General features: G+C 39.2%; 2 protein-coding genes, 1 long non-coding RNA gene and 1 pseudogene across 9 annotated transcripts in view; 2 read left to right on the top strand and 2 right to left on the bottom strand.

Moving 5' to 3' along the window:
• The window catches only part of LPAR4 (lysophosphatidic acid receptor 4), an 11,917-nt gene extending 8,228 nt beyond the window's left edge, over window positions 1–3,689 (bottom strand). For 2 of the 7 annotated variants that reach the window (XM_036016463.1, XM_036016462.1), the window contains exons 1-4: window positions 3,341–3,689; window positions 2,246–2,393; window positions 1,001–1,050; window positions 1–40 (exon numbers count right to left, since the gene is read on the bottom strand). The exon at window positions 1–40 is cut by the window's left edge and continues 62 nt beyond it. The gene's annotated coding sequence lies outside the window, so the exon portion shown is untranslated. Of the gene's footprint in view, window positions 41–839; window positions 944–1,000; window positions 1,051–2,245; window positions 2,394–3,340 lie in introns of those variants that run through there. The other 5 variants (XM_028523021.2, XM_028523023.2, XM_028523022.2 and 2 more) reach the window with 5 other exon arrangements.
• A 30,757-nt stretch (window positions 3,690–34,446) lies between these two features.
• LOC114504912 lies at window positions 34,447–41,461 on the top strand (annotated as a pseudogene).
• A 41,643-nt stretch (window positions 41,462–83,104) lies between these two features.
• RTL3 (retrotransposon Gag like 3) lies at window positions 83,105–86,347 on the top strand. The gene is made up of 2 exons (XM_028522164.2): window positions 83,105–83,315; window positions 83,920–86,347. The coding sequence occupies exon 2, from the start codon at window positions 84,116–84,118 to the stop codon at window positions 85,496–85,498; it is 1,383 nt and encodes a 460-aa protein (XP_028377965.1). The 5' UTR covers window positions 83,105–83,315; window positions 83,920–84,115; the 3' UTR covers window positions 85,499–86,347.
• A 29,635-nt stretch (window positions 86,348–115,982) lies between these two features.
• On the bottom strand, window positions 115,983–132,461 carry LOC118498485. The gene is made up of 4 exons (XR_004900970.1): window positions 131,944–132,461; window positions 128,024–128,077; window positions 126,964–127,005; window positions 115,983–117,076 (listed from the first exon to the last, which is right to left on the bottom strand). It is a non-coding gene; the product is annotated as an uncharacterized LOC118498485 (long non-coding RNA).
• Window positions 132,462–144,179: the final 11,718 nt, after the last annotated feature.

The raw sequence follows: 144,179 nt of genomic DNA, 5'->3' as shown, positions 1-144,179 counted from the left end.
TTCTGGAGGTACTGTAGTTAGGGATTTCTTCCAATGGATTCTGTGAAACAGAATTTGTCACAATAGTGTGACATGGAAAGAACTTTTCAATAAAATGTATGTCAAGATCATAGGGTAAAAAAGTATTATATGATATAAATCAAAGTAAATGACAGTCAACACATTTTTAAATGGTATCTAAATGTTTTGGATTTCATTATTACAGAGCTTCAGATAACATTTTCTTTTCCAAACCTGCCACTACTGTGCTAGATTTTTTTAGTTATATTAATAAGCATAAAGTCTATGAGTCTGTATAACTTATAATCATCTAAAGATAACAAATGACAAAAGCCATCAAAATGCTTTCTCCACTGCCATCAGGCGATACATTACATTAAAAATAACTGAACAAAGGAGATTTCTTTGTTTGTCCTGAGGTTATGTTGGTTCTTTGTTCTCTCTTTCTTTTCTTTTCCCCTGGCAACAACTGTTACAGTTGGGCCAGAGCCTTGATAAGGGGACAGGAAAGAAAACTGGAACAGGTGGAGACCCCACACTGCCCTATCTCCAACTTTAACTCCCACTCCAGTTCAATTTATTTCTCCCCTGACCTACAGTGACATGAGTGAGGCTTCAATGACTGGGCGTTGTTATCACACTGACAATCACTGCTGCCTCTCCCAGGGTGGACTAGGCCTACCCAACAAAGCAGGCCTACAGCATCCTCAAATCATAACTCTGCACCAAAACTTGTATCCAACCAGAGACAGTTGGCAATTCTCACAAGTAACACCTGCATTTGAACTCTACTCGTTTACTGCCTATAAAGTACAGTCATCTGCCAGTGCCAAACTTACATAATGTTCACATCTCAACCTCTCCTGAACAAAGGGGGACCTAAGCAAAGTGGAATGCTAAATAATCCCACAACTCTCCTGAAGTATTTTTTTTCGAATTTAAGAGAGCCAAAATAAAAATAATAAAATCATGAGACAATTGAAAATATATTTGATACCACCTTAATATTGAGGAGAATTGGTTTTCACACCCCTCCAGAGAGCAATATTCCTGGAATAAAATGAATATTATTTTACTGGTTTATCTTAAAGGAAGACAGAAACATGAACATTTCTTTCTTTGATGGCTTTCCCAATTGATACAGATTATAAAGAAAACTTCTTTTTTATTTGGAATCCAAGCAGATTTGGAATTTCAAATAACTGGAAGCTTTCAAATTTGTTATTCATTCAATACAGCCACATCCAGCCCCATCACTAGCTGTGTGAGAGCAACTCACAATTCCTTTGTGGACCTCAGTTTATTTTCTCCTTCCACCTTTTGCCTTAATTGACAGCAGCCTTCAACTGGTGCCATGGCCTTGCTGACCCCTTCACTCAGTTATTTTCACCTGCTCCCACTTGTCATTGCAAAAAAGAAAATTAATCCCTCAAAGTGTGAGGTAAGGGGAATTATTTTTTATTAGAGTCAATGAAATTGTGGATAGATTTATTTCACTTATGTTAATTGAGGTATAATTGACATACAACGTTATATTAGCTTTAGGTGTACCACATAATGAGTAGATATTTGTATTTATTGCAAAGTGATCACCACAATAAGTCTGTCATCAGGTATAGTTTAGGTCTTTTTTACTATCAGAAGTCAACATTAATTAGTGCCAGAAGCTAACTCACAGATCAGGAAGCCATTTATATTCTAAAGTTTCCCTAATGCCCTCATTTTTCTCATGCTCTGTCTGTAGGCTCATATCAGTAGACTTATCAGCTCTGTCAAGGTTTAATCCTCAACCTTTGCTACCTGTTCTGCAGTCACCTAGTCACCCCTCTCCCTCAACATATAAGGCTATATAAGGCTATCAAATTACTTCAAAACAGAACTCTATAAAATCAGTAGACTTGTCCTATGCCTTGTTCTGATAAAAATTACTTATCTACTAAAAATGAGGCTGGATTTGCAGGGGTAGGTGACCTCCTATTATGCTCCCCATTTTCAGTCATAACACTCACAAATACATTATAGGTTTTCTTTTCCTTCCCCGTTAAGAAGACCAAGGAGCAGACCAACACATGATAACCACATACACAGGAAAATGGCAGCTACACAATTAGGCCCTGACCACACCACAGCAAGGGCCACAGTTCTCATGCATTTTCTCTCAAAGGGAATGGAATAAATGAGGCTCTAACTAAGCTTGGCCTGAGTGTTGTTGTTAGGCAACTTCCCAGTCCTCTCTTTAACTTACAGAGAGTACACATTCTGAAAGGCTGGTCTGATTGTTCCAATAGGGCTTTCATTCGCATCTCTGATTGGCAGGAGATGCTTTAGAGTGAAGACGCCATCAAGTTTATCAGCTGAACTCATCCTTTTTAGCAGGGGTGTAAACTTTTCATCTGCGACAAGGAAAAAGGATTTAAAAATCTATGTTGATGGGATACGCTGTTTGGAAGTTTGTTCTAAAAAATAAACACGTTTCAAAGGCACTGAATAATCTGGACCTTAGGTTATTATTGTTATCTTCATGTTAGGCCAGGAAACAGAAAGATGGTAATTTGGTAGGGTAGCCAAGTGAATAACCCCAAACAAACTCTGAAATGTTCGAAGATTTGGAATTGTCTGGTTTTGTCCATGCTGGAATAATGATGAATTACATTTCTACATTTCCTGAAACAAAGTAACTGAAATACAATATTTATCAATTCAACAAGATCTTGTTGCTAAAAATCTTAAAAATATTCAGGATATACAAGGAGAGAATTTTAAATATGTCACATTATTGCATTTGTATAAAAACAGCAATTCATTTCACATATAATAGCAAATTCAATTTATGCCAGAATTAGTCTTTCATTAAATTATGTTTCTTTTTTTATAGTCAAGTTCATGAATTATTCAATATAGCGAATGTCACATTCTTCATAAATCAATTAAGCATCAAAGGCAAGCCCCATATACTTTGACTAGAAGAAACCTCATCATAATAGGAGCCACATTAGCTCACAATCAGTTGCAAACCAAAGAAATATAAAGCAAGCCAAAAGAATTTCTAAGCTCCACTCTGTGATTTTAAGTCGGCTCTCTAGGACAACTATGTTTACATAAATCAAGAGCCTGAAAATCCTGTATCTTCTCCACTGAAACAATATTATTGCCAAAACAATAGAAATTTTTGGGTTTTTGGTTTGTTTGTTTTTTACCATTCAACACGACGATCTGTTCAGCACTTCAGAGTTGAAATCTAACTTCTTTCCCGGAACACTCAAAGCGTTTCCACTGAAGTTTGTTACGCCGTCCCCCCACCCACAAACGCCCAAATCAAATCTTTCTCAAAGAGACTTACCCCAAGAAAGAGTGTGCTAGATGAGTGTGTTCATGCCTGTAGAAAATTAGCTAATAAACATGTGAAAGGGCAACTCGCACTTTAAAAGTGCGTATTTTAATCCATTATTTTTTTTTTTTTAACAGGGAAAGGTTAGCCCAGCCCAAAGTAGCAGACTCTGGGCTGCCGCAGCTTCTTACAGCAAACCGCTCATTCTGAAAATGTGAGCTTATTTACATCTATCTCTTTCCCTTTGTTAAGGAATGGCCCTCTTGAATGCTGCAGCCGGCATGCCTTTAACAAACCGGACACAAGAAAAGGCCCAAACTCCCGGCTGAAGCTGAGGGCCGGGGGAACTTCTGGGGGTCTCAAAAGGAAATGCTTTTCATTGGATAAGGAGGCATTATTAGGAGCCGAGACCCCGCCCAATCCCCTGTGCTCCATCGTTCCCTTAGTCACCAATCACTGGACTGAAGTTTTTCCTTAAAGAGCATTGCCCAGGAAAAGTAGTTTTCACAGTCAAGAATTAGCAGCTTAAGTGCCACTTGACAATATAAAAAGTGTCTTTCCTAACCAATTAATCCACAGAGAAAGCCTGTGTGCCTGTCTTTGCTACAGGACTGCTACCCCCCCTACATTTCTAATGAGGAGGAGGAAACAAACCGCCAAGCAGGGAGGAGTGAATTATGAGCAGACCCTGTTTACTTTAACGTTTAAAATGCTTACCAGAAATAAGAGAATTACAACAAAACTGATCATAATAATTAGGATGCAAGGAAAGGCAACAGTGAATGCTACTTTGAACACATCCTGTCATACTATGTAGAATTTAACCTCACACCACCACAAAAAAACCCAAGTCAATGCTACATTCACTGAAGCCAGTGAAGTGCCCTCAGATGGAGATGGGGGAGGGGGGATCCTGGACCTCTAATACCCACCTTCCATGAACTAGGGAGTACTCTGTGGCAAAAGGAGGATCTGCACGTCTCTTGAATAACTGCCTGGCAGGAAGTCTAATTACCATGAAATTTTCAAAGGTTTGCACAAAACCAAAAGAAATAGTACAGATGCAATCTGGTTATAATGGGGAGTTATCTTCAACTGTATACCTCCTCCCCCCTGGGCACGTTGTTTTTCCGTTGGTTGACTGCCTTTTTTTTTCTCCCTATTTTTTTCCTCTGGCCCTCCCTTTCTGTGACATGAATTTGTTGCAGGAATTCACTCATCCATTTGTAACTTTATTGCTTGCCTTTCCCCTCTGCCAGTGCCCCCCACCCCCATCCTCTCTCCTCTGCCTCCATTCACTGCCAAAACTACCACCAACACCAACCCCTCCCCCCCTTCTCTAGAACGAAATTCTTAGGCCAGGGAGGTGGTTTCTTTCTCTGAATAGAGCGATGCCCCTGGAGAACTGGGGGGTCCTGTGCCTGCTTCAGAACTTACGTTTGCGTTAATGAAGCTGCCTCCCAAATAAAACATGCTTCAAGTTTCCCTGTCCTCTCACTTTATTCAGCTCAGTTGTGGCTGTTCTCACTACCAGTCAAGGCCAGTAAACAAGGAGTATGAATAAGCTAATACTAGCCTTAGGACTTGTGACTGATTGTGGAAAGCGTTTTCTCTGTGGCTCCCGCACTCCCCCAGCCCCAACCTCTATTCTTTCTGTCACCGCTCCAGTTATCTCAGATGGGCCCATATCTGTCAGATGCTGGTATAGGCTGTATCTCCACAAAGTGGTCATTTACCCACTCTGGGCCAGGCCTAGCCCTTGGTGAATTTATCAATCTAGATAAATTACTTGTAGAATGTATCAATCTACAAGTAAAAGATAGAGGCACTGCCCTGCGATGCCCCACAGTCTAGCTGGAGCCTTAAGACATGTGAAAGAGTGAGATACCAATGGCAAGTTTTACAGAGAGAATAAAGTAGTAATATGGAGAGTTAGGTTCTGTAACAGATCAGAGGATAGAGATAAAGTCCCATGGACAGGGGAAGGCTTCCCAGAGGAGGTGGGATTTGAACTGGACCTTAATTGGACAATTCATATTTAAATAAAGCAGGAAAAGAAGAGGAAATTTTTCCAGGTGGCCAGACCCAAGTTGTCAAATGCTGGAGGTGTGAAGTGAGACAAGGTGAAAAGGAAGCTGGTTTGTGAGAAAAACAAAGTGTAAGGAAAAGAGTTTTAGAGGGGAGCGCTCAATTATGGCAACCCAATGCACTGTAGTGATTGAAGTCAACCTAATAGTCATGATCACTGTCTGTCTGTGTGACCAACTCACTTTCTCCTCTTTGGCTTAATAGCTCTAAGTCTTCCCATTCATGTGTCTTAATTTCTCTCTAAAGTACTCAAGTGCCTTTCTGATGAATCTCACAAATGACTCCCAGATCTTTTAACCATATCACTCAGTCACAGGTCCTTTTAGCATCATTTTTCCTGTTGCTGAGCTCCAGTCTCCCTGATCCACTTGCATCTTCCTATAAGATACTACCCCTCACACCAGGGACGTTTCCATGTGCTACTCCCCTTGCCTGGGGCACTCTTCCGCTCCATAGCCTCCCCTTCACCAAGGTAATTCTTAATCTTCCTTCAGAAATTATCCCAGTAATCATGCCTTAACCCCAATTGTAGGTCATAGCTGTTTATTATATATTCTTATAGCATCGCCCTTCAATACATTTACCAGAGGTATAATGTTATATGCTGGTGTGAATTCTTTTATTTGTGTGATCGTTTGATTGTCAGTCTCCCCCCACTGTAAACTCCCTATCTGCCTAATACGAAATTACCATTACTAGTGATCACAAAACCTCCTGTCCCTGACCTCTTGTCTAAGCAACGCAAGAGCCCCTTTTCTTAAATTCTCAGCTGAAAAAATGTATCATTTCATCCATTTACAAACAAGTCCACATCATGTGTTATTTTAGAACAAAGAGTGCATACAAATAAAGAAAAAAGTGCCATGAACAAGACAGTACTGAATCGTACCCACTACCATCCCCCTTTGCCCTCACCTCACTCCTTGCTGCAAACATTCTAGCTTTGCCTGTTCCAATATTTGTAAGGTGGAAGGGAGAAAATGAAAGTTTTTCCAGGGTGTTCTCCAAACTGCCAGTTAATAGCTACAAAACTTAACCCAAAAAGTCCTATAAAAATAGCTTTCATTGAGTTTCTGATGTCTTTCCCACTGAGGGGAAAATGAATCTGCAGCTGAAAAAGTGCCTTCAGGACTACCTGAGGGAGTATGTGTTTCGTTTTTATCTGTTTGAAAAGAAAGCAACTGAAACATGACTAACTTCCAACACGGAATTTACACACTTACAGAAGAATAGCCAGATGCTCCAGACCTGCACACTCCAAACCCAAATCAATTTTTCTTTCTGCCAGCAATAACAAAGGACTGGGTGAATTCACCCAAGTGCCAGAGCCTCAGCGCTATGCTAGTTTCCTTAGAAACAGTACAAATGGAAACAAATGATTTTAACTATGCCTAAGACTTAGGGTCAGCCTGAAGGTTTTGGTAACACTCATATTGCCTAAATGAACATAGTTCCCACATAAACCTGAGTAGTGTTCACGAAAGGAAGTCATTTAATTACTAACTTTGCATTAATTTTCAGATGAATTGAGGCCTGTCAGAAAACAAAGAAAGGTGAGATCCTGAATTCTACAGTCTCTTTTTAAATGCAGGCTTCTTTTGTTCAATGGGAGGAAGAGACCAGTAGGTCAGGTTCCAAGCCAGTTCTAAATACTAGGCACTACATCTCTGAAATGGAAAGAAATCTTTTTTAAGCACAGGCCCTGGACGATTTTTCGCTCACACTTTACACTTGAAGCACCATCACCCGTTAGTAGTTTCTCTAGCAACTGAAATTTCCTTCTCATTAACTGAACAGGTTTAGATAGTAACAAGTTCCCATTGCTATAGGCAAGGTGGGTAGTTAGAGAAAATAAGCATTTTTGTCAAAGAGCTTAGTAAAACGCCCAAAAGCCTTGAATGTTTGGTATAGGTAGGAAAATGTCAAGGTAGTAATAATAATAATGGCAATAGAAAACCTTTCTTGAGCATTATTATATGCCAGGTAATCTTCTGAGAGCCTTACTTATATTTATTTACCTAGTATACACAAGTCCTATTTTATACTTAAGAAAAATCAGGTGAAGGATTTGCCCAAAACCACACAGCCAGTAATTCCTCCATTAATTCTGATCATTTCTGAACTAATAATTGTATTCATATTTTATTTTGATAGAGCACTTTCAACTCTGTCCAAATTATCATTTTTTAAATATATAATATTTATTATATTTTTCCATTACCATTTAGTCCCCTTATATACCACTCTCCCCAGCAATCACCACCCTGTTGTCCGTGTCCAAAAGTCCTTTTTCCTTTATGCTCAATCCCTTTACCCCCTAACCTCCCCCTCTACTAGCTGTCATCCTGCTCACCACCTATGGATCTATCTCTGTTTTCCTTGTTAGTTCAGTTTGTTCATTAGATTCCAAATATGAGTGAAATCATATGGTGTTTGCCTTTCTCTGACTAGCTTATTTCACTGGGCATAATGCTCTCCAGATCCACCCACGCTGTTGCAAAGGGTAAAATTTTCTCTATACAGCCAAGTAGTATTCTGTGGTGTAAATGTCCCATAGTTGTTTTATCCACTCATCTACACTTGGGCTGCTTCCATATCTTAGCGATTGTAGATAATGCCACAGTGAACATAGGGGTGCTTATATTCTTTCGAATTAGTGTTTTGGGTTCCTTAAGATATTTTCGCAGCAGTGGAATCACTGGGTCAAAAGGCAGATCCTTTTTTAATTTTTTTGAGGTATCTCCATACTGCTTTCCAGAAGATCTGCCTTTTGAAATGCAAACTGCTCAGAAGAAGCTGACAAATCCCACTAACAGAATGTAAGGATTTGAAACTCTCTGGATCTGGATATGTCAGTATGAGGCCTAAAGTCACAGGCTAACTCTCCAAAGCATAAGGAAAAAGTGACTTACCCACAACGACAACAAAGCTGATAGCGAAACCATATGAAAATGCAAGTGTGAGCCCTGACTGGCATAGCTCAGTGGATTGAGCGCGGGCTGCGAACCAAAGTGTCGCAGGTTCGATTCCAGTCAGTGTACATGCCTGGGTTACAGGCCACAGCCCCCAGCAAGTGCACATTGATGTTTCTCTCTCTCTCTCTCTCTCTCTCTCTATCTCCCTCCCTTCCCTCTCTAAAAATAAATAAAATCTTTAAAAAAATGAAAGTGTATTATTGGCCTTACATTGGGATAAATCTGAAGTAGATTTTGATAAGTTAACCTAAATATTAGAAACCCAAGAGTAGCCACTAAGAAAGTACCTCAAAAATATAGTAAAGGACATTAAAGAATGACAAAAAAAAAGACACTAGAAAATAGCCATTCAAGACAAAGAGAGATAGTAAAAGAGGAACATATTACAAAAATATTCATGAGACTTATAGAAAACAAAAAGCAAAATGGCATATGAAATTACAACCATGTCAGTAGTGGCATTAAATAGGATAGACTAAACAATTCAACCAAAAGCCCCAGATCATGAGACTTACAAAAACAAGATCCAGCAACAGACTCCCTATGAAGGATACACTTTGGATTCAAAACCAAAAATGTTTTGAAAGTAAAATGATAGAAAAAGATATACCTCACAAAAATATAATGGGAAAAATATAATGAAGAGAGAGAGTGCCTATACTAACATTAGACAAAGGAGACTTAAGATAAATACCTGTTACTAGGGATAAAGAGAGATATTTAAAAATGATAAAATGGGCAATCTATCAGGAATACTGTTAGGATTATAAACATACATGCACCCACATACAGAGGCACAAAATACATAAAGCATCAACTTACATAACTGAAAGAATAAATATGCAATTTAAGAGTAATTGTTGGAGACATCAGTACCTTGCTTTCAATAATGGATAGGAAGACTGGACTTCTGTCAGAAGATCAAGAAGGATGTACAATAATCAAAAAACACTATATGCCAACTAGACTTAATAGAATAGTTCTACTACACACTTTACAACACCAGCAGAGTATATACTCTTCTCAGGTGCACGTGGAATATTCTGCAGCATAGGCCATATACAGAGCAGAAAACATGTCTCAATAGGTTGAACAAGATTAAAATCATATGAAGTATGTTGGCAGCCCTCAATGGAATTAGAGATCATCAACAGAAAGAAATGGTGACTTTGAAGGTGAAATAATATGTATTTTTAATACTAGTGGGTAAAAGAAGAATCATAAGTCTAAGGCCATACCATCCTGAATCCATCTGATCTCATCTTATCTCAGAGGAGGAATCATAAGGGAAAAGACAAAATAGTTTAGGATGAACAATCATGAAAACACAACATAACCCAACCATCTGCGATGCAACAAAAGCAGTTCACAAAGGGCAATTTATAGTTGGAAATAACTATATTTTAAAAAGAATAAAAATCTCAAAACAATGCCATAGCTTTTCACCCTAAGACATTGAAAAAGAACAATCTAAATCCAAAGTAACTATAATGAAGAAAATAATAATTATTAGAGTAGACACTAATAAAGTACACTGAAAATAAAAAAAGCATTATTGAAAACATTTACAAATATATGAATAATGGAATGGCTAGCCTATGTTTATGGATTGAATTACATAATATTTTTAGAAAAGAAGTACTCCTCAAATTGATCTATAGATTCATACATTACCTGTCAATATCCCAGCTGAGTTCTTTGCAGAAAATGACAAGTAACAATTCATATGGGAAAGAAAGAGACCCAGAACAATCAAAATAATCTTTTAAAAAACAAAAATTAAAAAAAGGAAGTGGGTGGATTCACACTTAACCAACATCAAAACTTACTATAAAGTTACAGTAATCAAGATTGTGTGTAACTGGCATAAGGATAGACAGGTATATAGATGAATAGAACAGAGGTGCAAGCCCAGAGACAAACCCACACTTTTATGTCAATTGATAGTTGACAAGGGCACCAAAACCATTAAATGGGAAACAAGAGACCTGGCTGTGTGGCTCAGTGGACTGAGTGCCAGCCTGTGAACCAAAAGGTTGCTGGTTCAATTCCCAGTTGGGGCACATGCCTAGGTTGTGGCCCAGGTTGCCAGTTGGGGGTGTGCAACAGGCAACCGATTGATGTGTCTCTGCACATTGATGTTTCTCTCCCTCTCTTTCTCCCTCTCTTCTCCTCTCTCTAAAGATAAATAAAATCTTTTAAATAAGAATAGTCTTTTCACAAATGGCACTGGACCAAATGGATATAAACAATCAAAAGAATTGTTTTGGACCTCTACTTCACATCATACACAACACACAAAAACCCTAAAGCAGACCACATGAAAATGCAAGTCTGTTGGCATTATGTTAGTATAAATCTGAAGCAGATTTTGATAAGTTAACCTAAATATTGGAAAACCAAGAGTAACCATGAAGAAAGTACTTAAAATTGCCCAGCTGGTATGGCTCAGTGGATTGAACACCAGCCTGCAAACCAAAAGGTCGCTGGTTCGATTCCCAGTCAGGGATCATGCCTGGGTTGCAGGCCACGTCCCCAGTAGGGGGCATGTGAGGGGCAACCACACAATGATGTTTCTCTCCCTCTCTTTCTCCTTCCCTTTCCCTCTCTCTAAAAACAAGTAAATAAAATTTTAAAAATACAGATTTTTTTAAATGGACAAATATTTGGAATACACATCTATCCAAAGAAAATAAATGGCCAATAAGCTCAATAAAAGGTGCTCAACATCACTAATTATCTGGGAAATACAAGTCAAAATCACGGTGAGATACCTCCTCATACCTAGTAGGATGGCTCTTATTTAAAAAGAAAGTATTGAAGAATATGTTGAGAAATTGGAACAACTGCACATTGTTTGTGGGAACTGTATGGAATTTCCTCAAAATAATTAAAAATATAGCTCTATATGATCCAGCAATCCCACTTCTGGGTATATATCCAAAAGAATTGAAATCAGGATCTCAAATTGATATCTGCATTCTATGTTTATTTCATCACTATTTACAATAGCCAAGGTATGGAAATAATCAAAATGTCATTAACAAAGGAATGGGTAAAAAAGGAAACGTGATATAGATAGATAGATATACAGATATATTAAAATATATATAGCCTTTTTACAAAAAAGGAAAACCTACCACTTGCACCAACTGGATGAACCTGGAAGACATTATGTTAACTGAAATAAGCTAATCACATAACAACAAATACTGCGTGAATCTACTTATGTGAAGTATCCAAAGCAGTCTAACTCACAGAAGCAGAGAATGGAATAGTGGTTGCCAGGGACTGTGGGTCGTGGGGAAATAGGAGTTGTGTTTCTGTGGGCATAAAATTTCAGTTAAAGATGAATATGTTCTAGAGATCTGATGTACGAAGCTTTGCTTCTAGTTAACAATAAAGATACAGTACTGTGCACTTAAAAACTTGTTAAGAGGGTAGATCTTAGGTAAGTATTGTTACCAGAAAAAAAGAGGCACAAATAGACTTTTGGAGGTAGTGGATATGTTTATTGTCTTGATTGTGGTGATAGTTTTATGAGTATATGCATAAGTCCAAATTCATCAAATTACACTCATTAAACTTTTGCAGTTTTGTATAGCAATTATACTTCAAGAGCGCTGTAAAAACCTATCGATTATAAAAATACTTATTGAAAGATAATAACAATGTTTTAAATTTAGATTATTGTGAGTTACAGTACTCTTTGAATATACTAAAAACCACTGAATTACACACTTTAAACAAGTGAACATTAATGTTATGCAAATTATATCTCAATAAACGCCTTTAAAAAGATGAAAGTGTTGAACGCAATTGCCTCTAAGATCTATATTTAGAGGGTCACATTCAGGGAATCCTTTACAACACACTTGGATTCCTTTCACCTCTGAACTAGAAATAACTATTGAAAAACTCCATTATTGTCTATATCAATAAGTATTAATAAATATACTTATCAGGTATTTTTAAGATATTTTTAGTGTACAAAGCATAGCACGAAGTGATATGACTATAACAGAGATGATTAGGTGCTGGTCCCTGCCTCCAAGAATCTGACAGATATGAACTCAAATAGCTGTAAATCAATACAGAAGGCAGTCCTGCTGAATGTATCAGAAAGGGAAGGCTTGACAGAGTGGAAAGAATTTAAGCCTTAAAGAATGAATAAGCTCTTGGTAGGTGGATACAAGGACATTCCAGGCTGAGAAAAAATATGCAAACAAAAGGAAACAGACAGGAAAGTCTATTCTCAATGTGGTTCCCCCAAGGACCTCGACTATACAATAGCCAGTCTAGTTTCAGTTACCATAAATATTTGAATGTCATAAATTAATTTAGTTTTAAAATATTCTATCATTAATACTTCCTACCTCTCTCCTCCAGTTAGTTTACATAGGTGAGGCTTTATCACATTCCTATTCATACTGCTTCACTTCATGACTACTGTGGAATTCAATTTCTTTATGGATTAATAAATAAGTGTTTTTCTTTGTGGTCAGAATTGGTATAGTGCCTCAAAAGGCACTCCAAAACTAAAATAAGGCAACTATCTAATCCTTTACATGACCTTGAAAAAATATATAATAAAGGATTCCCCTCAAGATTTTACATTTCAAGATTTTTTAAGATATTATGCTTCATTATTCATAGCAGTTTCAGTTTTACAGAAAAATTGAGGAAATAGTACAGAATTTCAAAATACCACCCCCAACACACAGTTTCTGTTGTTATGAATATCTTGCATTAGTGTGGTATATATTTTAAAGCTGATGAACAAATATCAATGCATTAGCAAGAGTTCATAGTTTACATCAGGCTTTACTCTGTAGTATACAACACTACAGTCCGGGCATGTGCATTGTATCATGTGTTTGCTGAACAGTATCATAGAGAACAGTTTTCCTGCCTTACAAATCTCTTGTGCTCCACTCATTTAGCTGTCTCTCACTCACCCTGAACCCACTTTTACCATCTCAACAGTACAGTATCTAGCCTCTTAGAATAACTGCTTTCCCTTAGGAATACGCGTTTAAGTTTCCCTAACGTATTTTTGTGGCTGATAACATTTCTTTTTTATCACTGAATAATGTTCTGTTATCAGGATATATCACAGTTTGTTTATCCATTTACCTACTGAAGGGTATTTTGATTGCTTTCAAATATTGGCAATTTTGAATAAGGTTGCTATAAATACTTGTGTGTAGGTTTTTGTGAGTTTTCAACTCATATGGGTAAATACCACAGAGTGAGATTACTGGATTTTATGATAAAACTATGTTTACATTTGCAATAAACTGCCAAACTGTCTTCCAAAGGGGCTCTATTATTTCCCATTCTCATCAGCAAGATGCTACTCTCATTTCTAGATTATTTTAATAAAAGCTAGTTTTAGTATTCAGTTATGTGCCCTTCTCAGTCATTGTGGCTAATTTCTGTGTCCAGAAAATAAATAATAAAAGGGAAAACTAGAGCATGGCTTCCAATTGTCCATGTGGCTGTTTGATGTGACTCCTTTCAAAAATCCATTGAGGAGAGAGGCAAGATGGCAGTGGAGTACGTGGAGTTACATGCTCCTCTTCCCAGGACCACACTGGAGTGACAACTAAAATATAAAATAATCAACCTTAATAGTCAGCTGAGGACTAGCTAAACAGAAGTATTAGAACCATCAGTTTAAGGAAGAAGCCACATTGAGACTCGTAGGAAGGGTGAAACCGTGAAAACAGCTGGCCCCGCATCCAGGTATGGCAGCTGATATACGGATATCTGAGATGCAAATCTCCCCGCTGAGGAGCATGGGGTCTGAACCTCATGCTGGGCACTCCAGCCCAGAGCACCAGAGCCAGGAAGAGAAGCAGACATAACATCTGGCTGTTAAAATCAGCAAGGATTTTGTCTGCCAGGGACAGACAGGAGTCTGCTAGAAACCCAGGTGCCCTCTTAAAGGGCCAGTGCTGGAAATATTGTTCTCAACTACTTTAAATTCCAGCTGAGGGAGGGCAGCTCAGAGCAAACTACACTTGTGTGAGGACAGGCTGGATTATGCAGATCTGAGGACAGGGCTGAAGGAACAAACACCAGGGTCACCCTGTGCCGAGTCCTCTTCCCACACTGCTCACAGACACCCGCTCTTAGGTGAAGCATTACCCTCCATGTGGCATCAGCCTGAGGAATGCAATAGCCCCACCCGCTGGACTGCCTGTCATCCTACCCTTCAGAGTTCACACACTGCAGAGAAATCAGCTGCCTGGGCCCGTGGTGCAGAGGTGTGGTTGGACCTAGGGAGGCTCAGGGACTGAGTGGTGTGTCTCTGCGGCAAGGGCCAGTTTTCATTCACATTAACCAACTGGTGCAGAGCCCTCCCTTGACACAGCCAAGTCTTGGTCGCTTTGGGCCTGACAAACTCTGTTGGCCTCCCCCTGAAGACTCCCTGAGACCCCACCCCACCACAAAAGTCTGCAGCCATGTGGCAGGAGGCCCACATATTCCATGCAAATGGAATAAAAAAATATCTGGGGTAGCAACACTCATATTCAACAAAATAGACTTCAAAAAAAAGGCTATAACAAGAAACAAAGGAGGACACTACACAATCCTAGTAAGATGGATTCAACATGATATAACCCTTGTAACATTTATGCACTCAGCATAGGAGCATCTAAATATATAAAACAAATCTTGATGAACATAAAGGGAGAGGTGGACAGTAATACAGTCATAGGACGGGATTTTACCACCCCATTGACTTCAATGGATAGATCTTCCAGTCAGAAAATCAAGGAAAGAGCAGCCTTAAACGGCACCCCAGATCAAATGAATTTAAATTATATATTCAGAGCATTTCACCCCAAAGCAGTAGAATATACATTTTTTCAAGTACAAATGGAAACTTTTCCAGGATAAACTACATATTATGACACAAAACAAGCCTGAATAAATTTAAGATTGAAATCATATGAAGCATCGTCTCTGACAACAATGTCATAAAATAAGAAATCAATCATAAGAAAAAAACTAAAAAAACACACAAACACATGGAGGCTTAAATAACATGGTACTAAGCAATAAATGAATTAACATTGATGGAAGAAATAAAAATATATCTAGAAACAAATGAAAATGGGAACCCAACAACCCAATATTTGTGCAATACAACAAAAGCAGTCCTAGGAGGGAAATCCATAGCATTACAGTCCTAAATCATAAAACAAGAAAAATCTCAAATAAACAATCTAACCGTACACCTAAAGGAACAAGAAAAAGAACAACAAAGCCCAAAGTGAGTAAAACAAAGTAAATAATAAAGTTCAGAGCAGAAATAAGTGAAATAGAGTCTAAAACACAATACAAGGAGATTAATGAAACCAAGCGCTGGTTCTTTGATAAAACAAACAAGATTGACAAGACTTTAACCAGACTCATAAAGAAAAAAAAAAAATAGAGGGCACAAACAATAAAGTCAAAAATGAAAGAGGAGAAGTAAGAACATCACAGAAATACAAGATAATTTAAAATATTACAAACAACTATGTGCCAATTAAATGGACAGTCTGGAAGAAATGGATAAATTCCTAAAAACATACAGTCTTTCAAGGTGAATCAAGAAGAAACAGCAGGCCTGGCTGCTGTGGCTCAGTGGACTGAGTGTCAGCCTGTGAACCAAAGGGTCTCCTGTTTGATTCTCAGTCAGGGCACATGCCTGGGTTGCGGGCCAGGTCTCCAGTAGGGTGCATGTGAATGGTTTCTCTCCCTCTTTTTCTCCCTCCTTCCCTCTCTCTCTAAAAATAAATAAATAAAAACTTCTTTTAAAGAAGAAACAGGAAATCTGAACAGACAGATTACAACTAATAAAATCAACGCCATAGTCAAAAAACTCCCAACAAACTGAAGTCCTAGACCGGATGGCTTCACAAATGAATTTTACCAAACATTCAAAGAGATATTAAAACCTATCCTTCTCAATCCATTCCAAAGAATTCAAGAGGAAGAAAGCCTCCCTATTTCATTTTTTGAGGCCAGTATTTTCTTAATATCAAAAGACTACAAAGAAAATAATAGGCCAATAACACTGATGAACATACATGCAAAAATCGTCAACAAAATATTACAAAACCACTTCCAGCAATCCATTAAAAAGATCATCCATCATGATCAAGGGGAATTCACTCCTGGGATACAATGTTGATACAATATTGTCAAATCAATTAATATGATACACCACATAACGCAAATGAAGTATAAATATCATATGATCATATCAATAGATTAATTTAAAAACTTTTGAGAAAATCCAGTACCCATTTATGATAAAAAAAAAACTCTCATCAAAGTGGGAATAGAGGGAACATATCTCATTATAATATAGGCCATTTATGATAAAAAGCCTATAGCTAACAACACATTCAATGGGGAAGAACTAAAAGCATTTCCCCTCAGATCAGGAACAAGACATGAATGTCTACTTTCCCCTCTCTTACTCAACAGAGTACTGGAAGTCCAAGCCGCAGCAATCAGACAAAAAGAAGAAATAAAAAGGCATCCAAATTTGAAAGGAAGAAGTAGACCTGTCATTATTTACAAATGACATGATACCGGATGTAGAGAACCCTAAACACTCCACCAAAAAACTACTAGAACTGATAAATAAATTCAGTAAAGTAGCAGGATATAAAATTAAATACCCAGAAACTGGTTACATATCTATATACCAATAATAAACTATCAAAAAGAGAAACTAAGAAAACAGTCCCACTTACAATTGCATCAAAAAATAAAATACATATGAATAAATTCTTTTTTTTAATTTTCGGGTGGGGGGGCATCGGAATCCGAGCACCATCCCTAGACCCCAGCAGAAGGAATGAGTGCCCCGGCTCCTCCAAAGGAACCTGGGGCCTCAGCAACTTCTTCTTTTTCTAATATTTTATTTATTTATTTTTTAGAGAGGGAAGGGAGGGAGAAAGAGAGAGAGAGAGAGAGAGAGACATCAATGTGCGGTTGCTGGGGGCCGTGGCCTGTAACCCAGGCATGTACCCTGACTGGGAATCGAACCTGCAACACTTTGGTTTGCAGCCCGCGCTCAATCCACTGAGCTATGCCAGCCAGGAAATTCATTTTTTTAATGTTTCCTTTTTTCTGTTCAGGTACAGTTGTCTCCATTTTCCCACCACCCACCCCACTTTCCACCCTTGATCCTACCCCTTTTGGCTTTGTCCATGGGTCCTTTATACATGTTCCTTAATGACCCTTCCCTTTTTTCCCCCATTTTCTCCATCCCCCATCCCCACTCTCCTCTGGTTACTGTCAGTTTGTTCTTCATTTCCATGTCTCTGATTCTATTTTGCTTGCTGGTTTGTTTTGTTGATTAGGTTCCACTTATAGGTGAGATCATATGGTATTTGTCTTTCACTGCCTGGCTTATTTCCCTTAGCATAATGCTCTCCAGTCCCATCCGTGCTGTCACAAAGGGTAAGAGCTCCTTCCTTCTCTCAGCTGTGTAGTATTCCCTTGTGTAAATGTACCACAGTTTTTTGATCCACTCATTGACTGATGGGCGCTTAGGTTGCTTCCAGCACTTGGACAAGGAGGTAAAACACCTCTACTCAGAAAATTAAAAACCCTGAAGAAAGAAATTGAAGAAGATACAAATAAATTTAAACACATATTGATCTCATGGGCAAGAAGAATTAACATTGTTAAAATGTCCATAATACCCAAAGCAATCTACAGATTCAATGCAATTGCTATGAAAATACCAATGGCATAATCTCGCAGAACTAGCACAAATAGTCCAACAATTTATATGGAACCACAAAAGAGCTCAAATAGTCACAGCAATGTCGAGAAAGAAGAACAAAGTTGGAGGAATCACACTATCTGATATCAAACTATACTACAAGGCCATAGTAACCAAAACAACATAAAAAAAAACAGCCATATAAGTTAGTGGAACAGAACAGAGAGCCCAGAAACAAACCCACGCCTATATGTTCAATTAATATTTGACAAAGGAGACAAGAGCATATAATGGGGTAAAGACAGTCTATTCAATAGTGTTGGAAAAATTGGGCTGATACTTGGAAAAATATAACCAGACCACCTTATTACACCATGTATAAAAAAATGAACTAAAAATGAATTAAACATGTAAATGTAAAACTTGAAACTATAAAACTTCCAGAAGAAAACTTAGGCAGTAAAATCTCTACTATTTCTTTTAGTATTTTTTTCTGATATATCTCTTCTGGCAAGGGAAACAAAGGAAAAAATAAACAAATGGCATGGCATGACATCAAGCTAAAATCAGTTTGCACAGCAAAGGGAATTATCTAGAAAATAAAACACAAGGGTCGCCAGTTCGAGTCCCAGTCAGGGCACATACCTGGGTTGTGGGCCAGGTTCCCAGATCAGTGGGAGCGTGCCAGAGGTAACCACACATTGATCTTTTTCTCCCTTTCTCTAAAAATAAATAAATTTTTAAAAATCTTTTTTAAAAAGAGAAAAAAACACAACTTGGCCAGTTTTGCTTAGTTGGTTGGGCATCATTCCCAAAAGCAAAAGGTCACTGGTTCAATTTCTGATAGGGGCATATGCCTGGGATGTGGGCCTGGTCCCCAGTGGTGACACATACAAGAGGAAACTCTTTGTTATTTCTCTCTCACATAAATGGTTTCTCTCCCTCTGTTTCTCCCTCTCTTCCCCTCTCTCTAAAAATAAATAAATAAATAAACAAACAAACAAACAAACAAAATGTTAAAGAAATACAATCTACTTAAGGGGAGTAGATATTTGCCAACGATATATCTGATAAAGGGTTAATATTCAAAATTTATAAAGAACTTATAAAACTCAACACCAAAAAAATAAACAATCCAATTAAAAAATGGTCAAACGACCTGAGTAGACCCTTCTCCAAAGAGGACATACAGATGGCCAACAGACATATGAAAAGATGCTCAATGTCACTAATCATCAGAGAAATGCAAATTAAAAGCACAATGAGATATCATCTCATACCTGTCAGAATGGCTGCTATTAATAAATCAACAAGGATGTGGAGAAAAGGGAACCTTTGTGCACTGTTTAGTGGGATTGCAAATTGGTGCAGCCACTGTGGAAATCAGTATGAACTTTTCTCAAAAAAATAAAAAACAGAACTACTTTATGACCCAGCAATTCCACATGTTGGTATATATTAAAAAATAACTTAAAACTAATTTGAGCCCTTGCTGGCGTAGCTCAGTGGATTGAGTGTGGGCTGCGAACCAAAGCATCATAGGTTCGATTCCCAGTCAGGGTACATGCCTGGGTTGCAGGCCAGTTCCCCAGTTGGGGACGCACAAGAGGCAAACTTTCCAATCCCTCAAACACCTTTGTACATTTTAGCCTCCATAACTTTACCTATCCTAACACACAAACCAGATGCCTTTCCATCTACTCTCCACTTCTTCAAATCTGGATTGCCCTAGCTGGTTGACTCAGTTGGTTGGAGCACCATCCAGTGCACGAAAAGGTCACAGGCTCGGGTTTGATTCCCAGTCAGGGCACATACCTAGGATGTAAATTGAATCCTCATCAGGAGGCAACTGATCAACATTTCTCTCTCACATCAGTGTCTCTCTCTCTCTCTCATCCTCCCTCCTTCCTCCTCTCTCTAAAATCAATAAACATATTCTTGGGTGAGGATTTTAAAAATCTGGATTTTTTTCTCAGCTGTACATATTTTATTTCATTCTGACAATGTAGATACATTTTAAAACTTCTTTTTTTAAAGGTTTTATTTATTTACTTTTAGAGAGGGAATGGAGGGAGAAAGAGAGAGAGAGAGAAACATCAATGTGTGGTTGCTGGGTGTCATGGCCTGCAACCCAGGCATGTGCCCTGACTGGGAATCGAACCTGCGACACTTTGGTTCGCAGCCTGTGCTCAATCCACTGAGCCACACCAGCCAGGCAGATTCCATTCTTTTATAAACTAATATTTTTCTTAAAAATATATTTTATTGTTGTTCAAGTATAGTTGTCTGCATTTACCTGCTTCCACTCCCCCCCCCACCCCAGCCATCCTCACCTCCCTCCCCTGATTCCATCCCCCCCTTGGTTTTGTCCATGTGTCCTTTATAGTTGTTGTTGAAAACCCTACCTTTTTCCTCCCCATTATCCCCTCCTACCTCCCCTCTGATTACTGTCAGATCATTCTTAATTTCAATGACTCTGGTTATATTTTACTTGCTTGTTTGTTTTGTCCATAAGAACCTATGCACCCCAATGTTCATAGCAGCACAATTTACAATAGCTAAGTGCTGGAAGCAACCCAAGTGCCCATCAGTAAATGAATGGATCAAAAAACTGTGGTTTACACAATGGAATACTATGCAGCAGAAAGAAAGAAGGAGCTCCTACCCTTTGCAACAGCATGGATGGAACTGGAGAGCGTTATGCTGAGTGAAATAAGCCAGGCTGTGAGAGACAAATACCATATGATCTTCCTTTAAGTGGGACCTAATCAACAAAATAAAAACCTGGATTAATAAACCTTCTCATTATTCGACAAGGGGAAGGAAACTGATCCACTGACAAATAATTCCCAAATAACTGTTTTTTTAATAAAATATACATGATGTTAAATTACTAAGTGTAGACACGTCTATCTTATGAATTCACAGAAACAGGAGACTCCTTGGCTTGATATTAAAGGCTCCCACAAAATGGCTCCATCTCATTCTAAATTTATCATTCAGACTGCCTTACGTCAATCTATTACTCAAGTTATAAATGCTTATTTGTTTGCCTTTTAAAATATCTTGAACATTTCAGCCTCCCTAGTAATGCCCCACTTGCAATTACCTCTCTGTTCCTTATTATAGATTTCACACAGTAAAATCCTATTGGATGCTGTAGAAGTTTGCAAAGGAAGAAAATCTTATGCATTGGTTGTTCCACAGAAATCTTCATAGAGGAGGAGAAAAAATATGAAATTACACTTGAAGACAAAGAGAGTAATGAAGCAGTAGTGAGCAGGGTAAAATGATCTGGTTTGGTTACTAGGATAGAAAGTGCCAGAAGTAGAAATGCACAAGGATGTTTGAGGGTTGAGTACACCAGTTTTGCTGGTGAAAAATGAGGTCTAAATTACATAAATGTAGTAATTAAACTTTGCTTTTTTAAAATAGTAAATATAACAGCATTTTCTTTCCTTTTTATTAAAGTGTGATTGGTATTAGATTAGTTTCAGGTGTACCGCATAGCGATTGACATTTATATGCCTTTTTTTGTTTTTTTTTAAGATATTATTTATTGATTTTTAGAGAGGGGAAGGGATGAAGAAAAACATCAATGTCTGGTTGCCTCTCATGCACCCCTACTGGGGATCTGGCCCACAACCCAGGCATGTGCCCTGACTGGGAATTGAACCAGTGACCCTTTGGTTTGCAGGCCAGTGCTCAACCCACCGAGCCACACCAGCTAGGGCTGACATTTACAAACCTTACAGTGTGCTCACCACATTGTCTTCTGGTAACCATCTGTCACCATACAAAGTTATTACACTGTTGTTGACTGTATTCCTCTTCACCATTTTAACACATCCTGCCACCCCTTTCTCTCTGGCAACAATGTTTGATTTTTATTTCTATGAGTATGTTTTTGTTTTGTTTTATTTGTTAATTTGTATTGATTTTTTTAAAAATTCCACATGTAAGTGAAATCATGTGGTATCTGTATTCCCCTGTCTGACTTATTTCACTTAGCATAATACCTTCTAGGTCCAATCATGTTATTGCAAATTGTAGGATTTTATTCTTTTTATCACTGCATAACATCCCATTGTATATAGAAGAACCACATCTTTTTTTTATCCATTTATCTGTCAGTGAACCCCAAGGTTGAGTCTAGATATGGGCTATTATAAATAATGCTGCAATAAACATGGGGTCAATATACTACTAGAATTAGCATTCTCATTTTTTTCAGATAAATACCTAGAAATGGGATTACAGGTTCATATGGTAGATCCACTTTTATTTTTTGAGGAATCACCATACTGTTTTCCACAGTGGCTGCATCAATTTGCAGTCTCATTAAGAGTGCACCAGGGTCCCAGTTTCTCTATATCCTTGCCAACACTTGTTATTTGTTGACTTTTTTTAATAACAGCCTTTATGATTGGTGCTAGGTGGTATCTTATTGTGGTTTTGATTTGCATTTCCCTGATGACTGATGACCCTGAGCATCTTTTTATATGACTTTTGGTCATCTGTATGTTTTTGGAGAAATGTCTTTTCATGTCCTCTCCTGGTTTTTTGATTGGATTATTTATTTTTTGTTGTTATTGAATTATGTGAGTTCCTTATATATTTTGGATATCAACTTCTAATCAGATACACTATTTGTGCATAGATTATGCCACTCAGTAGGTTGTCTTTTTTTGTTGATGATGGTTTTCTTCGCTGTGCAGAAGTTTTTCATTTTATGAGCTTTGCCTCTTTCCACCAGATGTCTGAAGCAAGGCTAATGTAGGGCACTGGGGATGAAGAATATTATTTGGAGAAAAATCAACACAATTATTTTTTAAGAGTTTTAATTCTGCAAGCATGCACCAGTCATAGTTTTGTATTAGAAAGATTGCTCTGGAAATAGTGTGGAAAATCAAATGGTGAAGAAACAAGATAACTCAGCAAACTACAAGCATAATATGTTTTAGTGATTCCCTGATATCGTTGTTTTAAAAATTGAAGATTTATAGCAACCTTTGCATTGAGCAAGTCTATGTGAGCCATTTTTCAACAGCATTGACTCACTTCATCTCTATGTGGTCCATTTGGTTAATTCTTGCAATATTTCAATCTTTCTCATCATATTATATTTGCTATGGTGATCTGTGATCAGTGACCATTGATGTTACTATTGTAATTGTTGGGGCACACCACAAACTGTGTCCATATAAGACAGGAACAAATTTAAAGGACACATGGACAAAAACTAGGGGGAGGGTGGTGATGGGAGGGAAGTGGGGAGGGTTGGGTGGGTGGTCTGGAATGGGAGTAAAAGGGAGAAAACTGTACTTGAACAATGATTAAAATAAAAAAATAATAATTAAAAAAAGACAGTGAACTTAACTGATAAATGCTTTTGTGGTGAAATAACACTGGTTGTTTCTCCATCTCTCCCTCTCCTCAGGCTTTCTTATTCTCTGACACCCAAAAATATTTAAATTAGGCCAATTAATACCCCTACAATAGCCTGTAAATGTTCAACTTAAAAGGAAGAGTCATGTATCCCTCACTTCAAATCAAAAGCTAAAAAATGATTACACTTAGTGAGGAAAGAATGCTGAAAGCTGAGATAGACTGAAAGCTAGGCCTCTTGAGCCAAAGAGTTAGCCAAACTGTGGATGCAAAGAAAAAAGTTCTTGAAGGGACTTAAATAAAGTGTTACCCCAGTGAACACACAAATGATGAGAAAGCAAAACAGCCTTTTTGCTGATACAGAGAAAGCTTTAATCGTCTGGATAGATGATCCAACCAGCCACAAAATTTCCTTAAGCCAAAGCCTAACCCAGAGCAATACCCTAACCCTCTGCAATCCTATGAAGGCTGAGAGAAGTCACATAGCTGTGGAAGGAAAGTGTGAAGCTAGGAGAGGTTGATTCAATAGGTTTAAGGAAAGCTAACTCCATGACAAAGGACAAGGTGAGACAGCAAGTGCTGATGTAGAAGTTGCAGCAAGTTATCCAGAAGATCTAGCTAGGACAATTAATGAAGTTAGCTACACTAAACAATGGCTTTTACAATGTATATTAAACAGCCTTACATTGGAAGAAGATGCCATCTAGGGCTTCCAGAGCTAGAGAGAAGAAGACAGTGCTTGGCTTCAAAGCATCAATGGACAGGCTGACACTCTTGTTAGGGGCTAATGCACCTGTTGACTCTTAGTTGAAGCCAGTGCTCATTTACCATTTGGGAAATCCTAGAGCCATTCAGAATTAGGCTAAATCTACTCTGCCTTTGCTGTATAAGTAGAACAACAAAGCCTGAATGACAGTACATCTGTTTACAGCATGGTTCACTGAATATTTGAAGCCCACTGTCGAGAACTACTTCTCAGAAAAAAAATCCTTTCAAAACATAACTGCTTATTGACAATACATACACCTGGTCGACCAAGAGCTCTAACAGGGATGTACAGTGAGGTTAGTGTTGTTGTCATACCTGCCCACACAACATCCACTCTGCAGCCCATGGATCAAGGAGTAATTTCAACTTCCAAGTCTTATTATTTAAGAAGTACATTCTCTAAGGAAGGCTACAGCTGACATAGATAGTGATTTCTCTGATGGATCTGGACAAAGCCAACTGAAAATCTTCTTTCTGGAAAGGATTAACCATTCTAGATGCCACCAAGAACATTCAGGATTCATGGGAAGAGGCCAAAATATCAACATTAACAGGAGTTTGAAAGAAGCAATTCCAACCCTCATGGATGACTCTGAGGGGTTTCAGCTTTGGGTGAAGGAAGTAACTACAGATACTGTGGATATTGCAAGAGAATGAGAATTAGAAGTGGAGGCTTAAGATGAGACTGAACTGCTGCAATGTCACAGCAAAAATGTAATGAATGAGGAGTTCCTTCCTATGGATGAGCAAAGAAAGGGGTTTCTTGAGATAGAACCTACTTCTGCTGAACATGCTGTGTAGGCTGCTGAGATGACAACAAGGACCTTCAGTTTTACAAAATCTTCATTTTTAAAGAAACATCTGATTTTGACAGGATTGGTTACACTTTTAAAAGACATCCTACTGTGTGTACAATGCTATCAAACAGCATTGTATGCTACAGAGAAGTCGTTAATGAGAGGAAGAGTCCATCTATGTGGCAACATTTTTGTCACATATTTTAAGAAACTGTCACAACCAGCCAACCTTCAGCAACCACCAGCCTGATCAGTGAGCAGTCATCAATGCTGGAGCAAGTCCTTCCACCAGCAAAGATTATGACTCACTGAAGACTGAGATAATGATTAGCTTTTTTTTTAGCAATAAAGTATTTTTAAATTAAGGTATGTACATTTTTAGACATGATGCTATTATAAACTTTAGAGACTAAAGTATAACGTAACATAAGTTTTATATGGACCGGAAAACCAAAAAAAAATTGTGTGAGTTGCTTTATTGTGATACGCATTTTTTTTTTTGCGGTGGTCTGGAACCAAACCTACTGTATCTCCAAGGAATGACTATACTGTAAAGGTCCAAGCATGTGTTGATACAGGCCTAGCCTTGCCTTGAATAGTGAAAAGAATGGAGAAGAGGAAATATGGAAGAAAGAATACCAGGAAACTGAAAAAATGAGGTGTCATTGATGATGATAAAAAAGGAGTAAGAACCAATCAGGAGATGATAAGCATCTTAGTTTCGGCCAGTGCATGAAGGGTATAGTGTGTGTGTGTGTGTGTGTGTGTGTGTGGTGTAAATGTTTCATAAGATACTCTAGACACATATAAAATTGTATAAATTCTAACTTCAAAAGAAACTGGAAGAAGAGTATTTATAAAAAGTTCAGGGAGAGGGCAAGGAAGGGCATAGGCAATTTACCATGTATCAAGATACACAAATGGAACATATAATTTTTTACCTAAAAGAAAGTACTGGCTTTACTCATGTTAAAATTTAGGAGGCAATAGGACCTTCAAATGGAAACTTTCTGGAGGTACTTTGAAAAATTGTATGAGTTTTTATCATTTTCTGTCCTATCCTCCCTCCCCTCCATTAATTTGTAAGGCTCTAAGACAGCAGCTTCTATTTTATTAATTGTATCCTTCAAATATTGACCATAAGTCTTACACATAGTACAAACAATAATTATGTGATTTATTTTTTAAAATCCCGATAATTTGTACAAGTTTGATGTATTTTCATATTATTGGCAGATGCAATGCAATAATTTTAAACAGTAAACTAATAGCAAACAGAAGTCACTTGTAGCCTTCATGTTCTTTTAAATTTTAACTTAATTTCAAATTTTAACTTTCTGTGTATTTGAAAGACAGTAGTAGACTTTGGGAGCCTTGCATCATTATTGATCTTTTGGACAGTCATTTTTTTGTGTTTTCTGGCATTTTTGGCCTTCATCTGTTACAGTGATTTCACTCTTAGTTTCTACATTTGCATCATTGATTCATTCAACATCTCTAGTTCTTTTCCACTGGGGACTAAATAATTTGCAATCTGTTCCACTCAATTATGAGTAATTTTTCCCATTTAGTTAGAGAGAAATGCAAACCAAATGGAGTGCCTGATGCCACAGAATTCACAAGCCAGGGGAGTTTGCACTCGGAAAAACAGCTACAAATCCAAATTCCTACTTTGTGCCTTTTTTTCCCCTGTTTGTGTTTACCTAAGCATAGCTGTAGCTCAACTACAAGGACCTAGGTGAAGAATTCTTAAAGGTTGGTGGCGAAGAGAGGGAAAAGACAAGGGAGGAAGTTAGCAACAAGTAAAGCAGAATTCAGGTGGCAAGAAAAAAAATTCATTAAGAGCGGGCTGCTGCAAACCAAAGTGTCGCAGGTTCGATTCCCAGTCAGGGTACATGCCTGGGTTGCAGGCCATGACCCCCAGCAACTGCACATTGATGTTTCTCTCTCTCTCTCTTTCTCCCTCCCTTCCCTCTCTAAAAATAAATAAATAAATAAAATCTTTTAAAAAAAGAAAAAATGCAAGATTATAAAGGAAAACAGGATTTTCCTTTTTGTGTTGACTACTTCTCAGGCATCTGTTCCATTTTTATTTGATTTCCCATTTTTAAGACAGGAATCAAATTGGAAGAAAAATTTATTCTTTCCTTTAGCTAAGGAGCAGAAGTTTTGTGACATAGTTTGTTTTTTTTTTTTTTCAGTAAAATATGAAGTCCCTTACCTTCAAAAGTGATCAACCTATCTCTCCTGTAATTTTCTCCAACTTTATTGAGGTATGATTGATGAATCAAAATTGTGTATAATTATGTTGTACATACAATGTGATGCTTTTTCACAGTGCACAATGTGAAGATTTCATATATATACACACGGTGAAATAATTACCACAATCAAGTTAACACATTGTTGGGGAAGGTAATCAAAAGGTGTGACCCATGAGCTGGATGGGGCAGCTGGAGGTTCCCTATCCCCTCTGCTGCACTTGGAATGTAAGTTCTGCATGTCTTGCTGCTCCCAGAATCTGGCATAAGGATACAGTCTTGAGACAGCAATGTGGTATTGAGACTATCTGGATGGTATATATGGCTGAACCCGGTTCAAATTAATAGGCTGGTGGAAGGTTTGACTTGTGAAGAAGATACATAAGCATATATTCTCATAACATTATGAAAGAGTGTAAGGAAGAACTTTAGCCATTGTAAAATCCAAATAAATGTCACGAAGACATTCATGTGTGGATTTATTTGTTTCTATTTAGAGACCAAGAGAAAAAATGGCAAAAAAGAGAACATTTTGTTCTTCTTGTGTATTAAGCCTACTCATATATGTGTCCCAGAGATAATTGTTGTTATTTTACATTAATCAAAATAGAACAATGGGGCACCTCCTCAAAGAGGTAATGCAAAGCTGTATTAAAAGCATTTGTGTTAGCTAACACTTAAGATTTGTAAAGTAATAATTTCTGATGCTTTTTAAAGAAACTTTAGAGGTCCTTATTAAGACCCAAGGTGTTTTTAATCTCCAAACTAGGATTTTACTTACACATATATAGGGTGAGGCAAAAGTTACACAACTGCTTTTATATCCATATAAGAATTTGACTGTTTCGCAATGAGGGAGATACTTTTAATCATAAATAAATCATGCATAACTTGGTCTCATGTCAAGCATTTCATAAAATATGCAATTTAACTCCACATAAGCTAACCACATTGTTATGTGTTTCTTCGCCTATGCAGTGTCTTTAGCCTTATGCTATATTTACACTGTGAAAGAAAGCTCTCATCGATGTCATAAACTTTTATATGAGTGCCTACTCTTATTATCTGAGGAACTGGTCTAATGGTTAGGGGACACAGAAATTAATGAGACAACATCTCTACCTTTCAAGAAACACACAGATTCCTTGTTAAGGAGATGGATGAAAAGGATTCTATATATTCGAGCTTAGATGACTGAGTGGCACCATCAGCTAGAAGAAAGGTGGGAGGGAGAGTAACAGTTTAAAAGAAAGGGATGAGTCTGGGTTTTTTAAAGATTTTATTTATTTTATTTTTAAAGAGAGGGGAAGGGAGGGAGAAAGAGAAGGAGGGAAACATCAAATGGTTAAGCCTCTCACATTCCCCCTACTGGGGACCTGGCCTGCAACCCAGGCATGTGCCCTGACGGGGAATCGAACCAGTGACCCTTTGGTTCACAGGCCAGCACTCAATCCACTGAGTCACACCAGCCAAGGCTTGAGTCTGTTTTTGAACAGGTTGTGTTAGACATAACTGTAAGACACGTAGATGGAGAAGTCTAGTATATAAATGGATGGTCTGGGGCTCAGGGAACATTCCAGAGCTGGAGATATAAATTATTGGGTTATATTCATAAAGTTCAGAGCTGAAGCCAAGAGCATAAATATGATCACCCAGGGAAAATAGGTATAAGAAGGTGAGAAAGGAATCTCAGAACAGTGCAACAAGAAATACCACAGAAAGAGAGTAACAGTTCCAAACAAGTTTTACCAGTTGAACTTAAACACCTAATTTCATTCCATGTTGAAACCCCATTAATAGAATAGTATGGATTTTTTAGAGCAATAAACATACAAATACAAAGAGAATATGAGAGGAAACAACAACACAATTTGGGGAGCTAGAAAGCAGGTGGTTGAGTGGCCACTAATTTAACATCTACAAGAATGAAAAGTGAGTGTGTCTGGAAAATGGGAAATGGAGGAGAAAGATGCAGGAGAACTCCTGACTTCTGTGACTTTTGTAACTTTTTTGACAAGTTTAGTACCACTCTAGGGTCCACTATCTGAACACATGTGGGTTGAGGAATAAATTGAAGGTGAAGAATTGGAGACATCAAATATTAACTATGCCTTCAAGAAGTGTGGTTATACAGGTCCATACTGAATGCTCTAAACATTTACTGATTGCTTGAGTTATTAAAATTCAATCTAGAAGCCCCTCAAAAATTTAAAACATAGAATTACCATATGATGCAACAATCACATTTCTGGATATATATCCACAAGAATTGGAATTAGGAATTCTAAGAGCTATCCACACTCCCACATTCACAGCAGCATTATTTACAATGACCAAGACATGGAAGCAACCTAAATCCCCATTGGCAGATGAATAGATTTTTTTAAATGTTGTATATACATACCCTGTAATACTGTTCAGACTTTAAAAGAAGGAAATTCTGCCACTTACAGCAACATGGATGAACCTGGAGGACTTCATGTTAAGTGAAGTAAACCAATCATAGAAGGACAAATACTGCATAATTCCACTTGTATAAAAAATCAAAAATAACTCAGAAGCAGAGAGTAGATGGTGATTGTCAGGGACTAGAGCAGGGAGGAACAGGGAGTATTAGTCAAATGGTACAAAGTTTCCTTTATACAACATAAGTCCTAGAGGTCTATTGTATAGCATAGAGAGCTCTAGTTAACAATACTGTATTGTATATTTAAAATTTTGCTAAGAGCCCTGGCTGCTGTGGCTCAGTGGATTGAGCACTGGCCTGTGAACCAAAGGATTGCTGGTTCAATTCCCAGTCAGGGCACATGCCTGTGTTGCAGGCCAGGTCCCCAGTAGGGAGTATGTATAAGGCAATCACACATTGATATTTCTTTCCCTCTCTTTCTCCCTCCTTTATCCCCTCGCTAAAAATAAATAAATGAACTCTTTAAAAAATTTGCTAAGAGGGTAAATCTTATGTTAAATGTTCTTACACAAAATAATAATAATCATGACAATAAAAAGGTCAGGAGAAAACTTTTAGAGGTGATGATTTAACAGGTATCTACTTATCTCTAAACTCATCAAGCCGTATACATTAAATATGGACAGCTTTTGGCATCCCAGTCATAACTCAATAAAATGGTTTTAAAAAGCTAAAAACTACAGCCCTGGCTGGCGTAGCTCAGTGGATTGAGCGTGGGCTGTGAACCAAAGTGTTGCAGGTTCAATTCCCAGTCAGGGTACATGCCTGGGTTGCAGGCCATGACCTCCAGCAACCGCACATTGATGTTTCTCTCTCTCTCTCTCTTTCTCCCTCCCTTCCCTCTCTAAAAATGAGTGAATAAAATCTTTAAAAAAATTAAACATATTAAAAAAACTAAAAACTACAAAAAAAGAAGTGTGGTTATAAAAGGAATAAGGCAGATGTAGCTTAAGGAGTAAAGAGGAGAAATGGAAGATTTGGTGTCTATAAAACAGTTGGGACTGGAACACATTTGCAAGCCGGATGAAAAGGCAAGAAGAGTGGAAATGAGGTTCAATGGTACAAGAGAAGAGAAGAAAAAGAATGAACGACTACAGGGGCAGTGGATGAGGAAGAAGGAGAGAATTGTTACCGCGTGGCATTTTTTAGGAAAAAAGAAAATGTAGCTCCTCTGCTCAAAGTGAGAAGGCCAGAAGTGGGGGCTTGAGAAGAAAAATGAAGTTTTGGAACAGCTGCAGTGGGAAATGGAAGAAGAAGCCAACTACAGATGAGAAAAAGATTAAGGATGAGAGTTGAGGATCCAGCTGAAGTTGGAAAGCACACATTTGCAGTGGAGCTAATGAACAGAGATATGCAATTTTCCCCAGATGGGTCTTCAACAATCTGGGAACTATAACAAGCGAAGAGGACCACTGAATGGAGCCAGTACGCAGCAGGGATTGCCCAGCTTCTCACATGGGAGGTGAAGGAGTCAAAGAACTCCTTTGGAAAATGCTTGTACAAGTCTCATGGAAATGGTATCTGGAATAGGAAGGAAGGGAAGGAGGTGACAGGATGTGGTGGCTAGTGGAAGAGACCAAGAGAGAAACAGACTCACAGACGGAGAGCAGGATGACAGCTAAGGTCGGGGAGAGAGAATTTAGGTGGTGGAGGGATTGAGCAAAAAGAAAAAAAGGACTCACGGACACGGAACACAGTGTGGTGATTGTGGAGGGGGAGGCATAGGGGACTAAATGGTAATTGAGAGAAGTACAATATTTAAAAAAAAAAAAAGAAAGAGAAAAGAACAATTTGATGGATCCAACAAAACCATTCCTCAGTGTTTCACATACAAGTTCAGGTAACTAACTTCTCGTGACCAAACCTCTGAATCCTTTTAGTTAGATAGCTGTTCATATTCCAGCAAGTATGGTGACAAGGAGGCTCAAATGGCTGTTTTTTCACCCTGAGTTACTTCACCGTGGTGGTCTTTATTCCAGTTTCTCCATTGTTTTAAAGGTATTTCTTTCAACTAATCTTAGCCAATTCAGTGTGGGTGAGGGAGGGGCCGAGGCACAATGAAGGGAAGTATATATTTAATAATGTTCTTTTGTGTGTAGCTCTAAGTTTGGCTCTGCCTCAGAGACCCTTTATTGTAGGGAACACAAAGAACATTTGGAAGCTATCAATTTTCTAAAGGACTCAAAGTGCAGCCTACTGTGAACAGAAATCCTGGCTAATCCCCTTTTCAGTCCTCCTCTAGAGGGCAGCTGCCTCCCTCATCAGTTTGGGAGCACATCTCCGAGTCCAGATAGGTGTTCACCACTTGCAGGCTCTGCTTTTACAGCACTAGGGAAGAGGAATGGTGTGTGTGTGTGTGTGTGTGTGTGTGTGTGTGTGTGTGTGCTCGCTCACCATAAAATGCAGAGGACTTAAGGCCTACCAATTCCCAACCCATAAAGGCCTCCTCCAGCCTTCTGATCGTGTCACCAGGATTTCCAGAAAAAAAAAAACAAAACCTTTTATTTCTACCCACAAAGCTGTGGTAGAATCAGACACATTTGCACTAGTAATAATTACCCTTGGCTAGTGAAAAGAGTAAACACTTCATACTCTTGACTCTGTTTCTTCATTATTAAATCATTTACTTAATATAAATATTTTTGAGGGAAAGGTGTTTTTAATTATTTTAAGATGGCCACATAGTGTACGGTGACACAATCTTTAATCAGTGTGCCTTATATTTATAGGGACAAAAGTTTGTGATCACAGAATCTGTAACATAATATATAAATATAATAAAATATAACATAAATATAACATAACAAGAAATATAACATTATTACAGTCCACCACATTGGTCTCCTGCTCCTTATATTACAAAACAGAAACTTACTGGGACTATTCAAATGAGTAGTAAATTATCTATGCTACAAATCTGACAATTTGTCAAATGAAAAATCTCCACAGAAACTGCTACCCTACCATTCCCCTCAACACAGTCCTGCTCCGTTTTTATGCTCAAACACATAAAAACTCTCAATGTTTCTTGGCCTATTTGATTCCCACTAAAGTCCTCTTAGTAGTCCTAAATATTGCAGTGCGACCATTATTTATCCAATTATAAAATAAAATCCATTGAGAGAGACTTGAAAAGCCAACTTCAATTGTTCACAGAACAAATGTTCAAGAGCTATATAAAAGAGTTGTTAAAGACACAGGCAGGCTAGCATAGTTTTGACAATAACTCTTCTCCATCTTTGGAATATAAAAGCCCATTTTGGTATCAATACATCAGTTTTATTGAGAGAAAAAGCTATCAGGGAAAAATCTGTAAGAGTAATATAGCTGTCATACATAAGCCTTCTGGGCATTTTGAAGAGCCTGTAATTAAAGGAGCAGAAATATGACTGTGAATGTGGATGAAAGTTGCAATATTTGCAGTTTTACAAGTTTAAACAAAACCAAAATACTCTAGTTTTGTGTGAAGTGAAAAAGGTCTTTTGTTTACCTTGGAGCTAAATTATTCTGGCTGAAAAAGCCCTTCAAAGATCTAACTAAATGTCCCTTCAGGAGAGAAATCAAGACTATATATATATATATATATATATATATATATATACTTCTTTTATTCAAAATGTATGAAGAACTCATACAACTCAATAGCAAAAAAAAATCTGATTTAAAGATTAGCAGAGGATCTGAATAGACATTTTCAAGTGGCCAACAGACATATGAAAAAGTGCTCAACATCACTAATCATCAGAAAAATGCAAATCAAAACCACAATGGGAGATCACCTCATAGCTTTTAGAAAGGCTACTGTCATAAGGGAAAAAAAAAAGAGTTGGAGAAAAGGAGACCCTTGTACATGGATGGTGGGAATGTAAATGGGTACAGCCACTATGCAAAACAGTATGGTGTTTCCTCAAAAAATTCAAAACAGAGCTACCATGCAATCCAACTACTCCACTTCTGGGCATTTATTCAAAGAAACTGAGGACGTTAATTCAAAAACTTATATGAACCCCCATGTTTACTGCTGTATCATTTAAGATAGCCAAGATACTGAAACAACCTAAGTGTCCATCAGTGGATAAATGGATAAAGAAGCTGTGGTATATATACACAATGGAATACTATTCAGCCATAAAAAATCAAATATTGTTATTTGCAACTATTAATGGACCTTGAGGTCATTATGTTAACTAAAATAAGTCAGAGAAAGGTAAATACCATATGAGCCCACTTATATAGAATCTAAAACTCAAACTCATAGATACAGAGAAGAAATAGGTGGGTGCCAGGGGGGAGAGGGGGTGAAAGATTGGCAAAATTGGTGAAGTGGGTCAAAAAGTACAAACTTACTGTTATTTTCCCAGTCAGGGCCATGCCTGGGTTGCAGGCCATGGCTCCCAGCAACCGCACATTGATGTTTCTCTCTCTCTCTTTCTCCCTCCCTTCCCTCTCTAAAAATAAATAAATAAAATCTTTTTTAAAAAGTACAAACGTAATGCTATAACATTAATATGTCATGAGAGGTAACATATAGCATGGTGACTATTGTTAATAGTATGTACCATATTGCGTATTTGAAAGGTGCTAAGAGAGAACACTGTAAAAGTCCTCATTACAAGAAAAAAAAATTGGGTAATGACGCATGGTAATGAATGGTAACTAGACATTCTCATGATCATTTCTGCAATCTATACAAATATTGAATCATGTAGTATATCTGAAACTAATATATCAAACATATCTCAATTTAAAAACATTTTACATGCGAATGACTTCAGCCTGCTAGCTCGTTATTTGCTAACTTTAAACTTCTATTCATTTTGTAACCTCATTCTCACCGTGTTAAAAAAAAAAAAGATTGCGCAAACTATGTTCAATGAAGCTTCACTGCAAGACACTTGTTTTCCTTTAGGTTTGAGATGGAGGAAAAACATGTCCTTTTGCAATCCCTTTGGAATATTCTGGCTCTGCTCTGAAATGAACTCAGCCCACTAAAATGATCCACAGCAACTTTCATTCCACTTTTGACTCTTACATCCTGTTACTTCTTTCAGGTAAATGTTTGTGACTTTGGCATCTCTTTTCATACCAGAACCTTTGGTTTATTGACTTTCATTCTTCAAAGGACAGCACACCCAGAAGAAAAAGTTCTTTCAAAATCTGATATACACTGTTTGACCATAGAGAGGCCCTTTCTAGGACACAGCCCTTTCAAGAAATCCTTGCCATTAACCAGAATATCCTCTCAGTCAGGGGTGGGTGGGAGGATCTCCTCAGCTGCAAATTTTATAAAACCGAAGGAAGAAAGCTAGCAGTCACTTTCAGATACATATGTGCATGTCACAGTTTCTGTCAGGCTGACTTGGCAGCTCCAAAAATTAAACAATTCTAATATGTTAGGGGGAATTACAAGACTACTATATTTTAAAATGTTTATAAGTTAGTTTTGAAGAAAGAAAGAACAGCTTCATCTAATGGATCAAGGACATTTATTGCAAAAGAAGCCAAGAAGTCTGTTTCTCAAAAATATTTGCAATAGGAAAAAGTACCCAAAAGACAGCCTTTTTTGTATAAAGGCTGGAAACATTTTCTGGGTGATTTAAACTGCTCTCGAGTGAAACATGGCCAATTTATGATTAAAAGCAGAAATAAAAACTAAAATAAAACTGCAAAGTGTCCTTTTTGTAGGGTTTTCTTTTTCAGAAATCTATAATAGGCCCGATTAATGTCTTATCCAGATCCAATGTGCTGGTAAGTCACTAAAATTTCCTTTAAAGAGGCAATTTATTAATAAAGATTCAGGCCCTAACTAGGAGACCACAGTAAACCTGAATACAAAATAACAGCCGGTTGAGATGGGAAGCAGGCCACTTTAATACTTTGAAAGTAAAGAAACCAGTATATCTTAACGAAGGGCAAGTCATTGCTTCGGCCAACTAGGCACTCATATACATGATAAGATTTGGAGAACCCTAGAAAGACCATACTGCCCCCAGAAGCCTGATTTGTTGATTGAAATTTCTACCATGAGAGTCTCCTTGTCGGTTAAAGATGCTGTTACAGTAGTTCTACCCTTGAGAGGTCACACACGAATTCCTGGGAACAGAATAATGTGGCTTCATTATCTATTCCCTAGAATACTGAAGAACTCTGGAAACGATAGAGAAAAACAAAGGCCATGCATGTGAAATCAAATAATGGATAAGAGAAAAGTCCGAGTTTGTTGTTAGGTTCTACTTGGAAGAGAAGCTAGAGTGCTAAGCAAATGAGGAGTGGACAGAGTCTAAAAGAAAGTGTGGAACACCATAAATGCCATGATGCCCTGAGAAGAGCACTGGCCTAGGAGTTGAAACATGTAGTCTTGGTGCCTTTTCTAGAAATTATATCCTATGACCTTGGAGAAATCTTTTTCCCTTCCTGGATTCAAATTACTCCCTCTATCAAAAGAGGATACAGATGATAAAGTGGGTGATTTCTGAAGTCTTATTCAGCACTCTTCTAATGAGAAAAGGTACAGGCAGGGTGCTGCTGAAGACAAACTGGTTACTTCACTATGGTGCCCAGGCCCAGCCCCCAACTAACCTTCTGTGGAGACAGAAAGTTACTTTTTACTATAAAAACAGTAAGAAGCAGCCCTGGCTGGCGTATTGAGCGCGGGCTGCGAACCAAAGTGTCACAGGTTCGATTCCTAGTCAGGGCACATGCCTGGGTTGCAGGCAACAGCCCCCAGCAACCACACATTGATGTTTCTCTCTCTTTCTCTTTCTCCCTCCCTTCCCTCTCTAAAAATAAATAAATAAAATCTTTAAAAAAAAACAGTAAGAAGCAAACTGTTTTGCTCTTTAAAGGAACCCATTCCAAAATGAGTAGCAACATTCCCTATCAAATAAATCATTCTTTTTCTCCCCTTGCTCTTTCTACTCTGCCATTGTTTTGGTTACTAAAACTAACTGCCTCCCTGTTAACAAAGCTCATGCCCGTTTTTTTCCCACCTGACACAACAAATTCATTCCACATTCTTTCTATCTTCATTTTACTGCATTTGATTTACTGAAGACCCAAGGCTTAGCAAACCAACATCTCCTTTATTTTCCTAACTGGCCATTCAAATATGTGTAAAAACAAAACCATAAAAATATGGAAGTAATCATAGAGTTAAACACCAAATGGAAAGATAGGAAGCATTCAGAGGCTTCTTGCCAGTACAAGAGTGCTTTCTATAATTAGCTTTCAAAAATATTGCACAATACATGTTGAAATGCCCTAAGCACGCCTGTCACATCCCCTTGGATGCCATGCCTTACTCTAAAAAGATTTTACTGTCAAGAAATTTTTAGCTGCTCCTGACCCCAAATCCTCCTCTAGCTTTTTTTCCCAAGCTTTCTCATTGAACATCAGGCAAGAAGGAAAAGGAAGCTCCCCACCACCGCCACCTTATTTTCAACAATTTCCACAGTTCTTAATCAAAACATCCCAGTTGAACCTACCTTCTTTAGCCTGTACTCTTCCAGTTCTTAGCATAATTTTATTTTGACCAACTCGCTCGGCTTAAATTTGCTTGTGCCTCTTCTCATAGGAATAATGATTAGGGGACTCTACATTCATTCAAAGTCATTGCTCATTCCTATTGTCAATAGAACCTATAACTTGGTTTCAGCAAAGGTGTTCCTCATGGCAAACTGCTAACTACTGTATTCTAATTGACCAATGACATAGGAAAGGCACCTACAGTGCCCTCTTTGTCAGAATGGAGACTTGATATTTTGGGTAAGACATAACTTTTAAAATTGTTCCATTCTTGAAATCTTACTGCCCATTTAACACAGCAGTACCTTTGAGAAGGACAACATGATATAACAAAACTTCTGGGATGCAGTGAAAGCAGAAATATGAAGGAAGTTTTTATCATTATAGGCCTATCCCCAGAAACAAAAGAAATCCCAAATAACCAAACTAACACTACTCTTAAAGATCTAGAAAAAGAAGAACAAAAGCACCCCCAAGTCAGTGGAAGGAAGGAAATAATAAAAAATGAGAACAGAATTAAATGAAATTTGGGACAAAAAATCTATACAAAAGATTAACACGACAAAGAGCCAATTCTTTGAAAAGATTAATAAAATTTACAACCTTCTGGATAGACTCACTAAGGAGAAAAAAGACCCATATAAACAAAATCAGGAATGAAAGAGAAGTTATCACAGACATCACAGACACACAAAGGACCAAACTAGAATACTATGAAACACTATATGCCACTAAATTCAGTAACCTAGAAGTGGAAATGTTCCTAGAAATACATCATCTTCTTAGACTTAATCACAAAGAACTGGAAAATGTAAATAGACCCATCAGCAGTGAGGAGATTAAAACAAACCTTAAAGACTTCCCAAAAAAGAAAAGTCCAGGACCACATAGATTCACTAGTGAATTTTACCAAACATTCAAAGAAGATTTCAAGACTGAAAAATTGAGGAAGAGGCAATACTTCCTAATATTTTAGGAGGCCAACATAACCTTGATACCAAAACCTGGCAATGATAACACACCAAAAAAGAAAACTACAGACCAATATCTCTAATGAATACAGATGTTTAAATCCTAAACAAAATACTAGCAAATTGAATATAATACATTAAAAAGATAATACATCATGATCAAATGGGGTCCATTCCAGGGGCACAAGGGTGCTTCAACCTATACAAAGCAATCAAAGAACTACATCACATTAACAAACGAAAGGATAGAAATCATATGATACTATCAATAGATGCAGCAAAATGCATTTGATACGACACAAAACCAATTTATGATTAAAACACTCAATAAAATAGGGATAGAAGGAAAGTACCTTGACATAGTAAAGCCCATATGTGGCAAACCCTCAGCCATTCTCATACTCAACGGTGAAAAACGGAAAGTTTTCCTTCTAAAATCAGGAACAAGACAAGGGTTTCCATTTCACCACTCTAATTCAACATAGTTCTGGAAATCCTTGCCAGAGAAATAAGGCAAGAAAAAGAAAAAGAAAAAGAAATAAAAGGCACCCAAAGTGGGAAGGAAGATGTAAAAGCATCACTTTTTGCAGATTACATGATTCTATACATAGAGAACCCTAAAGACTCCATCAAAAAAACACAAAAACTATTAGAAGCAATAAACAAATACGGTAAAGTTACAGGATACAAAATCAATGTACAAAAATCTACTACTTCCCTGTATACTAACAATGAAATCTTGACTCTAATTGCTCATTTTGATGTGGTAATATCTGCTCAACAAACTAGAAATTCTTTTTGGAAGTGCTATTTGTGTGAAGTACAAAACTTTTACAAATGATTCCTTCTAATAACTGTGAACTCATGAGAAAAGCATTCACCAGGGATTCTGGCTTGTGTTTGATACAGTGACTCTCTTCGTCTATTCAGGAAGTTCAGGAGTTTCTCAAGGGCATCAGGGAACATCCAAAAATTACACCAGTTATATTTGGGTCATTGTGAAGTTCACAAAGACAAATAAGCATGGTTTGTGCTTTTCTCGTGCTTAAGAAAAATAACATATTTGTCATAAAAATCATAGTCCAAATATAGTAAGTGACATTAAAAGATACAAATTTCTAAAATGATTTAGAGACTATAGATTGCTTTCAGCTGTATAAATCTGTAATAGATAATTTAATCACAAAAAATAAATATTATTTGACTAGATGAATAGGCAAATGAATGGTTGCATGTGGGGACATGACAAGTACTTGAGCTGAACCTTGAAAAATTTATAAGATTCAGATGGAAAGAGGTTGGATGGTACTTTCCAAAGAAAGAAAAAGCCACAAAGCTTTCTGAAGGGATTGGGACTTTATTAGGGAAATAGAAAAATGCAAAGGTAAATTCATGAGTGCAGATGTGTGTTTTCACACCAGCTTCCTATCTGACACATACTTCCAGTCATGTTTAGTATCAGGGATTCTTACCTACTGGATTTCTCTTAGAAACACACAGTCCTCAGTTCTGACCTTAAAGCAGGGCAGTCACTAAGGGAAGTGCATGTCTTTACCCTCAGCTCCTGATACCTGATATATATCTCCATTACAAGGGTTGGGTATGGTACACCTTGGCCTTCAGTATGGCCCAATTATAATGACAATATGAAAATGGCCAGTCCCTACTATTGCAGGCTTAACTCACACAATATCCCTAAAATTGGCTGCTCTGGCATTTCTTTTTTCCAAACTTGATATCTTTCTCCACTTACTTCTTTTTACAAAGTCAAATAATGAGTGTTTATCTTCATAGAAAATTAAAATAGCCTGAGGTTAACAACCCATGCATTTAGATGTGCCACATAAAATCACCCCTGGGCTCATGGAGCTGCAGCAAGAGACTGTTGATTATTATGACCAGTGATGGGATTTTGGTGCCAACATTGAAAACATACAAGGCAATTGGTCTTGCAAATCATGTCTTTACTGAAGACAATTTAAAGAAATTATATAGTTCAAATATTGAAATTGGGCATGTATGATATACTACTGCAGGAAACTGAACTGGAGAATTACCAGACACTTCATGGGAAAATAGTTGTGGCATAGACTAGTGAATTGATACATGTAGCCTCATTAAGAAAAAAAGCTTTGTGTCATGGCATTGATCCTCCTCACTCAGTTACTGGTGGATACAGCTCCTCGAGAATGAGATAAAACCAGAGTGAGAAGCAAGGACTACAAACTTAGTGAAGAAGTCATCCATGGCATGGTGCCTACTTATCAGTCACAGAGATGCAAGTTGTGCATTTGTCATTTTATTCCTGTAACTAATGTAAGTACAAAAGGGAGATGAAAAACCTACAAAAACAACACCTATACAAACAGAAAAGCGGGTGATGATTTCAGAATCTTGTAGTTTTTTTATCTTCTGGTACATTGTGCTCTCATAAAGTCTTGCCTAGAGAAATTATGAAAATGTTCAGACAGTATGACCAAACTCTTGATATTTATTAAAGTCTCAAGAAAACCCAATGGCTCTTTGTATCCTTGAGCATGCTTATTTTGCAAGATAAAATGGCATGTTTGAAGACCAAATGTCAAGATATCATTGTGGTCAGCACTTGGCAATTTAAGCACCTGTAAGCAGGATTTGGGGAGCAACATTCCTGAGTTTGCTATGCCTTCTCTTCTTGGTTACTCAGGAAACTGGGGACTTCCACATGCGGAAGTGCTGTATAAGATCTGATATCATGGAAGAACTTTTATCCAGCCAATATGAAATCAAGGGAAGTCAGTGTTTAAAAATAAAATTTTGTAGTATTGTCAGACAACTTTAAAGATGAATTAATTGTGCCTATAGAAGATTCATTTGTAAAAAATAATACCATTCCAACCACAATAAAATTTGTTAATGAATCTCACACAAAAGAAGTGCACATTAGAGCAGCTTTATCACCAGTAAGATTTCCATGCTTCATGAGGATAAACATTTACACAAAAGAAGAGCTTATGGTCAATAAATTTGAGCATCTTACTGAATATCCAGGAGCAAACAGTGCCACGTATCTGTCAGTAGAAGTACTGATTTCATCTATGTGAAAAGGAATAAAAGTATTTAAAATCAGAAAATGCAAGAGATCATTATTTAGAAAAACAGAAATAATCTGAAAAGTTTTGAAAAAATGGTGTTTGTACAGCTTATCACACTGCAGAATACCCTGTAGAATTGGAATAGTAGCCTTATGATGTTTTATTCAATACATAGAGTTGGTTAAAAAGTTACAGCCTTATGAAAGTGTGACTGTTATGCAGTTGGTATAATGTCAAAACCATCCCACATGCTTACATTTTACTTTTGTGTAGAGTTTTTTCTGAAAATTGTACCTAAGTGATTTGTTTAATTTAATAATTCTAGACAAACATTTTGGCTATCTAGGAATCTAGGTAGTGAAAGTTTGAGGCTACCAATTTTGAAATCTCATACTTTCATTTTCAGATCATCAGCAGTAATACAAAGAATAGGTAACATATTTGCCAGAGTAAAATGCACACTTTTTTGCTCATATTTTTGAGGGAAAAACAAGGATGCACATTATACATGAGTAGCACTAATTCTGTATCTGTATAAATGTTTTAAATTATTTTATTTATGCTTATGTACTAAAAGTGTAACTCTAGAAAGCAATAACAACACCCATATGCAAAATAATACCCTGGAATATGATAACTAGTTTTGTTTCTAAATATAAATAAATAAATAATTGAATTAAAGAACTAAAATGGAAGATTTTTTTCCTGAAAGTTTGGGCCAAAAATATGGATGTGCATTGCACACGGGAGGACAGTATACATAGCAAAATATGGTACTTTTCTGTTTTTGAAGAGAACACCAGGTACTATACCTTCCCAAGAATTCTTATAGAATTTTGTGAAATAATTCTTGAGAGCTGTTGAAATTTAATTATGAAATAATTTCACAATTTCATAATTGAACTTTGCTAATTTCATATAGTACAGCACTATGTAGTATTCTTTTTTATACAAATATTGGCTAACCTTGTATGCCTGGTCAGAGAAGACAGGTAGTAAATGGTTTTTGCCAGGTCCATTAAAATATTTAAAATATTTGCAAGAGCCCTGGCTGGTGTGGCTCAGTGGATGGAACAGCAGCCTGTGAATCAAAGGGCCACCAGTTTGATTCCCAGTCAGGGCACATGCCTGGGTTGCGGGCCAGGTCCTTGATTGGGGGTATGCCAGAGGCAACTGATTTGAAGTTTCTCTCACACATTGATGTTTCTCTCTCTCTTTCTCCTTTCCCCTCCAGGCATGTGCCCTGACTGGGAATCGAACCTGCAACACTTTGGTTCGCAGCCCGAGCTCAATCCACTGAGCTATGCTAGCCAGGGCTATAAATAAACATCTTTAAAAAATAAAATAAAATATTTGCAAGAGATTAGGCCAGGTTAGGAGGTATGTGGCAAACAAGATAGGAAGGTTAAATGCAACATTTCCCATAAAGCTTAAATGAATTGTATCCCACACGTGTCTAGCCTGTACAGAGTTCTGATTATAATTATGACCCTAACCTTAGAAAATATTAAAATAAAACAACAGTTTGTCCCTCGTGTTCCCAACTGTGCAGTGGGTTGCTTATTAGTTAATTTAAATAATTAATAGGTATGTGAATATCATAGTCTTGACAGTTAAAGCCATCATTTCACACCTCCTCCAAACTTTAAGGTATTTCATAATTATTAGTTTTTGAAATGTTGTTGTTACTCTTTCATTTTATCTTTTTAACAGTCTTTCATAGAACATTTTTCAGTTTACTGAATCCTAATTCATAATTTTTTCCCTTTTTTGTATTGTGCTTATGGTGTCAATTCAAAGTACTCTTGGCCTAACCTTTGACCATGAAAATTTTCCCATTTTTTTTTCTAAAATGTTTTATAGTTTTTTTAAGATTTATTTATTTATTTTTAGAGAGAGGGGGAGGGAGGGAGAAAGAGAGGGAGAGAAACATCAATGTGTGGTTGCCTCTCGTGTGTCCCTTACTGGGGACCTGGCCCACAACTCAGGCATGTGCCCCAACTAGGAATCAAACCAGCCACCCTTTGGTTCCCAGGCCCACAGTCAATCCAGTGAGCCACACCAGCCAGGGCTAAAATGTTCTATAGTTTTATATTCTATATTTAAGCTTGCAATCCATTTTGACTTAATTTTTATATAAGGTGTGAGACTTAGATTGAAATTTTCTTTTTTCTTCTTTATCTATAATATCCAGTTGCTCCAGAAATATTTGCCAGAAAAGTCCATATTTCTTCCATTGAATTATTTTTGCCCCCCATAAAAGTGAATGACATACTGAGTTGTGACACAATATGAATGAACCTCGAACATATCATGCTAAATAAAAGATGTCAGACACAAAAGGCCACATAGTGTATGATTCAATTTATATAAAGTGCCCAAAATATGCACACCCATGGAGACAAAGTAGATCGGTGGTCATCTATGGCTGAGAGTTTTAGGGGAATGGGATGGGGATTTGTTTTGGGGTTATTAAAATATTTTGCAATTCAATGGTAGTAATAGTTGAACCACTTTGTGAATATACTAAAAACACCGAATTGTATATATTAAAAGGATGAATTATATGGTATGTGAAATATATCTCAAAAAATTATACCTCAAAAAATCAGTTGGTCTATTTCTGTTCCCTATTCTGTTACATAGATCTATGTGTACTTGTACAAGTCAGTACCAAAAATATATATATTATTTAAAAATGGGCAGAGGACCTGAGTAGACATTTCTCCAAAGAAGAGATATAGATGGACAACAGGTACATAAAAAGATGCTCAACATCACTAATCATCAGGGAAATGCAAATCAAAACCACAATAAGATATTACCTCACACTTCTTTAAAACAGCTATTATCAAAATGACAAAACACTTCCGGCCAAGATGGAGACGTAGGTGGACACACTGTGCCTCCTCGCACAACCAAAATTAAGGACAACAAAAATTTAGAAACAAAAAAACAACCAGAACAGACAGAAAATTGAACTGTATGGAAGTCCTGACAACCATTCATCCAGACTAATAAGAGGGGCGGAGTCCGAGGCTGGTGGAGAGGGGTCACTGCAGGAAAAAGTGGTGACTGGCAGACCCCAACAGTGGGCATGGGGAGGCAACGAGCCGTCCCAGTGAGGCACAGGAGGCAGCTGGTTGTCTGTAGTCACACATTCGCACAAAGATAAAGCAGGTAAAAACAGGCAGTGAGACAGGCCTCGCAACCCAGGGCCCCAGTACCAGGAAATAAAGCCTAAAAGCACTGATTGAAAACACTCGTGGAGGTTGAGGTGCCAGGAGATACTCCCAGCCTCGCAGGAGAGTTCGCTGGAGAGACCCACAGGGTCCTAGAACATACACAAGCCCACCCACCTGGGAACCAGCACCAGAAGGGCCAATTTTCTCAGGGGAAGCAGCGTAGGGGACTGAAATCCAGCAGAGAGCTAGATCCCTCTCGGACCCCACCCCCACATACAAAGTCACAACCCAGCGACTGGGAAGCCCCGCCCTGGTAAACACATAAGGCTCCACCCCTCATATGTAACAGGGGGGACCAGACCAAAAAAAAAAAAAAAAAAACTGGCCCAAACGGAAGGTCAGATCAAAGCTCCACAGCAAATACAACTAAGTGACCAAGAGATAGCCAACGTATCAGATGCACAGTTCAAAGCACTGGTGATCAGGATGCTCACAGAATTGGTTGAATTACATGAAAAAATGAAGGCTATGATAAGTGAAATAAAGGGAAATGCACGGGGAACCAATAGTGATGGGAAGGAAACTGAGACTCAAATCAATGGAGTGGACCAGAAGGAAGAAAGGAACAACCAAACAGGAAAGAATGGAGAAAGTAAGAATTCAAAAAAATTAGGAGAGGCTTAGGAGCCTCCAGGACATCTTTAAATGTTCCAACATCCAAATTATAGGGGTACCAGAAGGAGAAGAGGAAGAGCAACAAGTGGAAAACTTATTTGAACAAATAATAAAGGAAAACTCCCCCAAGCTGGCAAAGGAAATAGACTTCCAGGAAATCCAGGAAGCTCAGAGAATCCCAAAGAAGTTGGACCCAAGGAAGAATGCACCAAGGCACAGCATAATCACATTAGCCAAGGTAAAAATGAAGGAGAGAATCCTAGAAGCAGCAAGAGATAAGAAGAGAGTAACCTACAAAGGAGTTCTCATCAGACTGTCAGCTGATTCCTCAAAAGAGACTTTACGGGCAAGAAGGGGCTTGAAAGAAGTATTCCAAGTCATGAAAGGCAAGGACCTACATCCAAGATTGCTCGATCCAGCAAAGCTTCCATTTAGAATGGAAGGGCAGATGTACAACCAAAGTACTTCCCAGATAAGGTCAAGTTAAAGGAGTTCACCATCACTAAGCCCTTATTATATGAAATGTTAAAGGGACTTATTTAAGAAAAAGAAGATAAAAAACATGTATAGTAAAATGATGGCAAAATCACAATTAGGAACAACCACACCTAAAAAAAAAAAATGAAAACAAACTAAGCAATCAACTAGAACAGGAAAAGAACCACAGAAATGGAGATCACGTGGATGGTTAGCAACAGGGGAGTGGGAGGAGGAGAGAGGGGGAAAAGGTATGGAGAATAAGTAGCATAGATGGTAGGTAGAAAATAGACAGGGGGAGGGCAGGAATAGTATGGGAAATGTAGAAACTAAAGAACTTATGACACATGGACATGAAGTAAAGGGTGGAATGTGGGTGGGAGGGGGTGTGCAGCGGGGAGGGGAGTGAATGGGAGAATGGTACAACTGTAATAGCATAATCAATAAAATATATTAAAAAACAAAAAATGACAAAACATCACATATGTTGGCAAGGATGTGGAGAAAAGGGATCTCTTGTGCACTGTTGGTAGGAATGTAAATTAGTGCAGCCACTGTGGGAAACAGTATAGAAGTTCCTCAAAAAATAAAAAATACCATATGATCTAGCAATTCCACTCTGGCTATTTATTTAAAAAAATTAAAACACTAACTCAAAAAGATCTGCACCTGCATGTTTATTGCAGTATTATTTGTAATGGCCAAGATGTGGAAACAACCTAAAATGTTCATTAGGCAATAAATGCATAAAGAAAATATGATATATATTATTCAGCCAATAAAAACAAAGTCTTTCCATTTGTTGCCCTGGCTAGTGTGGCTCAGTGGACTGAGCGCTGGCCTGCAAACCAAAAGGTCACCAGTTTGATTCCCAGTCAGGGCACATGCCTGGGCTGTGGGCTGGGTCCCCAGTAGGGGGAGTGTGAGAGGCAACCACACACTGATGTTTCTGTCCCTCTCTTTCTTCTTCCCTTCCCCTCTATCTAAAAATAAATAAAGAAAATATTTTAAAAAATAAAATAAAATAAAGTCTTACCATTTGTAACTACATGGATAAACCTTCAGGGCATTATGCTAAATGAAATAAGACAGGGAAAGACAAGACAAATGGCATATACTATCATTTATATGTACATTTTAATAAGAAAAACACAGCCCTGGCTGGCATAGCTCAGTGAATTGAGCGCGGGCTGGGAACCAAAGTGTCCCAGGTTCGATTCCCAGTCAGGGCACATGCCTGGGTTGCAGGCCATGGCCCCCAGCAACCACACATAGATATTTCTCTCTCTCTCTCTCTCTCTATCTCCCTCCCTTCCCTCTCTAAAAATAAGTAAATAAATAAATTAATTTAAAAAAAAAGAAATCACTTTTTTAAAAAAAGAAAAATACAAAGACATTGATATAGAAAACAGATTGGTAGTTGTCAGGGGCAGAGGGTCAGAAGTGGGCCAAATGTGTGAAAAAGTCAAATGAAACAAACTTTCAGTTATAAAATCAATAAACCATGGAGATGTACAGCATAGCAACTATAGTTACTAATACTGTATTGCATATTTGGAAGTTGCCAAGATAGTTGACCTTAAATTCCTATCAGAAGAAAAAAACTTTTGTAACTATGTATGGTGACAATTGTTAACTAAATCTATGATGGCAATAATTTGCAGTATATACAAATATTAAATCATTGTGTTGTATACCTGAAATGAACTTGTTATATATGAATTATACATCAATAAAAATAAAAAATAATTTTATCTCAAATGTTTAATTTCTTCAAAAATTATGTAGAGTATTATAAACTGCCGAGTATATAAAATGTGTTTTCATAGGATATAATTTGCAGTGAACTAAACTAAGCCTAATTTTTCATGACTTTTTTTTTTTTGGAAGCCTTGGTGAAAAATGTACATGGTGCATTCAAAATGAAAACTGTGTTTCTTTACATTTCCCGGTTAATCTTTTCTATATATGCCATGTATCTTTTCATTCAACTGTTGTTCATATTTAGGAAATATTCGATATCCATTTTTTTTATTATGAGCAAGGGTCCTAACTTTCAGAATGTTGTTTAACTTTCCTCATCTTTCATAATGAACATATGGCTTTTCTTAGGACAAGCTGGGATTTTACATGAAGTATGTCTTGAATGTGTATGGGGCATGTCTAATATCTGCCAATGTAACTATTTTCTGCTGCCCACAGTCATTTGGTTTTCCATGTATAGACGTTCCAGGGGCTGGTTTCCGTTTCCAGCTCTTCATGATGCCAACAAAGGAATTATCGGTTGTTTAAGTAGACAATTTCTGTCCATTGACATAGAAGTAGTGTAAGAAGTTAGCTCTGTCAGCTCATAGGTTATCTATTGCCTCACAGCTAAGGAGTTTGTCTAGCATTTCCCAATACCTGTGTTACAAATGACATACTGGCACCTCTGGGAGCATGAATCCCCAACCCATAGATGTATAACCAAATTTATAGGAGGTTACTCATGCCATGTAACCCTTTTGGATATTTGCTGGGAATCCTAATATGAAAAAAAATGCAGACAGAAACACACACATGTACTGTACTAAAGAGATTCATGGTTAGCAGCACTCCAGTTCCCATCTGCTTCTCTAATTCCTTTACCCCAATGAGTTCATGTCTTCAATGGAATGAAAAGTAGTTGCTCCATATGGAAACATCCAGCACATGTGACCATAGTAAGAGTCATATAACATTCATTAAAACCCCTCACAAGGAAAGGAGCTCAAATAGAGCAGTGAGCCATGTAATTAGGCTCAAGACTGCTTCACTGGGTCAAACATCACCCCAACCATGTACACTACTGCCTTTCTTAAACCCCCCTCCCCAGAATTCATTAGAAAACTGGTATGGTTCCTGATAAAATAATAACATAGTACATAAATCCAATTCAATTGTCTCAGCCAAGCAAGCAAAATATAACTAAAAATACTGAATTAAAGAACAAACTGACAGTAACCAGAGGGGAGGTAGGAGGGGGTAACGGGAGAAAATAGGGGAAGATTCATCAAGGAACATGTATAAAGGGCCCATGGACAAAGCCAAAGTGAGGGAGGATCAGGGGTAGGTGGGGCAGGAGCCAAGGTGGGGTGAAAATGGAGACAACTATACTTGAGTGACAATAAAAATAAATAAAGTATTTTTAACCATGAAAAACACATGTAAAAAATAGGACAACTGCTGTCATGTTTTAAGCACAAACACTGTAAGAGGCTCACTCAAGGACCTCACAGGGAAATAACTGCTAAGGCAGAAAGGTCCAGATGGTGTCCTGCTATCCTATACATGAGTGGATTATAATGATGCTAGATAAGTCAAGGAGCAGGGGCCCATAAAAAGAGAGAAGATTTGGTTGCTAAAGTTGTTGGAATTCGGGACCAAGCAAGTCATGAGATTAGCTGGGGAGCTTGAAAATTCTGAAAAGAAAGAGGCTAGAAGACATACAAAAGTGACATCTTGGCCCTGGCTGCCATAGCTCAGTGAATTGAGCATGGGCTGCAAACCAGGCATCACAGGTTTGATTCCCAGTCAGGACACATGCCTGGGTTGCAGGCCATGGCCCCCAGCAACCGCACACAGATGTTTCTCTCTCACTCTCACTCTCACTCTCACTCTCACTCTCACTCTCACTCTCCTTCACTCTCATTCTCCCTCTCCCCCTCTCCCCCTTTCCTCTCTAAAAATAAATAAATAAAATCTTTTTTAAAAAGTGACTTCTTGAATAGTAGAAGAGAGAAAGACATAGGAATATTTACAGTCTCTTCTAAGGGACTTCTGAGCCACAATCTTCCCTCCATTCTTTACTTTTCTTTAGTACCCACATAAACAATGAAAATGGAAGGGTGGGACATAATAAAAGTAATTGCTGTCACTAATACAACACATGCCATTTGCCAAACACTGATCTAAGTATCTTTTACATATTTTCTCGCTTAATCCTCAGAACAATGCTATGAGGTAGGAATTATGATTAGCTCTAGTTTACAGATGGGGAAACTCAGATATAAAGAAGTTAAGTAATTTGTCCAAAGTCACACAGCGAGTTAAAGACAAAAAAAAAAAAAAAAAAAAGATTTCAATGCAAGCAGCGCCCTGCAGAGTTTGTCCTTTCTGCTCATCTCACCCGCACTTTCTGAAAGGGGTGCCTTGAGAAAGGCCAAACAAAGCTTAACAAATGGGGATGAAAACTCAAAAAGAAGGCCGAACACAAATGCAAAGAGTCTTTTGTGTACACAGATTAAGCAAACTGCCAATGTCCACAGGCGGAAAAAAACTTCTCAAATAAAGATTGCATCATTATCAAGTCATTATTTGGCTCCAAGCTTGACCCTTTGAGAAAATGCAAATGCATTCTAGAAGAGATAACCCAGCGAGATTTTCCCTGTGGTTACATCTCAGTACACGTCTGCTTATTACTTGACAAAAAGTCCATCTTGATAGTGGAATAAGAGAATGTGCAGAGTATGAGATCCACTGTGGACGTGAAAGCGAGGGCTGAACTCAGCTCCAACTGTGCTGCTTTTACAAGTTGGCCAAGGGCCCACCTTAGAAGAAGTGAAGAGATGGAATCTGGTCCATTACAGTTCAGCCAGGAACATCAATCTTTGTTCAACAGAAAGCTTTGGCAAAGAACAAAATAGTACAAAGCTAATGAGGGATGTTGACAGAGACCCAGACATATGCTGGGTCAATTGTCTTTCTAGCAGGAGGTACAAAGTCTCACCTACAGCTGCCCTGAAACCTAACAGGAAGGGAAATAAATCCAGAGCTATAAAAAGAATGGAATGTGATGGCGAGATGTGTAACCAGATTGCAACTGCTGTAGGGAAATGAGTTTTTACACTATTCTATCCAGTATCCTTTTCCTAGTTAACAGAAATATAGATCTACACGTGGACAAATCCAGGTTAACCACCCAGTCATTTGCTAACTACCCAAATCCAGGCGTACAGTTTTGCATGAAGGATACCTTAGCCTCCTGCGCATCAACATTCTCAGTTTAGCACATGAATAGTTCCTGCAGCTGGAAGACATTAGTGCTGTCCAAGTCAACAATTTTCCATGAGCCAGAGAGAAAAGAATTTTCAGTGGTTGTTGTGACACATGAAAATTGGAGACTTAAATCCTTCTTAGAATTAAAGTGACTTTTAAGATGAGAGGAAATTAGAAGGAAAAAGATGTTGAAGTGTTATAATAAGGGCAATCAGTGCTGGACCATATTGGAAACAGAACCAAGCAGAAAACCGCTTCAGATTCATAGGTAAACTTGCGATAAAGGGACTCTAGAAAGGCGAATGGGTTTCAAATCAGACCTAAAAGTTTGATTTGTTTGAAGAGTGTATATGCCATTAGATCTTTCACTTCATTGCTGCCTGTTCTTCTGTTTAGATGCTCTCAAACATCACCAGTGCAAGCACCGTATTTTGCCGTGTATAATACGTACTTTTTGCCCAAATTTTTGAGGGACAAATAAGGATGCACATTGTACATGGGTATAATGATTACACACCAGGGGTATAAGGATGGGCATAATAATGCCGTGGATAGTGGGCACCAAAACATGGGTGCATGTTTTACACAGGAGCGCATTATACACAGCAAAATACGGTACTCTGTCCAGGACAAGCCTTGTACTGCATTGTGCAAGTCAGCCAAGTTTTATGTCAGCACTCTCAGGTTTTCCTTTCTGCGTGCCTTTTCTTTCTTCCCACTGTCCCAGTTTTTACTTCCTTTAACCACCAACCAGAATTGAGACTTGTTCCTGTGAAGCACCTTATGTTAAATGAGTTTTTTTTTTTCTTTCAAGAGCTGATCATTTCAAGAAGAAAGAACCAGGTCAAGGTGCTGAGAACAGTGAAATCATACAGACCTGAATTCTAACCTTAAGAAGCTTATAGTCAGTAATAATTGCATGTCCTTACATCTGTCTCTAAAATATGGTATGCTTTCAGGGTTTCATTTGAATCCCTGTAGAAAAGGAAACCTAACAAGTCATATTCAGGTATCCTGCTCTTTACCCATCTCATCACAGATGGAAAGACAAAGAGTAAAATTGCGCGGGCTGGGAACCAAAGTGTCCCAGGTTCGATTCCCAGCCAGGGTACATTCCTGGGTTGCAGGCTGTGACCCCCAGCAACCGCACATTGATCTCTCTCTCTCTCTCTCTCTCTCTCTCTCTCTCTCTCTCCCTCTCTCTCTATCTCCCTCCCTTCCCTCCCTAAAAATAAATAAACAAAATCTTTAAAAAAAAAGAGTAAAACTAAACATTTTCATTTTATGTCTTTTCAGGCTGTGTTCAAATGTTTCTTGAGTTATGATTACTGAAACAAGGTGGAATAACGATTAATTATATTCCGCAGACTGAAAGAATCACTTCAGAGGAGCACAGTTCTCATCAGAACAGGTTGGGGAATTTCTTTTTAAAGATTTTATTTATTCATCTCTAGACAGAGGGGAAGGGATGGAGATGGAAAGGGAGAGAAACAGCAATGTGCAGTTATCTCTCACACGCCCCCTACTGGGGACCTGACCTGCAACCCAGGCATGTGCCCTGACTGGGAATCGAACTGGCGACCCTCTGGGTTGCAGGCCAGTGCTCAATCCACTAAGTCACACCAACCAGGGCAGGTTTGGAAATTTTAAACACCTTCCAACTTCAAGAAGAAAAAGTAAAATAAAACAAATTTTATTTGTTTATAAAATCATTCAGCAAGACTTTATTAAGCACACACTGTGTGCTGGGTGTGGAGTTAACTTGAGTTGCAAACAAGAACACATGGCAAGCTCCACATATTGGTCTTTTGCCAGTGCCTCACGAGGCCTTTATTGAGTGAACAGCAAAACACTTCTTCCTCAGCACTCATCTTTGTAACCGTCTTGTTACATTTTCCCTATTGTTCCTTCAAGCGTAATGATTCTAGGATATTTCACTTACAGTGAAATTAAACATGTCAGCCGCGTCAGTATCAAAAGCCTAGTAATAATAACAAATAGCTCACATTGAGCATTTAATATGTGCCAGGAACTGTAATAAGAGCTTTACATACATTTATCTCACTTAATCCTACAAAAACTCAATGAGGAAGGCTCTGTTGTTATTGCATTTGTCAGATGACGGCATCGAGGCACAGAACAAAGAAGTAGGCGGCTGCGCCAGGATTGGAACCTTGACTATCTGGCTCCAGAGCCTGCACTTGTGACCATTACACTCTACTGTCCTTCAAAATAGAAAAACAAATTATACCAGGATTAAAAAGATTAGGTTAAAAATCATCCACTCTCTTCCCTCTCTTATCTCCAAGTTAGGAGGATTCAACTGAAAGGCTACCTCCTGCACTCAGTCCCAGCAAGGAGCCATCATTTCCTGTCCTGATTTCTCATTGCCCCATGTATTGACTCTCTTAGGCACTTTTTACTTTCACCCTAGAATGTAGGGTTCCATGTAAACAGGAGCTAAGATTTTATGTATAGGATTCATTTATTTTCTTTTTTAATATTTTATTTATTTATTTTTAGAGAGAGAAGGAAGGGAGGGAGAGAGAGAGAGAGAGAGAGAGAGAGAGAGAGAGAAACATCAATGTGCAGTTGCTGGGGCCCGTGGCCTGTAACCCAGGCATGTACCCTGACTGGGAATCGAACCTGCGACACTCTGGTTCACAGCCCGAGCTCAATCCACTGAGCTATGCCAGCCAGGGGCCAGATTCATTTATTTTCTACCCCAGCCACAACCTATATTGGTGCCTTGAACACTATTATTGTTCATTAAGTGTCTGTTGAGCAAATTAACAAGATGAAATGTGATAATATATAAATTTTTCAATGACTGTCATCCCTCCCTAGATCATATGTCTCTTTTTTAAAAGATTTTATGTTATTTATTTTTAGAGAGAAAGACAGGGAGAGAGACATCAATGTGTGTCTCTCTCCCACACACATGTTGATAAGTTATTGGCACTTGATATAACGATGACAAATAGGCAGGGCTATTTGGGGAAGAACAATGATAAGTATTCTGCTCAGGATTTATTATGTCTGAAACCTTGTAGATGCATTGTCCCCATTTTCTTCACAATAACCTTATGAGGCGCTACTTTTGGTCCCCTTTAACAGGTGAACAAGTTGAGACTCAGAGAAGATAAGTAACTTGTCCAAGAATATATATATATATATAGCATATAGCATATTAGTGTTGGAACTGCAATGCAAACTCAGGTTTGTCTGATTCCAGCATTTAAGTTCTTAAGTACAACAAGGATATTCAAATTGGGGAAATTGATAAGAAATGTGGTGCTCTGTCTACATAAATTGCATTTGAGTAGTGGGTCGAAGTACAGAAATAAGATCCTTATGAGTCTGTTGAGAGACTTATTTAATGTAGTAGAGAGATTATAGTCTTTACAATGTAACAGACCTTGGTTGGAATCCTAGTACTGCCAGTTAGTAGCTGTGTGGACTTAAGTTAGTAATTTAACCTCTCAGAGTCTGATTTTTCTTATCTGTAAATTGGAGATAAAAATTCTTACCTAATAGTATTGTAATAACTATTAAACAAGATGATGAATGTTATGTGCTTGGAAAATAGAAGAGCCCAAACTTGTGGTAACTGCAGAAATTAAATTTATTGATAGTGTTGTTGTTACCTTTAAACCTTTATGAAATTGGGAGATAAAGAGAGTATCAGGATAAGGAATCTATTTCTAGATTTCATTGTTTTGGGCTCTGTGTGGAGGTGGCCTTCATAAAAGTTTTGCAGAATATCTGATGCACCTTTCTACTCTAAGCAAGTGCTCATTTGCAGAAAATTAGGAATTTGGGGGTATTTTCAACATTTTAAAGAAATATTAAGTCTCTGCTATGTATATGACATTGTCAGTAATAGAAAGAGACATGTGGCCCTAGCTGGTGTGGCTCAGTGGATTGAGTGCAGGACTGTGAAGGAAAGGGTCATCAGATTGATCCCTAGTCAGGGTACATGCTTGGGTTTTGGGCCAGGTCCCCTGTAGGGGGTGCGCGCCTACGCATAGGGGTGCGCGCCTCATAAGGTTATTGTGAAGAAAATGGGTACAATGCATCTACAAGGTTTCAGACATAATAAATCCTGAGCAGAATACTTATCATTGTTCTTCCCCAAATAGCCCTGCCTATTTGTCATCGTTATATCAAGTGTCAATAACTTATCAACATGTGTGTGATAGGAATGAGATGAAAGAATTCTGGTAGCTGTTAATTTTTACAAGCCAGTGACAAAGGCAAATGTCATAAACTCTGCTAAATGGAAAAGTGGGGACATTGTTGAGGAAAGGCTCCTCTGGAAGGCAGGAAGAACAGAGGCTGCTATTAAACCAGCCCCCATGCTATGGCTGATAAAACACGTCTTCAGCTTTGAGATTACTGGTTCTTAAGTAGAGACTGCAGACTTAACCAGCTACAATACAAAAAAAGAAGGTTTGCCTACAGAGTGCTTGAGAATTTCTCTAGCCCAAACTGAATTTTAACTGAGACAAAGTCTCTGACTTCTCCAAAAACAAATTCAGTTTTTCTCTCCACTGAAGAGAAAAAAAAATATCTTCTAGATATGAGGCCTATTTTTTTCTTGGAATTCAATAATACATCATGAATTTCCAACTGGTTACTAAACCAGAGTAGATGGGAAAAGCTCAAATTGAAGCACAGTGCCAAAAGAGTATCTGTTCAGCGACCTTGACCTATCTGTAACAGAGGTGCACACAAGGACTTTTAGATCGTTCTGTACACTCACACCCTTGTACATCTGGTCCCAAGCCAAGAGACATTTTCAATACTGACATTCTTCAATACAAGATGGTCTGAGCAGAGTCATTTCTATGCACGAATGATAAAATCTAGACATGAGATCTAAATCTGCATCTGACCAAATGGGACAACTTTGGGTTCAGAGAACCACCTGACCTGTTTGAGAAACTGCAAATTCACCCAAGTTATTTCCCCATTTGCAGCACTGGACTAGACTGTAAACATTGAGGGGTTAGATTAGATATTCTCCAGACCCTTGGAATCCAAAAGTTTCCATCCTATAGTAACAGAGAGTTACATTCTGTTAAGTCCCCGCACAAGCTGTAAAGCGTGTGATAGAGTTTAAGAGAGTAGCAACTCATTTCCACCCTTTGCAGTGTCACTTCATGTTGTGAGCTGGTAAAATGTTTTCATGGATAACTCCATTGACATGCTGAGAGCCCACAAAACCCCAAGTGTCAGCAATTTTAAAGTACCCCTTCATTTTGCCTATAGTATCACTTCATAAAGCCACGAATGCATGAGTACAATTCAAGTAACCAATTGTTTATGGTTTGTACTTTGTCAAAAACACTAATCGAAAGTGAAGCAGGTGGGACCCAGGATGTCAGTGAAGTAGTAGAAGTTACACTCACATTCTCCCAGGACCAAACTAGAATGACAACTAAAATATAGAACAATCAACTTGAATAACCAACTGAAATCTAGCTGAACACAGTGTTATAACCAATGATTTACAAAAGAAGCTGCAATGAGACTGGCAGGAAGGGCAGATAAAAAAGTGTTAGCCCTGCTCCTATAGGGAGTGGCTGACATTCCAAAGTCATGTCTCAGCGTCTGATGTTCCATATGAGATTCGTGGGAACCCCAAGCTGGGCTCCCCGGTCCAGAGCCCAGAGCACCAGACCCAGGAAGAAGTGCCCACATAACATCTGGCTGTGAAAATCAGCAGGCATTCTGTCCACCAGGGAGAGACTGGAGTCTGCTAGACCCATTGCATCCTCTTAAAGGGCCAGTGCACAAATTAACATTTGCAGCCACTCATCCGGGACTCCAGCTGAGGGAGGGTGGAACGAACTAGAGTCATGCAAGGAAAGTCTGGGGTTTGTGGCTCTGGGGAGAGAGCTGAAAGGACAGGCATCAGGACCCCTGTGTGAGTCCCTCTCCCATACCATAGATACCATCTTTCTTGGGTGGAGCGCTCCCCTCCATGTGGCATCAGCCTGGAGGAATGAAATAGCCCCACCCTCCAGACTCTCCCTCGTTCCACACTGCAGGGCTCATGCCCTGCTGAGGAGTCAGCTGTCTTCGCCAGGGTGTACAGGTCTGGGCAGACTCAGGGGTGGGTCAGTGAATGACTTGGATGGCTTTGGGGGCCATTCCCCCACAGTCCTATGACCCTGACTGGCCCCAACCCCTCATGGGAGATCTGAAAGTCCCACTCTCTGGGCTTTCAGTGCCCCCCACCTCCTGATTCACTGTGGCTCCTCCCTGTCCTTGTCTGGACAGAATCTGGGACAGTCTCAGTTGTGTGGCTCTGGGGTGAGCAACACTCCCCCCACCACTCCCCAAGCATGATTGGACCTGCAGAGCATTATGCTAAGTGAAGTAAGCCAATCAGAGAAAGACAAATATCACATGATCTCACTTATATGTGGAATCTAATGAACAAAATTAATTATCAAGCAAAATAGAAACAGACTTCAGACTGATGACTGTCAGAGGGGACGGAAGTTGGGGGGCTGGGTGAAAAAGATGACAAGATTAAGAAAAAAGAAAAAAAACTCATAGACACAGACAACAGTCTGGTGATTACCACAGAGAAAAGGAGGTGGGGGAGGTAAAAGAGAGTAAAGGGGGATAAATGGCGATGGAAGAAGCCTTGACCTGGGGTGGTGAACACACACTACAATATATAGATAATATGTTATAAAATTGTATATTATATAATTATACGCACATGCACACACACACACACATATATATAATACAATTGTACACGTGAAACCAGGGAGTAACCAATGTCACCCCAATAGATTCAATAAAAAGGAAAAAGAAAAATAAAAGTGCTTGTAAGCCGAAAGGAAGGAAGGAAGGAAGGAAGGAAGGAAGGAAGGAAGGAAGACAATGATAGTCAATAAGATTTAGTTTTAACAAAGCACATAAACTATCATTAGAATGGAAATCAGACATCATATTCCAATAAAGAGCCATCATTCCTATCTCTAATTATAACGCAAGTTTCCAGAAATCACTGCTTGATCACCTCTGTATGTCAAAAACTTTCATTACTTCAAAGAAAAGTAAATTCTTTTCTCCCAAGGGTTGATCATTTTTTACAAAATCATTGTTGCCCATACATATGGGGAGAAATAGCAAAATTCCTGACAAAATATCAACTTATATATTTAAAAATGTATGGTAGTATTTGCAAAAATTAAGAAAATTTTGGCAGCAATAAAATGTAAGTCATTATGGTATCACGGAAACAATGACAACATGAAGCAGGGAAAAATTAAAAATACATTCTATAAGAGAATAAGGATTAGCCCTGGCTGGCATAGCTCAGTGGATTGAGCGCGGGCTGTGAACCAAAGTGTCGCAGGTTCGATTCCCAGCCAGGGTACATGCCTGGGTTGCAGGCCATGACCCCCAGCAACCACACACTGATGTTTCTCTCTCTCTCTCTATCTCCCTCCCTTCCCTCTCTAAAAATAAACAAATAAAATCTTTAAAAAGAGAGAGAATAAGGATTAAAAAAAAAAGATCTTCCACCCTGGCTGGTGTGGCTCAATGGACTGAGCACCAGCCTGTGAACCAAAGGGTCATTGTTTGATTCCCAGTCAGGGCACAGGCCTGGGTTGCAAGCCAGGTCCCCAGTGGGGGCATGCAAAAGGCAACTACACACTGATGTTTCTCTCCCTCTCTTTCTCCTTCCCTCCCAATCTCTCTAAAAATAGATAAATAAAATCTTGGGGGAAAAAAACCTTCCCAGATAATGAACACTGAGTAAGATCTAAAATGACAGAATATAATGAGGAAAACTGTAAAATCCTGCACACAAACTAGTACAAAGAGCCAACTTTTCAAGAACAGGATCAAGGAAGGTGGCAATATATATAAAAACAGATGATGTCTCACTGTGGGATCTTAGTCTGAATTGAAAAATTTCCGTAGACAGAACTCCATATTCAATGCTGGTCTCCACAGATAGATACAAACATGCACAAAGGTGAGGAAACTCGAAAGCCCGCTGCGATCTGATCCTGCCTATTGTCCTGCGTATCTTCCAACATCCTTCACTCCAGCCATGCAGACCACCTAACAATTGAGCAAACGCTCCTTCTTTCCCCACACTTTCAGCCGTGATTCTAGTTCTCAGCTGAAGCACGTCATCACCTTTTGTAAACATTTTCTAACATTCTCCACCCCACCTCAGCTTGTGGTTTGTTCTTGTCAGCATCCTGTGCTTACTTCCATCACAGTACTTACTGCACAGCTATTGACATTGTTTTTTCTTGACTCCCTACCTAGAGCACTTTGAAGGCAAGGATCGAGTCTTATTCATCTTAAAATCCTCAGTATCCAGCACAGAGTCAGATACATAGCAAGTGCTGAACAAACAACCTTAAAATTAAAATCATATATTGTCTGAGGAATCAAAGATGCCAGGGCAGGATAGTTACCTTCAAATATTTTAAGGTCTGTCATGGGAAAAGAAACTGCACTTATTTCCTTCAGCTTCAGAGAGCAAAACGAGATCTAGTCTGTAGACAATACAAAGCTTTTACTTCCATATAAGTATTTTCCATCAAAAACAGAAGTTTCCTTATATTATGGTAAGTTTTCACCTACAGAAGAAGAAGGGGAAGGGTCTAGTTAAAGAACATGTATAAATGACCCGTGGACATGGACAACAGTGTGGGGATTGACTGTGGGAGCAGGGGGAAGGTGGGGCAGGGGAGAGCAATGGGGGAAAATTGGGACAGCTATAATAGAACAAAAGTTTTTAAAAAAGAAATTAACAAAAAGAAGAAGTGATTAAGCAGAAACTGAACTTTTCAAGTGTATGGACAGGTGTGTTCAAGCATTATATAGAAAACTAAGTGTTTAAGTTCCTCCAGTCTCCATAACTCTAAGTCTGAGAGCTCTACAGTAAAGATAAAATCACTTGGGTTCTAGTCCTGGCTCTGCAACTTACTAGCTGTGTGATGTTGTTAAGATATTAAACCTGTGTCACAAGTTCCTTGTCTGTGATACCACAGAACTGAGCTACAATGTTGCTTCCAAACAAAAAGGTTATAAAATAAATAATATTTCCCTGATTTCTGTTTCTCATATTTCATTGTTGCTGTACAAAAATGTCTTCAATTTCTGAATATTGATTTTCTATCCTGCTGTTCTGCCAAATTCACTTATTAGGTCTAGTTTTTTGGTAGAGTCTATAGGGTTTTCAATGTACATGTCATTTCTATCATGTCATCTGCAAACAATGACAGTTTTACTTCCTCCTTTCCAATCTGGGTGCCTTTTATTTCTTTTTCTTATCTGATTGCTGTGACTAGGACTTCCAATACTATGTTGAATAGGAATGGTGAAAGCAGACATCCTTGTCTTGTTCCTGATCTTAGTGGGAAAGCTTTTAGTTTTTGTCCATTGAGTATGATGTTGGCTGTAGGTTTGTCATATATGGCCTTTATTATGTTGAGGTTGCTCCCTCTATTCCCACTTTGCTGAGGGTTTTTATCATAAATGAGTGCTGTACTTTATCAAATGCTTTTTCCCCATCTATTGATATGATCATGTGATTTTTGTCTTTCCCTTTGTTTGTGTGATGTATTACATTTACTGATTTGCAAATATTGTACCATCCTTCCATCCTTGGGATGAATCCCACTTGATCATGGTATATGATCTTTTTAATACATTGCTGGATGCAGTTTACCAATACTTTGTTGAGGACTTTAGTGTCTATGTTTATCAGTGATATTGGCCTGTAGTTTTCTTTCTTTGTTGTGTCTTTATCTGGTTTTGGGATTAAAATGATGCTGGCCTCATGAAAAGAGTTTGGGAGTTTTCCTTCTTCTTGGGTTTTTTGGAATAGTCTGAGAAGGATAGTGGTTAGCTCTTCCTTAAAAGGAAACCCTAGTACATTATTGGTGGGAATGCAGACTGATGCAGCCAGTATGGAAAATAGTATGGAATTTCCTCAGAAAACTAAAAATGCAATTGCCTTTTGACCCAGCAATTCCACTGCTGGGATTATACCCTAAGAATACTGAAACATTAATTCAAAAGAACTTATGCACTTACATTCATAGCAGCGTTTATAATAACCCAGTGCTGAAAACAGCTTAAGTACCCATCAGTAAATGAATGGATCAAAACACTACGGTACATTTACACAAGGGAATACTACACAGCAGAAAGAAAGAAGGAGCTCCTACTCTTCACGACAGCATGGATGGAACTGGAGAGCCTTATGCTAAGTAAAATAAGCCAGGCAGTGAAACACAAAGTCCACATGCTCTCACTTATAAGTGGAACATAATCAACAAAACAAACAAGCAAGCAAAATAGAACTAGAAACATGGAAATAAAGAACAAACTGACAGTACTGAGAGGGCAGAGGGAGGGGGATAACAGGGGAAAGAAGGGGAAGGGTCATCAAGGAACATGTATAAAGGGCCCATGGACACAGCCAAGGTGGGGGGAGGATTGAGGGTAGGAGATAGGGGTGGGTGGGGTAGGGGGAGTGGATGGAGGAAAATGAAGACAACTGTGCTTGAAAAGCAATAAAAAATAATAAAGAAAAAAAGAAAAGAAATAAATAATATTTTATAGTTATAAAGGATTTATACTTAATAAACGCATTCCCATTTCCTGAGAAGACTTTGGGGGCATTTTAATCATACAATTTTTGAAATCCAGATATCCATGCTAACATCCATGGAAGGAAATAAAATCCACCATGGCATATTTTAATTTACCATCAGAAAAAGATAATTGTGAAATTCCTGAACAAATTTGGGCATGTCTTTATGAGTAAAAACTTCTGAAACTAGTTGAAACATCCCACCCAAACCACATAGTCCCAGCCTGTTATCTCATTGAATATATAAAAAAACTTCAATAAAAGGAGGTTAAAACCCTAAATGAAAGTAAAAAAAAAATGAGGTTAACTCCTTCCTCAACACTTAGCCAGGAATCAATGTTAGGACTAGCATTTAGGAGTTAAGAGTCTAAATTCCACATATTTTGGGGAAAAAATATTTAATTCCCACCCTATGTTAAAGCACCTGGCTAGAGGGAGGTCATTAAGTTTATATTGTAATACCTTTTAACCAGGATGACAAATTAAAATCTAATGAGGTTCATTATTCTACCTATAGAAAATCTAGTTGTTTGCACTATAGTGAGAAACCAGGGAAGAACAGAGAGATAAGTGTGAGTACAGGGGAAGAAAAAGCACTATCTCGAGTCATCTGTTGATCATTGAACAGCTGAATCAATCCATTTTCTTCCAAAATCAGCAGAGCATTTTTTTGTCTCCTATAACTATTTAAAATCATAGTTGCTATCAAAACTAACCAATGAAAGGACATGGTGTTTCTCCAACTGTTTTATTTTACAAGGAGTGTTTAGTGTGCTGCCAACTTTTCCCTTTGAGGGAAATTTGTTCTCCTTTTGCTTACTCTGAATATTAAAAAGTGAGCTCCAACGCTATAGCATTTTCCCTAAATCTGTGTTGTTTTGACAGGAGACTGGGCATTTTCTTTGGGGGAGGGAATACATTCTCTAAGGAAAATGAAAACAAATTTCCTCTTCAAGAGGAAATAGGCAGTACTTGGAGCATGTCGTCAATTTATGAGAATGCATCTCTGAAAACACCTTGTTAACATTCTGTTAGAGTCATAGGCAAATCCCAAGAGTCTAAGCAGTGTCTGAATCTTCAGACAGGGTTCGTCTCCTGTGACAACACTTTCCTCAGAGTGAAAAGACTGAAAATCTATTTTTCAAGCAAGTGTTGTTTTCTCCTTAATGAGTGGACTTTTCTGTAACATCTCAAGTTTAGTGGTTCCTTCTTTGAAAATGTCAACCATGGAAAAGGGTTATTAGAAAAGAGGACCAATATAATTCACAAACTTATTCAAATCATTCTGGTACTGGAAATGCTTCAATGCCTCAGATATTGAATCTTTCATATATATATATATATATATATATATATATATGAAACATTTAATTTATATATAAAACATTTAATTTAAAAATGGCTTCAAGATGAAGTTTCTTTGGCTATAGACATTGCAGTTTTCAGAAATATTTTTACCTTCATCAGTTATGTAAGAATGACAAAGATCTAAATTTTGAACTAATTTAGAGCTATAGACATAGATGTGGTGAAAATTCTTCATTTTATTGCCAAACTTAATCCAAAATGCAAGGCCTGTGTAAGAAATCTCATGCTTTAACTCAACCCCAGACAAACCTGGCATTCACTTGCACAACCTATCATTGACATCTTACAATGCTCCCTCGTACAGTTCCGTTTATGATTGTTTTTGTTTTTGTTGTTGTTTTTATATTGTGTTTGTTTGTTAGTTTTACACATGATCCTCTTAAGAGTTTTCTTAAGGACATAAAGCAATGAGAAAGAAAGATTTGAGCAAAGGTCAAATGAAAATGTCTGATAAAGTAATAAGTGAATAGTATTCAATGTATTTTGAGAGCTTAAAATTTAAACTCTTCTAAGTACTAGGTAGTTACAAATTCTGCACTTGGTTTTAACTACTTATTAAGTATAAAACACTTTATGCTTGAATCCTCGTGAACTTGTTAGAATCTAGTAAATTAAGCTTTTTGCAAAATTGTTATTCACATTTTCACTAAATATTTAAAAATAACTTTGCTACAAATACCACAGTTTTCAACTATGTCCCAATTGTCTTAATGACATATTTTGTGGTACTAATAAGATGTGTTTTTCATCTACAATGAATGCTCCATAGCCACAGAGGGACATTCCTATGAATTTACTTTTTTTAAGATTTTATTTATTTATTTATTTATTTATTTATTTATTTATTTATTTATTTATTTTAGAGAGGGAAGGGAGTGGGAAAGAGAGAGAGAGAGAGAAACATCAATGTGTGGTTGCTGGGGGTCATGGCCTGCAACCCAGGCATGTACCCTGGCTGGGAATCGAACCTGCGACACTTTGGTTCGCAGCCTGCACTCAATCCACTGAGCTACGCCAGCCAGGGCTTGAATTTACTTTTATGAGGGATAACATCTTATTTGCCTATGAAGATCTGCAATTTTTTATTGCTGAAGAAATAGAAACTTCAGGTATCATAAGGCTTTCAAGAATGCAAGAAGCACCAGGGCTGGTGTAGCTCAGTGGACTGAGCTCAGGCTGCGAACCAAAGTGTCGCAGGTTTGATTCCCAGCCAGGGTACATGCCTGGGTTGCAGGCCATGACCCCCAGCAACCACACATTGATGTTTCTCTCTCTCTCTCTCTCTCTCTCTCTCTCTCTCTCTCTCTCTCTCTCTCTCCCTTCTCTCTCTGAAAATAAATAAATAAATAATCTTTTTTTAAAAAGAATGCAAGAAGCCTTTGAATTCATCGAGTCCAAATTTCTCACTGCACATACGAGAAAAGTGAGGCTTACACAAGGGAAAGTATTTACACACCATGAGGTGCTAAAGCACTTTGAATGCTCAAACATTTAACGAATGCGTAAGTGGATACATGAATTGATTGATGGATGATGGATAGATGGATGGATAAAATGAGAGAATGGGTGTACATAAATGGATACATCAGGGAGAAAACATTAGTGGCAGAGTCAGGGCTGGAGCCTGACTGCCCTGGCACTCATTTTACTGCAGTTCCCCAAGGTCACCTTGCCGCTGTAAGCAAAACAGTCATCTTTATGTATATTTCAAAAAGCAATTGATTTGGCAGTGTGATCTAGTAGAGAAACTGTAAGCTTTGAAGCCAGACAGACCTGGGCTTTACCCAGTACTAGCTGTGTGAGCTTGGCAAAGTTAACCTTGCCAAGATTCTTTTTCATCTGAAAAGTGGGGAGAAGGAATTGAAAATAAAATTCAATAAAATATCTGTGTAAATTGGAACTGTAACAGAATAACAACAAAATGATTTAATAAAAAAGAAAGATAAAAACACAAAATATATATATCATTGTAAACTTGCAGGGGGGTCCAAGTTTTTGGCATCTCTGGGCCACACTGGAAGAAGAAGGGTTGTCTTGGGCCACACATTGTGACATGTAATCACACACAAAAAAAATCTCATGATGTTTTAAGTAAATTTAGGATGTTGTATCAGGCCACATTCACAGCCATCTTGGCGTGCATGTGGACTGTGGGCCATGGGTTGGACACCCCTGAACTGCAAAGCATCTAGCAAGCGCATCACACACAGTAAATGCTCAGTAAATGTTCTTCTACTGGTCTTTTTATTTTTTAAGATTTTATTTCTTTATTTGTAGAGAGAGGGGACGGGACAGAGAAAGAAAGGGAGAGAAATATCCACTGAGCTACACAAGCCAGGGCTATGTGCCTTTTAAACTTTTATTTATAGCCTATGAGAATGCTGATGTTATCTATTCTGAAGATCATGGAACTTCTTTACTATATGTGGCTCCAATCCAATGTTTCTCAAAGTGTGGTACATCAGAGCAGCAGTATAAGCATCAACTGGGAACCTTTTTGAGAAATGCAAATTCTCCAGCCTCACTGCAGACCTACAGAGTCAGAAATGTTGGGGGTAGGATCCAGAAATTTCTGTTTGGTTGGAGAAACTCTTCAGGTGATTCTGATACACTATAAAAGTTGATAACCATTAATCTGTTCTATTGTACCTCTAGGTCCCTTGTTCAGTACTCTAGAGCCAATGCATTACAGGGAGACTGTTATTGTGTTTTTTCCTAAGGTCTCTTCTGAAATTGAACATCATATCTAAATGTCAGGTTATGTCGATCTGTGATCCAGGAGGTGACATTAAGTGACACTGAAACTCCAGTGGCAGTTTGTTAATAAAAGCATTATAAATGTCACATGGTTAGTATATCGTGAGGATATTCTTTGTTTGTAATGACCCCTCTAAACCATCTCAAAAGTTTGTGAGGAATCCACTCTCTATCTTTGTTAAAAGCCAAAACCTCTGTATATCTTCAAATCTCACTTTAAATTATGAATTACTCTTTACAATAATAATTCAAGGCAAGTCAATATTCATACTGGCAATTCAGTGGAAAGGACTGTATTATTTTGTTTTTGTTTGATTTGCTTTGTCTTAGAAGTAGCAGAATTGAGCATGGACATAAGTACTCTAGGTCATTTGATTTAGGTGAACGTGGTTGAAGAAAGCTGAATAAGGTGACCCATCCAGCCTTGCCTGGCGACTCTCTGAATTATAGACATAATGCCTCAGAGGCGAGAAACACTTCCTGAACATGGACCTGCCTTTACAAACTTAAATCCCTACGGTAATGGCAATGCCATTCTCTTATTTGCCAATTTTTGACCCAGGAGCTGGAGGACCATGGGTACAGTGCTCCGTGTAGGAGAGAGAAAGAAGAGCGGCAACTGTACTGAAGGGCTTAGAAGGATCAGCATAAGATCCTTAGGCCGGTTCACCTGCACGACAGGCATGACAGACTCTCCACTACACTGATGTTTAGGACCATTCTAACTGCACGCTGGATATTTTTAATTCAGCTGGGGCAGTAAGTCAAACATAACTTCCACAAAGCAAGTCATCTGGGCCCTAAGGCTAAAACAACTGAAGTTTTATACCAGCTGTGATAAGAAGACTCATTTTGCTTTTTATAAGATTTTATTTATTTATTTTTAGAGAGGGAAGGGAGGGAGAAAGAGAGAGAGAGAGAAACATCAATGTGCGGTTGCTGGGGGCCATGGCCTGCAACCCAGGCATGTGCCCTGACTGGGAATCGAGCCTGCGATGCTTTGGTTCACAGCCTGTGCTCAATCCACTGAGCTACGCCAGCCAGGGCTCATTTTGCTTTTTCATATTATTTGCAGTATGCTTCTACCACACTCAAAATACAAGCTCTTCAAGGGCAAACAGTCAAATCCAACAAACTTCTTGAGATTTTCTGAACCATGGAGGTGGCTGAAAACTGAAGAAAATTCTAAAACTGGCCCAGCAAGGGAGGTAGACAATAAGGAGACACGGACCTTTTCACTTGGTCCATCACCAGTTGTCTCAGTCCCTTGCCCCACAAATAGGTGTTATACTGGGTAGTGTTGATTTAACTCATGACACTTGTAATACACTTTTTAATTTCTGTGTCAATATAAATAAGAGCTGTAGTCTCTTAAGTCAAGACTATAGAAATCAGGTCAGAAGGTGTCAGGCTATTTAGTTAGATATGTATATTTCTGGTGTTTAATATATAGCTTTAATTTTTTATTGACTTGAGAGAGAGGGGGAGGGCAGAGAGAGAGAGAGAGAGAGAAACACTGACTTGTTGTCCCACTTATTTATGCATTCATTAGTTGTTTCTTGTATGCGCCCCGACTGGAGATCAAATTTGCAACCTTGGCATATTGGGATGACGTTCTAACCAACTGGGGCTGTAGATAATTTTAAATAGTACATAGACAATCTTTTTGTTTTTAACATTATCTAGCATATCAAGCCCATGATGCCAAAAAAAAAACCCCTAATGTTTATGATAATGATACAATGGATATTTAAATTTCAGTCAATTTAAAGAAAAACTGCAAGTAATAATAAAAGTGATTAAAATATCACAGATATTAGAAAAGAGGCATGAAAATGACCAAATTTAGGCTAAAGGAAAACTGACATTTATTAAAATTCAAGCCTTAAGAGAACAGGATGTATATTTATAACCTGAACTCACTGAATCTTTATAGTCAAGTAATGAAATATTCCTTATGTTTAGTCTGTAGTTAATGAATCAGAGTTTTTGAGCTGGCAGGAAACCTACTAATCAAATTGGCAAATGACTTAGAAGGGAAAGATTTTAAACTGGAGCAAAAACTGGGGCTTGATTTAAAAGAGGAACGGAAGAGACGAGACGGGGAGGGGGTGGGAGAGAGAGAATGCATTTGAAATTTTAGTTTCTAAAAGTCCTTGTTTTGGGCAAGTTCAAATGCTTTATTTATTTCGGTGAGGGTCTCTTTTACATTAGGAGTATATGACTAATTAATATGTGCCTCAAACACAAAAACATTTTATGTTTGCCTGTCTCAGAAAGACAGAAATATCCAAAGCAAACTTACACACTATAGTTTTATTCAGTCACACAAACCAGAGAGTACAGTGTTACCTGGAACAATAGAAGTTTGGGGAGGAGGGCAAGGACCTTGAGCATGGAAGGTCTTCCTCCAGATTTCCTGCAGACTACATTCTCTTGAATATGTGTTTTACAGGAGAGAGAAAAAATAAGAAAGAAAAAAAGTGTCTCCTATCATCGTTTAAAAAAAGAGTTCCAAAGACAGCCAGATGTATGGTTATACCTTTGAGGCTGTGTCTTGACATAATGAAACAATAGACTAAGGGGAGTCTGTATTTCTTCTCCTTGTCTTGCTTAAGCATTGATGGAGAAGTCTAATTATAAGGATTTACTGTCAGAACTGACAGTGTTAACTATTTCCCCAGTGATGCTCTGGCGAGAAATATAAAGAACACACACACACCACATTCTATCTACCTACCTACCTATCTATCTAGAGGTGCATATATAAATATAGAGATATAAATACATCTTAAGCCCTGGCTGGTGTGGCTTAGTGGATTGAGTGCCAGCCAGCAAACCAAAGGATCACCAGTTCAATTCCCAGTCAGGGCACATGCCTGGGTTGCAGGCCAGGTCCCCAGTAGGGGGCATGTGAGAGGCAACCACACATGGATGTTTCTCTCCCTCTCTACCTCCCTTCCGCTCTATCTAAAAATAAAAAATAAATAAAAATCTTAAAAAGTATAAATAAATAAATACATACATACATCTTTAAAAAGTTTATAACAATTATAATGATATTTTGAAGTTCTTAAGTGTTTTTAAATTTTCCAAACATGTTGGCATCTGTCATTTCAAATACATAGTTTATGATCATGCGAAGGGCATGGATATGGTTGCCATACTAGCAGATTAATGAAATAGTATAGACCTGACACATCTGGATTTTAGCAAGTCATTTTACAATGTGTCTCATGGTGTCTTTGTGAACAAAATCATGAAATACAGAATGAATCATAGGACAGTGCAATGTGACACATGTTGAACAGACAGACCCACACACTGCTGATAAATGGACTTCTGCTGAGCAAAGAAAGGCTAGCTGTACCACCCCGAGCACTTATCAGACCGTAATGCCGGTGCAGAAATAAGTGGCCACAGAAGAGTGCCAGGATGATGAAGAGTAGTCAAAGCCACAGCCTGTGAGAAACAGTTAAGGCAACTGAGGCTGTTTCACATGGAGGAGATTTATGCAGAATATCAGCAAAGTCTTCATAAAATTGATCGAAGGACCATTAGATTGAAAATTAGGTGGAAGTTGGGGATGGCTGGGGTGAGGGGAATGTTGCGGAGGATATGGAGACAACTGTACTTGAACATCATTTAAAAAAAGACAAAAAAGAAAATTAGAGCTTATTCAGTGTATCTGCAAAATGTAGGATAAAGACTAGGGGCTGAACATTTTAGTGAGATGGATTTGAACTCAACCTAAGAAAGACTTCTCTGACATTAGTAAAATGAGCCGCCTGAGGAGATGGCGAGTTCTCTGACTTGGAGCTGGACTGGATGAGAGTTTGTCAAAGATGTTAGAGAAGATATCAAGGAAGAGACTAGGTTGCATGGCCTTTATAGCTTCCCTAACTCTAAGAGTGTTTCAATCATTCATTATTCATTCATTCATTCCACAAATATTTATTGAGCTCCTGCTAAATGCCATGCACCATTCTAGGCACCAGAGAAACAGTGGAGAATAAGACAGATTTCCCGTCCTAATGAGGTTAGTTCTACTGGAAAAAAACAGGCAGTGCATGAGAAAACAAATATTTAAGGTAATGTCAGATAGTGAAAATGATGGAAAGAAAACACATTTGAATCATTTATTGCTGGCACTGAGACCTTTTGATTTAGAGACCAATACTGTGCCCATTAAACTTATTTCTCCAAAGAGTTCAGGCTTGGGATTCATCAGACCAGACTGGCAAAGAGCAACTAACACGGCTGAGGGACATTATAGGATTCTCGTAAAAGGCGGAATTAACAGTGTGAGATTCCCAAGCAGTGAAAAAACATGCTTTTTGACTACTAACCCACAAGAATATGGGTTTAAGAATCATAATGTAAATAGCCCTGGCTGGTGTGGCTCAGTGGATTGAGTGCCAGCCTGAGACCTAGAGGGTCGCCAGTTTGATTCCCAGTCTAGGGCACGTGCCTGGGTTGTGGGCCAGGTCCCCAGTAGGGAGCACACGAGAGGCAACCACACATGGATGTTTCTCTCCCCCTTCCCCTGTCTAAAAATAAATAATCAAAATCTTTAAAAAAGAGTCATTATATAAATAAACAGAGCAACATATGATACTTTATGCTTTCTAATCACTACTATAAATGATCATTTTACAGATGTGGTGTGGAACAAAGAACTAAATGAGTGAGGCCTACCTATGTGTGCAGATGACTGCTCCTATCAGGTCAATCACAAGCAAAATCACAAAAGCATTTTCTGTTTCTTTGTTGCAAAAATGGGAAAGGCCATCTTTGCCAGACCCCTCAAGTCACACCAACAACTTTACTATGTGGCAAATATGTACATTTTTCTGTATCTGCCTCAGATACTGTGCTCCAGGTCAACAAAGGTCCACACTGAATACAGGGCTAGCAAAATAGCAACCTACACAATCGGATGCAATACAGTCAGATATATGTCTCTCCTTGTTACAGTCACTCACTCGCCCGATGTTCAGACAAGATGGAGGCATTTGAGATGTGAAAAGACAAGCAAAATGGAGGTTTTTTCCTCAGGGAGACAAATGAGACCAAACGTAAACTCTAAAATGAATTGGCAACAGCCACCCTCCTCTGGCCCAGCAGAGAAATGCAAAGCAGATCCTAAGTCCCCCTGGTCACCCCCGTTCCCCTGAGTGGTGAGTCAAAGTGAAACATCACCGGATGCGGAAAACAAAGCCAAGTTTAGGCAAGCCTACAGAGGCATTGCGGAAAAAGAGAAGAGTTAAAAACAAATAGCCCCATGAATTTTAAACAGGCAAACAACAACAAAGATCGTTTAAAAGCATAAGAGCAAATTTCCTAATTCTGAATGAACCAGAGGAACGGGCCACACGGTGCCTTGTCCTGTTTGCCAAACCCCACGGTACTCATGCAAATCACCCTGAGGCCAGGCCACTTAGAATTAGTGATTTCTGGGGAAGGAAAAGATCAGGTGGGGCTCATGTCTCCAGAGTGTGGAAGTTGATTTCAACTCCTCCCTCCTGAGCACTAACTAGGGCAACAAATGCTCACTGCTGATTCTGTATCCTACAGCACAGAAAGCTTGCCTCAGTAGGGACAACTAAATGAGGCTTTGCAGATTATTCTTTACATGGCTGGTCTTTGATTGTGTAGTTTGCAAAACGTTGCTATCTTTTCACCCCTCGGGCTTCCTAGGCCTTTTACCTCTTCTAGTGGCTCCTCCCCCCAACACGGTGCTTTCTCACTGAAGTGTCAGGGACTTCCTAGAATTCCCCACATCGGAGCCTCTCTTCCAGAACTTAGTATAAGGGACTGTGTATCAGTTTCCTGGGACTGCCTTCACATAATGAATGACTCTGACAATATTCTAAAGGCCTCTAGTCGAAAATCAAGGTGTCAGTAAGGCTGTGCTCCCCCTGAAGACTGGGGAGGAATCCTTACTTGCCTCTTCTAGCTTCTGGTGGTTCCTGGCATTCCTTGGTTTATCCTTGCTTCACTCGAATCTCTGCCTTTGTCTTCACACGGCCTGCTTCCTGGCATGTGCACATGGTCTTCTCATCAGGACACGGCTTATTAGACTTAGGGTGTCCTTTAATGCAATATGAACTCATCTTGCCTGTATCTGCAAAGACCTTATTTACAAATAAGGTCACATGCTGAGACTGTGGTACATGAAAAAAATTAACAGACAAATCTTGGGAGGACACTACACAACCCCATGCAGAGACAATACTTAATGCAGAACAATTTTTTTTTTTTTTTGGTGGAAGAGGGATAAGTGTTGAATGGCGAATTTTCAGAGAGTAGAATTAAGGTCAAAGGGAGTTTGGGAAACAGGATAGATATTCAAAGGCCCACAGAACCCTTCTCAAGCAGACAAATATACCATGTGAGTTGATTTCTGTTGGGGGCAGAGTAAAGTTCTTGTTACTAGTTAAGTGTTAAGCTCTTGGAAATATAGCAATTACGTTGTGCATCTTTATTTGTACCTTAGTGGTTACTTAAAGGTTCTGGGAATTTAAATGGCAGGCCCCACTCTGAAGCAAGTTGGTAATTATATATATATATAAAATATTAAAAGAAAAATTCATGATTTTGCAAAGGTTCTCAAGAAGGTCAGGACAAATGTTATCAAGTTAATTACATTATTTGAAGGCTAGAGGGTGAACCGATGGTCACAATACTTATCTCTCTCTTGGTTCTGAAACATTGTTGGCAAGATCTGCCCTCGGCACAGTGTGTGTCTTCTGCTCCACCTCCCTGCTTTGGGGTAACTTTCCCCTAATATATATTCTGTTGGCTACACACACACACACACACACAGAGTCATATCTAGCCTTGGGTATTAAGATTCTCACTTTGGCACTTTCTAGTAATGTGTCCTTGTACAACCTCTCAGGACACAACAACTTACTTTACAGAGGAAGAAACTGAAGTCTATTCTGAGCACAGATGAGCTCCAAGTGTAAAGCCAGGACTGCCTCCACAAGCAGCAGAAGTTATATGCTAAAATCTCTCTCCCACTGTCCTGCTGCCCGCAACCTAAAGCACCAGCATCCGGGCATCCTCTTGGGGTTAAACACTGACTGCTGCTTTCTAAGCACCCCTTTCAAATGTAAATTCTCTCTGGAAGAGAAGCAGAGAAAGTTACCAACTCCCACTAGTGAGGATGAGTTTTGCTGGGCAGAATCGCAGGGGTTAAAGCTATTGCCGAGGGGAAAGTAACCCCAAAGCAGGGAGGCGGAGCAGAAGACACACACTGTGCCGAGGGCAGACCTTGCCAACAATGTTTCAGAACCAAGAGAGAGTTAAGTATTGTGACCATCGGTTCACCCTCTAGCCTTCAAATAATGTAATTAACTTGATAACATTTGTCCTGACCTTCTTGAGAACCTTTGCAAAGTCATGAATTTTTCTTTAAAGCCAGCATTCTCTCACTAGCCAATCCCCTACCACTACACACACTTCTCCCCACCGACCGCAAGCATAGGTCTAAGCAAGCCCGAAAATAAATCTTTGCTTGGAATAGTTTTGATGGGTTTGAGTTCCTTCTCCTCTCCTCATCCCACCGACATACCAACAAATTAACTCATTCGGAACCGGCTTGAAAAGTGCCAGACACAGAACTCCTTCCTAGAGTTTTCAGTACTTTAAAATAGAGATCACAAGGCTTCACCTCTATATATTCTGCAGTCGTAAGCATTTGCTGAGTCTTAGGAATGTCCTTTTAAGGAAAAAATCTCAGATTATTCTGATGCTACCTTGTGAAGACTAACATTTGAGAACAAGTGAACACCATAGTTTTTAATAGTATGTTGCCTAAAATGCAATATACGATTAACACACCATACAGTGCACAAACCTTCAGTGACTTTTCACATACGCATTTACTCGTGTGACAACCAGTCAGACCAGCACATAGTATATTTCTCCCACCCATACTCAGAAAGTCTCCATATGATCCTTCCCATTCAATATCCCCAGTCTCCAAAAGTAATTACTATTCAGAATTGTAGCACTGTTGACTGAATTTGCCTACTCTTGAACTACTCTTGAAGAGTAAGAAGATGGTACCACTTACTCTTTTTTTAATATTTCATTTATTTATTTTTAGAGAGGGGAAGGGAGAGAAAAAGAGAGGGAGAGAAACATCCAAGTGTGTTTGCCTCTCACACACCCTCAACTAAGGACCTGGCCTGCAACCCCGGCATGTGCCCTGACTGGGAATTGCACTGGCGACCCTTTGGTTTGCAGGCTGGCACTCAATTCATTGAGCCACATCAGCCGGGGTGGTACCACCTACTCTTTTGTTTCTAGCTGTTTTTCACTCAACGCACCTTTGAAATCTATCCATGCTCTTGTGTGTATCAATAGCAACTATATTTTTCTTACTTCACACAGAATCATTGAATGTTGAAGCTTGAAGGAACTTTAAAGATAATATATAAGGGATTAGAGCTCTGGCTCAAATGTCTACAAGGAACAATGTGGAGAAAGCTTAAAAGTAAAGCAGGTAGGTGTGAGGCAATAGGGAGTGGTAGGAACTGCAGAAAACTGAAGAGTATTCTCTGTTTAAAGGAAGCAGTCAATATTTACTCAGTTTCTATTGATTGTTGCTATGTGGGAATGCAAGCCTAGCATAGATTTCTCAATTTTCTAAGAGAGGTTGGAAATCTGTATTGTTTTGTACAATCTACTGATTTTTAATCAGCTTTAAAATAAGTACAGACCAATCAAAACACAATTGCCAGCCACCTGTAGCCAGAGATGGTCAGGTTTCAATCTCTGACTAGTCCAGCCTCCCTATTTTCAGACAGAGAAATAAGGCTCAGAAAGGAAGGGACTTCTCCAGGGACACATAGAAAATTGGAGGCAGAGCTGAAGCAGCCTAGTTTAATAGTTTAAATAGTTTAGTACACAGAATATGAAGACAGACAACTTACAATGAAGTCCCATGTCTGCCATTTACCAGCTATGGGGCCCCTTGGCACCTTATTTAGCTGTCTGGGCCTCAGTTTTCAAATCTATAAAATAGAGGGGGAAATGCCTTTCTTAGAAGGCTGTTGTGGAACTGAATGAATTAATATAAAGGTAATCTAAGTAAAGAGCTAGTATCATGCGCAGTATATATAGTAAGTGCTATAGAATTGTTAGGTTGTTGGTGGTGGTGGTGGGAATATTACTGCCAAGAATAATGAATGGGAAAACTAATATTACCTGTCATTTCTGAGAAGTTAGTTTCTCCAGGACAAATTATTAAGACATGATACAGGACATTAATAAGTCATCAAGCCCGATGGAACGGAGCATTTAAATGGGTTATTAATGCCAAATTCACATTAAATCAAAATATGTTCAAGTGATTTGTAGCTCAAGAATGGAAGGCATAGCTACCAATGGAAGAAAAAGTTTCAAATGAGTGTCCTTAATATGTGAAAAATAGGCTTTCCAGGGTTTTTTTAGAAAGTTGGACTTTAACTCTTATACCTTTGTTAACCAAAGAAGTTGAATTCTTAACAAATTTTAAGAGGACTCATACAAGCAGTTTGTCAGAAACCCAGCTATTTTACCTGGTGATGTAAAAACTGTGGGGAAGAAAAAGAAGTATAAGCTTAATACTGGTTTCTATTGCATAAGTGCTTTAGAGTTTTTGAAAGTTTCCTTCACAAATATTAAAATCCTAGGTTATTAGAACTAGAAGGCTCTTAGGAAATCATCCAACACCCCTCATTTTCTAGATGAAGAAACACACCCAGAGAGATTGCTACCTACCCACGACGATGCAGTTTGCTGGGGCAGGACAAAAATCTGACTCATCTAATCAGAAAACAACTAAGACGGGATTGAATTAGATTCCAACTGACAACAGTAATCTGTGTTGGCTGTGTTGGCAACACCAGCCTGTATTGGAGAGACAAGGAAGCGTGGGCTAGGGAAATCAGGCAAGGCTCTTTGGAGGAGGCGGCTTCTTAGCTGGGTCTAGAAAGATGGTCAGATTTCCAAATGTGCAAAGCCACTCAGAGGGCACAGACATGTAAACAAAGGCAGGATCAACATGTCCTAACAGGGCTAGCAGAGCACAGGTAAAGGAAAAAGAATGTGCTGCTGGAAAAGTCGTACAAAACTGCATCCCAGGGCGTTTTGAGTGCCAAATCCAGAAACTTGGTCATGAGGCTATGGCTAAGCAGAAAGACCCCTTTTTTAAAAATTATTTATTTATAGAAAGAGGGGAAGGGAAGCAGAAAGAGAGGAAGAGAAACATCGTGTGCGGTTGCCTCTCACGTGGCCCCCACTAGGGACCTGGCCTGCAACCCAGGCATGTGCCCTGACCGGGAATCGAACCTGCGACCCTTTGGTTCGCAGCCTGCGCTCAATCCACTGAGCTAGACCAGCCAGGGCTCCTTTTATTTTTAATAAAAGAAATGTATGCTCTCATGTGAAGTGTTCTTAACACACATGCACAAAGCATACAAGGAAACTCTGAGAGGTGTTGAATGTACCTATTGCCTCCATTGTTATAGTGGTATCACAGGTGTTGGCATATGTCTACACTCATAAAATGTTACCCCAAAGACAAGTGTAGTTTGTGTGCATGCATGAGACCTCAATCAAGCTGTTTTTAAAAAGAAATAAATGTATGCTTATATTTTAAAAGGAACACAAGAACACCACAGAAAACATAAAATGAAAAATAAAATTCTCCTCCAACTACACTATCCAGATTCACTTATGATTAACAGTTTCTTGTGCAACTTGCCAGAAATGCCCCCCAGGGAGTTCTCTGTAAAGTCCTGATTTGCTATGTACTGGAGTCGCCCTGATGTAACACAGTGACTGGATTGCACCATATCTGGGTTACACAACTGCCCAAAGCAAAGCAGTGCACCCCAAGTACCACCTGAGCTGCTTGAAAGGCAGCTGAAAAAGAAATCACCCAGGTCTCTTTAAAAATTAAGAAAACCAAAATTCCACTTCTGCTCTTGACAAATAATTCATCAGCGTAACAGTTCCCACTTGCACATACTGGTTGGCCCTGTTCTGTTGGCACAGATGGAGAAAATACAAATATCTTAGGAATCTGATGTGATTCCTGACTAATGATATTTTCTGCTTCAGTCTTTCAGCCAAGAAATAATCAGAGAATAAGAGGGGCCCTATTTTTCTGTCAGGGATATTCACGAAGAACTCAATTTCAGATAATCCAGCTGTGTTAGAAAAATCAAATTTGGTAGCAACAAGAAAAACAATCATGGCAGAAATGGAATGGAAGGAAATAAGGACATGCAATTTGATCATGTAAATATGCCCCAAATGAAAATAATTGAGATGAAATAGCTAAAGCAAGAGGTCCATACTGAGATAATGTGAGACAGTTCAGCCCGTTTCATACCTGGCTTGGAGGAGGGGGATTTACCCATTCGGAGCATGGGGTAAATCACAGACAGAGTTACAGAATGTTAAGAAAACACATATTACAAAGTTCTTCAAAATGTCCGCAGATAAAATCAGCTGATAGAGCATATGGACGGTCTATCAAGTATTCTTGGGAGGGGACTGTAATAGATGCCAGTACTTGAGTAAATCAGATATCATATAGGGCAGTTAGAGATCACCAGGATCACATATTTCTTGACTATATATCTAGAAATACAGAGATACATAGATAGATGATAGACAGATAGATATACAAACATTTGTTTTTTACTGTCATCTGTGTGCTAAATCTCAACTTTCTCTCTTTTTAAAATAAGATTTATTTATTTATTTTTAGAGAGGGATGGGAGGGAGAAAGAAAGAGAGAGAGAAACATCAGTGTGCGGTTGCTGGGGGGCGTGGCCTGCAACCCAGGCATGTGCCCTGACTGGGAATCCAACCTGCGATACTTTGGTTCGCAGCCCGCGCTCAATCCACTGAGCTATGCCAGCCAGGTCAACTTTCTCTTTGAGTAGCTGTACAGAACATTATATGTCTGTGAACTTATACATTTCTTTCGCACACCCCAGGCTTTATCCAAACTGAACTGCTGCTTGTCCATTTATGGTCTGCAATTCCTAAGGTCTGTGCTTTTATCTGTGCTGTTGCCTTCATTGTGAATGTCCTTTACTTTAATGCAGTCTAATGCCCCCCACCCCATAGTGGGATTACCAAATAGTACCCTCCTTTCAAAGCCCAACTCCAAAGCCTTGCTCAAAAGTCACCTCTTTTACCAGGGTTTCCCAGATTCCATGCTCACTCTCTCCACCCAGCCTTCCACATTCACAAGCTCTCTCTCTTTTCCACCATCATAGGACTGAGTGTGCACCTCTTATGTGACATTTGCCACTAGGAGATGTCTGCATTGTTAATGCCAAAGGGCATATTTTGCCTGCCTTACTGGTCTGTCAACTCTTTGAGAAAAAGCATTGCATAGATTCATCTTTATACGCCTCATCCAGCATACACACCCTAAACACACACACACACAGAAAAAAAAAACACCTCAGCACAGTGCCTTTAACCACTTTGATGTTCATATTTGTAGAGAAGTTGTATTAATTATGGTGGATTTCTACAAAGAAGTTGAAAGAAATTTTGTTTGGATACAATAGATAACCTGAAACATGAAAATTACTGGCAATTGCTTTTATTGTACCATCATTGTGATTTTTATTGTCAGCTACACCTCAGCAAATGCCTATTGTCGGGCATTAATGTTATTTCTAATCCTCACTGCAACTTAGCAATGACCTAGGATTATCCCCTATTTTCCAGATGAAGAAAATGAGTCTCAGAGAATTGAAGTAACTTGGCGAAGATCACACAGGTAGTGAAGAGCAGAGCTGGGAATTCAACCCAGGCCTACCTTACTTCAAAAACCTGTGCTGTTTCCATTAGCACATTTTTTTCAAAGCACTTTCACAACTATTATCTCATTTGTACTGCACAGCAAAATATGTGGGGTTGGCAGAGCTGAGTATACTCCCTTGTCAGCACCCCCATCCACTGCTGCATCTCCCGTCAGCACACTCCAACCCTGCTGTCCAGTCCCCCTGAGGGTCCACCACGACCCCCTTTAGCAGTCTGCAACCCTACAGAGGCAATGCCACCCCCACTGCCTGATTAAGACCTTTACTGATGAGCCCAAGCATTAGAGGATAGTCTCCTATCCTGTGATTTTAAAAATGCTGAAGCATAAAACTAAATTGTATCTTGCCCTGGCTGGCGTAGCTCAGTGGATTGAGCTCGGGCTGGGAACCAAAGTGTTGCAGGTTTGATTCCCAGTCAGGGTACATGCCTGGGTTGCAGGCCATGACCCCCAGCAACCGCACATTGATGTTTCTCTCTCTCTCTCTATCTCCCTCCTTTCCTTCTCTAAAAATAAATAAATAAAATCTTTAAAAAAATTAAATTGTATCTTTAACTGACCCAAATGTACACATGCTGAGTTTTTAAGCTTCTTTCTAGATTTTCTTTTTTTGTAAATTACTTATATTTTTTTATTTTAAAGGGTTTTTTAAAAGATATTATTTACTTATTTTTTAGAGAGAGGGGAAGGGAGGGAGAAAGACAGGGAGAGAAACATCAGTGTGTGGTTGCCTCTCACACACCCCCTGTGGGGGGACCTGGGCCGCAACCCAGGCATGTGCCCTGACTGGGACTCGAACCAGCCATTTTGGTTTGAAGACTATCGATCAATCCACTGAGCCACACCAGCCAGGGCTCTTTCTACATTTTTTCATACCATCTTTCTTTCTCTCCTCTTCCCTACCCTCCCTCCACTCTTTTTTCCCCTCCCTCTCTCTGTTTTTCTCCCCTTTCTTCTCTCTCTTTTGCAAGCTGATGCCACTAGCTTGGACTTAATCTGCTTTCTGGGTGAACCAACATTGGCAAACCCTAGAGAGCAGGGCTCTAGGAAGGTCCGGATTCCTACAAAAAGTACCACCAGCAGGAGAGGGGTTATAGCAAAGACCCCCTCTTCCTCTGCTAGGTTGTGAAGATGGTTTATTTTTCTATTTTTTTAAGATTTTATTTATTTATTTTTAGAGAGGGAAGTGAGGGAGAAAGAAAGGGAGAGAGAAACATCAATGTGCGGTTGCTGGGGGCCGTGGCCTTCAACCCAGGCATGTGCCCTGGCTGGGAATCGAACCTGCGATGCTTTGGTTCGCAGCCTGCACTCAATCCACTGAGCTACGCCAGCCAGGGGAAGATGGTTTCTTAAGTCCTTGGCTAGGGCAGCCTGGTCAGTACCTCAGGGTTTAATGAAATGATTAAGAAACTCTGGTAACACTAGAAGCTCTAGTAGGCCAGTCTTATCAGGAAACAAAATATAGGACCACCTGAGTGATATCATCTGAAGGATGTCAAACTTGTACCGTAGTCCCAGAATATGTCTACCCATAGAAGGGCCTTGATGTGGCTACAGCCTTTCAGAATGTCATATGAACATGCAAACACCCCCAAGAAATTTCTTTCCAAATTCTATGAGTTCGTATCTCAATAAGGGATACATTTTCCCAAAGTGGCAGCTGATCAAGGGGAAAGGCCACCTGAGTAGGCACAGGCCAAGAAACAAAATGAGATGTTTTGTTGAGTTGTACACGTGAAACCTGTATGGTTTTGTGAACCACTGTCACCCAATACATTCAATTAAAAAATAACCTCAAATAAACTGAGAAGATGGTAAATGTTATAAAGGGAGAGAAAAGGCTGACACACTTTGACTCCTTCAGAGCTGCACTGGGGTGGACCCTGCTTCTATTTCACAACAGGATGTTCTGGATCTCAGTCATATGAGTGAGGGAAATTCTTGGAAAGCTTTGCAACTTCTAACGGGCTGGGCAGCTCATGCTGTCCCAGCGCTGTATGGTGTTGACGGCAGTGAAAAGTTTCAATGTGTGCTAAGCACATTATGGGTTAAACGTACGAGCATTCATGCTGCAAGTCTAATGTAACTAGAAGAATAACAGGTTGAACAAAATACACACTGGGGTGGGACTGCCCCTGAGGGGTAGTTGGGCACTGTGCCAGGGACCTGTGGAGTAACCTGTCCTGTTGACTTTTCTCCAGGGTGGGAAGAGGGAGGAGTAGGAGCTTCCGTCGCTTGGAGATGCAGCCCACCCAGCTTTCGGGAGGAAGACCCGGGCAGAGACCTCAAATGTCTCAGATTGTGCATGTGCCGACAAAACAAAACGATGAATCTTGCTGGAATGTACGAAATGGAATTTTATCTTAGTTAACCTTTCCCTTCCCTCTCCCCCTAAGCTAACAGTCAACATGTGTAACTTACTGAGAAGCCGAGCATAACTGCACTCTTTTTCATATCTGTTCACTGAATGTATTTGTCTTCTCTTTTTCCTTAAAACTGTATTTGTCCAGTTAACAACACCTCATTTACTTAAAGTGCTTTCATGACCAGTCAAAAGGCTGCATACATTTGATTGTGTTGTGAGTATAAGAAGGATCAGAGTGTAGGAGAATCATGGTAAGAGTTTGCATGTGATTCCTCTCCTTTTCTTACTTGAGTAATTCAGGATATTAAAACTACTTTAGGCGTTTTGACAGAAAGTCAGCGTAGCTCTTTATTTCCACTCAGAATAATTCTCTATGCTTAGGCAGTTTGGAACTTGTATTTATGAACACTGAATTTGGTCTTTGCTCTTTTGCAGGGGGTGAGAGGGGATGAAGAGGCCCCCATGTTTACCCACTGGGTAAATAGACCTGTAGGCGAGGCACTGTTCAGTGCTTTGGTCCGTGGACGTTTTAAACATCTATCTTGGCTGCTCCATAATCCCCTTGTTCATCATCTCATCATCCCCGCTTAGATGCCGCCAGTTCTTATTCTAGAGTATTATTTGGTAAAGTAAATCATCCATAACCCAGTCAGAAAGAAAAAAAAAAAAAGCCCTCTGAGTGGGAAAAAAATCAATGCCATAAAGTGCATGCACTGTAGATTTCATCATAGGCAAGCACCTGGTCAGCCCTACACAATTCCAGCAAGTGTACCTATCCATTTTCCAAATCACAGGTAGTTAGAAAGAAAGTGGGATTACTGTGGCTTCTTCTTATTCTTCTTATTAACATTTATTGGGTACTACTAGCTGTTAGGAAGTGTGTTAAATCTTTTCCAAGCATTATTTCACTAAATCTTTGCAACAATTCTATAAAGTACAATTAATAGCTCAATTTTACAGTTTCATACACTGAGTTTTAGACTGAGTTTTCGAAGGACTAAATAATTTGCCAAATTTATATATACTTCTGAGACACAGACATACAAATAACCGTTTCGTAAAGGGCTGTATGACAGCCTAATAACAAAAAGAGTAAATAAAATACAAAAGGAAAATAAATTACAAGAAGTTGGAAAGCATAGCAATTCGGAGATATTGAATTTGGAGACGGGCCACTTTATACCTCTCCCAGCTTTTAGAAGGTAACATGGTGTTACAACACAGGAAAGGAACTGGTTTGTGTAAGTGTGACCCCAAACCATTAACAAATCAATTAAATTATGTTCAAAATCACTTACTTAAGAATGGAGAAAGAAGTGTAGTCCTTGCTATAAATATTTCTCTGATTTTCTTTCATTGGTAAGGTAAATATCCACTGTGTGTTTTGGATTCTCCAAGGGAAGTCTTCAGTTATCTGAAAAATGCACATAAATAGAACACGTTATTCCCTGATGATGGCCGTATTTTTATGTGTGGTGTTTTTCTAAAGAATAAAACATTAAGAGGGAGGAAGGAAATATAACCTGATTTGCAAAATATTTTCCTTTTCTTTTCAAAGCCTCTTCATTCGGCTCCGGCTAGTCCAGCCTGTCCATTTGCTGTGGTTTGGGCATATTCCACCACCAGGGTTTATCCTATTATGCTGACTAATGTGGAACTGACCATTTTTAAAGGCAACCTGGGAGCATGACTGACTTGATCTGTGGCTTGAAGTGGCCAAAGACAATCCCCAACCCCAGTCTTTACTGGGATTAAAACAGCCGCCTCTGAGCCTTAACCTAAAACGGCCAAATGGTCCATGTCCAGGGGGTGCCTGGGATTTGCCATGAGAAGAGAAGGTGAGATCTTGCACAAGGTTAATTCTCAAGTGCCCAGCCCTTAGTGAACACCTGAGCACTGCCTAGAGCCCCCGAGAGGCCCTAGGGAAGACAGGAAACCTGGGCTAAGGCATTCAGAAGGAGCCTGGGACCCTGCACATCTGCTACAAGTACCCTTCGACAAAGTTGGCCTCATCCACCGTCTTATCCTATTATATGTTGCCTAGATCTGTCCATGGTAACATTTCCAAGAAAACATTGCAGGGAGGGACCCTAGGGACTGAATAGGTGGGCGGGGGAAGGGGCCGGGGGGCTGCAGGCTGCTCTCTGAGTGAGAATTAAACAAACAGCCCAGTGTGGATAGAGTGAGGGGAGGTTATATGAGACAGACATAAAAAATTAAAGTCCCAAACCACTGTGGTCATTCAGAAATGTTTGCAACTTTTCACAAGGGCAGTGGTATTACTCCCAATTTCCTGGCCAAATATTTATTAATGTAACCAAGGAGTGAGTACATGAGGCTGTCTCACATCGGCGCAGCATCCTACTTTCCTTGCGGCTCTAAACTGTGAGGTACTGTCAAAAAAAACTCTTCCACACTCAAAATAGCTACGTTACAGAGGAGAGTTGGAACGTGTTCTGGGAGTGGGTGTGTTTGTTTGAGTTCAGTGTGTGCAGAAAAGGCAAAGCCTCCGCAGCCATTCACACACTTCCCTCCTCAGCGATGGGTACGCAGACAGCAGAGCTCCTGGACTAAGTCTCTGAATGGTAACGTACATTTATAAAGATTATTTTCTTAACTATTTTGAGCCATTTTATAAATAATATGCATGTGTCTGCTAACGCATATACACATATATATTTAGTCAACGATTGCTTGTTTTCTCCTGTGGCTGGTCTTGTGCGGTTACTTACGGGGTATGATTTCTGAGGTGTCAGGACGAGCTTCCCCCCCCCACCTCCTACCCCAGCCACCCAAAAATATCTCTTGGGTTGGCCCACCACAGAGCCTAAAATTCCCACAGTGCTCGAATGAGTTAGTCATTGAAAGCAGCTGTTAAAATCCAAGTGTCACACTGAGAAATGAAGCAGACATTAGAAATTCAAGACTATGTAAAACAGAAAAGAGTATGGAGAAATTGTTTCTAATATCATGTTAAGTTTCAAAAGGAGAATGCAAAATGACATGCACAGTCTGGGTCAGATGCTGTTTGTAAAATGTCACGGGGTCAGAGCCGGCATATAGGACCCAGCTCGTAAATATGAGCCTATGGTAAAAAGAACCCAGCACTGTCGGGCAGCCTTTGTTCTGATTTATTCTGAATGAGTGCTTTCCACAGTTTCTGATCCTCAGATCCTACTCTCTTCACAGTGTATCACGAGATACCTCCCTCTGCCGCTCCCCAGAGGCTCCTGTTAATCAACCTTGGCAGGGCCCACAACCCCACCTCCTGGAAAACTCAAGGAGCCTGACATCTGCCTGTGACGAGCTCTTAGAGAGGCCTCACAAGAGCTCACGCAATCTCTCTTGGCAGCAAACTGCCCAAGCAAGCCCATTTCCTCAAAAGATGGTGGAGGACTTTGCAGCCTCCTATATTGCTCTGAAACTAGAGAATGAAATTCTGCAGGCCCGGGTGCAGAGGCTGATGGAAGAAAATGCTGCCCTGCAGGCCCAGATCCCAGAGCTCCAGAAGCCCCGAGCAGCCACCCAGGAGCCCGCCAAACCCTCAAAACCCCCCGATCCCTCAGCATCCTGGGACCCCCCAAACTCCCCAGGGTTTGAGGAGTCCCAGAAGCCCAGAGAGCCCCAGGCACTTCCAACTGCCCAGGGGCTCTCATCGGCCTGCGAGTCTCAAAAGCCTCCAGAGCCTACGGAGCTTGAGAAGCCCCTGATGGCCCTGGAGGACCACAAGCTCCCAGGAGTCAAGGAGGCCCAAGAGGCCCCTGATACCAAAGATGCCCCAGAGGCCCAGGAGGCCCAGGAGGCCCAGAATTCAGGGCTGCGGGATCCCCCAAATGCTCAGGAGCCCCAGGAGACACCAGAAGGCCAGGAGACCTCAGCATCCCCGGAGCCCCGTGAGCTTCAGGCTCCCCAGGAACCTCTGGAGTCTCACTTGCCCCAGGAGCCCCTGGAGGACCTAATAGCTGTTGAGACACCAGCCGCTTCTGAGTTGCTACAGTTCCCCAGTGGGTTAGAGGCTGAAGCCTTCCCCTTAGAATACCCTCTGCCCTTCAAGGGGAAGGCCCCGAAGCTGCCCGAGGGCCTGGTTCAGCTGAATAGTTATGTGAGAGTCAGAGGGCACCTGTATCCCACGGAAGCAGCCTTAGTGAGCTTTGTTGGCAACCGCTTCTCAGGTGAGGCGGGAAGGTGGTTCCAGCCCTTAGTAGAGATTCAAAGCCCCCTGCTGGAGCAATTTGAAAGCTTCATTCAAATGCTCCAGGATGCTTTTGACAATCCAGAAACCATGGATGATGCCAACCACCACTTCCGTCAGCTTTGCCAGGGGGAGGACCCTGTCCACCAGTGTGTGACCCACTTCCACCTCATCGCTCAGGTGCTAAACTGGGATGAAAGTAGCCTCTGCATCCAGTTTCAGGAAAGGCTTGCCAGTTCTATCCGAGATGAACTGTCTCAGACAAGCCCAGCCACCAACCCCTCTGATATGATCACCCAGTGCATCAGCCTAGAAGAAAAGCAAAGCAGTAAGCCCGATGTAAATGCAGAAGGGGCAAATGCCTCTGAGGAGAGAGCTGGGCCCGAGAGTCCACCAGCTGAAAACAGACCTGTGCAGGATGCAAACAACCGCCCACACCTCAGTGAAGCTGAACGGGCCCGCCGCCGTGTTGGCCACTTGTGCCTCTACTGTGGTCATCCTGGTCATTTTGCCAGAGATTGCCCTGTCAAGCCTCATCGTGCCCAGCAGGCGGGAAACTTCGAGGCCCGGCGGTAAGGGGGAACCCGGGCGGGCCAATCTACAAATACGCATCCCCCTCACTTCCAATATCCATGTCCCGTACCCTATGGCTTACTGTTGAAATTCGACTGGGAAGACGACAATTCTTCGAGCAAGCGATGGTGGATTCAGGCTCCTACAGGAACAGCATTGACCATTCCGTGGTTCTTCGAGAGAAGCTGCCCATCCGCAATAACATCTTCCCTCTGATGCTCGAAACAGTAGACGGACGTCCACTGATTAATGGACCCATAACTAAGGAAACACCACCTGTCGAAGTTAAAATTGGAAACCACGTCGAGGAGCTCCAGTTTGATATTATTCATGCACCACGATACCCTCTGATTCTTGGAATCCACTGGCTTGAAACACACGACCCAAACATAGAGTGGAGTACCCGCACTGTGTCCTTTCCATCTCGTTATTGTCATTACAACTGCTTCAAGCACAGGTGGAATAGAAGACGTCGTGATGAAATAATTGCTGGGTAGATCCTGTGTCCTAGTGACTGCTCCTGGCAACCTGTCTTCTGTTACCTCAGCTGTCATCAGCATTTGCTGCTTCCAGAAACTTCCACTGAATCTCTGGCAATGAACAAAGGCTACCTGTACAACGACCCTGCCTCTTGGATCATGGACTGAACCTGACGAATTTGAGCTGCTCTTCTTTCACCAAAACTGCATGCCCCTTTCTTTTGAACCCTGCATTACTGCGGGGCTGTTTTAATTACAATTTATACTAACAATATGCATGAGAATAGATATTAGAAACTAACATGGAGAAAGTATAGTTGTTAGACTGACTTTATTTTTTTCTTATCAAGATTTTCTCTAGCACAACAATATATTTCCAATAAAAATAAATTTGCAAGTGGTATTTTTTTAAAATTCAATAAACCTTGGCAATTTCTACTGGTGTTTGAATTATTTCTTAGCTCAGCAGAGGGAAGAGGATAGGGATAAGTAAGTTGGGAGGAAATGAGGGGGTTAGAAAAGGCTAAAAGTTTGGGGGAGGTCCTAAATATCCCCGGGGTAGTGATGGGTCACTGGGTAATGGGGACAGGGGGAGATGGAGGCAGTAGGAGATTGGCTGGGGCGGAGGGAGATGCGGTGAGGTATGGTGGGGGGGGGCGGGGTGGAAGGCTGAGAAGAGGGTTTGTGGGAAATTGGTAGGAGGCTGGAAAGAATTCAGAGAAGGGTTTCGGGTTCTCAGGGCAAGGGTGAAGGGAGGGGGAAGTTTCTACAAAAGTAAAGGGAGAACTAACAGAGCCATTGAGAAGCTTTAAAAAAACAGGATTTTTATTTTAATTTTTACATTTAAAAAAAATATTTTATTTATTTTTAGACACAGGGGAAGGGAGGGAGAGAGAAAATCAATGTGTGGTTGCCTCTTAGATGCCCCCCACTGGGAACCTGGCCGCAGCCCAGGCATGCACCCCAACCGGGAATCAAACTGGCACCCCCCTGGTTCACGGGCCGGTGCTCAATCCACTGAACCACACCAGCCAGGGCTAATTTTTTAATTTTTGAATCATAATATATTTTACTGTATTTTTCCCATGGCGATTTATCCCCCTATATTTTCTTCCACTTCCATCCACCCCCCTTTTCCCCTCACAAAGCCACCCCATTGTCCATGTCCATGAGATATTTCTCTTCTTTTTCTTTTTTCCTCCACCCCTTTACCCCCCAACCCCCACCCTCTGAGCTGTCAGCCTGCTCCCTATCTATGAGTCTGTCTCTGTTTTGCTTGTTAGTTCAGTTGGTTCAAATGAATACTACACAGCTGTAAAATAGAAGAAAAATTTTACCTACTGTGGCAGCATGCACAGCCTTGGAGAACATTATGCTGAGTGAAGTAAGCCAGTCAGAGAAAGACAAGTACCATATGATCTCACTCCTATGAGGAAATTATTGAGCACCTTTGAAAAGAAACTTCTCGGACTTTCTAAGGTAACCAACCAAACAAACAAACAAACAGAAAAGACACTGGTGAGGTCAATGAGACCGCTCAGTGACCCAGCTATACCATGAAGTGACAAGGTCTTATTCCTTGCACCAGAGGATCTGCCCTAGAGCTCATGCCTGTTAACCTGCTTGTGCCGGTGCATAGGAGTTGGATGGCAGGAATCAGCTCCAACACAGGCAGATCATTAGTAGCCAGCTGTGCCTTTCCTACATACACAAGTGGCCATACTGCTTGCATGACACACAGGAAAAGCCGGGTCAGAGAAAGGAACACACGTCCTTATGGACATGAGAGGGGCTAGTGCCGTGTATTCACTTAAATCACACACACACACACACACACACACACACACACACACACACACTGTGTGTGGTAGGAGAGATGGAGGGGCTGCAATCTCCGGGTGAGATATGGGGAGTGACCAAGGCAGGTAGACTCTAGTGCATGTCCTCTGTGTTTTCCACTCTCCCTTAGGAGTGTCTTTGAGGCCACTTGAAGGAGATTACACAAACAATCAAATACATGGTTGTTGCCCTAGAAGGGGATAGGCGAGGAGCTTACCATTCAGCGAGCCACTAGTATATTTCTGCTACAATGCCAGGCGTGTTATACAAATTAATTATGTCATTATTCCCCAGAATGAGCCAGTAAAGTAGGTATGTTTGCTTCTATTTTAGCCGTGAGCAAACAGAATTCCAACAAGGTCAAAGTCACAAAGCCAGTAAGTAAGTGGTAGAGGCCTATTGGGCCTCCAAAGCCTGTGCCCTTTCCCCTACACCATGCCAATGTCCCTAATGCAGTGGTGAGGGCCAAACAAGATTGTGGCAGCTCAGAGGTAACCCTGAAAATGAGGGGAAAAAAACAAAAAGGAAAATTGTTAAGGACCATTTGGCTTGTAATTCTGTTTGCCCAGTTCCCTTGATCTCAATCGCAACGCCCTCACTATCTCATTCACCCCCAAACTTACCTCTTTATCTCTTGGAGGAGTTCTTCTTGTTTAACTGATGGCACGGCCCCATTTCAGATTACATGGTATTGTTTCATGAGAGTCGGACATGCAGTAATAGTCAGTGACCAGTAGGGTCTGTGCCTTTTTATCTAGAAGCATGTGCATCACTCCTGGGATTGTCTCCTTAGACTCTTTAATAGCCAATCTCCTGTGCTGGACACCTGAATCGAATATAAAACAATACCGAATGTAAACTGCAATTGAAAAATATAAAAAGAAAAAAGTAAACATAAAAATATAAAAACATTAAAAACATTCAGTAATCCAAATCCTATATAGCTTTAAATTGTACCTCTTCTAGTCCTTGTTAGCCTTCCCTTCCTCTATGAACAATGTAACATATTTTGCCATGACACACCACCACCTTGTGGTGTGCGGGTACCTTTCCCAAGATAGATGTCCTACATCCCCCCTCTCCAGCCCTCACACAAAAATACATTGAGATAGAACCTTCCATATCCCTACCCTTGATAGCATAGCCTAACGTAAGTCCTGTTACTTAAAAGTTCTCCACAGCGACTGGTGCAATGGCAGTGAGTTATCCTTACCCAGAGAAGGGTGCTTATTTGTATATTATGGGCTCTTCTTATTTTTTGTCCTTTCAGTCGCTCCTCTGTACCCTTAAGAGCAAGCACTATTTGTCAATGCAGAATTCAAGAGAACACAAGGACATGGGGACAAAGCCAAAGGGGGGTAGGACCGAGGGTGAGAAGTGGGGATAGCTGGGGTAGGGGGGGAAGGGTTGGGGGAAAATGGAGACTACTGTACTTGAACAACAATTAAATATTTTTTAAATAGAAAATAAATAAGTACAGTTTTTGCATATGTGAAAAAAGAGAACAAAAAAGCTTTCAGCAGGGACAAAGAAAAAATATCATTTCTTTGTCAAAATAGTTGGAGTCAGGGAGACTGACTGTGTCAATTCCCCTTGAACTAAGAGGATTCACAGTGCGCAGGACTCTCAATGTTGACACTGGGGCAGTTCTGAGAAAACTGAGATGGCTGGTCAGCCCACCTGAGTCCTACATTGTTCTATCTAGCTATAGAGGTTATTTGACTATGGTGCAAGTCATTATTTCACGAAAAGAATCAATTAGCTCATCACAGAATCACAGATTTTGTTAGTTTTCAAAGACTTAAGAAGTCTGTCCCTTTAATCTCGCAAATGAAGAAGCTGAGGAGCCCCAGAAAAAAGGAAAGCTACTTAATGTACTGTTATGCCAATCTCCTGACTCCATATCCAGTGTTCTTTTCACCATAAATCACACTTCTAATCCAGTAGTTAAAAATCAAGGATGTGGCCTTGGCTAGTGTGGCTCAGTGGATTGAGTACAGGCCTGTGAACCAAGGGTCACTGGTACAATTCCCAGCCAGGGCACATGCCTGGGTTGCAGGCCAGGTCTCTAGTAGGGGTGTGGGAGAACCAACCACACATCAATGTTTCTCTATCTCCCTTCCCCTTCCCCTCTTTAAATAAAATCTTAAAAAAAAAATTAAGTATGTGGCCAGCACCAACTTAGATACTGTGGAGAGAGACTAAAGTACAATGAAACATTTATTCACAACGTGCTCCATGAGAAAAATTAGCAGGCATTAGACCATTATACAGCTAGCATAGATAATCAAAAGTGTGGTGGTAACAAATACACCAAAATGAAACAGTGCACAAGCTGATGACACTAACAGTGATAACTATCCATCAATAAGCAGCTGGGTTTTGCCAGATACTGGACTTGCTGCTTCAGGTCTTTTCAACTGTATGCAAGGTAGATACTATTAGCCTCAGGGTCTAAATCAAAGCAGTGAAGCCTGCTGAAGTGAGTTCACTCACCAAAAGTCACACTACTAGGAAATGGTGAACGCTAAAAATAAAACCTGGTCAGTCTCACTTTCAAGTTGGAGTTCAAACCACTGTTCCTTAGGCTGAAGAATCTTCACTCTTCATGAGCTACTTTAGCAATATTTATTCACTGGACATGAGTTGTATCACCTTAGATAAAGATATTAATTTGTTAATGCATTCATTTATTTAGTCATTCAACAAACATTCACTGAACGCCTTCCATGGGTCAGGCACAGGCACAGGATTAGGGCAAAGAAGAGGAAAAAGGAAGATAAAGAGAGGTACAGGGATGTCTTAGAACCACAGTGTGATGGGAGAAGCTGTTGTGTGACACATGGCTGTGGTGTACAGAGGACAGAGTGCTGATTCTGCTCCAGACTGAAAACGTGTGCTTTGAGCTGAGTCTTGGAGAAATCTCACTGGAAACGTGAGTAGGGCAGGGCATTACAGGTTGAGTACAGTGTACACGGAAACAGGACTTGGAGGGAAAAATCATGGTGTGTTTAGAAAAGATAGTTCTGCCCTGGCTGGTGTGGCTCAATGGATTGAGCATCAGCCTGCAAAGCAAAGGGTTGCATGTTCTATTCCCAGTCAGGGCATATGCCTGGATTGCAGGCCAGATCCCCAGTTGGGGACACAGGAGAGGCAACCACACACTGGTATTTCTCTCCCTTTCTTCCTCCCTTCCTTCCTCTCTCTCTCTAAAGTAAAGAAATAAAATCTTTAAAAAAGAAAAAAAATAAAAGATAGTTCTATTTCACTGCAGAGTAGGAGTGGGCACGCAGGTGTGTGTACAGTAGGAGTATGTGTTTCCTCTCCTGCTACAAGGTAATGCACATTCACTGCAACAAGGTAATGGGATAATATATAATGCTCATATATAGCAGAAGATTTAAGTAGGAAAGAAACGTGATTAGTTTGTATTTTAGAGATTTTGATAGCAATGTGGAAATGGATGAGAGAGAGCCACAAAATACCCTTACATTTTTTTACCTTCTTAGGTTTTATGAAGATGGGTTCAAACCATCAAACACAAATAATTACAAATGATTGAAGCCCAATTTTCCTCAAATGTCTGAGTTCTTACTATGAACAACACACTGAAGTATGCACAAACACACAGGATAATGTCCCTACCATCAAAAATTTTACAACCTGATAATGCACAAAGGTTCATGAATTATAAGAAACAACCTTTCCATTTGGTCCCCATCACTTTCAATTTTTAAAGACTACATGGAGAGATTTTCTGAAAATATATATTCTGTAATATTTGGCACAGATAAAAAGAAAACAGTTCCCCCTTGAGCTACATTTTCTAAGTTTGAACTTTAACAGGAAAAATGATCTCTATATATTTTGGTAGCCACCCTTTCTGGTTTGTTTTCTTAACAAATATTTCATATTCCGTGCTCTTTTGGTGTGCCTGCCGCAGTCATGGTCCCTTCCCTGCGTGGCAGGGGTCAGATGTGCTCCAGTTCTCAAAGTGCCTGTGTATTTCTAAGCACGTTTTTTAATGGTCTTGTAGGGACAGATGATTTTAAAAATTCTAAAGGTGATAAACTTTAATATCTAGCATTGTACTAAACATCAACTATCAAATGACAACAGCAAAATAGGCATCAGCGTACTAGGGGTCAGGACATTAGGATTAAACTGATTAACCTCCCAGATTTGTCACTTAGTAGCTATACCACCTATTTCATGTATGAAATAAAGGTAACAAGACTCACTTTACCTACCCAGAGAAGTTAGAGAAAGCATCAAATTAAAAAAAAAAACTCATGTAAAAAATCATTATGAAATGTGAAAATACTGTGTAAATAAAAAGTATTCTAACTTATGTTTGTAATAATAACCCCAAGGACATTCATGACACTAAAATGGCTGTTTTAATTTTAATGTCACAGACTTCTCGGAGGTATTGGATATGTGTCCAATATTCTATATAGTCAAAGCAAGATCCAATTAAGCTAATATAAATATCATATTAAGTAGTTTTGGTACTATTATAAGCAAATTGCTTGAAAATAAAAATAACATTTTTGGCATGTATACCAGCACTCTGTTTACCAGAATATTCTATTATTTAAATTGCCAATTCTTTTCCATGGCATGCAACTAAATGATCATTCACTATAACTGGTCTGAATTTATTTCTTCGTCTATTTAGCCTAACCCAAGAAAATCTGTCAAAACAGATTAATCTTCAGGCCCCAACAAGAGAATATTAAGTTAAAAATTAAACTTTATAGGACTTTTCCATATTCAATGTATATGATTTCCAGGTAAAAAACAAAAGGTAAAAGGTCACAGTTGTACTGGCCTCTGAGCAAGTCATAACTCTATAGGAAATTACCGCCAGCATCCTTTCATATGACTAACAAGCTTCTCATTTCGTTTATTATTCTGCCTCACAGTGATTCAAACATGTGAGAAAGTTTGGCGAAGGGTTTTCGTTTGGAGAATGTGGGACATATTTCATCCAGGTTGGTGGGGGAGGGAAGAAGGAACGAATGCCAACAGTAGTCAACTAATTGTGTCTGCCTTGGCTCCAGTGGGAGGACCATTATGTATTCCGATACAGATGAAAATGGGATATGGCACAGAAGCGCAGAACGGTCATGTGTGCGCGGGACATCTGGCAACCTAACATTCGCATGGGAAAAAGAAAGCATGAAATTTTACAACCATACAGAACAAAATGTCTGAAACTCTATAGCTGAGCTCATTGTTTTTCTTAGCCTTTCTCATTGCTTTTTTCCTGTCAGTTACACCACAGATACCACATAACAGGCAACAAGTGAACCAGCTGCATTGCCAGTGGAGCTCTTATAAGGATTAGAGGAAAAGGCAGCTGAACTCCAATATTACTAAAGGCATTTCCAAAACGACGAATACCAAAGGGAATTTCTGCACTTCAACGTTTAATGTTTAACACTGCCTTCTGTTGTAAAATTAGTTGTGTTTGAAGAAATGGAGGAAGGAGAGACCAATAAGGGGCAAGGCCAAGTAAAATCTGTATACGAATTAATGATATTTAATGGAAAATCTAAATATGTTCCAATAAGCATAAATAATTCTGCTCACGTAAAATGTAGAAAGTGAAATCCCTGCCCTAGAAAATACCAAAAATTGGCGGTCTCAGCTGCCTTCCACTACTCTCTGGCTCCGCTCCGGATATGCTCTCATCCTGGGTCCTTTTCTCTGCTTGTCTCTCAGAAACCCAAGTAACAGGACATTCACAGATGATTAACCATCGATAACCTGCAATACGGAGACTTCCTCCTCACTGCCTTTCCATAAGGGAAAGGAAAGCAGATGAGAAAAGCTCCTTACACTGATTTAATAACTTTGTTAAAGCTTTTTAACATAATAAAGACACTGTTATACCGATGAAGAAGGGAACGACAGGCAAGGGCTACAAAGCTCTAATCGGGCCACATGGTGAGACCAAGTGAGGGGCAGAGGAGGTCCTCTGGATTTCAGTTGTAGTTTCCAACTCACCCTGTGACCTTGGGAAAGTTAATTGGCTTCTCTTTGCATGTTGGTTTACCATGGGAAAAAATATCACGGTGATTTTGATGTTGCTCACCATTGTAAAATATTGCAAAAGGTAATTCAGTTATTCCATACACATTTTTAAAAATTTTCTATCATCTGTCAGACACTGAGTTAGGATCAAAATGAAAGAAATGTCAAACAGCAAGCTCAGATATAACCTAAAATGTTACCATTGCCCTAAAAGCTGCCTAACTCTTTAAAGGGATATTGAGTTTGCATAAAGAATAGATTAAAGAGACATCATTTTCAGATTTTTCTTTTGCATTTTATATTCTAAGAAATTTCCATTATTGCCTTATAGCTGTGTAGGCTGTAAAAATGAGAATTACATGAGAATTCACACTTTTCCTTCCTACCAGATGTGACAGCTGTTACATTAGTCATCATTTCAAAGAATGCTGATGTGGATACTGTATAGCAACTATCCTTATTACTAAGACTCCTAATTAGTCTCTTTATTGATCACTCATAAAAAGGGAATATAGAACTAGCAGTTAATGAGCACCTATTGTTGGCCATGCTCTGCGCTCGCTGTTTTACTCATGAAATCTAATTTAACCTTAACAAATGATTTGCCAAGATACATATCATTCTCCTCATGTTATAGTTCTAGAAAACCAAGTCTCAGTGAGACGAAGGTCACTTAGGAGAGACTGGTGAAGTTCTAAGATGAACTCATCTCTTTCTCTCAAAGCCCATGCTTTTACTGACCCATACAGAGAATACTTAACCTAGTGGAGTTGAAACTTACAGACAGAGACACTGAAGCCCAGAGTGGTCAGATTCTCCACAGAGGCTAAAAAGGGCAAGTTAGTGATACAGTCAGATCTAGAATGCATGTCTTCTGTTTTCCAGTTTAATATTTTTCTAAACTTCACTATGTTCACCAAATATGACTAAATGATTAATTGAATAAGAGATTAAGCAGTTATTATTCTTAACATTTACAATTTATTAAGAACTGTTTTGCACAAGAATGAAATTTAAAAGGAAAACCACTTTGATATATGAACACAAGTTTGACATTTTCTTTCTCATTTTTATTTTATATGTTGGTTTGGCTAGAAGTTTCCTGGCTTCTTAGGAGTTTTATCAACTTGTTTCTTGTTGGTTGGTTTCTCAAGTAAAATAGAAACCATTATTTAAAATGGCAATTAAAAACATACCACACGAGACTATAAACCAATTAGATGGGACAAACCAAATAGTCAGAACACGGCATCCAACAACAGCAGAGTACATATTCAAATGAACATGGAACATTCTTCAGAATAAACCCTAAACTAGACCATAAAATAACCATCAGTAAACATGAAAGGACTGAAATTCTACAAAGCATGCTCACCAACAATAATAGAATGAAATTATAAGCAATAACAGAAGGACATTAGGAAAATTCCCAAATATATGGAAATAAAACCATATGCTCCTTTGACCAATGGGTCAAAGCAGAAATCACAAAGGAAATTAGGAAATACTTCTAGATGAATGCAAATGAAAACATAAGAAAACTTATGGGATGCAACAAAATCAGTGTTTAGAGGAAAAATTTATGGTTTTAATTGCCTGTATTAAAAAAGGTCTCAAATCAATAACCCAATTTCTACCTTAAGAAACTTAAAAAAAAAACTGAACTGAAAGTAGGCAAAAGGAAGGAAATGATAACAATTACTGCAGGGGTTAATGAAATAGAGGAGAGAAAAACAACACAGAAAAATCAACTAATCTAAAAGCTGGTTCTTTAGAAAGAGCAACAAAATTAGCAATCTTTTAGACAGACTAAATAAGAAAAAAGAAATAAAACTAAAATTACTAAAATCTGAAATGAAAGTTGGGACCTTACTATCAATCTCACAGAAAGAACAAAGACTATGAGATGATACTATGAAAAAATATATGCCAATGATTACATAATCTAGATGAAATGAAAAAAATGTCCAGAAACACACAAACTGCTGAAACAGATTAAATAAAGAAGAAATAAAATGTCTGAATAGATCTATAACAATTGAAGTGATTAAATTGGTAATCAAAAAACTTTTCACAGACCCTGGATGGTATGGCTCAGTGGATTAAGTGCTGGCCTGAGAGTCAAAAGATCACCAGTTCGATTCCCAGTCAGGGCACATGCCTGGGTTGCGGGCCACATCCCCAGTAGGGGGCACATGAGAGGCAACCACACATTGATGTTTCTCTCCCTCTCTTTCTCCCTCCCTTCCCCTCTCTCTAAAAATAAATAAATAAAATCTTTTTTTAAAAAAGTATCTGACAAAATCCAACCCCACTTCATGATAAAACACTCAACAAGCTTAAAAATACAAGGGAAGCTTTTCAAGTTGATAAAACAGCATCTATGGAAATTCCTCAGTTCACATCATACTTAATAATAGAAGACTACATATTTTCTCTACAATTAGGCAGGAAGACAAGGATGCTGACCCTCACCACTTCTATTCAACACCATAGTAGAGACTGTAGACAGGAAAATGCTGTGCACCATTAGTGCGAGCTCAGACTCACCTCATACACGCAGTGTCCCACCTCTAGCTTACAGAATGTCTTCTCATTTTCTGTTTCAGGGATTTTGCTAAAACTTCAGAGCCCACTAAACCCAGTGTTCAAGAAGTTTGAGGAAGTAATACCACTGTGGGCACTCACCAACCAATGTGAGAGCTGGTGGGTGAATGATCTATCCTCCGTTCTTGCAGGTGTCCATTCTGGGCAGGCATTCTGTTTGCTTCTGTGATATCCTGGCATGATCAAGTCCCGACTGCCTCCATAAGTGATTTTAATAAAGCCACCTGATACTGACATTTCTTTATTTTCTGTCCCTTGCTCCTTGCTTCCTTATTCCTGATTCGTAGGCTGATCTCTCAGATAAACTATCAACACTCAAGTCCCCATCCCAGGTTCTACTAGAGTTGGGGTGGCACTTAAAGACAAGACGAGTTGCAGTAATAGGCCACAGCATACACTGAAGGCCTCAGATGTGAGCCACTGGTTCATAAACCATAGAAAGAGGTTGAAATTGTATTATAAAATGCAATGTGGGTTCACTAAAGAGTTTCAGGCAGAAAAATAATGTGTGTGTGCATGCGCATGTAGCAGCATTCAAATATTATGGGAAGGAATTGTGGAAAAGTGGAAGGAGAGTGTTCTAGGTTTGAAATTTTTGGTGCCCCGGTTCTGCCATTTACTTATTGTGTGTCCAGAATATTTCACTTTTAGAGTTTCCTTTTTTTACTTTATTTTTTCATTTTGTCTTTTTTCCATCACCATTTATCCCCCGTATACCCTTTGCCATTGATTGAAAGGAAATTCAATACCTAAAAAGAACACTTTATTTGGAGTCCAAAACTTAGGTTTTAATGAAGTCCAAACTGTGACATCTCAAGTCCCTTAATCTCCCCCAAATGTACTTCTTCATTTGTAAAATGAGGACAGTTAGGTCTCCCTTATGAGGCTTTTCACAATATAAAATAAGACCAAAGAAAGTAAGAATGTGTTGGAATCTATAAAGCACCATCCAAACTAATTAGAAGGTAGAAAAAGATAACACTCTTAATTGACAAGGGGTAGTGAGGAAATTGTTTTCATGCATCATAATTCAGGAACAATGGTGTCAAGTTTGTTGTATTAAAGTCATTTTAGGCCCTGGCTGGCATAGCTCAGTGGATTGAGCTCGGGCTGTGAACCAAAGTGTCGCAGGTTCGATTCCCAGTCAGGGTACATGCCTGGGTTGCAGGCTATGACCCCCAGCAACCACACATTGATGTTTCTCTCTTTCTTTCTCCCTCCCTTCCCTCTCTAAAAATAAATAAATAAATATTTTTTAAAGTCATTTTATACTTACTGAGGTGTTTCCACACTTCAGTAGGGTTGATACTATAAATCTCCCCAACAAAAATCCAAATCTCTACCTCCTGAAACATCTGGAGCACAGAGAAGAGCTTCCATTCCTCCCTGCCACCAGCTGGATGACATGCAATGGCTCTGACTGGACTTTGAGTGCCTGCAACTGTCCAAGCCTGGAAGAAACAAGCCCAATGTGAGCTGATCATTGTATCCTTCATGAATATTTTTTTTAATTTTTATTGTTGTTCAGTTACAGATGTCCCCAGTTTTCCCCCATTACTCTCCCCTGCCCTACCCACCCCCACCTCCCACATTCAATCCTCCCCCCATTGTCTTTGTCCATGGGTCCTTTATACATGTTTCTTGACTTGACCCTTCCCCTTCTTTCCCTCATTATCCCCCTCCCCATCTCCTGTGGTTACTGTCAGATTGTTCTTTATTTCTATGTCACTGGTTATATTTTGCTCACTTGTTTGTTTTATTCATTAGGTTCACTTGTAGGTGAGATCATACGGTATTTGTCTTTCACCACCTGTCTTATTTCACTTAGCATAATGCTCTCCAGTTCCATCCGTGCTGTTGCAAAGGGTAGGAGCTCCTTCTTTCTCTCTGCTGCATAGAATTCCACTGTGTAAATATACCACAGTTTTTTGATCCACTCATTTACTGATGGGCACTGAGGTTGCTTCTAGCTCTTGGCTATTGTAAATTGTGCTGCTATGAACATTGGGGTACATAGGTTCTTTTGAATTGGTGTTTCAGGGTTCTTAGGGTATAATCCCAGCAGTGGAATTATCAGGTCAAAAGGCAGTTCCATTTTTAGTTTTCTGAGGAAATTTTCTACTGCTTTCCACAGTGGCTGCACCAGTCTGCATTCCCACCAACAGTGCACTAGGGTTCCCTTTTCACCACAACTTCAACAACACTGGTTCATTGATCTATTCATGATGGCCATTCTGACTGGTGTGAAGTGTTACAAATAATTTTTTAATTTTATTTTAATCATTGTTCAAGTACAGTTTTCTCCCACAAATAATTTCTTAAAAGGAAAATAAAGTAGGGAAATGTTGCAACTTATTCTCTACTATACTAAAAATTGCCAACATCCAGGGGAGTCATTTTTTAGCAATAAAGTATTTTAGATTTAACATATGTGCAGTGTTTTTTAGACATAATGCTTTTGCACACTTAATAAAGTATAAACATAACTTTTATATGCACTGGAAAACTAAAAAAAATTGTGTGATGAATTTTATTGAGATACTCACTGTTTTGTGGAGGTCTGGATGCAAACCAGCAATATCTCTGAGGTATGCATGCATATGAAAAGTTGTAGGATTTAGAATAGCTAAAACAAAAATGACAGAAAAGAACAATGTAGAAAAAATCACTCTCTGATATTATGTTGTCATATAGCTATAGTAATCAAGATACTGTTATATTGGTGGAGAGATAGATACAAAGATCAATGGAACACAATACAGTTCATAGAAAGAGACCCATACAAATATTTCCAATAGATTTTTTAAAAGACTTTATTTATTTATGTTTAGAGGCGAAGGGAGGGAGAAAGAGAGGGAAAAAAATGTCATTGTGTGCTTGCTTCTCATGCCCCCCATCCTGGGCATCTGGCCTGCAACCCAGGCATGTGCCCTGACTGGGAGTTGAACCAGTGACCCTTTGGTTTGAAGGCCGGTGCTCAATCCACTGAGCCACACCAGCCAGGGCCCCACTGATTTTTGACAAATATGGAAAACCTTTTCAGTTTGTGATAGAGCAAGTGGACATACATGGGGGAAAACCATACATTCTAGAAAAGATAATTCAAAATGAATCATTGATTCAAATGTAACACATAAAACTATACAACTTTTAGGAAAAATTATAAAAGAAAATCTTCAAGGTCTAGGGCCAGACAAAGAATTTTTAGAGTTGACAGCAAAGGACCAGTATATAAAAGGGAAAATTGATAACTTGGATTTCATCAAAATTAAAAGCTTTTGCTCTGTGAAAGCCCATGGGAAGAGAAAAGAAAAACAAGTTAAGACTTGGAGAAAATATTTGCAAAAAACATATCTGATAAGAACTAGTATCTAGCCCTGGCTGGCAAGGCTCAGTGGGGGCATTAGCCTATGAACCAAAAGGTCATTGGTTGATTCCCAGTCAGGGCACATGCTTGGGTTGTGGGCCAGGTCCCCAGTTGGGGGCGTGCAAGAGACAACCAGTAGATGTTTCTCTCACACATCAACATTGCTCTCCCTTTCTTTCTCCCTCCCTCCACTCTCTCTAAAAAATGAATAAATAAAAAAAAATTACAAATATTTCTTTTTTTTAAAGATTTTATTTTATTTATTTTTAGAGAGGGAAGGGAGGGAGATAGAGAGATAGAGAGATAGAGAGAGAAACATCAATGTGCAGTTCCTGGGGGTTCTGACCTGCAACCCAGGAATGTACCCTGGCTGGGAATCGAACCTGGGACACTTTGGTTTCCAGCCCACGCTCAATCCACTGAGCTACACCAGCCAGGCAATAAAATCTTTTAAAAATATCTAATATGTAAAATGTATAAAGAACTTTCAAATCTCAACAGTAGAAATCAAACAATACAATTAGAAAACAGGCACGAGACAGAAACATGCATTTCACTAAAGAGGATATATAGATGGCAGGTAAACACATGGAAATTGTTCAATAGCAAATGCTGGCAAGGGTGCAGATAAACTGGATCATTCACATATCGATGGTGGAAATGTAAACTGATACAACTATCCTGGAAAACAGTTTGCGAGTTAATTACAAAACTAAACAAGCACTTACTTAAATCAAAGGGCACTTATTCTAGAGGAATAAAAGTTTGTCTTCATAAAAAGCCTTATTTATAAGAGCTAAATGATAGGAACAGACCACATCCCCCTCAATAGGGGAGTATGCCGTGCAGTACCACTCAGCAATAAAAAGGAATGAACTATTGAAATGTGAAACAACTTGCATGAATGCACAGGTAATTATGGTAAGTTCAAAAGTGGCTATCCAAAAAGGTCACTGCCCTGGCTGGTGTGGCTCAGTGGATTGATCTCCAGCCTGTGAACCAAAGAGTCACTGGTTTGATTCCCAGTCAGGGCACATGCCTGGGTTGTGGGCCGGGTCCCCAGTAGGGGAAGCGCAAGAAGCAGCCACACACTGATTTTTCTCTCCCTCTCTTTCTCCTTCCCTTCCCCTCTTTCTAATAATAAAATAAATAAAATATTTAAACAAAAACAAAAAGGTCACTAATTTTACAATTCCATTCATGAAATATTGTTGAAATAAATTATAGAGATGGGTAAGTGATCAGTGGCTGCCAAGGAGTTAGGGGGTGGGAGTCGGGGAGTGTCTATGAAACGGCAGCACAAGGAATCCTGGTCGCGTGGAGCTTTCAGTGTCTTGACTATGATGATGGATACACCAACCTACGCATGTAGTAAAATTGTGTAGAACTAAATACACACAGAAATACAATTTAAATGAGAAGTCTCTTTAAACAATTGGTGAATTGCAATGTCTCTGGTTATATTTTGCTGGCTTGTTTGTTTCGTTGATTAGGTTCTACTTAAAGTGAACAACAATAAAATAAAAAATGGAAAAAAAATAAAGTGAAACAAAGAAAAAACACTGGTGAATTGCACCTATGTCAATATGGTGACTAATATATTGTACTATAGTTTTGCAAACCATTACCATTGAGAGTAGCTGGATAAAGGGTATACAACACCCCTCTGCATTTATTGTTACAACAGAATGTAAATCTATACTTATCTCAATAATTTTTTTTACATTTTTATTTTCAGTACATGAAATTTACTCAAAAATACTCTAAAAATGTACATTTTTTTAAAACAAACTATAATAAAACATAAAAAGACCAAATAGAATACTTGGCAATTCAAAATTAAATTAGTGAAATATTAAATACTTATGAAGCTATCTTTCAAAAATATTTATAAAGTTATATGCAATGTTGTAGAATTGACACAAAATAGCTCCATAAAATTTTCAATTAAGCCCTGGCTGGCATAGCTCAGTGGATTGAGCACCAGCCTGTGAATCAAATGGTCACCGGTTCAATTCCCAGTCAGGGCATATGCCTGGGTTGTAGGCCAGGTCCCCAGTGGGGGGCACATGAAAGGCAACCATACACAGATGTTTCCCTCTCTCTCTCTCCTTTCCTTCTCCTCTCTCTAAAAATAAATAAATAAAATAAAAGTTCAATTAAAGATGGCTTATATACTCACATTTTTTATCAGATACCACTGCTCTAGAACATTCTCTTTCAATTTTCTAAATAGTGGGTAGCTTCTGAAATAGAAATAAATGCAAACGTTAAAACAGGCATTAGCTAAAATTCACTGTGATCATGTTGCCCTTAAAGGCCACTTGCCCTAATACATTTGGATTTGAAAATGCCCAGCATGGCCCACATCCCTCATTTACATTATCTGCTTAAGAGCTATACCCAGGATGGACATTCAAAAATATTTCATAATCAGTGTGTCATAGACATTAACCAATGAGGATGAGTTTTTGCTTAATATAACCAGTGCAACCATACTGGTGTAATGAGCTAAACATTTTAACTCTTGCTCGGCACAAGCATACTTCATGGTATTGTGCTTCACTTTATTGTGCTTCATAGATACCGTGTTTTTTACAAATTGTAGATAAGACCCACTACCAGCAAAAAGATTATGACTTGCTGAGGGCTCAGATTATAGCATTTTTAGCAATAAAGCATTACTTGACTAAGGTATATATATATTTTTCAGATGTAATGCTATTGTACACTCAGTACACTACAGTATAGTGTAAATATAATTTTCATATGCACAGTGAAACCAAAAAGTTTGCTAGGCTAGCTTCATTGTGATATTCTTTTTTACTGCAGTGATGTGGAACTAAGCCTGCAATGTATTTGAGGTATGCCTGTACTACACTACTTCCTATATAATATGCCTGAGGATACTACAAAGACCTACCTTTTTCTCGACCACCAACCAATTCTGAAATAATCAGTAAATGCATATTGAGCACTGTTTATTTGTTTCTTTAAAGATATTGCTTATTTATTTTTAGACAGAAGGGAAGGGAGGGAGAAAGAGAGAGAGAGAAACATTGCCTGTCACACACCCCCTACTGGGGACCTGGCCTGCAAGCCAGGCATGTGCCCTGACTGGGAATCGAACTGGCAACCTTTCAGTTTGCAGGCCCACACTCAATCCACTGAGCCACACCAACCAGGGGTTGAGCACTGTTTTAACAGTAGAGATCGTACTGGATTGAAGCTTGGAGGTGTGGATTCTCAGTGTTTTACCTGGGTCGAGTCCTAACTTTCTCCTACTTTTGCCCCACCCTATATATGCCTTTTAAAATACAAAATAACAAAAACAACTACACCTATGGTTTTGGAAACTGCTTTGCCCTTTTTGGACCTCAGTTGCCTTGTATACAAAATAAGGTGTTTGAAGTAGGCAATCTCTGATGTTCCTTCCACATGACTCTGAAATGTTGCTGTCAAAAAGAAACTATTGGTATCATAGGGGTTGAACAGTTTCACAACACAAATCCTAAGTAGCCAGCCACTCAAACAGTTTCTAGGTCTGTGGGCTATTGCTGCATCCCCTCTTGCTCCCGTACAGCCACTCTATAACATAGAATCCCCTACAATAAGACACTAGGCAAAGTCCCAACTGGCCTAATGGGAGTTGTTACTTAAGGATTAAGCTGGAATCTCAGCCGTTGCTCTTCTGAAAGTTGAAAAGATTGCATTGTTAAACTATGTCTAGGGAAGAAAAAAGAAGCTATTCATGGTCTCTGAACACATGCTTATGTTTCAGTTCCAACTGCTTATACATTTGCATCTGTTTTCATTCTTGGAAATGTGATTGCCTTTTTTAGGATTATGGCAACAGACAAATATTGTACTGTGAGAATCTTTCCATTGCTGTTTTGAATAGTGTACTCCGGAAACATCCCTGGAACATTTGGAATGATTGATGATTTTGTGATTATATTTCATAGGAATGGGCAATGTAATTGAACAGGTGCAGAGGAGAAAAAGTGCTGTTTGAATCTGGAGGATTTACTTCCCCAAACTGCTTCTGCCTGTGCCGGAATAAGTGATTTCACTCTCCAGACCTTATTTCCAAATGTGTAAAATAAAGGAGTCACACAAACCCAGAGTGACTGACCTTGCTCTACAAACCAAAGTGAGTTGTACAGCACCCTCAAAAGTGAGGGAAAATGAAAATACATAATTTTTATGACAATAGAAAGAAAAACAGCATGGTACAATGTAAAATAAAAATTCCTCTCTCTTTTCCAACTCCCCAGAAGTGACTGATGCTAACAGCTCCTGGTATTTATTTTTGGATATTTTCCATGCATATATAAACATACATCTTTAAAGGATAAATATATATATAAGACCATATCTAAAATGGATTTTGAAATTAATAGTCACACTTTTCTAGAGCATTATGGATTTTTGTACTTATTAATTCTTATAAAGGATAAATCCCTTGAAGTGGAATTAAATGTATTATCTGATATTTTAAACTTTTAGTAATTATGCTATAGAAGTATTTCTTTGTGCCTTGTTTAATCTCTCTTAATAATGCTCTGTATTTTTTAGTATACAGGTCCTTCACATCCTTTGTTAAGTTTCTTCCTAAGTATTTTTATTCTTTACACTCCATTGTATGGATAGAACATATTTTGTATATTCATTCATCAGCGGGTGTACATGTAGGTCATTTCTGCTTGTGGCTATTAATAATAATGCTGCTTATAGTCAGTAATACTGTATTAACTATTTATGATATCAGATGGATATTAGATTTGTTACAGTGTTCACTCCCTAAGTTACATGAATGTCTACTCACTAGGTCACTAGGTTGTACACCTAAAACTAATATAATATTGTATGTCATCCATAATTGAACAATTTTAAATATTTTAAATAAATTAAAATGAAATTAAAAATTAAAAGTCATCCATAAAGTGGTACTTTTTCATCATGAGACTAAGGCTGCTGTAAGTATCTACATACAGCTCTCTGTGTGAACACATTTTCAAATCTCCTGGGTGTATGTACCTAGGAATAGAATTGCTGAGCCATATGGTAATTTTATATTTAGCATTTTCAGGAATGGGACAACTGTTTTTCAAAGTAGCCATACAATTTTACATTTTAACCACAAATGCATGAGAAAGAGTACCAATATCTCCACATCCTCACTAACACTTGAAATTAGCTATTTTTGGGGGGTGATATTGGTTAACAAAATGATACAGGTTTCAGGAGCACAATTTTACAAAACGTCATCTGTGTATTGTATTGTATGTTCACCACCCCAGGTCAAGTCTCCTTCCACCACCAGTTACTCCCCTTTACCCTCCTCTACCTCCCCCACCCCCCTTTCTCTATAGTAATCACCATACTGCTATCTGCATCCATGAGTTCTTTCTCATATTATTTCTCTTTTGCTTAATGCTGCACCATCCCCGAACCACCCCACCCCTGACAGCTGACACCCTGATCTCTATGAGTCTGACTCTACTTTGCTTGTTAGGTTATTTTGTTCTTAAGACTCCACATATGAGTGAGATCACACAGTACTTGTTTTTTTCCTGACTAGTTTATTTCATTTAGCATAATCTTCTCCAGGTCCATCCATACTGCTGCAAAGGATAAAATTTTCTTCATTTTAACAGCAACATAGTATTCCATTGTGTACACGTATCACTGCTCTTTTATCCACTCATCTACCGATGGGCACTTGGGCTGTTTCCAGCACTTGTCTTTTGTAAATAATGCTGCAATAAACACAGGTGTATATATTCTTTTGAATAACTGTTTTGGGTTTCTTTGGATAAATTCCCAGAGGTGGAATCACTGGATGAAAAGGCAGTTCCATATGTAATTTTTTGAAGTATCTCTGTACTGTGTTCCATAGTGGCTGCACCAGTCTGCCTTCCCACCAACAGTGCAAAAGGGTTCCCCTTTCTCTACATCCTCACCAGCACTTGTTGTTTGTTGATTTATTGGCGGTAGCCATTTTGACCAGTGGGAAGTGGTATCTCATTGTGGTTTTAATTTGCATCTCTCTGATGGCTGGTGATGTTGAGCAGAATTCACCATGAAGTCAATGAGTTCTAAGCATTTTTTGTAAAACATTTACTGAATCCTTCTACTTTTTTTTTTAAAGATTTTATTTATTTATTTTTAGAGAGGGAAGGAAGGGAGGGAGAGAGAGAGAGAGAGAGAGAGAGAGAAACATCAATGTGCGGTTGCTGGGGGTTATGGCCTGCAACCCAGGAATGTACCCTGGCTGGGAATCGAACCTGGGACACTTTGGTTCCCAGCCCGCGCTCAGTCCACTGAGCTACACCAGCCAGGTGAATCCTTCTACTTGTAAATATATACTGATTTTCTATTTCATCTTTATTAATGGTAGTTTTGTGTCTTTCTAGGACTTTTTTATCTTCTTGAAGTTATATAATTTAGTGAAGTATAATTTTCATAGCAATCCCTTACACTGCTCTGACTTATGTAAGGATAATAGTAACAGCCCCTTATTCACCTGGTGTTAACATCGTGAGTCTTTTCTTTTTTGCTCTTTCAGTCTAGGTCATAGTTTCTCAATTTTGTTCATCTTTCCAGAGAATCGACATTTGTGTTGGTTGATTTTTGTCATTGTTTTGTAATTCTCTATTTTATTTCCACTGTAATCTTTATTATTTCTGGCTGCTGCTTGTTTTGAATTAAGTGTCTTCATATTTTTCTAATTTCTTAAGTGCAAAAGGTAGGATTTTGAATGGAGATTTTTTTTAAATGTAGACATTTACAGTTATAAATGTCCCTCTAAGAGTTGCTTTTGCTGCATCTCATAATCTCTTGTATGTTGTTTTTTTACTTGTATTCCTTTAAAAGTAGCTTGTAATTTCTTATTATTTCTTCTTTGTGTCATTTATTATTTAAGGCTGTGTTGTTTAATTTCCACAGATTTGTGAAGAATATAAGGGGGTAAGTGGGTGAGTGGTAAAACGTATATTTAAGTAAATGTGAAGAGGTCTGATATGAAGAATGAAGGATAGTGGTCTCCATGGGAAAATATGATGGGAAGCAATTACATGAAAAAGAAATGTGTGGGAGTATTATCACTAATAGCTTATGGCAATTACCATCAGAAAAACCCTATTACTAAACAAAACTATATGCTAAGCTTCCTCCAATAACAAACTCTAAGAAAGAATGACATTTTAATCAATAAAAGTGTGATCAGTAAGTGCAAAATTTTAATTCATATTACAAAGTTAATCAAAATGATCACAAGGCGGTGGTGTAGTCTGACATATTAAATTTGATACTTAAAATGTGTACTTGAGGTTTTTGTTTAATAATCAAAATTTATACATTTTGCCCTAGCTGGCATAGCTTAGTGGATTGAGTGCGGGCTGTGAACCAAAGTGTTGCAGGTTCGATTCCCAGTCAGGGCACATGCCTGGGTTGCAGGCCATGACCCCCAGCAGCCACACATTGATGTTTCTCTCTCTCTCTCTCCCCCCCCTCCCTTCCCTCTCTAAAAGTAAACAAATAAAATCTTTTTAAAAAATTTATACATTTTAAAACTGCAAATAAAACATTTTCAGATTCTCTAGAAGATTTATATGAGACCCAGTAATCCACAGAACATAACTAAACCATTGGCTTTACATGTACTTTTTCCTGGACTAATTAGCCATTTAAAAAGGAAGTTTAAGAATTGGATAAATAAATTGTTAACAAAGAAATTTAAGACAGTAGGCCCTGAGGGTGGGATATGTGGCAGATGACTTAAAGAAAATAGATCATATTAAATATTATAGTTTTATATTTAAAAAATGAAAATACTATTGCTCTGTAAAATAAAATGCAAAAATAAACCTGGCAAAATCTTCTTCATTAGTGAGGAATGTGAAAAGATATAACATAAATCTTAATTGAGAGCAATGTCCCCCTGGACAAAAGCCATATCAAAATTTTGGTGGAACATCAAATTTTTCTGTTTATTAACTAGAGGCATGGGATTTTGAAAGAATAAAAGCACTATTTTATAGCCTAAAAGCTCTAAATAATAACAAACAATAAGATGATATAAACACTTCAGGTCGATTTTGTCTAATATGAACTTTTGTTTTACCTAAATTGAGGGGTGTAGATGGAGCTTGGTAGTTATTCTACTACTAAAGCAGAGGTTCTTAATCTCAGTCATAGTTTCAGGGTTTACAAAGTCCCTTTAAAACACATGCACAATTTCACATACATACATGTACATTTTTCTGAAAGGTCCACAACTTTCTTCAAATTCACAAAATGATTTGTACCCACTCCCAGAAAATAAAGATTAAGAACTACAGAACTGAAGGATCCCATCTGTAAGAAAGCTGCATGGATTTTCACAGTGGGTGGTTTGCAAAAACAAGAGTGGAAGATTATTTGGAAGGAGGAGAAATTTTCTTCATGAAAAAGCACTAAATGATAACATTTCAAGAGTCCTTTGGCTTCTACAATTAGAAAATGTTGCCATCTAAACTGAACATCATATGTTTGCTCCCCAGAAAAGGGCTTCTCTAGAAGGTAACTGTGGGCAAAACAGTGTTTAGGAAACAAGATTCTGTGCTAGAAGTGAGGGCTCAGATGAGAAGATAGACCACATGCTCTAAGAGCATAGTAAGGAAAATTTCCCAGAGGAAAAAAAAAAGAAACATTTTACCACATTGGTTTCTGTAAATGAACAAATTTTTAAAATAAATGTCGACCCAACATTTAATTACCGATGTGCAGTATCATACCACCATCTTGTGGAATATAGTAGAAATTCATGCGTGTGTTTAGGTGGCTGCTCAGGAAGGGCTTATTCTAAGCCTGCTCTGTGAAACCCTCCAGTGCCTAGACATAGTTAGGAAATCCATAGAGTCAGAGTTATTTTCATAATAATACTAAGATGTCATTTGCCTTTTTCATTCTGTTGGCATTTGCATTGGTGGTACAAAAATAATGGGGGGGTAAAACTACAAACACATTAGCATGAATCATGGCAAGGACCCTAAATTATATGGTTAGTCAGTGTGTTCTTCATTATGTATTTGCAAAAAAACAAAACACTAGTTTTACTTAAGAGTATCCCTATGGAAAAAAAACAATTAAAAAATGGGCAAAAGACCTGAACAGACACTTCTCCAAGGAGGACATACAGAGGGTCCTGAGACACATGAAAAGATGCTCAGCATCACTAGCCATCAGAGAGATGCAAACTAAAATCACAATGAGATACCACTTCACACTGGTCAGAATGGCCATCATAAACAAGTCAACAAACAGGTGTTGGAGAGGATGTGGAGAAAAGGGAACCCTAGTGCACTATGGGTGGGAATGGAGACTGGTGCAGCCACTGTGGAAAACAGGATGGAATTTCCTCAGAAAACTAAAAACAAAACTACCTTTGACCCAGCACTTCCACTGCTGGGACTATACCTAAGAACCCTGAAACACCAATCCAAAAGAACCTATACACCCCAATGTTCATAGTAGCACAATTTACAATAGCCAAGTGCTGGAAGCAACCTAAGTGCCCATCAGTCAATGAGTGCATCAAATAACTGTGGTACATTTACACGATGGAATACTATGCAGCAGAGAGAAGGATCTCCTATCCTTTGTGACAGCATGGATGGACCTGGAGAGCACTGTGCTAAGCGAAATAAGCCAGGTGGTGAGGACAAATACCATATGATCTCACCTTTAACTGGAACCTAATCAACAAAAGAAAAAAAGCAAATAAAATATACCCAGAGACATTGAAATTAAGAACAATCTGAGAGTAACCAGAGGGGGGGGGAGGGGACAGTGGGGAGAAGGGTTTTCAGGAACTACTATAAAGGACACATAGACAAAACCAAGGGGGAGGGTGGAAGCAAGGGAGGGAGGTGGGTTTGGCTGGGGTGGGGAGGAGTGGTGGAGAGAAAATGTAGACAACTGTAATTGAACAACAATAAAGTAATTTTTTAAAAAGAATATCTTTATGAAATAGCAACAATAATTTAATTTGGGGGATAAAACCATAAGACTCACTCTCTATGAATTTGCTTAACTGTTAATTTTGCTCACAAGAAATCCCTCAGAGAATTAAGAAGAAAGAAACAGAAATAGTAAAAGCAATAATAACTGAAATTTTCCCGCAGCTATTGTCAGACACACACACACACACACACACACACACACACACACACAGAAAAAATCCAAGAAGCTCAGAAAACACCAAGTAGAATCAATGCCAAACATCTAGGTGTGCAATACTCAAACTGAAAAAAAAAATCAAAGATAAGAAAAAAATCTTGAAACAAGCCAGAAGAAAAATTGACTTGCCTATACAGTAGCAAAGATAAGAATTACATATGACTTTTGCACAGAAATAATGCAAACATGAAGAGAGTAGGGGGAAATATTTAAGATATTGACTAAACACAACATACCTATCTATTCCCTGTGAAATTATCACTGAAAATGAAACAAGATTATCCCAGTGGGGGGAAAAAAGTTGTATTTATTGCCACTAGAACTGCCTCCTAAGAAATGTTAAAAGAAGTTCTTCAAAAAGAATTATACACCACAACCAAGTGGGATTTATTACAAGTATGTAACACTGGGTCAACATTTGAAAATCAATGTAATCATCATATTAACAAGCCAAAGAGAAAAAACTTACATGATTATATCAAGTGATACAAAGATAGCACTTGACAAATTTCAACACTTCTTCATAATGGAAACACTCAGAAAATTAATAATTGAGGAAAACTTCCTACAGTTGATAAAAATAACTACAAAATAGCTCTTATTATAGTTAATGATAAGAAACTAGAAACTTTTTTCATGATTGTCAGGAACAAGGCAAGAATATCTTTTCCAACATCATAGTGCAACTCCTGGCTATGCAATAAGAGAGGAAATAAAAATAAAAATATATGAAATGAGAAAGATGTAAAACTTCTTCACATGTGAAATGATTGCCTATGCATAAAGTTTTAAAGACTCAACAAAAAACTCTTGGATCTAATAAAGCAAGTATATCAAGCTTGTAATTACAAGTTTAATGCACAAAAGTCAACTGCTTTCCAATATCCCAGCAAAGAACAAGTACAATATGAAATGTGAAGCATAATACCATTTATGTTATGCAAACATAAAATAGGTATAAAGCTAAAAATACAGGTATAAATCTAACAAAATATTTACAGGACCTAGATGAGGACAACCACACAGCTGATTAAAGAAATCAGAGAATAACTAAATAAATGTACAGAAAGTATATGTTCCTGGTTAAAAAGACTCAATATTATCAGAATGTCAGTTTTTCCCAAATGTAATAGTAGATTAAATGGAAGCCCAATCAAAATCCCAGTGACTCATTAACAAACTGATTCTAAATTTTATGTACAGAAGCAAAAGACCAATATTTGCCAACATAATAAGAACAAAATTGGAAGAACACTACCCATCTTTCAGAGTTACTATAAAGTCACAGTAATCAATTGGGTCCCTCAAATGGACTGTCCTGAGAGACCCACAGTTTCTCTTTTAAGTATATTTTATTGATTATGCTATTACAGTTGTCCTAATTTTTTCTCCCATTTATTTCCCAGCACCCTGCACCTCCCCACCCTCCAGTATTGCCCTCCCTTAGTTCATGCCCATGGGACATACATACAAGTTCCTTGGCTTCTCCATTTCCAATACTATTCTTAACCTCCCCCTGTCTATTTTGTACCTACCAACTATGCTGCTTATTCCCTGTACCTTACCCCCATTATCCCCCCTCCTCCTCTCCTCTGATAACCCTCTACATGGTCTCCATTTCTGTGATTCTGTTCTTGTTCTAGTTGTTTGCTTAATTTGTTTTTTGTTTTTGTTTTTAGGTTCAGTTCTTGATAGTTGTGAGTTTGTTGTCATCTTGCTATTCATTTTTGATCTTTCTCTTAGAGAAGTTCCTTTAACATTTCATATAATAAGGGCTGGGTGATGATAAACTCTAACTTGACCTTATCTGGGAAACACTTTATCTGCCCTTCCATTCTAAATGAAAGCTTTGCTGGACAGAGTAATCTTGGATGTAGGTCCTTGCCTTTCATAACTTTGAATACTCCTTCCCAACCCCTTATTGTCTGCAAGGTTTGTTTTGAGAAAGCAGCTGATATTCTCATGGGAACACATTTGTGGTTAAGTGTCTCCATTTATCTTGTTGCTTTTAATAATCTTTCATTTTTAACCTTGGGAAATTCAATTTATCCTCACATGGCAGAAGAGGCTAGGGACTGTGTGGGTCTCTGTTATTAGAACATTAATCATGCACAAAGTCTACGGCCCCTGCTACCTAAAAACCTCCAAAAGGGCCTGCCTCCTAATACCATCATCTTTGGGGGTTAGAATTTCAGCCTCTGAATTTGGATTGTGTGGGAACAAATTCCTTTCTCAATAATTTTTTATTTAATGTATTGAGGTTACATAGGTGAAAAAATTTTATCGGTTTCAAGTGTGCAATTTTACAATACATTATCTGCACGTTGTATTGTTGTAACAGGGTGCAGCCAAGAGAGGGGCCCCAAATAGGGATTTGGAATGGGGTCCAGAACTCAAGGTGTCCAGGAAATATTAGGATGTCCTCACCCCTCCCCTGCACAGGTGTGGGTTGGGGGAAGGGACACATGGAGCAGGGCCCTTCAGAGCTGTTTTGCATAGCAACAGCTTTGCAGCTAACCTCTGGTGTGGTCATTTAACGTATCTATAACCTTTAACTGGTTACATAGATATGTTAAATAGCTGTGCCCATACTCTGAGCCAGGGGAATGGAAGTAACGTCTCCCCAAGACGTAACTGGTGGCAGGTCCCCCAAATTATAGGGCTTGCGTGGGAGCTTGGAGAAGATTGGCTCCATGACATGGGGCCACGCCTGCCCAGACTCACAAAGGTAGCCCAGTAAAGCTGGAAGGATATGGGAGTGCTGGCAAGTGCAGCCGATTGTGGGAGGAGTCGGAAATGGGGCTGCAGAGGAAGATTGGTGCGGGGATTTAAACCCAGACACAGCAGCCATTGGGGGGAGAGGACCATGTGGCTGGGGCCCGGGCAGAGAGAACCACTCGGTCTTTAGCAGAGTGGGGACTCCCGAGGCCCTGTGAGAGAGAATCACCAAGCGGCTTTAGCAGAGAACCACCACTCGGCTTTGGCAGAGTGGCGACCCCCCTCCTTGCAGCCATTGTGCCAAGAGAACCGCACAGCTGTGGACATGTAAGAGAGGATCACAGCCAGTGCAGGGGAGAACCACTCAGTTTGCCAGGGTGGGGACTCCTGTGGCCCTGGGAGGGAGAACCTCACGGCTTTGCCAGAGTGGAGACTCCTGCAGCTTTAGAAGGGGGAACCACCACCCAGCTTTAGCGGAGATCCTGGCAATACAGCTGAGGGTTCCAGGAACCAAGGGAGGCCTACCAGCTGAGACAGATTACTGGGAAGAACTGGGGGCTGAGCCACAGACTTCTATTTCTTTTCCTGAGATATGGTACCCCAGACTGGGCAAAGGGGGAAGGAAGGACTGTGTGTGTTTGTGGGTGTTTTAAGGGACTTTGGGATTTTGATGAAGACATTAGGTCACTACTTTAAGTCTCTACAGCATTAAATAAACATTTCCTTTCCTTTTCACGAATCTCTGGCATTGAGATATGTCTTTCCTCTGGCAATGGACATAACGAACCTAGGGGGGTCCTTTCGGTAATAGTATATTGCCCTTAGGCCCTGCCTTGTTGTTCTGTAATATTGTGAGTTCATCATACAAAGTCTAGTCTCCTTCCATCACCACTTATTCCAACTTTACCCTCTTCTACCTATTCCCATCCTGCTTTCCCTCTGGTAATTGGCACACTGTTGTCTGTGTCTATGAGTCTTTTTTCTTAATCCCTTCACCTCTTCACCAACTCTCCCAAACCTCCACCTAACAGCTGTCAGGAGAATTGCTTGTTGATTTATTAATGATGGCCATTTTGGCAGGTGGGAGGTGAAATCTCATTGTGGTTTTAATTTGCATCTCTCTGACGAGTAGTAACATTGAGCATCTCTTCATATGTCAAATGGCCATTTGTGTGTCCTCTTTGAAGAAGTGTCTATTCAGATCCTTTGCCCGATTTTTAATTGGATTGTTTTAGTGTTGAGCTGTTTTCTTTATGTATTTTGGATATTAAGCCCTTTTCAGATGTATCATTGATGAATATGTTCTCCCATTCAGTGGGTTCCCTTTTCATTTTGTTTTGGGTTTCTTTTGCTGTGCAAATACGTTTTATTTGATGTGATCTCATTGTTTAATTTTTGTTTTGTTTTCATTGTTCAAGGAGATTCAATTTTGAAGAATTGTGTGTTTCTAGGAACTTACTCATTACATTCAGACACTTCAATTTGATGGCAAATACTTGTTTACAACGTTTTCTTACAATCCTTCATATTTCTGTGGTGTCGATTGTTGTTTCTCATCTTTCATTTCTGATTTTACTTATTTTAATCCTTTTTTTATCTTGATATGTCTAATTAAATGTTTGTCAATTTTGTTTATCTTTTCAAAGAACCATCTCATGGTTTCTTTGATCTTTTGTATTACTCTTTCAGGCTCTATTTTATTTCTGCTGTGATCTTTATTATTTCCTTTCTTCTACTCTCTTTGTGCTTTGTTTGTTGTCCTGTTTCTAGTTCAAGATTTCATTTATTTTTAGAGAAAGAGGAAGGAAGGAAGAAAGTGAGGGAGAGATACATCGATCTGCTGATCCCTTACATACCCCGTTAGGGGACTGAGCTCACAACCCAGGCATGTGCCCCTCAATGTGTGGGATGATGCCCAACTAACTGAGCCACATTGGTCAGGGACTTTTCCTAATTCTTTTATGTATAAAGTTTAATTGTTTATTTGTGATTTTTCTTGCTTCTTGACGTATGCCTATATTGCTATGAATTTTCCTCTTAGGATGGCTTTCACTGTACCCAATAGATTTGCAGTTTTGTGTTCATTTAATTTATCTCAACAAAACTTTTTAGTTGTTCCTTAATCTCATTGTTGACCTATTCATTGTTTAGCATCATGTTATTTAGCCCCCACGTCTTTGTGTATTTTTTCAGATTTTTCCTTGTAATTGATTTCTACTTTCAGACCATTGTGGTTGGAGAAGATGTCTGATATGATTTCAACCTTCTTGAATTTATTAGGACTAGTTTAACTATCTCTCAAGATGTGGTTTATCCTCAGAATGTTCCATATGCACTGAAAAATGTATATTCTGCTGCTTTGAGGTGAAATGTTCTGTAAATATTAATTAAAACCATATAGTGTAATGTATTATATAGGCTGCTGAATCCTTGTTGATTTTTTTTTAATAGAAGTCCTATCCAATGAGGTCAAAGGGGTGTTAAAATCCTCTACCTTGACTGCATTACTGTCAACTTTTCCTATATATCCATCAAGACTTTTTAAATATATTTACCTGTTTTTGTTGTTGCTATTGGGTACACATATGTTTACAAGGGTTATATCCTCTACTTGGATTGATCCCTTCATCATTATGTAATGCTCTTCTTTGTCTTTTGTTATGGACTTTGTTTTGAAGTCTACTTTCTCTAACACAAGTATTGCTATTGCAGCTTACTTTTTTCTTATCTTTTTTTTTTCATTCGCATGAACTATCTTTTTTCCATCCCTTTACTTTCAGTCTGTGTGTACCTTTTGTTCTGAGGTGGGTCTCTTGTAGGCAGCATATATATGGCTCTTATTTTCTTATCCATTCAACTACTCTATGTTTTTTCAGTGGAGCATTTGACTCATTTATTTTTTAAAATAATTATTAATAGGTACTTAATTATTGCCATTTTGTTTTTATACCTATGTTCCTCTCTTTTATTTCTTTCTTCTTCTTAAACAAGTCACTTTAACATTTGTTGTAACACTAGTTTAGAAACAATAAATTCCCTTATCTTATTCTTGTTTGGTAAGCTCTTTCTCCTGTAATTTTAAATGATACCCTTGTTGGATAAAGTAGTGTTGGTTGTCAGTCCTCACTTTTCTGTTCCAGAATGACTCAGTAAAAATATCAGTATCGGTCAGGGTTCTCCAAAGAAACAAAACCAATAGGATATGTATTTTTTTTTTATTTTCATTCTTTAAGTAATTGACTCACATGATTGTGGGGTCTAGAAAGCCCAAAATTTGTAAAGCAGACAGAAGCTTCAGACAAGAATTGGTGATGGAGTCTTGATTCTAAAATCTGTAGGGCAGGTGACTAGGGTGGAAATTCAAACAGGATTTCTATGTTACCAGTCTTGAGGCAGAATTTCTTCTTAACTGTGAAACCTCAGTTGTTTTTCATAGGATATTCAACTGATTAGATGAGGCCCACCAACATTATTAAGGGTGATTTCTTTCACCTAAAGGCAACTAATCATATATGCATATCACATCTACAAAATATCTTCATAGCAACATCTAAATTAGTGTCTGACTAAAGAACTGGGCACCATAGTGTAGTCAAGTTGACCTATACAATCAACTACCACAGACTGTTTCAAGGTACAGCTCTGAAATATATTTTATAAAAAAGATACACATTGAAGATCCTTAAAAGTAGCCCAATTGGGTAAATGAGTGATTTCAGTAGCTTTGTGGCTCCGAAACAGAAATTTAGCAACAACACAATTTTCTTGTGCATGCCAAGAGAAGAAATGCCCAGTTCTTTGACACACTCTATCTGATAAAAAAAACACTCAGTAATTACAGTAATCCAAATAATTTTAGAAACCACCCTGGCACTTCTAACTGTTCTTATGTGGCGTGTTTCTGCTGGAAGAAAAGTGATCAGAAAGGCCTCGAGGCTCACACAGCTGAGTAAAAGTGAACTGATATGTATATTTGCAATCTGGAAATTTTGCCTCAAGGCTGACTGAAAGGAAGACAATAATATGTTGTTCTTTATTACATGTTGAATTATGGCAGAAAAGATGCTGCCGACAACTAACATGTCTGCCTGAGCTATGTTGCAAATAAACACTGCAGTGGATTTTCTGGATACAGAAGGTGACATCAGTATCAGTGTGACATACAGACTGGCAAACAGTCCCAGCAGAGTAACGATGATGTTTGTAGAAGGTAGGACTAGATACTGGATATATTTGAATGCCAGGTACCTTCGGAAATCTTTCATATGATCTCGATTTGTAAAAGCACTAAATCGGGCAGGATTCCTGTAGCAGAGTAGAAAAAAAGTGATGTAAGATTAGATATAAACAAAAACTTAAAGTTAACTATGGTTTAGTTCAAGTAATTCAATGTTTTAGCCAGCTGGCATGCGAATATCTTTCTCATATTTAGACCCGGTTTCACAGTAGGTCATGTTACCACATGAAATTATTTATGGTGGCAATTGACTGCAAAGGCAAAATCCATCTTTTATTTCCATGTTTGCTAAACACAGATTGATATCCTTACTTCGTGTTTGATTTCACCCTTCTGAATATTTAGCTTAAGCAAAGAATTAGAAGAAATTTTCCTGCATGGACAGATCCACAAATCAATGTCACAGAAAAAACCTTTAGACAGCAGTTGGTAGGAAGATGAGGATTCTTTTGGTTACCACATGCTTCTATTTATCTATTAAAATATTAATAACACAAGAAATGGAACTTTTACAATAAAGTTTCTTTGTGTGAAATGAGCAAATTATAAGAAAACTGGGATCTGAAGTGTTCTTTCCTCTAAGCAGAAGCACTGGTCAGAATTACTACAGCTCAAAAATAATTATTCACATTGGGATGCTTCACATTTAGTAAGCAGCATGCCTGGAATATCCGTTCTGCTCACCTGCATCCTCCTTTATGTTGTGTACAGTGTCTAACTCCACACCACTAGCATGAGCCTTGTGTGAGGTAGATATCTAAAACATCACTGATGTATTAATCTTCCTCAAGGTACACTGAAGGCACAATTCCAATAGCACTCCACCACTCACTCTGTCCCTGTCTTCTCTCTCTCCCTTCCTCTTCACTTCTTCTTCCCTCTCTGACCTTCTCTCTCATTAAATTACTTAGAAATGTTTGTGGGGAGATAGTTAAGGTCAGCTTAACTTATTGATTTGTATAAACAGAAGGCAAATTGCAGATTGTGAGCTGATATAAAATCTGAAGAGATGTATTGTGAGGGAAATTTAACTTAAGAAGAAAGCTACCACCCTGGCTAAGTGGCTCAGTTGGTTGGAGCATTGTCCAGTACATCAAAAGGCTGTGGGTTCGATCCCCAGCCAGGGCACACTCCTGGGTTGTGGGTTAGATCTGTAGTCGGGGTGCATATGGAAGGCACTCAATCAATGTTTCTCTCATCTCTCTCTCTCTCTCTCTCTCTCTCTCTCTCTCTCTTTCTCTCTCCTGTCCTTTCTCTCTGAAATAAATAAACATATCCTAGAGTCAGGATTTAAAAAGAAGCTACATAAGCATTTTATATCCCTTATAAATTCTAGCCTGCTAATAATTACTATGTTTGGTGACAATCGCCACTAATAGCTCCATCCCTGGGACATGCCTGCAGTATTTCTGATATAAAAGCTTCTAAAACATTCCCAAGATTTTTTTATAGATATATTTTATTGTTATAAGAACTTTTAAGACCTACCATCTTAACAACTTTCAAATATACAATACAGTATTATTATTTTTATTTTATTGTGGCTCAACACAGTATTAACTACAGTCTCCATGTTGTATATTACATCAGCAGGACCTAATTATTTTATAATTGGAAGTTTGTATCCTTTGACCACCTTTACTCATTTTACCTATCTGCTGCCTCTGACAACTAATGATTTCTTCTCTGTATCAATAATTTTCAATTTTTAACATTATAAATGTAAATGAGATCATACAGTATTTATCTTTTTCTGGTTTATTCTACTTCGCATAATGCACTAAAGATCCATCCATGTTGTCACAAATGGCAAATTTCCTTCTTTTCAATGGCTGAGTAGTATTTATGAATATATACCCCCAAAATTACCCTCAAAATGACCCAGACTGAAACACTCAGAAATTTAAAAACCTTTATAACCCTATTCATGACATTGACTTTCAAAAAGCAAAAGGAATTTACCACTGACTTTTAAATACTATATATGAGAAAGGGTATCAGCTAATTGTTTATTCATTCTTTATTCATTCATCCATTGAGGGACACAGGTTGCTCCCATGTTTTAGCTGTTGTAAGTAATGTGGCAATGAACATGTGTGTGTAGATGGCTTTTTGAGTTTTAATTTTTTTGAGAAAAGTCCATACTGTTTTCCATTGTGGCTGTGCCAATTTTTATTCCTACCAACAGTGCATGAGAGTCCCCTTTTCTCCACATACTCACCAACACTTGTAATTTCTTGTCTTTTTGATAACAGCCATTTTATCAGGTGTGAAGTAATCCCTCATTGTGGTTCTGATTTGCATTTCCCTGATGATTAGTAATGTTGAGCATATTTGCATGTACCTGTTGGCCATCTGTATGTCCTCCTTGCAAAAATGTCTATTCAGGTCATCTGCTCATGTTTTTAATCAGATTGCTTTTGTCCCCAAGATGTATGTCTAGGTTACAATATCCACAGGGGTCACAAATTCAAATGCCTTCAGGTTCCAGAAAGCCGATCTATAATAAATGAGTAACATCTTATCTGAAGGGAACAGTTCATCAGCTCCAGCCTATTGTAGCCATTTAATGGTAAACCTATTTGTTATTTCAGGAGCCACAAGTCAGACTCTTAATTGAGATCAGTCAAAGTTTTAATGAGGGCAATTAATTCAAATTTGTTTGGCATTTTGTTTTCTGTAGTCTTCACACCATGTGGGCCAGATAAAGCCCAGCCATCACCCTGCAGTTTTTGGTGTCAACACTGCTAATCTCATACCCAAGAAAGAAACATCACTGGAGTTCTTAAACCACTGGCCACAGTAAATTCTGCATGTGAACCAAATGTGGAAGGGGAAGAAGGAAAGGAATTATCCTTTATTGAACACCTCATATATCCCAGGCATTGTGCTCAGTCCTTCATTTTCTTTTAATATTTTAAACTGCTCTATGAGTTATAGGTACTCTTACCTTCCCCATTTTACAAATGAAAGAAAACTAAACCTTAGAGAGGTTAAGTAACTGAAAGTCCCGTTTGACTAAGAGGTGATGGAATGATAGAATCCAGGCTTGTCTGGCTAGCAAACTTCTGTTCCTTCCTGTCCTAACAGGTTCACTCAGAGTTAACAGGAGCTTATACCTGAGCCCCTTGTGTTAATGTGGGTCATAAACTGGGGTATCAATACTCAAAGATAAAAAAGTCAAACTTGCTGTGTTTCTTTTCTCCCCACCTTTAAAGTCATTAATACCCATTTTCATTATTATTGAAAACACCATCTTTAAGAAAACACCAATTCTGCCCTGGCTGGTGTGGCTCAGTAGGTTGAGTGCCGGCCTGTGAACCAAAGGGTGGCTGACGCAATTCCCAGTCAGGGTACATGCCTGGGTTGTGGGCCAGGTTCCCAGCATGGGGCGCGTGAGAGGCAACTACACATTGGTGTTCCTCTCCCTCTCTTTCTCCCTCCCTTCCCCTCTCTCTAAAAATAAATAAATAAAATCTTTTAGAAAAAAAGACAACACCAATTCCCATAAAACAGGGTCTCTACTGACTGATTTCAAATCTCATGTGAATTAAATTTTAGTTCTTTTCCCTGAGGCAAAAATCTTGAAGTGTTTATATTTGTCCTGTTGTGGAAAAGAAACTCATGCTATTCATTATTTCTCTTCAGGCAAAGTGAAGTTATTAGGCAGCCAAGATCATACATTAGAGCCAAGTTCTCAGGCAACTTTTGTAATAAGCTGATTTCACAAGCAAACCTTCCCCTATCTGCCTTTCTCCACCAATATCCCACGCCACCACCTTTTATGTATATGTGGGTGATAATTACTAACCATAATCAACCTCAAACAGGTTAAATGTTCCCCTTACCTGTTACCCTCAATGATAACCACAATTAACTGGCAATTAACTTTAGAAACTCAGAGGGAAAATCACCCACAAAATGACCCAGACAGAAATACCAAGATCTTTAAAGAAAGTTTTATTGCCCTATTCATGTGATTGACTTTCAAAGCAGAAAAGCAAAAAACCAGTGAATTTTGAGGAATATATATAAGAGTGTGCGCTAATTGATTTGTTGTTTAAATGATGCCTTTCATCCATCTATAGTTTTTCAATGATACAATAGAATCAAAACATTCACTGGGGAGGCTCACAGGGTAGGGCGATTGATCATCAGTAAGCCTGCCCCCCACCAAATCCACTAGGCCGAGCTGGATGTAGTCCCAAAAGTAATGGGACATTGGCTGTCACTAGGAAATTCGGTACAGATGCAGGGAAAATTTGATGAGCACCTACATGGTGAGAACTGTCAAAGTCAATTTAATATCAAACCAGGTTGAGAGCCAGGAGAAAAAGAGAATATATTTTATAAAAGATTGTATTTATTTATTTATTTTTAGAGAAGGGAAGTGAGGGAGAAAAAAGAGGGAGAGAAACATTGATTGGTTGCCTCTTGCATGCCTCCAACTGGGGACCTGGGCCACAACCCAGGCATGTGCCCTGACCAGGAATTGAACCAACGACCCTTTGCTTCACAGGCTGGCGCTCAATTCACTGAGCCACACCAGCCAGGGTGAGAATATATCTTACATATACAAGGAGTTGGCAGGGCTTGAGTTAGTGGTGTCTTTCAGGGAAACATATATTAAGCACCAACTGAGAGTTCTCCCACATGAAAGTAAGCCCCACAGTGGATGCAAAGGCGATTAAGATGTACTATCATGCTCCCAAGAGTGTTTTCAAATACCTGATGCAATGGAGACCTCTGTCAAAGGCTACTTTCAAACCTGAACTAATAACTCTATTGGTTTCCCAAGGCTAGAATCAGGAGAAAAGTCTCCCATATGGCTATGACTGTGGAAATTATAATGTAATTTTCAGCTCTGGCTGGTGTAACTCAGTGGATTGAGTACCAGCCTGTGAACCACAGGGTCATGGGTTCATTTCCCAGTCAGGGCACATGCCTGGGTTGCAGGCCACGACCCCCAGCAACCGCACATGGATGTTTCTCTCTCTCTCTCCCTCTCTCTCTCTCTCTCTCTTTCCCTCCCTTACCTCTCTAAAAATAAATAAATAAAATCTTTTTTAAAGTAAAAAAGTAAAAAATTTAAAAAAAACAATACTTTTAAAGATTTTCCCAGAAAAAGTCAGAAAAAATAAAGGGTGGTAGTACATGAAAGTCTCTCCGCATATCTCCCAGTCTGAGACTGTCTGCCTGGGTGTCATTCTAAAGAAAAACTATTAAGAAGATTATCTCCAATGTTATCAGCTTACACTTTCAAACCCTCTTCTTCACTTAGTCACTAAAATAAAAAATGCACTGTTCCCTAGTACAGTCCATTATGCTTCCTTCACTTCAAACCTTTGTTCACACCGTTTTCTCTGACTAGGTCATTCTCCAACAGTACCCATGTTTCAAAATCTGTACCAAGTGCTACCTACGCATTAATGAATGAACCCTTCCCTGATACCTACACATTCCCCTGTGTGCACATGCCCTCACTGGTTTCATTTCCATTTCCTCAGAACTTTTGATGGTTGGGACTAGATATATTCCTTATCTTTGTATAACTCTCTACTGTTATTTCTCATCCCAGACTTATTTTCCTAATGAAAGAGATATCAAAGTAATCAACTGAAAATGAGGACACAGGCGTTATGTAGGGGCCTTAAAGAAAGTGGTAAAAATTAATCCAAGAAGTTAAAACCCTTTTATCCCCCTCAACTCCCTTACCATTCACCCCTACCTACCAAACTATCTGAGTCCATATCAATCTTTACCTCCTTTTCCCAACCTCTTAAAGAGGTAGATGTTTTCCTTCTACTCAAACCAATTCTCCCTCAACTTCTGCCTGGGCCCTCTTTCTCCTAACCCACAGGTGGCAAACACAAGGCCCGTGGGCTAAATCCAGCCCTCCACCTTGTGTCATCCGGCCTAGCACCTTGTTTCTACCCAGCAACAGCGCCGAGCTCTCACTTAACAGTTAAGGAGTAGTTACATGTATACAGTCCTGACATTACATTTGGCCCTTTGAAGGTGACCATGAGGCTGATGTGGCCCCTGGGGAAAATGAGTTTGAATCACCACTTGCTCCTTGTTTCGATCTCTGGCTGCCACCCCCAACACTGCAATGGCACTCCTTTCACTGCTTAATAATCACTTGTCAAATGTAATGTATTTTTTTCAATTCTTCTATTTAATAGACTTCCTCAGTGCATTTGACACTTGTAATTATTCCTTCCATGTTGATAAATTTTATTCTCTGACTTCCCACGATGCCGCATTCTCAGGTGTCTCTGACATTCTGTTCTCTACCTCCTTCACTGACTCGTGATCTTGACTTGCTCCTAAAAATGTTAATGTTCCCTAGCATTCCACCATCAGTACATTTCCTTTTCCTATCTACACATTCCTATGTAATCTTCTACCTTAAAAGATATCTCTTTAGAGAACCTTTGTGCAATGTTGGTGGGAATGCAGACTGGTGCAGCCAGTGTGGGAAGTAGTATGGAGTTTCCTCAGAAAACTGAAAATGGAACTGTCTTATGGTTACAGAACAGGGGCAAGGGGGGTATGATACACTATTACCAAAATAACTCCCCACTAGGTTCACATTGTCCACCGCCAGAGGAAAGACGTCTCTCAATGCCAGAGATTCGTGAAAAGGAAATGTTTATTTAAAGCTATACAGACTTAAAGTAGTGACCCAATATCTTCATTAATATATTAAAGTCCTTTTAGGATACCCACAGACACACACAGTCCTTCCTTCTCCCTCTCCCCTAATCTGGGGTACTATATCTCAGGAAAAGTTGTCCGTGATTCAGGCTCCCGGCACCACCAGCTATGTTGCCGTCAGGATCTCCAGCTAATCCAAAGCCATGTGGCACCTGCTCATGGCCCACCAACAAGAGTCATTTTTCTTCCAGGCAAAGTCTTTCCTACTTCCTAAGCCACATGGCAAAAGGGAGCACCCCAAAGTCACATGGTCCTCACTCTCGCCAAAGCTGCAGGGGTCCCCACTCTGGCAAAACCATGTGGTTCTCTCCTCACATGGCTGCCAAGTCTGGGTTTAAATCCCTGCACCAACATTCCTCTGTACCCCCATTTCCAACTCCTCCTACAATCAGTTACACCTGCCAGCATTCCTGTATTATTCCAAGTTTACTGGGCTGCCATCATGAGTCTGGGCATGTGTGGCCCCATGGCATGGAGCCAATCTTCTCCAAGCTCTCATGCAGGCACTGTAACCAGGGGGAGCTGCCCCCCAGTTACATCTTGGGTGGAAGTCATTTGTATTCCCCTGTCTCAAAGCATGGCCATAGCTATTTAACACATCCATGAAACCAGTTAAAGGTTACAGATATGTTAAATGACCATACCATGGATTAGCTGCAAAGCTGTTCTATGCAAAACAGTTCTGCATGTTCCTGCTCCATGTGTCCCTCCCCCCAACTCACACCTGTTGGGGGGCAGTGGGGAGGACATCCTCAATATATTTCTAATATTTCCTAGACACCTTGAATTCTGGACCCCATTCCAAATCCCCATTTGGGGTCCCCCCTCTGGGCTGCACCCTGTTTCATTATGACCCAGTGAAACCACTTCTGGGAATATATCTGAAGGAACCCAAAAAGCTAATCCAAAGGAATATATGCACCTCTATGTTCAGTGCAGCTTTACTCACAATACCCAAGATTTGGAAGCAACAGAAGTGTCAGTAGATGAGGGGATAAAAAAAGTTGTGGTACATTTACACAATGGAGTACTATCCTGCTGTATCAAAAAAAAATGAAATCTTACCTTTTGTGACAGCAGGATGGACCTGGAGAACATGATGCTAAGTGACATAAGCCAGTCAAAGAAAGACAAGCACCATATGATTTCATTCGTATGTGGAATCTAATGAACAAACGGAACTAACAAAGTGGAGAAAAACTCCACTAGAGGGAACAGACTGAGAACTCTCAGCAAGGAGGAGGTAAGGGGCAGGGTGAGAAGGGTGAAGAGATTAATCAACGAAAAAAAAGAAAGATCGCTTCATACAGGCAGACAACAATATGGTGATTATCAGAGGGAAGGGAAGTGGGGGGAGGGCAGAGAGGGTAAAGGGACGATAAATGGTGATGGAAGGAGACGACCTGGGGTGGTGAACACACAATACAGTATACAGATGATGTGTTATAGATTCATACACCTGAAACCTATATAATTTTATTAACCAATGTCACCCCAATACATTCAATTTTTTGAAAGATGTGCCTTTTAAACTTCAGAGCCAAAGATCCATCTGCCTGCTAGATCTCTCTACTTTGCTGTCTTAAAGGTATTTCAACCCAGAGAAATCTCTAAGTAACTTCTGACTCTCCTTTCTTTTCCACTGTCCTCTCCAGGTTTGTGTTCAATCAAAATCTTACCAATTTTACCTTATAGACACTTTTTAAACTTTTTCCCCCTTATGTCTTCTGTCTTTTCCACCTTTACTTCCACTACCCAGGTTCAGGACTTCACCAATTCATACCCAGATAATGGCAACAGCTGCTTATCTGCTTATCTGGTCTTTTGGAATCCAAACTGGCTCTTCAACTTGAAAAGTGAAGTGGCTACGTGCCACTTCACTGGAGCCGCAGTCCAAATGCTGCCTCTACCATTTACTAGCTGTGTGCTACTGGACAAGTTACTTAATCTTCCTGTGCCAGTTTCTTCACCTCTAAAATATAAAGAATAGTACCTAGTTCATAGGGGTACTGTAAGGATTCATTGTGTTCAAGTACAAATAAGGCCCATAGAGCTATGCCAAACATAGCAAGGGCTACATAAATGGGAGCTATGCTTAATATACTAAAAACATGATCAGATAACTCCACTGCTAAAAGTGGAGTTCCTCATTGTTGTCCATGCCCTAAAATACATAATCTAGGTTCTTAAGCATGGGGCTTCCTTGCCTACCTCTCCTGACCTATTTTATCACCCTCTGGCTGAAATTTTACATTTCAATACACAAAAGCTCAAAGATCCACACACACGCTATGTCATTTTTTCCCACATAACTCTGTTTACACCGATCCTTCCCTTGAAATGCCTTTCCTCTTACTCTTCACCTGAGTTCCTAATTCTCAGACGTTAAAGCCCTCATTACTAATAGTATTGCAACCGTAACTGACTAATTCCAGGGAACGGAAATTCTGGAAAGCTTGTAAGGCTGTAGATGTTCAAAAATTGGGTTGCTTCTATTTGTCACGTATGCCCTGAGAATCTCTCATATTAACAATAATCTGTTAGTTGGTAACAAATGATTTCAGTTAATATTCAATAATGGTACTTAGAGTGAAAGTTTATAATGAAAAACATCAGATTCTGCATCACTTCTTCCAGGCTGGGTTAGGTATGTGTGTTTTGTGTTTCTGTACTTCTTCACGTATATCTATCCATGGTTCTTCCTCATGGATTTACAATTATTTGTTTACTTGTACCTCTCTAAAAAGTGAGTCCATTTTGGACAGGAAAGGGTCTTATTATAGGTGACTATCATAATACCAGTCTCATAACAGGTACTTACAAATTGTGATGAATAAATGAATGTCCAAGGGCATCACTTTAGGTTCCTTAATCATTCATTCAACACACCTTGACCAGGTGCCTTTATGTGGCAGTGAGAACAGCTGTGTGCAGCAGTAAATACATGAAGATGAATGAAAGCCTGTCTGGCTAACTATGGGGAAGATGGATAAGTACACAGGTAATTGCAGGGTGATAGGAACTATAGATCCATAGTAGTAAATGATTTCCGCCACCAACCTCTCTTTGCACCTTCTGTCTTTTCATTCTGTAATATTCCTGAAGTACCACTTTTCACTAATTTCTACCAAGGACATTGTTGGCACACATTTCTAGAAATTAGCACCCGACCTGAAATATTTGAGAGAAGAATTTATGGAAATTTACAAAACAGGAAAAAGCATTATACACTTACATCATTTCAGTGACCGTCAGTAACTGGGATAGCAGGGAAACTCTGGGAAAAGAAAAGAAATTTTGGTCACTACAAGAGTTTTTTCATCACCATAATTCCATATTTTTTAATAAACACCATAAAATCCTCATCCTTCTCTATGCCAATGTCCAAGGTATAATGTCCCCCCAAAACTGCTAACTCTGAATGATACATACTTTTAATTTTGTGTGTAGTCACTATAATTTATTTATTGATCTCACATTTTATAAAGGCCTACTCTATTTCAGACACTTCAGGTGAAGTGGGGTACAAGACCAACAGAACCTCCTTCTGCTCTCAGCAAACTTACAGACTACTGAGAAAGACAGCTAATTTAGGAATCAACATTATGATGTAATTAGATCAATGTACTTTGTTTAACATCATTTCTAGCCTCTTTAAGTCAAACTGGAAAAGCATCAGAACTGCCATTCATGGCCTTCATCAGACAATGAACATCACTATATTTTTCGTAGTGAAATCTGGCCACTGAATCTCATTAATAACCTTCAAACATCTCTGGTAAAGGCATAGGCAGACAGATAGATGGCTAATCTACTTACTTATAGCAGGGGTGTCAAACTCATTTTCACCAGGGGCCACATCAGCCTCACAGTTGCCTTCAAAGGGTTGAATGTAACTTTAGGACTGTATACATGTAACTACTCCTTAACTATTAAGCGAGAGCTCAGCACTGCCACTGGGTAGAAGCAAGGTGCCGGGCTGGATAAAACAAGGTGGAGGGCCGGATTCAGCCCGCATGGGCCTTGTGTTTGCCACCTGCATGTTATAGTAATGTGCACTTGGCTTCTCTTCTCTGGTTAACTCTGCATGTTAGCCCTAGCCTTCTTGCAAGGCAATGCATTAACATAGCCTATAAAACTAACGCTACTGAATTTCAGGAACTCTGGCCAGTCTGGGAAAAATATATGCAGTCACAGAAATCTTTGGGGCCACCTCCCACATCACACCACACAGACATGGAAGTATTCCCTGCCCGAGTCCTCCATGTTGTGGATCGCCTGTATTCACCCCTTACCCTTATCCTCTTCTTGTTACCAGGCAGAGTTCAGGGGGTAGCCAGTCACCTTCACTGTGTGAGAATAGAAAAGAAATTCAAGATATACATAAATTTGGATTCTTCCAGCAATGGTTAGGCTTGGTTGAAATGCTTACAAATTTTTAAAATTCCAATTGTTTTGTGGCTTCTTTTAAGGTCCCTGAGAATAAGGACTAGCACTAAGTATAGGCAGAGCAATGCATCAGATAAAGAATATAATTTTATGGTCTCTAGGCATGTCTCCCTCTTTTCTCACTCAAGCAACTGTCCAAGTTCCCTAATTATCACAGTGCCTGAAATTCCACTTGGTGGGGTTTCAGAAGCTTTCCGGTAGCTTTGGTGATAACCCATGTGATTTGATTAAAGAGTGGCTCAAAAGGTTCCCCCTTCCCTAAAATCTCTGTCTGGTCAGTCTAAAATAGCGCACTAAATTTTATCAGTATATAATTTGGGTAAAAGCAGTAAAGAGCCCTATTATGCCATAAGCTCTAACTTGAAGAGGGAATTCCTTAACTGACTATATCAATTCCCACTGTATTGAGGAGGGGAAAAGAGCATTTCAATGCAGCATAAATCAGTAAACATGAATAAAGGGCCCATTATGTGCAAGGTAATGTTTAGGTGGTAGCCATACACAGATGAAAAGACATGGGTTCTACATCAGGGAACTTACAAGTGGAATATAGATAGGCTACTGGGTACAATATGAAATATTGTGAAGTAGAAAGCTTAAAAAATAACAATAATAACCCTGGCTGGTGTGGCCCAGTGGATTGAGTGCCAGCCTACAAACCAAAGGGTTGCCAGTTCAATTCCCAGTCAGGGCACATGCCTGGGTTGTGGGGCAGGTCCCCAGTAAGGGAGGTACTTGATAGGCAGCCATACATTGATATTTCTCTCCCTTTCTCCCTCCTTTCCCCTCTGTCTAAAAATCAATCAATCAATGTTTTTCAAAACCTTTAAAAAATCTTGACTTCCGGCAAGATGGAGGAATAGGTGGACGCACCATACCTCCTCGCACAACCAAGATTAGAACAACAATAATTTGCAGACAGAATAACACCCAGAACTGACAGAGGGTTTATCTGAATGGAAGTCGGACAGCCAAGAAGTTGAAGTAGACCCATACATCCAGACTGGTAGGAGAAGACGAGCCGAGCAGGTGCGGGGCTGGCACGGGTCGGCGGCGCACGGAGGTCGGGGGAAATTTGGCGCAAAATCGGTGCGACAGCCATCCAGGGCACAAGAACGCAGCAGTGGTCCCTGAGTACGCAAGCAGCGGCTGGCGGACCCTGTGGGGCAGTGATTGTGGACCAGGGAAGAGCTCACAGCCCAGGATCCCAGAGAAGGGTCTGAGCCCAGGAGAACGGAACTACCGCCATTGTTCCCTCCCGTCCCCGCTCCCGCCCCCACCCCCACATATAACGTCACAATCTAGCGATTGGGGTGCCCAGCCCCGGTGAACACCTAAGGCTCTGCCCCTCACCGTAACAAGAGCGACCAGATGGGGGGAGGAGGAGAGACAGGGAAAGATATGTTTCCAACAGAACAGATCAGTCCCCCAGGATTCATACTTTTGAGCGACCAAGAAATAGCCAATCTATCAGATACACAGTTCAAAACACTGGTGATCAGGAAGCTCACAGAACTGATTGATTTTGGCCGCAATTTAGATGAAAGGATGCAGGTTACCATAAAAGAGATGCAGGAAGATACACAGAGGAGAGCCAAGAGTGAAAGGAAGGAATCTGAATCTCAAAACAATACAGTGGACCAGAAGGAAGATAGAATCAACCAAGCAGGAAAGCATGATGAAATAAGAATTCAAAAAATCGAGGAAAAGCTTAAGAGCATCCAGGACACCTTTAAACGTTCCAACATCTGAATTATAGGGGTACCAGAATGGGAAGGGGAAAAGCAACAAATTGAGCACGTATTTGAACAAATAATAAAGGAGAACTTTCCCCATTCTGGCAAATGGAACAGTCTTCCAAGAAATCCAAGAAGCTCAGAGAGCCCCAAAGAAGTTGAACCCAAGAAGGAACACACCAAGGCATATCATAATTACATTACCCAAGGTAAAAACGAAGGAGAGAATCCTAGAAGCAGCAAGAAAAAAGGAGACAGTTACCTACAAAGGAATTCCCATAAGACTGTCAGCTGATTTCTCAAAAGAGACCTTGCAGGCACGAAGGGGCTGGAAAGAAGTATTCCAAGTCATGAAGGGCAAGGACCTACATCCAAGATTGCTCTATCCATCAAAGCTCTCATTTAGAATGGAAGGGCAGATAAAGTGCTTTTCAGATACGGTCAAGTTAAAGGAGTTCATCATCACCAAGCCCTTATTTTATGAAATGCTAAAGGGACTTATCTAAGAAAAGAAGATAAAGAAAAGACATGTATAGTAAAATGATAGCAAACTCACAATTATTAACAACCACACCTAAAGCAAAACCAAAAGAAACTAAGCAAACAACTAGAACAGGAACAGAACCATAGAAATGGAGGGCACATGGAGGGTTAGCAGCAGGGGGGTGGGAGGAGGAGAGAGGGGAAAAAGGTATAGAGAATAAGTAGCATAGAATGTAGGTTGGAAATAGACAGGGGGAGGACAAGAATAGTACGGGAAATGTAGAAGCTAAAGAACTCATAAGTATGACACATGGACATGAACTAAAGTGGGGGAACGTGGGTGGGAGAGGGTGTACAGGGTGGAGGGGAGAGAAGGGGGGAAATGGGACAACTGTAATAGCATAATCAATAAAATATATTTTTAAAAAACCTTTAAAAAATCTTTTAAAAAATAAAGATAACAAAAAGGTAAATAAGTTCCCCCCCCAAAAAAATCCCTTCTCACTTTCTTGACAAGGACTTGTATCACAAAAGGCAACCTTGGAAAAGTCATGCCTGAGATACTTTTAACAGACCACACTTATATTTCTTTTCTCCCATCCCCTCCCTTGTTCATTTGAGGTATGGCCAGATTTGTTGTTTCCATATCAAAAAAAAATAATAATAACAAAAAAAAAAACACAACAGAAGCTTCTCCCAAGCACAAAAAGTCATAGACGTTGTATGCCTCTGAACAACAAAAGGGAATTCCATAACTAATACTTCGAGGGAACTGCATTAGAACAGGAAATTGAGTCAGACCACCGCTGTTCACAAGCCTCTACACAGCCATCTGCCTTTATCTGGGCCAGGCATGCCACTTCAAAGTCCCTTGTGTGAGTGCATGCGTGCAAATATCAAATCACACAGTACCTCAGAAAGATGTAGAACTCAGTGACTCCCAACCACACCAAAGCCAAAATATGACTTTTATCAAAAGCAACCTGAAATCTGATCAGGTTCATCTACGCTGTTTATAGTTGTTAAGTTGAATCATGAGAAACCTTCCAGAAAAATAAGAAATGGTTATGATTATTTTATGATGAGGCCAAGTTAGTATTTTTTCAAGTCAGACTATCTACATATAACAAACGATACCACATGAACTGTAAATTATGGCCTTGGCCAGAGATAGTAAGAATGGCTATACTATTTAAAATATAACCTTTAATCTGCAATAATTACAGAACAAATAATACTGATATGCAGAATAATTACATGGTATCCTACTATCAATCAGTTTAGAGTCCAGTCAAAAAGAAAACACACACACACACACACACACACACACACACACATCTGGTAACTAGCAATGGTAAGTAACAAGACTTAAGTCCTCAATGAATACACTGAGTCCAAAAATGTAAAGCAACAGTTATGTTCCCATGTGCTGGCACTTGTTTACAGATTTTTCTTCCCAAGCGGTCCTGTATACTTGCTTGTAAGCATGAAAGACATGCTCAGTGCTTCTAATGCAGACATGTTTAAAAAGTAGGTGTTATACTTACAGGACGGTGGTGATTCCAACCAGAGACTCTCCCACTGTGGTCTGCGTAGCCCAAATGGCACCAGGGCAGAATTCTATCTCTTATTCCTTGTAATACGTTTTAGCTGGAAGCAGGGCGTAAACTGTTCGATCTACATGGGTCTGTAATACATTTACCCACAGCGTATTTCACAGGAAATATCTGAATCACCACTGCTAATAACTTTGTGTAATCTGGAAAAAATGATACTTGTATTTTCACTGCATAACTTAGCAACTTTTTATATTCCTTCTGAAGACTTGAGGAATGCAGTCTTCGTTGGTTTGAACACCACCTAAGGTTCTGAACAAGTTAAAGCTTGGCTGGCTTAAATAGTCTGTGAAAGGAGGCAGGCTATATACATAAGTAAGCAGACATATAATTAAAACAGATTAAAATTTGAAGGTCAAGGTACAGTAAGAGTCTTAAGGATCTCATACCATGAAATTTGAAAGTTCTTTGGGTATTCATACGTCCATACCAAGATATACAGCTTTTTTTTCTTTTTTGTCCTTTCTTTTCACTCTGTGTGTGAGAGAAAGAGAGAAAAAGGGAGAGGCAAGAAGTAGGCAGGGAGGGAGAGAACACAAGAAACAGACAGTGAACAAAAGTAGGGTTTTCCCTGAGGTAAGGACTTTTATTCTAGAAGCAAGTTTTTTCAAACTGACTATTCAATTAAAAGCAGATTCCAAATGTTGCCAGCCTCCACAACAGAGTTTAAATAATAACATCCCTGCCTCATATGTGTGCAGCCCATTGAAGTCCACATGCAGTTTTCTAGAAACAAGCAAACACACACAACCACAACAACACACCAGAGCTGGGCACTCATTTTTCAGATGGAAAAACAAGACTTGTGATAAAGCTGGAACTCATGCAAACATTCATGGACTCTTGGTTCTAGACTATTTCTGCTAGGGCAAAGGAAGGAATTAAGTATGAATTTGCAAGGAGTTGGGGCTCAGGGGCCAAGCCCATGGAAGAGCCTGAAAATCAGAAACTGAAACAGAGTGCTATCACACGTTTGAGAATCCATAGCCATGATCCTTCCGGAAATACTTCCCTGGTTAAAACATATTTAGCAGTCAGTTTCTCAAAATGCACTATTACTTATTTCAGGGCTCATCAACACTTTTCAGAAGATACAATTCTTGCTAAAGTGCAAGGTTTGGCAGGCAGTGGGGGCTTGCCCTGCCTGACAGCATAATTGCTAGTGTTAGGGTGATTGGTGATACGAGCTGTGAAAGAAGTCACAAAGAGAAGGAAATGCAGAGAGCAGTTTTTTATTCCCTTTCTGAGGAGGGAAAGGGGTATGGCGTGGAGAGGTACAGCAGCAGTGAGGGATGAGGACGTTGAGCTCTTACTGGATTATAACTGGATTATAAAAGGGTACGGGGTGCAGAGGTCGCCATTGCGCGGCCCCTGGGCTGTTGGGGGCTGTCACACAGGAGGCTTGGGTTTGTTCTGCATGAGCTGCAGTTTGTTCCAATGTTATCTTCTACCTGCAGCTGTGGGGAGCGCTTAGTCCCCATTGTGTTCTCGCTTCCAGTATTTTCCAGCCCGGAGCACAAGCTCTGAAGAGGAAAATGGCAGTCGTGTTTCACAAGGTCACAGGCCTGCTCTGCAAACGGTGCCACGGTAGCAAGGGCGCCAGCTTTGTCCTTTCCGTGAGGGTGTAGCAAGCTCATGCTTGGTGAGCAGTTTCCTCAGACTGTTGAAGAAGGGACTGTTGGCTCACGGTTGACTGTTTTGTCCTTGAGGATCTGCCTCTAGGGTATAATCGACTGGTGAACAGACCCCCCTGGTCTATTTCAATACCCAAACTCTGGTACCTGCTCTTTTCCCCCGGACCTATAGCAGAGGGGTATTCTCAGCTTCATTCGCTGATACCAGAACACAGGAGCTGGACACACAGAACAAGAGGTGATTACCATTTCTATAGAAAAGGAAAAACTGGGGAAACAATCCTCTAAAATTAACCTTCACAGTATGCCTGGTAGGCAGGTCTGTCAGTAGTTCCAGGATGTGAGTTTTCCTTTCTCCATTTTCCTATGTCATCTTCTGTTAAGTATTAGAAAGTTCCAGAAAGACCTAAGTGCCACCCCCCACCAAAGAGAAAGGTTTTATATACAGCAGGCTTCCTCAGTAATTTGACTGGGATGGAGAGCACATTCCCACTTTCTGCAGGAGGGATGCTCTGACCATCCCAGATCGAACGTCATCACTACCTGTCCCTTCCCTGCCCACCATCTCTGCTATATTTTTGGTGCCTTTCATTTACCCTTTATTACTCACCACCATGTAGCATGAAAATAACTTTTGTGAGCACTTCACCTTCTCTACGAACATGCTTGAAGGTCCTACAGGGGGAAACTTTTGTTTTTCCACTGCTTTCAGTACAATGTTCTAGATATAAAAAGCTCTCATCCTGAGGAATTAATTAAATAGAAGTACTGATTTACAAAATTATACTGTTTTTGTTAGAGACAGTACCATCATCTAGCCGTGTAAAAGATTTTCCCCACATCATTAAGCAATGGGCAAGTTCCCACCAGAAATCCAAAGGAAAAAATCTGATGATTTACTGTTAACACTATCAGAACTCTCCAGTTTAGGACATTAACTCCTATCTGGTGAAATAATCCAGATTTAAACAAACCTCTCTCTCTCTCTCTCTCTCTCTCTCTCACACACACACACACACACACACACACACACAGATTTTATTACCAAGAGACCATCTGACCTAATTATCCTGGAGGTAAAATACTAATGAATAATAATGATAAAGGATAAAGAACCTCTTACTCTTACCTTTATTCATTCCCTATTCCCACCATGCACACTAGTCAAGCACAGTAAAAATCCATATTGAAGATGAATTTTTAGATCTTGTTTCTGTCATCAAATATATTACCTCTCCCTCTCAGCGTTGCACCATCTGTGTGTTTGATCAGCCTTTCCCCCGCAGAAAAGTCGCAGACGTGCCATGGGCACGGACAGGCTGTGAATCTGAGTAACTGAAGAGAAACAGAGATAGAGAGATTAGGGATTTGCCACACTTCTCTGAAGCCCAGATTGGCATGACTCAAGTAACAAGATTGTTGCCACTTTTATTGGAAGACTGACTCACTCCTAATCTCTTGTGACTTCTTAAAATCTGCCTTCCTTTTTTTAAATTCTGACCCTCTAGGCCTGCAGTCTTCACAGTCTCACACATGTTGGCTACTTTTTTTCTTTGTGAAAAGCCCACATGCACGTACACGTTGTGCCCTTCAGAGATTCTGAGGCTTTTCAACTCAGGGAGCTCATCACGTATCATTACCACCCCCCTCACTTATCAGATGTGAAACCAAGTCCCTTTCTGGTAAGTGATTTTTTGCAGGTTTGGTGACAGATTAGCATACAGATTGGAACTAGAAGTTTCCTTCCTGACTTCTGGCAGTGCTTCCTCCACTGTATTTTACAGCCTCCATGGACACTACGCAGTCTTAGCCACTAAAAAGCTATACACTGCTTGTAGATCATCTTTTCTGAATTATGTCCATCTTTGTCAAGCTGTTCTTTCTCTGGTGCTTACCATTTTTTGTGAACATTAAGAATTGTGGAAGCAAGATCAATGAGAGGTATTGTTTAGCATCTATCCCATATGGTACAAAGCCCAACTGTTTATTTGGTGCAGAGCTGCTATCAAACATGCTGTCAGCCCTGGCTGGTGTGGCTCAGTGGATTGAGCACCAGTCTGCAAACCGAAGGGTTGCTGGTTTGATTCCCAGGCAGGGCACATGTCTGGGTTGTCGGCATGTGAGGCAGTCAATCTTTATTTCTCCTTCACATTGCTGTTTTTCTCCCCCCCTCCCTTCCCCTCTGTCTAAAAATAAATAACCTGGATGATAATAAATCAGTGATTTTCAACCGGTGCTCCACAACAATTTTTAAAATATGCAATACCTGACTATTTAGTCAGTGGCACTGACCTCTTTTCCCTTAGACTATCAAATAAACACATGACAATAGCCAATACAAAAATATCAGTCCAGTGTCAGTGAATCAAAATTATACCTATTTTTCATTAGATTGGCAAAAAATGCAATACATTTTTGGTGTAGCACTGAATTTTAGTAATTAGTTTATGCGTTCCATGAGACGAAAAAGGCTGAAAATCGCTGCACTAAACATTTGCATTTTGCAGAGACAACATGAATAACACAAGTTTGAGATAGAAGATTATAAAAATGATTCCGCACTCTGTGTCCTTTATGAACAGAAAGGATTAACCATTCAAACCACCCTAAACAGCATACAATGGGTCTGTAAAAACATTATTCACCCCAGAACAAAAAGTTGGTGACAATTTAAAACTCCTTAATAATTATGGTAAGTTCCAACAATGGTAAATCATAGAGCCATTAAAAATGTTAAGGTACCAAATTCTCTATTGAAATAGAAACACAACCCTGGCTGGCATAGCTCAGTGGATTGAGCACAGGCTGCGAACCAAAGTGTCGCAGGTTCGATTCCCAGTCAGGGCACATGCCTGGGTTGCAGGCCACGGCCCCCAGCAACCACACATTGATGTTTCTCTCTCTTTCTCCCTTCCCTCTCTAAAAATAAATAAGTAAAATCTTAATACAAATTAAAAAAAACACACAAAAATTTAACAAAAAAAAATAGAAACACAATCGTGCTGAAGTTTCAGGTGGTAATGAAACAGTATGAAATAATATATAGTATGATCACATTTCTATATGAGAAAAGTGATTATGTGTCATTTTTTTTCCTCAGAATCAGGAGAGCTAATACAAATACCAAAGGGTTAAGTGTGGTTATCTATATGGAGGTTATTTTCCTTCTTGCTTGTTTATACAGTCTAATTTTTCTAAAGTTAGGCATATCACACTTGTGGTAACATAAACAATACATTTATTCTAGCTAGTGGAAAGTCATTTCTCTTATAACCATGTAATACCATCATTACATCACCATACTTTTGGGTAGTGCTTTCTAATTTGTCAGAATTTTCATAGAATAATAACTTTGAGTGATAAATAGGACAACTATCACAAACAACTAAAATGAAAGCCAGAGCATGCACGTAACCTGCATAGGAGTTTATAAGTAGCTATTTGATGGTGGAGCCAGGGTTAAAAATGTATGTCTCTTAACATCCAAGGCAGAATACATTTCTGCTATGTCACATGGCTTCCTGTAAGGATGCTTCATCTTTAATTTTCAAATGAGGACATTAAGAAATGCTAAGCAACTTGATTGTCGTTCTATCTAGAGGAAAATAAAATCTGTTCTCCCCAAGAAAGTAGGGGACCTACAGTGCTACTGGAGCACTAGACTGGGGTTTCATTGATGACAGTGCATCGTCACTGTCTCTGTCTTAACTACAGACAGGAGGAACGGTGCAGGCTGACCCAGAGATAACTGAGCCTGACTGCTGCCCATGGGACCTCATTTGAGGCCAATGCAGAGATAGTCACAGTCAAAAGATAATCATAGTCAAAGATAATCTTACTCATCAAATTCAAAGAGCTCTCATAATCCCATGGCAGATACTGCTCAGACAACTGATGACAGACGGGGGTCTAGATATATCAGGAAAGAATTTTCTCACTCATCTCTCTTAGTAGACTAAAAATCTGTCTGACAAAAACCATTACCAAGGTTCAGTTTGTGTATGACTTCACCCATTCTCTCTCCCTCTCTCTCTCACTGACCCACACACATACTATGGACACACAGTTTTTTCATCTGTTATACAATGAGATGAAACAAAGCCCATTCCCAGAATCTGGTAGTGAGCCAAAGTGTCCATCAAATCTCAGGATGAACACAAGAAACTACAAACCAGGGCACGTGGATCAGATTTGATTTCAGGAACTTCTGGAAGACCCAGACCCTCAGTAAATAGCTGCTTCTCACCAGCTGGTTGGTGTCCAAAATCTCACCTGTCAAAATTCCTTCCCTTCAACATAAAGCTTTGATCCTCATAAAAATGCTAGTGTCCCTGAATCCATCCTGGGACTTGCACTCTGCTGTCCAGCTATCTTTTCCCCTAAGAAATATAATACTTGATTATTTACACCTCAAAGAAGAAAATAATATTAAATCTGGAAGGATTCTGATAGGCCATCCTGTTCAACATTCTTTTTTTTTAAGATTTTATTTATTTATTTTTTTACCATGGGGAAGGGAGGGAGAAAGAGGGGAGGTGAAACATCAATGTGTGGTTGCCTCTCACATGCGCCCTACTGGAGACCTGGCCTGCAACCCAAGTGTGTGCCCTGACTGGGAATTGAACTGGCGGTGCTCTGGTTCACAGGCCGGTGCTCAATCCACTGCGCCACACCAGCCAGGGCTATGTTCAACATCTTTAAATGGGCAAATGAGAAGTGACTTTCCCAAAGCTGCACAGCAACCTAGTCACAGAAGGAGGATTGACCTCAAGGTGAATGAAGGCAATGCGTGCAGATCTTGCTAAAGAGCCTAATGAGAGAGAGAGAGAGAGAGAGAGAGAGAGAGAACACTCCTGGGGTTCTCAGGGCTTCTATAGGTTGAAAAAAAGTCTAGTTCCCATTTTTTGAGGCCCCTGGTATACTTTTTTTAAAAAAGGAAGACGTTTCGAAACACAGTTATGATATGTGGTACATTTAAATTTTTTATTTAACAAATTATTGCTCATAAGATAAAATAATTCCTAGGCAGTAACAATGCACTATTTGCAGAATGATTACATGATTTTTTTAAATGAATTCTAATGCAGTACAGGACTATGATCTGGTGATAAGACACATGTTTAAACTGAAAAGTCTATTCTGTAATGGAATATCTCTTAAGAATTTTCCACTGGAATGAACCTTAAAGGCCATTAGTGCACAGAAAGCAAATATATTACATGGCAAGGGCCAGCAGTAATTAATTAGGAGGCACTTCTGGGACAGTGCATTGAAAAAACCAGTGAAGAGCTTCTAGGTTCAGTGAGAAAAACTCCAGGACCTTCAAATTTATAGATGACAGAACAAAACTCCATGAAGGTAGTTTCACCCAGGGTCGCAGAGTTATCTAGTTACTGAGAATTAGAAGTTGAAGGCCTTGACTCTGAAATACACTTCTCATCACACCATACTACATTCAGTCTCTACTGCACAGTCTCTAATCATCGTAGAAATTATTTGCAAATTAAGTGGATTTCTGTGTTCAGCCAACTCTCTATTGATCCAGGACATTCAAGGAATTGGGGAAGGAAAGGGCAATGTGACATTCTGCTTTAATGAGATGCCACATATTGACTGCTAGTGGTTCAAAAAATGGAATCGACCAAAAAACCTCATTTTGATTTGTTCCCTGAGAAGGAAGTGTGGTTGGGAAATATGTAAGTTGCCTTTTCCTACAGAGAGAGCCATGAGAAGTCCTGTTCCCCCTTCCTGGATTGTTCTTGCCCCCTGGAAACTTACCTGAGGCATCCAAGTCCTTTGGGGTTCATCTCAAGTCACCCCTCCTCCAGGAAACCTGGGACCACAAAAGCATCCAGGACTACCCTTTGATCTTCTCCAGAACTGGTCCTCTGAGACAGGCAGTGACAATGCCCTATGCTGACAGATATTTCTAAGTCTTGGTGTGTGTATACATGTCCTCACTACTCAGGTAAATTATGTTCTTTGGCCCCAGCTGGTGTGGCTCGGTGGACCAAGTCATCAGCCTGTGAGGGGAGGAGTTGCCGGTTCAAGTTCAAGTCAAGGCACATGCCTGGGTAGCAGGCCAGGTCCCCAGTAAGGGACACACGAGAGGCAACCACACATTGATGTTTCCCTCTCGGCCTCCTTTTCCCTCTCTAAAAATGAACAAAATATTTAAAAAAGGAAATTGTGTTCTTCAAGATCAGCGTTCTGCTTTTTTGTGCCTAAATAGTATCTGGCACAAAGGGGTATACAGCCACAGTGTAGAGACTGCTTGGGGGATGATTGATTGGATACTAGAGTTCATGGCCAGTTGTGACAGACTAATAGATAGATAGCAGACTGATAGCTGCTAAAAGGGGTGGCCTGGGTGGGGGCTGGAGGAATTCAGCAAAAGAGAGAAAACTCATGAGATTGTGGGGGGGAGGGACTGGAGGGAGGTGGAGGAGAGTATGTGGGGAATAAATGGTCGTGAACAGACACTTGACTTGCGGTGGTGAGCACACAATACGGTGTACAGATGATGTGCTGTGGAACTGTGCACCTGAAACCTGTATAATTTTGTTAACCAGTGTCACCCCAGTAAATTCAACAAAAAGGAAAAAAAGAGATGTACAGATTGGTAGTTACAAAATAACCATGGGGATATAAAGTACAGCACAGAGAATATAGTCAATAATATCATAATAACTAAGTATGGCGCCCAGTGGGTATTTCAAATATCTGAAAGAAAACTTTGTAATGTATATGATTTGTCTAACCACTATGCTATACAAATGAAACTGATGTAATATTGAAAATCAACTGTAACTCAAAAATAAAAGTTAAAAAAATTTTAAATGTGAAAATATTTTTTAAATAATAATCACTTGACCATATAAGTGAGACTTTATTTCTGGAGACTCCATCCTACTCAGTTGATCTGTTTTGTTTATTTTTCTAGCCCAATTTCTCTGGCTAAGACTCCCAGTACTATGTTGAATTGTGGTGAATCTTTTGTTCCTGATTTCAGAGGAAAGCTTTCAGTCTTGTACCTTTAAGTATCATGTTAGCTACAGGTTTTTTGCTATTTGGTCTTCATTATGTTGTGGTAGTTTCCTTATATCCCTAGTGTGGTGAGTGGTTTTTATCATAACAAAGTACTATATATTGATTAATGCTTTCTCTGCAACAATTTGTGAAAGCCCTCTATTTTTTTCTCCTCTATTGTCTCCATGTAATACATTACGTTGACTTACGTTTATATGGGTAACCATTCTTGCATTCCACGAATAAATCCCACTTTGTCACAATGTTTAATCTTTTAAATATGCTATTGAATTAAGTTTGCTACTATTTTGTTGAGGATTTCTGCATCAATATTCATACAGTACATTGGTCCTTTTTTTTAAAGGAAGTATTTTTTTAAAGATTTTTTTTTTATTTTTAGAGAGAAGAGAAGGGAAGGAGAAAGAGAGGGAGAGAAACATCAATGTGTGGTTGCCTCTCGCATGTCCCCTACTGGGGACCTGGCCCGCACCCCAGGCATGTGCCCTGACTGGGAATCGAACTGATGAATCCTTTGGATTGCAGGCTGACGCTCAATCCATTGAGCCACACCAGCCAGGGCTTGGTCATTTCTTGAAGGGTCTTTGCCTGGTTTGGGTACCAAGGTAATCCTGGCCTCAAAAAAACTTGTTAGAATTTTTTTCCCTTCTCTTCAGTTTTTGGAAGAATGTCAGAAGGATTGTTATTAATTCTTCTTTAAGTGTTTGGAAGACTTCACCAGTCAAGCCATCTAGTCCTGTACTTATTTTGTTGGGAAGTTTTTGATTAATGATTCAATCTTTTTGCTAGCTATATATCTGTTTAGATTTTTTATTTATTCATGATTCAATCTTGGTATGTTGAGTATTTCTAGAATTTTTAAGGATTTTATCCATTTTATCTAACTCATTCAATGTTTTGACATACACTTGTTTGTAGAGCTCACATATAATCCTTTTTGTTTTTGTCAAGTTGATAGTGATGGCCTTCTTTAATTTTTTATTTTAGTTGAGTTCTTCCTCTTCTTATTTGTCAATCTAGCTGAAGTTTTACTAGTTTTGTTGATCTTTCACTGATTATGTAAATTGATTTTCTATTCTCTATTTTGTTTATCTCTGCTCTAATCATTATTTCCTTCTTCTAGCTTTGAGTTCAATTTGTTCTATTCTACGTACTCCCATAAAATACAATGTTTGTTGCTGATTAGAGATATTTGTTGTTTTTCATGCAAACATTTACACTATAAATTTATCTTTAGCACCACTTTTGCTGCATCACTTAAGTCTTGGTATGCTGTATTTTTATTATTATTTGTCTGAAGATATTTTCTAATTTCTGATTTAGTTGATACAAAGGCTGGTCCCTCAGGCAGCCCACATACAGTTTAGAAAGTTGCAGACTCAGTCTGTTATGCTCTCTTCAACTGATGGAAGGAGGTTAGAAATCTGGTTATGCCTCCTCCATACTGTGCTACACCAGTCTAAGGAATTTGGGATGTGGTGGAACAAGGGTTAATGAAATCATCAGAAAATTTCCTACTATAGTGAACAGAGCTTTTTCCTGAATGGGAATTTGCTTGCTTCCTGTACATCTTTTACTGATTTCCAGAAATCTTATAAAGATTTAGAAGGGTTATTCAATAAGTCAGATCTAAATTAAGGCCTGTTTCATGTTTTCTACCATATATACTAAAGTTGAATAATTTTTTTAAATCATATTGGAGCACTTGGACCTTACATTTAATTTAGGAGGCCTGAGGAAGTTTATTTTAAGTGTCTGTTTGACAGGCGCGTCTAGATTATTTAACATGGTCCAGAAAGTTCTCTTTTAAACAATAAATGACTCACATAAACTTCCTGGCAACTTTCAAGGTAATTGGCATCATTATTTAAAGAGAGAGTGCCATTTAATTACCAGAAAATAAGTTTTCAGTTCTAGGTTTGAGAGAAAGGGAGAGAGAGAATCAAAAATCCACATCTTGCAATTGATTGAAACTTCCTTTGGAATATATTAAAGATTTAGTGGCTTGTTTTTTCTTTGTCAAAGCAAAAGTCTCAGCCCAGGGGTGGGAACAGAAACTGCTCATAATGACCAACAAGTGATTGTTGTTTTCACCACCCTCTTCCTCTTCCTTCTGAGAATCAAAGAAGCTCTGCGAGACCCAGAGCTGACCTCAGCCCCTCTGAGTTTATCTTAAATGAGACACTGACTGTATGTTTCTTACCAAGCTTTACAAGAGAACTAAACTTAAATGAGTAAAACGAAACTGTTTTGATACCAGGTTTGAGGAGGGATGGGTCCTTCTGCCTGCTATATATATTTTTTTTTTCTTTGCTGTTTGCTGAGGCCTATTTCTCTTTCCAAGATACAGAACCTCGGAATACAGACCCCTCTACTCTCTCCATTTGCCAGAGAAGGAACCTAGAAATAATAACCGGTTTCATATAGGTATCAGTTACAAAAAGGTCAAAAAGGTCACAGGCACTGAAGGGCCCGTCCTTGCCTAAAACTTGCATGATGGGACAGAGGTAGGGAACCAAAATCACTAGAAGCCAGAAGGGGAAGGAAAATAGGGCCACAGGTGGGATGAGGAGATTCTGATAAAGGCATCAAGGATACACCTTCTCCTTCCTACTCTTAGGACTTTCATCTCTCCATTTAAAGTCAGATTGTACTTGAGAGCTGATTAGGGACAAGAATATCAGAGCAATCAGATAGCTGGGTCTGTCTGGGAAAAGTCCAGCCATTGTTAATATAACAAGAGTGGTTTGTGTAACACTGATGTAACCTGGCAGCCAAGGAGAGTGGACTAGAATGCACATATGTGAACAATGACAACTTCACTGTACCAGTCAGTGGGGGTGGTAGATGCCATTGAGTGAGCATGTGTACTGTGTGGCCACTGCATTGAAAGTGACTGAGTGACAGTGGACCGAGTACCAACCTGCAAACCAAAAGATTGCTGGTTCGATTCCCAATCAGGGTACATGCCTGGGTTGCAGACCAGGTCCCCAGTAGGAGGTGTGTAAGAGGCAACTGATTGATGTATCTTTTGCACATTGATGTTTCTCTTCCTCTCTTTTTCCCTCCCTTCTCCTCTCTCTAGAAATAACTAAAATATTTTTTTTAAAGGGAGAGTTAAAAAAAGAGAAATGTCAGCTTGCCAGAAACACTTAAACTGTTTCTTGTTTTGGATTGTTAAAGAACAGTAGTAAACCTTTGACATATTTGAGTGTTCATTATTCCTGATGTCTGAAAGGTCACTTTTGTTGGGGCAAGAAGCTCTGTTTGTCAGGTAGTGAAAGTATAAACTTGGCAGAGATCTTGGATCATAGTCAAACATCAGGAACCTGGAAGGATATTCAACAAACAAAAGAGAAGCTGCGCCACAGGTTTTCAACAGCCTACCCACTCCTACCCACCCCTTCCCGGAGTACTACATGCAAAGGGTGCTGACTGGGATTTCAAAGCACTAGAAATATTCAAACAGTTGTTAAGTAAACTCAC

Source organism: Phyllostomus discolor, chromosome X (assembly GCF_004126475.2).
Source record: "Phyllostomus discolor isolate MPI-MPIP mPhyDis1 chromosome X, mPhyDis1.pri.v3, whole genome shotgun sequence".
Classification (NCBI taxonomy): domain Eukaryota; kingdom Metazoa; phylum Chordata; class Mammalia; order Chiroptera; family Phyllostomidae; genus Phyllostomus; species Phyllostomus discolor.
This window is presented reverse-complemented; position numbering and strand designations above follow the sequence as displayed.

Bases quoted from the DNA above. Each gene is read 5' to 3' on its own strand.
- RTL3 (XM_028522164.2), top strand. From the start codon at position 84,116: ATGGTGGAGGACTTTGCAGCCTCCTATATTGCTCTGAAACTAGAGAAT.